Source organism: Cyprinus carpio, chromosome A7, assembly GCF_018340385.1.
Source record: "Cyprinus carpio isolate SPL01 chromosome A7, ASM1834038v1, whole genome shotgun sequence".
In the NCBI taxonomy this organism is placed as follows: Eukaryota; Metazoa; Chordata; class Actinopteri; order Cypriniformes; family Cyprinidae; genus Cyprinus; species Cyprinus carpio.
The window spans coordinates 14,138,136-14,242,692 of NC_056578.1; the positions used below are offsets into that span (position 1 = coordinate 14,138,136).

The 104,557-nt window shown below is 38.5% G+C and overlaps 8 protein-coding genes, 3 non-coding genes and 2 pseudogenes across 16 annotated transcripts in view; 8 read left to right on the top strand and 5 right to left on the bottom strand.

Moving 5' to 3' along the window:
• Positions 1–7,420: 7,420 nt before the first annotated feature.
• On the bottom strand, positions 7,421–13,774 carry LOC109055806 (annotated as a pseudogene).
• Positions 13,775–16,938: 3,164 nt separating this feature from the next.
• LOC109055768 (zinc fingers and homeoboxes protein 1-like) lies at positions 16,939–23,009 on the top strand. Its single transcript, XM_019072956.2, has 2 exons — positions 16,939–17,661; positions 20,041–23,009. The coding sequence occupies exons 1-2, from the start codon at positions 17,401–17,403 to the stop codon at positions 21,889–21,891; spliced, it is 2,112 nt and encodes a 703-aa protein (XP_018928501.1). The 5' UTR covers positions 16,939–17,400; the 3' UTR covers positions 21,892–23,009.
• On the bottom strand, positions 23,008–26,134 carry LOC109055767 (cell death activator CIDE-B-like). Its single transcript, XM_042759803.1, has 5 exons — positions 25,648–26,134; positions 24,462–24,576; positions 24,043–24,192; positions 23,659–23,852; positions 23,008–23,554 (listed from the first exon to the last, which is right to left on the bottom strand). Exons 1-5 carry the CDS (start codon positions 25,671–25,673, stop codon positions 23,413–23,415), a joined length of 627 nt encoding a protein of 208 aa, XP_042615737.1. The 5' UTR covers positions 25,674–26,134; the 3' UTR covers positions 23,008–23,412.
• Positions 26,135–26,203: 69 nt separating this feature from the next.
• Positions 26,204–31,232, top strand: LOC109055766 (annotated as a pseudogene).
• Positions 31,233–31,347: 115 nt separating this feature from the next.
• Positions 31,348–34,619, bottom strand: LOC109055805 (dehydrogenase/reductase SDR family member 4-like). Of its 2 annotated transcripts, XM_042759801.1 has the most exons (9): positions 34,343–34,612; positions 33,871–33,995; positions 33,489–33,666; positions 32,922–33,023; positions 32,758–32,828; positions 32,608–32,659; positions 32,341–32,475; positions 31,960–32,015; positions 31,348–31,597 (listed from the first exon to the last, which is right to left on the bottom strand). In XM_042759801.1, exons 2-9 carry the CDS (start codon positions 33,990–33,992, stop codon positions 31,483–31,485), a joined length of 831 nt encoding a protein of 276 aa, XP_042615735.1. In that variant the 5' UTR covers positions 33,993–33,995; positions 34,343–34,612; the 3' UTR covers positions 31,348–31,482. The 2 variants fall into 2 exon arrangements, with proteins under 2 accessions (XP_042615735.1, XP_042615736.1); XM_042759802.1 differs by lacking the exon at positions 31,960–32,015 and having other exon boundaries at positions 34,343–34,619.
• A 1,397-nt stretch (positions 34,620–36,016) lies between these two features.
• On the top strand, positions 36,017–45,856 carry LOC109055764 (enhancer of filamentation 1-like). The gene is made up of 8 exons (XM_042759806.1): positions 36,017–36,233; positions 37,132–37,401; positions 38,725–40,143; positions 40,280–40,402; positions 41,860–42,790; positions 43,805–43,878; positions 44,437–44,688; positions 44,961–45,856. The coding sequence occupies exons 2-8, from the start codon at positions 37,390–37,392 to the stop codon at positions 45,141–45,143; spliced, it is 2,994 nt and encodes a 997-aa protein (XP_042615740.1). The 5' UTR covers positions 36,017–36,233; positions 37,132–37,389; the 3' UTR covers positions 45,144–45,856.
• Positions 45,857–52,727: 6,871 nt separating this feature from the next.
• Positions 52,728–74,443, top strand: LOC109064676 (apoptotic chromatin condensation inducer in the nucleus-like). Of its 2 annotated transcripts, none has more exons than XM_042759807.1 (17): positions 52,728–52,913; positions 53,784–53,849; positions 54,980–55,091; positions 55,521–55,597; positions 56,081–57,616; positions 57,879–57,937; positions 66,409–66,544; positions 69,033–69,078; positions 69,478–69,605; positions 69,860–70,015; positions 70,562–70,718; positions 70,834–70,979; positions 71,592–71,699; positions 72,118–72,225; positions 72,344–72,701; positions 72,790–72,887; positions 72,971–74,443. In XM_042759807.1, exons 1-17 carry the CDS (start codon positions 52,776–52,778, stop codon positions 73,292–73,294), a joined length of 3,753 nt encoding a protein of 1,250 aa, XP_042615741.1. In that variant the 5' UTR covers positions 52,728–52,775; the 3' UTR covers positions 73,295–74,443. The 2 variants fall into 2 exon arrangements, with proteins under 2 accessions (XP_042615741.1, XP_042615742.1); XM_042759808.1 differs by having other exon boundaries at positions 56,117–57,616.
• On the top strand, positions 55,216–55,315 carry LOC122145849. Its single transcript, XR_006160583.1, has one exon. It is a non-coding gene; the product is annotated as a small nucleolar RNA U6-53/MBII-28 (small nucleolar RNA).
• On the top strand, positions 55,805–55,917 carry LOC122145848. Its single transcript, XR_006160582.1, has one exon. It is a non-coding gene; the product is annotated as a small nucleolar RNA U6-53/MBII-28 (small nucleolar RNA).
• Positions 57,681–57,781, top strand: LOC122145850. Its single transcript, XR_006160584.1, has one exon. It is a non-coding gene; the product is annotated as a small nucleolar RNA U6-53/MBII-28 (small nucleolar RNA).
• A 2,444-nt stretch (positions 74,444–76,887) lies between the features above and the next one.
• On the bottom strand, positions 76,888–83,699 carry LOC109064678 (LIM domain-containing protein ajuba-like). Its single transcript, XM_019081712.2, has 8 exons — positions 80,811–83,699; positions 79,640–79,741; positions 79,444–79,511; positions 78,927–78,989; positions 78,708–78,838; positions 77,819–77,870; positions 77,668–77,736; positions 76,888–77,527 (listed from the first exon to the last, which is right to left on the bottom strand). The coding sequence occupies exons 1-8, from the start codon at positions 82,291–82,293 to the stop codon at positions 77,396–77,398; spliced, it is 2,100 nt and encodes a 699-aa protein (XP_018937257.2). The 5' UTR covers positions 82,294–83,699; the 3' UTR covers positions 76,888–77,395.
• Positions 83,700–84,034: 335 nt separating this feature from the next.
• LOC122145601 (39S ribosomal protein L52, mitochondrial-like) lies at positions 84,035–86,069 on the top strand. Of its 4 annotated transcripts, none has more exons than XM_042759809.1 (5): positions 84,035–84,516; positions 85,217–85,286; positions 85,498–85,565; positions 85,740–85,804; positions 85,904–86,069. In XM_042759809.1, exons 1-5 carry the CDS (start codon positions 84,189–84,191, stop codon positions 86,048–86,050), a joined length of 678 nt encoding a protein of 225 aa, XP_042615743.1. In that variant the 5' UTR covers positions 84,035–84,188; the 3' UTR covers positions 86,051–86,069. The 4 variants fall into 4 exon arrangements, with proteins under 4 accessions (XP_042615743.1, XP_042615744.1, XP_042615745.1 ...); XM_042759810.1 differs by lacking the exon at positions 84,035–84,516 and adding an exon at positions 84,553–84,984; XM_042759811.1 differs by lacking the exon at positions 84,035–84,516 and adding an exon at positions 84,576–84,960.
• Positions 86,070–93,683: 7,614 nt separating this feature from the next.
• Positions 93,684–104,557, bottom strand: part of LOC109064679 (matrix metalloproteinase-14-like) — an 11,001-nt gene continuing 127 nt past the window's right edge. The window contains exons 1-10 of the mRNA XM_042759813.1: positions 104,236–104,557; positions 97,528–97,676; positions 97,107–97,229; positions 96,457–96,764; positions 96,168–96,329; positions 95,613–95,755; positions 95,392–95,530; positions 95,145–95,295; positions 94,708–94,823; positions 93,684–94,342 (exon numbers count right to left, since the gene is read on the bottom strand). The exon at positions 104,236–104,557 is cut by the window's right edge and continues 127 nt beyond it. Coding sequence (XP_042615747.1) covers positions 94,011–94,342; positions 94,708–94,823; positions 95,145–95,295; positions 95,392–95,530; positions 95,613–95,755; positions 96,168–96,329; positions 96,457–96,764; positions 97,107–97,229; positions 97,528–97,676; positions 104,236–104,337 — 1,725 coding nt within the window. The 5' untranslated portion in view covers positions 104,338–104,557 and the 3' untranslated portion in view covers positions 93,684–94,010. The remainder of the gene's footprint in view (positions 94,343–94,707; positions 94,824–95,144; positions 95,296–95,391; positions 95,531–95,612; positions 95,756–96,167; positions 96,330–96,456; positions 96,765–97,106; positions 97,230–97,527; positions 97,677–104,235) is intronic.

Below are 104,557 nucleotides of genomic sequence, written 5' to 3' on the forward strand. Positions count from 1 at the left end.
AAGACTGTCCCTCACACACACACACTCTAAACATCCTAACCATCCAATCTTATTCCTCCACTCATCTTACCATCCCATTCTCCTCTTTTTTATTGATTAATGGTTCACACTTTTCTTGCTGGTGTATAATTTCTCTCTTACTACAGTATGAAATTACAGCTGTATTTTACCAGTCAGAAACCTACAGAGAAATGGACACTCTTTACAAGATTACAAGAAACAAGAAAGTTCTTCACAACTAGGATCAAGCTGCTGTGCTGTTTGCTGGTCTGATATCCTAAATAATGTTGAACATGTGATTGTCCACCTCATGAGCTGAAACAAAATATTTTTTGAGCTGTTTGAGTTGAAATGAAATAACTGATGTATCATTCACAATTAGAGAACATCAAGTGTCATCACTTCAGAGAATATTATGGTTATGAATCTATTGGCAGCAGACTTGATCAAATTTTCAACTGTTAGAGAGAATGATGGGGTGTGATGTATCATATGTCACTTCCTTTTGCACCATACATAACCTCTAATCTAAATCTAATCTTCAACAAATTAAGTATACAGTTAAACCTCCACAGCAAACATATTACGTTTAGTGACTTAGTTTCATTGTAGGAAGAGTCGTAAGAATGTGCAATAGACTAAAAGTGGTTTACATGTTTGTTTGTCTAGAGAGTTCACTAAATCGAAACTGAATAGGGACTCTTAATCCTGTCCCGCAGCATGAGGTGTGGTGCACTGATAATGAGATCTGGTGTTTAGCAGACAGGCTGTTCATGCTGTCCTCTCTACATGACTCATAGTATAAACCCACTGAAGTTATCGCACGGGCTCACAACTGATGATCCTGCACACACGGATGCACAAAAAAGAACCCATAACCATGTTGATATTGAAACTAGTTATATAATGAATCCATTCTGGGTCACAGATGTTGAATATAGGTTATAGAATTGCATAGATAGCATATATCAGTACATTGTAAGGGTTATATAACTGGATCAGAGAGTTATGAAAACACCAGAAAAAAAATATTTAATGCTTTGTGATTCACAGCATTTGCATTGGAAATGAAGACCCGATTCCCTGCGGCACTCAAGACTCTCTCTCTCTCTGTGTGTGTGTGTGTGTGCTTGAGAAGGAATCTTTTAAATCTATTCTTCAAATCTCAAACTATTTCAGTGACACTCTAATCATAAAACATCACAGTAGAAATTTTCCACACAACACAATCTGTTTTATAATTAGTATGTCGTCTACGGATGTTTACCAATTTGTAACAGCTTGAAATCTGTAAACCTGTCAACTGGCTTCTTGTGTGAGAATGTACAACCATGCAAACTGATTAATGTGATGCTAAAAATCAACAACGACAACAACAACAAAAACATTTGTTTATAAAAAGGAAACAAATATCTGAGAGAAAAAGAGAGTGAACAGACGGTATATGAGCCTCCTGGGTGACATTGCTTTCCTGTTCAGATGGGAAAGAGAATTCTGGGTGTGTCCTTCCTGCTGCTGCTGATGCTAGGTTTTCATCTCAGTGCTCTTTTATTGGCAGTCCTTTTACTGGGAGTCCTTCAGTATAGAACAATGAAACAAAGAGTCCCAGAAGTACAGTCAGAAAGATGCATTCAAATGTTTTGCACTGGAGCTCATTTTCCCTTCAGTGTCTCTGCATACATAAGTTGGCTTTTTCCATGAACAGGGTACAAATAAGGGACAAATTTTTTTTCAAATGCTTTTTAAAAAAGTAACTTGTTTTATTAAGCTTTTTTTTTTTTTTTTTTTTTTTTTTAAATCATGAACCTTGTTGAAACAAAAGAATACATACATTACACACATATACACTTTATTAATTTTATATACACTGCCATTCACAAGTTTGGGGTTTGTAAGATTCTTTAATGTTTTTGAAAGAAATCTCTTATTCTCACCAATACTGCATGTATTTGTGCAAAAATACAATGAAAAGAGTAATAATAAGAAATATTATTACAATTTAAAAATTACTTTTCTATTTGAATATAGTAATTTATTACTATGATAGAGCTATTTTTCAGCAGACATTATTCCAGTCTTCAATATCACAAAATCCTTCCAAAATCATTCTAATATGCTCATTTGCTGCTCAAAAGTGGCATTTCATGTATCATCTGAGAGAGCAAGAGCTCTTGAGAGCCAATCCATGTTCTGAAGGCTGCTGTACAAATAAAACAGGGTAAGCTGAGAGGAAGGTGAACACCGCTTTCTGTGAAGGTGAACTGCTGAATGACAGAAAAACCATTTCAAAATGGAAAAGGGAGCTAAAAATGCTCATGATGACATATATAATTTATTTTCCCAAAATAATACTGCTGAATAATATTAATATATATTCCAAAGCCTTGCCTGCTTAATTAGGCAAAGAAGTTATCAAATGTGAGCATGCGGCCATGCAAATATCAAATATCATATACCATAAGAGGCGTGTCCTTGAGTTTTATCGAATAGATTCATGCTGTGAAAAAATACAAAGAGAAACGGAGAGAAAGAAGACGTGCTACAATACAAGAAAGCCCAAGGGAGCGGTGGGCGGTTAGTGAAGTCTGGAGGCTTGGGCAGGAACATGGGGGCAGCAACTAGACTAAAAACTATATTCAGTAATGAATATACATTGCCACCTTCAGTTCACTATCAGAACTACAATCAAGAACCACTTAAATACATTTGTGTACACCATATCAAAAATTATTTTACAAAATACCAGTATGTCATATAAGTTTCATAATACTTTTTTAATGCAATGAAGCGTAACACAGTTTGAAACCTTTATTGTTGCACATTACTTACAGGTTCACATAAAGTAGGCAATACAGTCCATGGATACACAGTTAGCAGTATGCTAGCATTTCAGTCTGAACACAACCATGGTAAGGAAGTCAAAATATCTGAAGAGAGCTATCCGGTAGCATTCCTGTTTATATTCATCTCAATAGCAGTTGCTCAGACAGCACGTGCAGTCGTGGAGAATGTGATGCTGTCATAGTCACTCACTGGCCACTCTGTTTCAGAGACAAACTAGTTTATCCAATCACCAGAGCCATAGATGGCATTGTGCTAGCGTAATAGTGCAGTAGGCCACAGCTCTACCAGCAGGGGCTAACTGCTGAAGCTAACCAGACAAACCTTAGTCCCCCTTCCTAAATGCCTGGTCGGAAATTTAGTGTGACTTCACAACAGCATATTCTAGCTAATCTAAAAGAGCTTTCGGCATATTTAGATTAAGTTTTATTATGCTAATTTAGTAAACCAAATTATTAGCTTGCTAACTGAAGACTAGGCCTACCTGAAAACACAAGCTAAGCTTTAGGGAAGTCGTGGCCTAATGGTTAGAGAGTTTGACTCCTAACCCTAAGGTTGTGGGTTCGAGTCTCAGGCCAGCAATACCACGACTGAGGTGTCCTTGAGCAAGGCACCGAACCCCCAACTGCTCCCCGGACACCGCAGCATTAATGGCAGCTCACTGCTCCGGGTGTGTGTTCACGGTGTGTGTGTTCACTGCTGTGTGTGTGCACTTTGGATGGGTTAAATGCAGAGCACAAATTCTGAGTATGGGTCACCATACTTGGCTGTATGTCACGTCACTTTTATTTTTAACCTAGAAGTTAGCATTACCCTCGTTCTCTCAACAAAAACCCAATAGGATTTTGGATAACTGCAGAAAATAAGCTTTGTGACAAAAAAAAGTTTATGATTCTTACATGTTTTGTTGATCATGATACTCTTCTCAAATGAGCACAACTTTTATGAATTTGACTTCTAAATACAATCACTCGAACTAAAAACTTAAACATAGGCTATAAACAAACTACACCATGATGACTTCAACATCACCACCATTAACTCTTTCAGTCTTTATTTTAAAACATTTCCCTGAAAGTTTGAGTAGGAATAGTTAGCAAAAGTGGTTGTCCAAGACAACCTCTGTAGTCCCATTTAGCCACTTGTAAGCAACATCTTTTTCGGGAAATAAAAGCTTAAAAAGGGTATAACTGATGTATTTTATGTCATAGAACACGTGAAAAAAAAAAAATTGCGGACCTCTTTTTCAGGCATTTAACCAAAAACCAAAAAAAAAAAAAAAAAAAAACATTAGCTTAAGTACAATGAAGCTGGAAGTGCTAAAATGCTAACTTATTTCTGAGTTTGGGCTACAAAAATAACAAGATAGCACACATACATCAGCAAGATCTGTTAAAGATCACTTAAAGTCCAACTGAAATCAAAATTGACCATATTTACTTTGCCTAAATTGATCATTTTGTGGTGAACAATTCATCCATGCAAGTCAATCCACACAAAAAAAACACTGGAGAAAAGACGTTTCAACTTCCGGCTCACGCGGATTTTAACCTGAAAGCATCTGCTGTGTGCTGATAGACGTATCTAAGATGTCAGTTTTACATACATTCTAAATCATAAAGATCTTAAAGGGTTACTCCACCCAAAAATGAAAATTTTGTCATTATTCACTTACCCCCATGTCATTCCAAACGCGTAAAAGCTTTGTTCGCCTTCGGAACACAATTTAAGATATTTTGGACCTATGACCAAAAATTACGGAGTATTTTAAGAGCAAGTGAGCGCATCGGTGCCTCCATCTGTCCTGCTGTGAGCGCGCTGCTGTTCAGTTTCCACACACACTTCAAGAGCGCACATTTCTGTAGGTTAACATTAGATTGAGCGGCCATGTAAAGTTGTTACTACATAAATCTTTTATATGAAAAGCTATATTTGAGGTCTATGAATGGTAAGTGGGCTTTTGGATGTAGCCTACTGCCCGATGTACCCCACAGAAGAGAGCATATGGTGCTGGTCATATAATTAGAATATCATCAAAAAGTTGTGTAGGGGAATTTACAGTTAAAACCCAAGGACCAGATGTGTCGCAATGAAGACCAGGAGTCAGAGATGCGTTCAATTAAAGAAAAATTTACTGAAGAACATGGTTTGCAGTTTCATCAGCAGAAGTCAGCTTCAGTACTCTCGATGGAATTCGTAGGCCGCTCTGCGTACAACTCAAAATCACCAACAATTATACTCTTGACAGAGAACTAATTGCGTCAATGCATAAGTCAACAAAATTCTGATTGGTTCCAAAACCTAGATAAACTCTCTAAAGACGTATATATCTGATAAGCTGGACATTGGCAGTTGAACGTTTGTCCTGGGACTGTCTGAGCTTCTCCCTGTACAGACAGATACTAACACACATACGCAGAAAAAAACATATCAGAACTTCAAGGCCGTCTAGCCCTAGCTAGAATTTATCAGTATGGTTTGTTTACACACACACTATGAAGTCATCATCTTAGAGAGTAGAAGTACAGCATAAAGCAGGATTCTTTAATATCTCATAAGCGCACATCAGGTTACACATTTTACTCTTGCCATAACTTGATTAATAGTCAAACAAGAAATAATGTAATAATATAATTAATATCAATATGAAGGATATAGCAACTCGGCATCCACTCCTTCAGTTGATTTATTTCACTAATTCCATTCAAAAAGTGAAACTTGTATATTGTATTCATTCATTACACACAGACTGATATATTTCAAATGTTTATTTCTTTTAATTTTGATGATTATAACTGACAACTAAGGAAAATCCCAAATTCAGTATCTCAGAAAATTAGAATATTGTGAAAAGGTTCGATATTGAAGACACCTGGTGCTACACTCTAATCAGCTAATTAACTCAAACACAAAACACCTGCAAAGGCCTTTAAATGGTCTCTCAGTCTAGTTCTGTAGGCTACACAATCATGAGGAAGACTGCTGAATTGACAGTTGTCCAAAAGACGACTGTTGACACCTTGCACAAGAAGGGCAAGACACAAAAGGTCATTGCAAAAGAGGCTGGCTGTTCACAGAGCTCTGTGTCCAAGCACATTAATAGAGAGGTGAAGGGAAGGAAAAGGTGTGATAGAAAAAAGTGTACAAGCAATAGGGATAACCACACCCTGGAGAGGATTGTGAAACAAAACCCATTCAAAAATGTGGGGGAGATTCACAAAGAGTGGACTGCAGCTGGAGTCAGTGCTTCAAGAACCACTGCGCACAGACGTATGCAAGACATGGGTTTCAGCTGTCGCAATCCTTGTGTCAAGCCACTCTTGAACAACAGACAATGTCAGAAGCGTCTCGCTTCAAAAAGGACTGGACTGCTGCTGAGTGGTCCAAAGTTATGTATACCAGGAAGTTTTAGAGCACTTCATGCTTCCTGCTGCTGACCAACTTTATGGAGATGCAGACGTCATTTTCCAACAGGACTTGGCACCTGCACACAGTGCCACATCTACCAGTACCTGGTTTAAGGACCATGGTATCCCTGTTCTTAATTGGCCAGCAAACTCGCCTGACCTTAACCCCATAGAAAATCTATGGGGTATTGTAAAGAGGAAGATGCAATATGCCAGACCCAAGAATGCAGAAGAGCTGAAGACCACTATCAGAGCAACCTGGGCTCTCATAACACCTGAGCAGTGCCACAGACTGATCGACTCCATGCCATGCCGCATTGCTGCAGTAATTCAGGCAAAAGGAGCCCCAACTAAGTATTGAGTGCTGTACAGGCTCATACTTTTCATGTTCATACTTTTCAGTTGACCAAGATTTCTAAAAATCCTTTCTTTGTATTGGTCTTAAGTAATATTCTAATTTTCTGAGATACTGAATTTGGGATTTTCCTTAGTTGTCAGTTATAATCATCAAAATTAAAAGAAATAAACATTTGAAATATATCAGTCTGTGTGTAATGAATGAATATAATATACAAGGTGAAAGTATCTTGAGCTTGTGTAAACCACGGACCTTATTTTAGGGGATTTAACCAAACTCCCATTCAAAAAACCCTGAGCACGTCTCTTATCTATTGCAAGCAGTGAGTAATGCACAGACACAGGTCTTTTGTAGTGTTATTCTATTTTTAAACAACTAAATAATTTATTCTCTCTGCAGCCTTGCTTTCAGCTTACACAGACATCACTTTGAGCAACCCAAGTTGTGAGCAGACACACACACACACACACACACACACACACACACACACACACACACACACACACACACACACACACACACACACACACACACACAGTCTAGCACACCCTCTGGGTTTCATCTCTGTATTCAGCCAGTTTTTGTTTGTTTCCCTCTTACCTGTGCAGGTGAGTCTCCCAGCAAGCAGTTGGGCTGCAGCTCTAGGCACTTGATGCTGTTGCTGACAGTGAAAAACCTCAAAGAATACAGAATCCTTACTGAAAAAGTAACCTCACCAGAACAGAACTTGCGCTCACACAAGCAATGGTCTGCAGCCAATATGAATGCAACTGATGTATAGCGTTCACATAAATTCATAGATAATATCTAAATATACAACTGTGACAGCACATGCCATTTAAAAAAAAAATGAATCCTTTTATTTGGCAAAGGCTCAATAAATGGATCAAAAGTAACAGTAAAGATTTTTATAAAAGATTTTATACTCACTCTCAATAAGAGAAAAAAACAGCAATTTTTTTTTATCCCCAAAAGCAGAGCCAAAGGTTTATATGAACCAATAAAAGCTCCAAATGCATGGTGCAGTAAGAAAGCAAACTGAATGCTGATTAATGAAGATAATGCTGTAAACAAGTGAGCACTATCAAGTTCTCATTTTGTTCCTAACGTTTTGTCAAAACCTCAGCTTTGACCTTGAAGCCAAAAGACCAGTTTAAGTCCCTACAGACAATCTCTGATAGTCCCACAACTACTCAGAGTAAACAGTACACCTACATTTCACTGAAGCCCTATCCTATTGTCCAACATCATTGTTTGTTTTGTAATATGTGTTTGTACATTTTTTTTTACTGTGGCTTGTGCTATTATAAATAAAATATTTACAAACAAAATATTTTAACACTAAAACAAATCAGTCCAAAGCCAATCTTTTGTTATTCTCCAAAATGAAAATGCTTAAAAAGACCTTCAAAAATTGCAGATCATCATAGTACAGTATTTTTTTAATCTGTACTTGGATTTGATTTTGGCATGCAAAATGCATTTCGTTTTATATGTTATTTTTGTGAATAGACCTTAACACTGCACCAAAGCACTTTCTAAATCCAGCCATTTTTCTAAGAACAACTATAACCCCAGCTCTGGCCTCAAACATGGCAACATGTTCATCTATAATCTGATTATTATTTTTTTCACTGGATCCTGTGTATTTTGGCTGTTTGCTTATAACAGCCTCCCCAAAACTACACCCTCTCTAGGCCATGCTTCTCCACGGAGGATCTCCAGAAATCCCAGCTTTGTCAGAAATTCTATTTGTGATCCATTCTATTTGTGAACCTAAAGAAGAAAGAGAAATGAAATACTTAAGGCCAACATTAATGATACTACCAGCCAGAATGAAAATATGCATAAGATTACAATCAACGTTAGCTCACCTTTAGCTTTGAGGGCCATTAGCAGAGCTGTGAGGAGGCTACGACTGACACTACAGTCCACCAGTTCAGGAAGACCCTCTAGCCTGAGCTGAGATGAGAAATGATACAGCAGGTAGTCTGGATAGTCCTGTTCTTTATGGAAATATAGCAGCGCCTCCTATGTGTTTGGAGGAGAAAGTGCAATTCAAGCCATGTCAGGATTAGATGTTACTATTGCACCATGTTAAAAGCACTGCAAATAATTGTGTCTAAAGTGTGGCTGTGTGTTTAGCTTTAACTCTTACCTTTGTTGCGCTATGACCACTTGTTTCATGAAGGCGTGAAGGATATTTGTCCTTCATAGCAGGTCGCCAGGTGGCCTGACATCGTTTGGCAAAGGAGCAAACATCCAGAATACCCACAGTTACACCCAGTTCATCCTCCAGAACCAAGCTGTACTCTGGGCACAAGGCCAGAGACGCACCCAGACACCTGAAACACAAACATACACCAGAAAGAGGCTGATATTTCTCATACACCTCACTGATTTTTCAGAACTGAGAAACATTGAGGCATTACGTTTTAATACAACCTCCTGTTTTTCTTGTATTTTCTTACAGAGTGTGTTTTCCCTTTATATACAGAATCATTCAAAAGTTTGGGGTTGATACATTTTTTTAATCTTGTATAAAAAAGTCTCTTAAACTTGCCAAGGCTGTATTTATTTAATCAAAAATACAGTAAAGCAGTAATGTTGTGAAATATTATTTAAATCTAAAATTGATATATTATTTTAATATCTTTTGAAATGACATCTATTACTGCTGAATGTTCAGCAGCCATTATTCCAGTCTTCAGTGTCACATACTTTTTTTTTTGTAACATTATAAATGTGTTTATTGTCACGTTATCTCAGGAAATCAGTGGCCGCTATGAGAAGATATAATTTCGTGCTCAGATGGAGGCATCTACTGAACAATAAAAGACAGAACATTTTATATAGGTTCTGTGATAATGCTTGAGAGGAATTCTTGCCTATCTCCAATGAAATCCCTTTATCCCTCTGATGCAACTGACGCACCATTCGGTACAGCTCCATCTAGAGTTGTGGAAAAAACAATGATTAGAGTCATAAATGTATAATGAGATGTGAATCAATGTGTTAACAAGTGTGCTTGAGTTACCTTGTCTTTTTGCTGGAATGGCTGTATATTATAAAGTTGAGAGGTGGGGAACAAAGGGGGGGGGTGACTGAACAACTCACTGCTGGTCCCCACAGGCAGAAGCATCTGATTCACACCAACACCAGAGGCAGACAAATCAAGAACGAGACAGGAAAATATAAAGGAGACTGTGAAAAAACTACAGCAAATTAATCTGCCAAGTTATGTTAATTTAATGAAATTCGTAACTGAATTTGAAGCTGAATCATTAATTATATAATTCCTACCTGCACCTCTCCAGATAGTCCCCCTTTAAACATCCATGGCTCCGCCTCCAAACCATGGAGCTCCGCCCCTGAGGAAGCTCCACACCCTGTGAACAATCCCAAACATCAAGGGTATCAATCCACTGCAGGAACACACAGGTTTGTACTAATCAGTTGTGTTATTTGAATATGCATATATTAATTTGATGTATTTCGATTGGTTACAAGACATTTTTGCTGCTAATGTGACGTTTTGATGCATCATATTTAAATATACACTACACTTCAAAAGTTATTTCAATGTTTTTGAATAAAGTCTCTTATGCTTGCCAAGGCTGCATTTATTTGATAAAAAAAAATAGAGTAGTATTGTGAAATATTACAATTTAAAATAACTTTTTTCTACTTTAAAATATTTTAAAATTAAATGTGATTGCAAAGCTGAATTTTCAGCAGCCATTACTTATACTGATATTTTGATTTAGTGCTTAACAAACATTTTCTTGAAAACTTGTGCTGCTGAATATTTTTGTGGAAACTGGGATAACTGTTTTTCAGGATTCTTTGATGAATATAAAATTCAGAAGAACAACATTTACTTGAAGTAGAAATATATCTTTATAATTAATATGCTAGAATGTATAGGTACATGTTTGACACTCACAGTGGAAGCAGTTCTTCCAGGAGCCAAGTGGAGAACCTTCATTCAGTATACGACCCTCTGTGAAAGAAAATATGCTTATGAGAAGATAGGAGATGAATTCATTAATTTTTTATTAATCACAGTGGGGGAAAAGGCCTACATGACAAAGGACAAGATCGTCAAGATCAAATCATCCACACTGTCTCTCTCACCTAGCCAACAGATGAAAGCCTTGGCCACCAGCAAGGTGTTTCTCAGGTCCCAGACGTAAGGGTAAAGGTCATAGAGAAGAGCCCTACTGATGCTGTTCACAACAGCACTGTGCAGTAATGCCACATCATCACATGCAGCCATGAAACGGCCCACACGGTCTCGCCATTTCTACCTGAGAGAGCAAGAGAAACATTAATAAAAGTACAACATTACCATACTGAATACCAATATTTAAATAAAATGCATTTTACAGTGTTAAATCCATGTTGAACCATTATTGTAATTTCAACAGCATCAGCTTTATTTAAAACAGATGAAAATGGCACACAAATCAGTAGTAAATAGAATATATTTAATAGAAAGGATGTTTTGACCTTCTGTGGCCTCCTGTGGGGGTGGGGGGGGAGAGACACGTCGGGAGTCATATATCATTAGCATGGAGGTTATCCCAAATGAGGGGCGGCCGTTGAAGCACCGACTGGACCTCAGCTAGTGATTCAGGATTCAGTTCCCGTCATATCACCTTATTCCCATATAGCAGAGTGATGACCAAATATGTGAATGTTAGAAATGTGGTTTCTGTAAAAACGGACACTGAGTGTGAATTTTTAAAGGACACATGGAAAATGTCTCTCACCGGTCCAAATGACAGAGATGCCAGGGAGAAGATGATCCCCAATAGTCAGCAGGTATGAAGTCTTTGACATAATTGGACTGCACAGAGAGCTACAGTACTCTAGAGAGAAAAGAAATAACAGCACAGTACTGTTTGGCTGAAAGAAGGACAGAACAATGTAAGAAAGGACAGAGAATGACGATGAGGTTTTAAGACAGGAAGATCAGTGTCAGATCATCCAAAATGTAGATAAGTTTGTTTCGGCATTGAAACAGATTTGGAGAAATTTAGTATTACATCACTTGCTCACCAATGGATCCTCTGCGGTGAATGGGTGCCGTGAGAATGAGAGTCAAAACAGCTGATAAAAACATCACAATAATCCACAGGTAATCTCCAGTCCATCAAAAAACATCTTGTAAAGTAAAAGCTGCATGTTTGTAATAAACAAATCCATCAAGGCATTTTTAACTTTAAATTGTTGCTTCCTCAAGTCTAGTCTGAATCAGGAGAGAAATATGCACAGATCAAGCACTGCTCAGAAGCAAAAACAATACAAAACAGTTGTAAACAAATATGTTGGTGAATTTTGATGAGAAAAGGAAAAAAGGGGATGGTCTTTTTCACTGGAGGAGGAATTAGCATAGATAATGGATTTATGGATATTTTGGCCAGAGGCTGTAGTTTAAAGTTAGATACCTCAATGATGGATTTGTTTCTAACACACAGATGTTAATTGATGGACTGAAGACTTGTGAATTACATGTGGATTATTGTGATGTTTTGTATCAGCAGTTTTGACTCTCATTCTCACGGCACCCATTCACCGCAGGGGATCCATTGCTGAGTAAGTGATGTAATGCTACATTTCTACAAATCTGTTCTGATGTAGAAACAAACTCATCTACACATTGCACAGCCTGAGAGTGAATACATTTTAAGCCAATTTTCATTTTTGAAGTATTCCTTTAAGGTATCATTAAGTAAATGTGTCACTCCATTATACAGAATTTTATTCTGTAATGAACTAAGCTGGATATATTTATGCATTAGCTTACCAGTGGGACAGAATAGGAAGACAGGTGGTTGCCCCAGGAAACAGAAGATCTCATTGGCCACGGTGACCTGGGCGTGAGCGAATGAGGAAAAGGCCTCTGTATCTGACTGGCACATGGAGTGATCAATGTCATCGAATAGGAGGAAAAAAGCCTGACAGCCCAGGTCTGACATCTAGTGGTAAACTGAAAGAGAACAAGGTGTTCATGAACACATTTTAGTCCAGGGATCTCCAACCCTGCTCCTGGAGAGCTACCATCCTGAAGACTTCAGTTCCAACCCTGCTCCAACACACCGGTCTGTAATTATCAAGTAGCCCTAAACACCCTGATTAGCTGGTTCAGGTGTGTTTGATTGGGGTTGGAGCTGAAATCTGCAGGACAGTAGCTCTCCAGGAGCAGGGTTGGAGACCCCTGTTTTAGTCAAACTGTACAACGATTGTGCAAATGTGCTTTGATCACAAGAAATCAAGATAAAAATTAGATCGAGATGAAGTGAGTTTGCTTACCTGTTTGCGTTTAAGCAGTGTGAGGTTGCAACAGCTGGAGAAGATGATGTCCTGACCCGGAGAAAGAGCATATACAAATGTCATACCCCTCAACTCTGCCTCACATAGGCTACCAAAGCTTTCAACTGAGCTGGACACAGTGAGAGAGAGAGAGAGAGAGGAGGAGAGAATTAAAAAGTGAAAGGTTTTCAGATGTGATACGGCCATAAAAAACAATGACAGAAATATACAAATGGGCTTGGTCGCAATGAGTAAAAGCTAATATCTCAAATACAGAACCGATACTGGAATCATACTATATCATAACAGTACTTATGAGTCATTATTTATTATACTGAATGCAGGCAAAAATGTATCATTTTGTATTGTTAATTATCTGAAAAGGGCATTCTGGTTAAGATATGAAAGCCTAACACACAGCAGCAGCTCACACCAATAACCAAATGGCATACAATGGCAAAATATAATTTAATACTATCATGTTTGTATAATAACATGATTAGGTGCAATTTAGAAGTTATATTCTTAGAAATACATTTTAACAATCTCTGCTAAGATGACCAAGCATTCATATTCTCATTGCTCAGATTATGTTTTCTAGATATGGTTATTTTTGGGCAATATTAATAATAATGAAAGCCTTTAGCTCTAAATAGATAAATTAATGAAATTAAAATAGATTAAATACACACTTTAACCTTGTGCTTCTATAATCTGAATAAATATTGGGACATATACAGTGCTGTATAAAACACATACCCTCTGCTGAATATACCTTCCTCCATAGTAACCTGTGCTTCAGATCATCTTTAGGACCATGCAGATATGTGTTTAAACTCCACATCTGCATCCTGAAAGGGACAATCAGTATCGACTGCATTTCAGGATTTTTAAAATGGATTTTCTATCATGTTTTGAGAATATTGTGAAAGAAGAGCGCAAGACACAGCAAGGAGAAAGAGAGAGAGAGGCAGGCAGAAAACAGAGACATACATTGATCTTGCATCATTATAATATAAGATGTCACATTTCCTGCAGAGAATGAGTCTAACTTTAACATCAGCAAAGGGTCGATTGCTCTGCAGAGAAAAAAAGTGAATGGTCTGCCCCTCTATGAATTTCAACTTATTTATAAAGAAAAGCAGTGTAACTGCATGCAGTGCAATATTTAATTGTTGTTTAAATATTAAATAAAGATCATGAATACTGCACAAAATGTGCACTATTACCAATAAAGAGTTTTAATTTGAACTTTCAAGTCCCATGGGATGATTTCAAAAAAAAAAAATTTTTGATATAAAAATCATAATAAAAAAACCTTCATAACAACCTCACAACACTCTCCACATATTATATCTCTGATATTTTTTAAAAAGCTTCAATAATTTATTGTTTTTTTATCCATGCCCTAGATTATTTAATTCTTTAAACCCAAATCTTAAAAGGAAAAAAATATAATAAAATATTAAATTTTAACAATACAGTTACATAAGGAGTGGCGTAATCAGTTTGCACTTTTCCCTTTAAAAATATAAAAAGCTATCATAATTGATAACCAACATGTCAAAGAGTAAATTCAATAGTGTAAAATAGCAAATAAAAAGTTGAATGACAAAGAAAAAAAATCTAAAATATCAATATTTTAATTATACATATTTAGAATCAAGTTGTACATTTGCCAAAATTATAAAAAAAAATATATTATTTATTTCTGCTTTGCAAACTGGCACTGTAGTGGGCATTGTGATGTTTAATGAAGTTAAATAAACTAGCGTGAAAACTAGTGTTAAAAGCGTTATAGGAGAGTTTATTTTCTAATACTCAACAAGAAAAGTACTCTAGAGTACTATGATCTGTAAGACTGTTTCAGAGTGACTTCATCTACTGCATCAGCACAATCGCTTCACTCTCACTCGAGTGTGTAAAAGTTCTCATCCCCCTTCTTTCGCCTGCACTATTAATCTTTTCATCCAGGGATTTGGAGCAGTGCCTCTATCACGTGTGTGTGTGGGTGGGTAGGATACTCTCTCGCTTCTATCCTTTCTTCCTGTGCAGATGGATTCTCACACACTCTATTTCTATCACGTCTGATCCATTGTAAATTAATGTACATTCTACTGATTTGGACGTCACAACCCAAGGCATAAATCAGAACAGGTTGAAATATATAAACAAATCAGTAATACCTTAAATAGTACGCCATATGTCTTGTTTACGAAGATGTTATATAATTATTTAGCTGTACTGCACATTGAATATTTACTTTCTATTAAAGAATAACAAATGGGAAAGAATGAATCATTCACAAGCAATTATTCATAATTAAAAAAAAAAATAAATTCAGTTTTGCAGATCAAATCTACTAGTTCATGCCAGCTCACTGAGTAAAGTGTGAACTTGTTCATTAGTGCTGCAGCAGAGAGTAAAACCAAGAAGACTTCCTAGGTTAACCAGCTTGACCAATAGCTTCAGTTTTGTTGGAAACCATAATGGCATCAGCCTGAACCATGTAAAGATGATGTTTTCAGCAGGGATACCACAAAAAGTTCACCTCAAAATGAAAGTTTTCTGAATATTTACTCACCCCCGGGCCATCAAGATATAGATGAATTTGTTTCTTAACTGAAAAAGATTTGGAGAAATTTAGCATTACATTACTTGCTCACATGTGGATCGTCTGCAGTGAATGGGTGCCGTGAGAATGAGAGTCCAAACAGCAGATAAAAACATCACATTAATACAATGACTCCAGTCCATCAATTAATGTCTTGTGAAGTGAAAAGCTGTGTGTTTGTAATAAATCCATCAGTAAGGCATTTTAACTTTAAACCATCGCTTTTGGCCAAAATACCATAATCCATAATAACACTTCCTCCAGTGAAAAAGTCCATCCCCAATTGTCCTCTTACATCAAAACCCAATGACATATCTGTTTAGAAATGTTTCAGACTGTTTTTGCTAGTGCTTGATCTGTGCAAATTTTTCTCCTGATTCAGAAAAGATGACTTTATTAAAGAAAAAATATCCTAATGATGGATTTGTTTATTACAAATATGGATTATAATTGTGTGGATTACTTGTCTATTATTGTGATGCTTTTATCAGCTGTTGCACTGTCATTCTGACAACATCCATTCAGTGCATCCATTCATGAGCAAATTATGTAATGGTAAATTTCTCCAAATCTTTTCCAGTAAAGAAACACACTGATCTATTCCTTGGATGACTTGAGGGTGAGTACATTTTCAGCAAATTGACATTTTAGGGTAAACTATTCATTTAAGAACATCATATATCAAACAGTAATAATCGTTTCTCTTTTCCTCTCTACTTCTCCCACACTCTTATCAAAATGAACTTGTTCCTTGCCACTGATTTCACCATGGCTAATGTATGAGGATGTGTGTAAGTATGGCTCAGTGAAGTGATGCTGGCACTAGTGTCCAGTCATTAGTCATAAAAAGCTGAAAGCTCTCTGACTACATGACCTATCTGGCGAATTTTCTCTCAACAAAGTGCAGATGTGCATACAAATGTAAGTAAGATATTTATTTAACAGTGTAAACAGCTTCACTGATTATAATGATAGTGCCTGAACTTAACAGCTTGTCTGATAGTCTTCAAGATGTCTTCAAAGGAGAAAAGCAAGTCCAAGAGCCAGCAGGTGTCAGTGTATGAAGGTTTAACACACTATCAACTCCAGACAACAAGAAAACAATTTTCTTCAGAATGAGATAGCTCAGACCCGTATTGACAGTATAAGTTCCCACAAATTAACACAGATCAACATAATTGCTTATATATATATATATATATATATATATATATATATATATATATATATATATATATATATATATATATATATATATATATATATATATATATATATATATATATATATACAGTTACAAGTGTTTTATTAATGCAGTTATTTTACCATCGCAAAAGCTTCTCGAAACAGAAAAGTGAGCGACTGTCAGTGAACTTTTATTTTGAAGCCGCTCTGGCTTCACATTCGGAGGATGCGACAAACCAAACCTCAAGGCTACTTTCTGGGCTACTGTGGTGCGACCCGAAGGCGAGTGCGATCAGCAGGGAATGACGCTTTTAATCGCCTTATTTCTCAAGTAACTACACCAGAAAAACAATAAATAAACCGGTTTGTATTTGAGCTGCCTAATTATTATAATTTTTTACTTTTTATGGATCTGTGAAGCCAGCACGAGAAGCTCATGTGCTAGCTCACTGGCTAGCCAGCCAGCCTTTGTTCCATATTCAGACCAGTGTGGCCATAAATTAGGATTCAGCCTTCAACTCTTGCATGCTGACTCCGTGTACGATTGTTTTATTCAAATAAAACTCGTTGCATCCCTGGGGGTGGTGCACACCGACTTTGTTGCGGGAGGAATTCAGCTGTCTAGTGTTTGTTCGCTTGTATGAGTTGCGTCTTGGCTCGGTCGTGCATAGGTTGCCATGGAGCATTGTGCAGCTCCGCAGCTCGAGAGCACGAGTACGCTCTCTTCACCTCCAGACTCAGCGGAAAAGCCTGGAGGAGATGCCGGGGAGATGACAGCTAAGGATGCATACGAGTGCCGGATTTGTGGTTATAAAGCGCGAGACGTTAAATGTCTCAGTCAGCATCTGCACGCCGCTCACCCTGTCACCAGTCTTTCGGATGATGTGGAGACACCCTGCTTAAACGGTGACCTGGAAAAGAGCTTCGTTAAGGATAAAGTAAGTAAAGTTTTGTTTTCATGTCAGTATTTGACGATCTGCATGAGTTTGAGTCGCCATGATTTTGCCAAGACATGTTCCTGGATCAACATTTCTGTCCAAAAATAGACCTAACCCAATCCAAAAAAAAATTAAATTTTTAATGCAATGTTAGTGTTTATTATAAATGATTTATACTTGAAAAATGCAATAGCCCCATCTCTCCTCTGGGTTTTAGGTTTACATACTTAAGTGCTAATGTTCATGGGACATTCAGGTAACTTTACCTGTTGTACAGTTGATTGATTATTGTTTCTGGCAAAAGGTTAGCCAGTTTTGAGCTGTTAAATAGCTGTAAAACCTGGAACAGAATTAGCAGTTTATATATACATGGAGTGGAAATGTTTTTAGAACAATCTTTTTTTCTGAAATTTTGTTAGTCTTCATAGCTCAGAATTTGAAGGAATATTAGCTGTAGGTATACCTATGTTCCACTAAGATGTTTGACATAACCAAGGCTTTTCAGCAAAAAAACTTTATTTTGTGGAAAACACAGAGATCAAAATTATAGAACAGTAATCACTGTAGCACGGAAGAAGATTACAACTAAAGTTTTGGAGGGTTACAGCTGTCAGAAATTAGTAGGAAGTGTAGAGACCCTGCTTTGAATGACTAAAGCACCTCTGCGGCCGCAGGACATCACTAGGTTCTCACACTCCGCTGATGTGATCTCGGTCCACTCTTCTTCCACTCTCTTCCATAGTTCGGTCACTGGAGTGGGTTTCTTAGCCATAACTTTGTTCTTAGCGTCAAGGAACAGCTTTAACCATTTTGCAGTGTGACGAGTCATTGTCTTGCATGAAAATTGAAGGCTAATTTGGAGATGCTTGCAGGGAAGGAACTGAATGTTGCTGAAGGAAGTTCTGATAAACATTTGCATTCACACTGCCATGTAGCTTTATAAGAGGCCCAACTCCTGCCGCAGAAAACATCCCCAAAACCATGACACTTTCTCTTCCACCTTTCACTGACTTCTTTACGCACTCGGGATTCAGTCTTTTCCCAGTTTGATGCCAAACAAAATGTTTCCCATCAGACACAAATAAATTAAACTTGCTCTCATCACTAAAGTGAACATTGGACCAGTTCTCTTCTCTCCACATAACATGCTCCTCAGCAAGGGTGAGCCTAGCCTTTTGGTTCTTTCTGCTGATGAGAGGCTTGCTTTCAGTCCAACTTCTCTTAAACATGCTTAGACAGATCCTTACCCTGTTCAGCGTTGAACTGGCAAGCAATTCCATCTGCAGTGTTGAACCGATCTTGCAATCTCAGTGAAAATTAGAGGAATGTTGCCAGTTAAACAGGGTTTGTCATATAATTAATTAAATTAACATCAATAACTAGGAGCCCATCCACACAGAGACATTTAGCTGTATAAAATTATCGTATCTGCGTTTTATCCTGACGGATCCGGCGTTTTGGGAGTCTGAAACTGGGTCCCAGAGTGGATAAATCTGAAAACCCTTGCGTTTTCATGTGTACAGCCAAGCTGTATATTTTGTGAAACGATTATGTCATCAACCCATGTCTTGACCCTAGTCAGACACCGCTAAGTCACATAACAACAACAACAGTGGCGGACTACATGCTTGTGTTCATGCTGCAGAAGCTACTGAGCCTTTTAGCTTTACTAAAGCAAAAAAATTTATATACAGCAACATCTTCTTACCGTTTTTAGTGTATCTCTGTGGCAGAATTGCAGCGCCACATACCGGTCTGGCATGTATACTACATAGTTTTGAGTCGGCTTCATATGTTAGCAAATATTTCTAGAGACAACGTCGTGTTTACAGAATTTTTTTTAGAACAAGGCAAAAAAAAAAAAAAAAAAGATAGGATAGCGCAAGCTCTGGCTTCGTGTGGATGTGGCCTTGGAGGAATCTGTAAAGTGTTCTCTGATTTTGATCAGAGTTATTTTTCAAATAAACAGCAGCATTTCAATTATGACTTTGTAACTTGAACATGTTTTCGGTTAAAGTAACAGACCTTATTTGACTCAAATTGAAATTATAAAAACCCATAGAAAATTCCCACATGAGCTTAATGGTCATTAATTGCTGTGATGTCATATGAGTGGCAGGTTGCTGGTCATCAAAGAAGAGAATTTGTGGTGAGAGAGAGGGAGATAATTAATAAAAAGATGTGTGTGGATAAGTAATTTATCATAAACACTGATGTTATTCCATTAAAAATAATAGTCGATTTTTATTTATTGGTGACTTTAACAGCAGTGAAAGCAAATAACCCATTAACTTTTTGTGCCATGTTAACTTTTTGTACATTTGGAGGTTCTCCAAATGTAACATTTGTATTCATATTTCTTGATCTCACTCCTTTCAGCCAGTCACCACTGGGGGAACAGAATCTGCTTCTCTTCAGACTCCCGAGGACTCAAATGAGACCTCATCCTCCATGGATCCCAAAGAACAGGAAGAGAAGATGGATGACTCACCTGCTCCTGAAGAATCACAGAGCTCATCCCCCGAGTTACCTCAGGAGAAGTCACCCTGCTCTTCAGGGTCTAAGGAGTCCTGCCAAAAAAGGCAAACGGTCTCCTCTGGCACATCGACCCACAACCAGACTAACCTGGTTTGTCTTCCATTGGTATCCGAGGGGTTAAAGCTTATCTGGGTGCGCTCGGAGCAGGTCCACGAGCTGGATGCCATGTCAGATCTCGTAGAAGCATTTAATGCATTCCCATACCCCACGTCGCAGGAGGCGAGCGCTCTAGCTCGAAAGTGTGCGTTACCGCCGGAACGTGTTAAAGCGTGGTTCATGATGCAGCGGGTACGTTACGGGATCAGCTGGGCTGACGACGACATCCAAGAGACGCGACGCAAGCTGTGGCGCATTCAGAAAGGAGCGGTTGCTGAGGAGTGTGTGGAAATAAACGACGAGGAGGATTGTTTAGGACGTGATGAATCTCAGCAGGTTTTTATACCGCCACCTGCGGCAAATGCCCATGTAGATCAGAGAGACCAGACGCCTAAACCCAGCCGGACTGTTCCTCAGCACATCACCAGTGACCAAAACCGCTTGCATTATAGCCAGAATAATGCTTCCCAATCCAATAACGGTGTACAGCATTTGCTCAGTGCTAATGTTGTGTACAAAAACGGTATTGGACCTGCATCCCAAGTTCCTCAAGTTAATCCCCAGTTCCAAAGTGACAGTAGAAACCTAACGCCTCACAATACTGGAGTCCCACTGCGCGATTCCTATGGACGTTCATCATACGTCCAACATGCCGCGATGTCGTACCCCGAGCTTCCTGAGCTTTCACAGTCTCTACACTATTTACCAGGGAAAAAATCGAAAGCACAGCTGATGGTCCTGCGCCGCAGTTTTGTACAGAAGTCTTGGCCCTCTGACGGCGAAGTTCAGCGGCTCCAGAAAATGACTGGACTTAATCGGCGTGAAATTCGTAAATGGTTCGCAGACAGCCGCTACCAGCTTCGCAAGAACGGCAGGGCATGGCTAGCCAAGCTTGCAAGGCAAAATCGGTCTTCGCAGCTGGTGCAGCAGAACTCTCACACTGAGCTGGAGAACGATGTTCCACCTAGTGCTGATTTTTATGACAACAACGAGGCTGACGACACAGAGGCAGGGTTTGAGGTTGATGTAGATTTGGCTGACGATGAGGCACCAGTCAGCCAATCAAATGAGACCAAGGAGGAAGTAAGTGATGAAGGTGAGTTTGATGACGGCAGTGCTTCCGTTCAACAATATTCTGCAGACGTCTCTCCCTCTCCTTCTCCATCATTCCTCCGTGGCCGGGTAGAACCGAACGTGCGACTTCGTAAGAAGACGAGGGAACAGTTGGAAATGTTGCGGCAAAACTTCCTTCGCTGCCAGTGGCCCACAAGCGACGACTACCTGATACTCCAGCAGAAGACGGGTTTGACACGGACAGAGATCATCCAGTGGTACGGAGACACGCGTTATCATGTCAAACACAATCAGATGCGCTGGATGACCTCAGAGGAGAGGGAACGCATCATCGCAGTTATAATGCAACAGCAGAAAAGGGGTGGGAATTATTCAAGGGGGAAAGTCTCATTTGAGAAGATGGGCTCTGGGTTGAGTTTAGGTGATTCTACATTAATTAACCAAGGTGGAGGGGGCAAAGCCGCAACATGGAATGAACTTTTTAGGGGAAGTACCCCAGTTCTGCCTGAGGGTGAACTCTGACCTCAGAAGCAAAGTCAGTTTGCGATGGCATTTGTAGCTGTGCAGATAGGTGGAAACTGAATTCCATATTACTGCCAAAGATGTTACACAAAACCTTTTTTTTTTTCCTCCTTTAACCTGTCTGGATATTTCCATCCCAGTTTAATGCTATGATCCAGGGCCTTGTAGAACCTCTCACAACATTGTTATGCAATATGTATCTCCAAAACTAAGCATCTTACTTGAATAAAAAATATTTAGTATTAGAATATCTACTTTAAAGTAAATAAAACAAAATTGTATATGGCAAGGCACTGAATGACTGTACAATGTATTTTGTTTTGTAGCTTGTTTTATCAGAGGTTTGTTCATTGTGGTTCTCAGTGTGACTCAACAGAGTGAATGCATGTGTGTTGCCATTTTCATGTTTAAGTTGCACTTCGAGCTTAGATATGTAGATGTTTGCTTTTACAAAGGTCAATTGTATTTAAGGTTATAAACATAACTGCAATCTTTTAGAGCCACAGTTTGCTACACAAATGTTTCTTTGATGGAAACATTGTGCTGACGTAATACTACATAATTTATGTGCTTGATTTCCTCCAACACCAATCAATCTCTCCCCCCCCAATCAATCTCTTTATTTGTGATTTTAATTATTATAAATATTATTTGAAGACTAATTAAAATCTTGAGTAGTCAAAATATGGAATTTATTAGTCTATGCATTGAGTAAGCTGGCTAGAGAGACTGACATTTTTGTGCTGAAGCTTTTTGTACCACTTTGGTTTTACTTAATAAATTGATCTTAAAACATTTTTATATTACATTTTTCGTTTTCGAAACATTCACTGTTATGACAATTTTGTTTTTACATAATATTTACATTTAATCATTTAGCTTATGTTTTTATCCAAAGCGACTTACAAAATGAGGAAGATGAAATTATACAGTCTATCACATAAAAATATTGAATGGTAAAAGTGAAGTGAACACTTATAAAGAAGGTCAAACACACAGAAGTAACATGGGTAGCCCTAGACTAAGAATAAAAAATAAAAAATCACTCCTAAAGAGCAGTTTTCATAGAAACGAGCATTTTCCTGGAGCAATTTTCCATTAAACCACCAAAGTACATACAAAAACAATAACAATTTAATGCATTAGGTATCAACTAACAAATAAATGCTGTTCTTCCGAACCTTCATTCATGATTCCCAATTATAAGAAATATTTCTTGTGCACCAAATCAGCATCTTAGAATCATTTCTGAAAAAGATGTGTCATGTTGAAGACTGGAGTCATGGCTGCTAAAAATTCAGCTTACCATCAGAGAAATAAATTACAATGAACTCAAACGTTTGAAGGGTGGTGTTTAAATTTACATTTACCTCGATTAATAAATGTTGTAAAATTGTTGCTCATTCATTATACCTAATGCATTAATGTTAAAATGTGTTATTACATAAAACTATCTAGAAAACATTTTAGAAAAAAAAACGGATCTCAGATTCATGTCCTATAAATTCCAAGTTTCTCCGGTTATTCCCAATACTTGATAGGTTTGTCATGCTGGGCTTGAAGAAGATCTGCCCCTTGGATGATACGGCGAATCACAGCAGCAGATGAGATCAGTAAGTGTCCAGCAGCATGGAGGAGAGTGGATATGACTCTGAGGGCCTCCCTGAGAGACAACAGAAGTGTAGGATACAATTCAGTATTTTGTATAAATAAACAGTAAAACAAACCATTAAAGAGCTTAAGAGTTTCCATCTGTAGTCGGTTTACCTCAGGACTTTCTTTGGCCCAATGCATTGGAAATCTGCACTGACAGAGTAGAGCCCTTGGAATGTGGCTTTCACATTCAGCGAGCCGAATACGTCTTTGGGGTGCGTACGGTAAAGATCAAAGGTGATCTGAGCAATGTCTTTTCCTGTCCTTGGTTTACTATCACCTGGTTTGTTTCCACACCTTTGACGTAACTAGGAGGGTTAGAAGAAGTTAAGATAAGGTCCAGAATGATACAAACGTCAACATTCATAAGTGACTGAAACCTTAAAGTCATTGGTTTAGTTTTTACAAAACAATAATTCACTGGGATTTTTGCCTCATAATAAGAGGTGTGATGAGAATAAATGTGAAAAAACATTCTGCCTGAAATAAAACACATACAGGGTGAGGTTTCCAGATCTCTCCAGGTGTCAAGGCCATGAAACCGGTGTTGTCTGGCAGGGCTAAGAGGAACTCTTCTGAGTCAACCTCTGTCCCATCCTCTTCACACACCAAAGTCAGCACAGTAGATATCAAGAGAGCCTGGGCTGCCTGAGGTAAGAATCACAGTACAAAATGTCCCACAATGTTCAAATGCACCACAAATGTTTATGATAAATGTCTTCAGTTATCCTGGACATTGCAGGATGTCTAAAAACTGGTTGAGTTTCTGTGTAACATATGTAACACAGGGCAGGGGGCGCTACACACAGACAAAACCACTGCAAAGCCCTAGAGGGGAGGTTGACCAATGTGTCTACATCAAAAAGCCCATTTAGGTAGCGGCAAAACTTCCAGTTAAACGATGTTTAATTTCCTACCTTCTCTTTGAGCTCCTCTAGAGTTCCAGCAGTGACTCCCTTTTTGACCTCTCTGTTCGAGGAACACACTCTGAATGGACGCTGAGGGGGCGACCAAACCCGCCGAGACACTGACCTGAGAGAAAGAGCCACAGGGAATGATGGGGAGGCAGAACGGCAAAGACTAAACAGAGTATAAAAAAATGGAGGTTTTGTCAAGAGTCAAGAACTCCACTTAAAGGAAGAGTTAGCACAATAATGCTTAATTATTTACTCACCCTCATGTTGTATGACTTTCTTTCTTCCTCGGAAGGATTTTGAAGAATTGTATTGTTGGTCTTGGTTCATATGGCTTACTGTATACACTAAATGTCAAGTCTTCTGAAGCCATGTGAAAGCTTTGTATAGAACAAATCAAAATTTTATAATTACTGACATCCTTGTAATTCTTGATGTCCCCCCTAGCTGTTCTTGCCATTTTCAAGGGAAAAATAATTATGCCTAAAATTGTAAACAAATTTTCTTAATATTTGATCACTGAAGCATCCAGTTCATAAAGTGACAAATCAGATCGATCTGATTCTGGAGTCTGATCTGATCACAGCTCACTAAAAGGAAATATTATCACTAAAATATCACTTGAATGATGATATTTCGATCTATTTATAACACAAAGCTATTTAATGTCTTTTAAAATACTTATATGGTGTTTTGTGTCTCTTATGAGGTTTGAAAACAACAGAACATGATAAAAGCGACCAAGATGATTCTTCAAAATCCTTTGTGTGTGTGTGTGTGTGTGTGTGTTCCATGATAGAAAAAAAATCCATGGAGGTTTGGAACAACATGAGGATGTGTAAATAATGACAACATTTTCCTAGAATAATCAATGACTGCTTTAAAAGTGGGACAAGCACAGACAGCACATGGCTGTAATCAAACTCGGTCTTATCTAAAGAGTTGTTAATGGAGTGAAACAAATGTCTTGAGAGAGACCAACAGTTAAAGTCCAATGTTAAGGACAAACACTGATCAAACTAATTCAACTAAATATGTCAATTTGTATTTTTGTATCTATGTACTAACAACTTTGATCAAATGTATATGTAAATCTGACTGTCTTACTCAAAGCATACTTCAGAGGATAAATAGGCATATTGTAAATAACAGTATTGAATATACAACAAAATAATGTTACTAAACTCACTTGAACAGGGAGGCGGTTGTTTCCATTATGATCTGTGGTTGAGGTCTGTGCCTGTCACCTCTGTTTGAGTTGTTTACAGTCCTTTCTGTCTCTGTTTGACCGTCTGAAGTAAACTAGCGATACTGAGTAACAGCTGGCGGAGAATATCTTTTTGACAATATTGTGTTGTGTGATGCTAGCCAAGTGGACTTTGACTGTGCTGGAGGATTTATCCTGATAGCATTTGTCATTGGGCAAGGTCTCTTCTCTGAGTGTACTTGTGTGTTCAGGAGCCAAAGTTTGAATGATGTAGGAAGGTTAGAGCTGTAACACTTGAAAAGTTAATTTCCCTTGGGATTCTACAGTACTTGAAATTGGATGACTTTGATTTTGAAAGCCAAAACTAATTTTTCGACTCTACGTCATAATAAAAAGCATAGAAACAAGGCATTAATTCAATGCAAAAACAAATAAATTAGGGCAAATTTGTCAAGATCAGGAACAAAATTCAGATAAAAGACAGCTGCCTACAAAACAGTTTTAAAAAAAATGTTTTTTTTTTTTTTTTTTTTTTTCGTAAAAAAAAAAAAAAAAAGCTCTCCTCTTTGTATACTTCACACCGGAAACAACATTTCGTAATTTTGGCGCGAGAAGTGTATTTCTACCGCGACTATCATTCACTGAGATCAGTGCTATTCTTATGAATCATCAGTTGTATTTATAAACGTGCCGTATTGGCTGTAAATATAGATCAAAGGACAGAAAGCTTCACACCGCGTTAAATTAATTTTGTTTGTGACTTTTAGTTCGAGCTGTATAATAGATTTCATTTTTACGTTTACGAATCAAGTAACGTTAAGCGATTTCCAAAACACCAGAGTTGTTTATTTTCTGGACGGAGAGGACAATGAAAACCGCGACTAACACTATGAATGAAGGTGGGTCTGTGCGGTGTAGCTCGTAAAAATCTAATATTAAAAGAATATTTTATGCGTTTCTCTGTTGTGCATTTGTTGTTAGATGCTAGGGATTTTCTATGCAGATTTATTCCCGCTAACATGTTAAAGGGATAGTTCACCCAAAAATGTAAATGTGATGTTTATCTGCTTAACCCCAGGACACCCAAGAGGTGACTTTGTTTCTTTAGTAGAACACAAACGAAAATGTTTAGCTTCGGCGTTGCAGTCTCTCAGCAGTACAATGCTTGGTAATGGTAACAGAATCTGAGAGAAAAAAAACATGCACAGAAAAATCCAAATTAAACCCTGCAGCTCGGGACGATACATTGAAATATAAAGACACAAAACGATAGGTCTGTGCAAGAAACTGAACAGTATTTATATCGTTTTTTACCTCTGATTCACGCAATGACCAAACTGTTAGAACTCTCGTGAACGCGCTTCACAGCAGCCTGCATCTTCTTCTTGGTGCTTTATGGCGGATCGCAGAGTTATAAGTGCATTACCGCCACCTATTTCTCAAGTGGACCATTGACACTCTATCTACAATCTCAATCAGGAGTGTCAATGGCATAAACAATGCTTTAACTGTGTAGCGCACATCTAAATATAGATGTGCATATAAGAGCTGTAAATATCTAGAATTAATGTCTGAATGTCTGTATGGGTAGTTGCATGACATTTTCAGCACTGACACGCTGAAATATAAAATCATATTAAAAATGTCCTTAAATTAATTCTAGCTTCTCTCTCTCTCTCTCTCTCTCTCGCTCTCTCTCCAAGATAAAATGAGTTCCAGTACAGATTGCTTGTTCTAATTGTTTCAGATCTTATTTTCAACAGACACACCTCTACTCCTGTCAGCACTGCGGCTCATAGCTCCACCTTTACGCCTGATGTCTGCAGCCATGTGGAAGGTGATGCTGCAGAGAGACGCAGTGCATTATGGGAAACTGGAGGAGACCATAACATCACTTTGTGAGACTGTCCCGGGCCTGCTCCATTACAGACATCATGCCAGGCTGACAATAGGTTTGCGGGCACTGGTGAGATCACTGAAAAGTACTGCCTGCAGCACATGAAAAAACACCTATAGCATGTACTTTTTTTTATGCTGCCATCTTTGTCATTCTCAGTTATGACCACATGCACTGTAAATTGTCCATTACGGTTTAAGCTACATGTGATTCAGTGAAGTAGTCTCTGTCATGTATTGAAACTTTGTTGTTTTCCAAGGTTTTTAGTCTGTGAATAGTAAAGACATTTCTTGGCTTTTTATGCTGCTAACCTAAGATGATCTTGGAGGAGCTTCGTCAATCAGATCTTCCTGATGCTCAGTGTGTCCTCCAGGAGCTGCACAAGCTGCAAGAATCCTCCACTGCCATCGGAAAGGTGAGTTTGGCCCTGACACTAGTGCAGAGTCTTGTTTGTCTCATTATGTTAGGCTAGTTTTATTCTCATCTAGCTTCTTTAGAAGTTAAATAGTGTTCTTGAATATAATTTCACAAGAGTTACATGCGACAACAAGGACTGTAACTTTCTTATATCCTCAGAGGACGGATCAAAAGGTGGAAGAAGCTAAACTCAACTTCCAGACCCTGGTGCACTCTCTCTTGAAGAATGCAGCAGCCAGAAAACAGTTTTTCAAGGTAAAACAAACAAACAAAAAACCTCAGAGAACTGCTCCACAAATACTCACATCTCCCACCTGATATGTTTTCATGAGAGTGCAATTTGTCTGTCAATGAAAGAAGGCACTTCGAAATTATCTGTCACTGGTTGGTAAAAGCCTAAAAATCTTCAATTAATGCAAACTTTAATTCATGTACACTGACATGGTTTTGTCTTTGACTCCAGGAGGAATTCCATATTCACTATGGAGGAAGCTATGTGGCCAATCTAGAGAAATTATTGTGGGAGTTTCTAATTCGACTGGATAAACTATTACCAATTCCAAATCTTGCTCAGGTATAATTCATTATAAGGTTCAGAACAAAAACATTTTTTTTTTATTTTTTTTTTTTTTTTTTTTTGCTTTTAAGAATATCAGATATATTTTTTCTTCCTTTGCTTTTAGAGTATGTTGTTGTTGTTGTTTGTTTTTGTAATTTAAGCTACTCTGAAAATAACCTGTGGTGCTGTCATGGCATAATAGTGGGGTGGGGGGGGGATCACATGCGAATATTGTTTACTTTTTATTTTATTTATTTATTTATTTATTGAAAATTGTACATTATAACCTTTTTTTTGGTTGATAAAATTGTCCAAAATATTTAGAAAGTTTGAAACGCTTTCTGGCACATTGCCAATTTTTTATTTTTTTTACATTTGACCTTTTGATACATTTTGTAATGCTTTATGTATCATTTAATTAATGTTCAATAAAAAATAAAAAAAAAGATTTTCAAGTGTGAGTTCCAAGTATGGTCCATTACACATTTGCTATTTTCCAAATTAAAGAAAGGAATTGCCTGATTAAAGTTTTCAAGTGAGCACTTGCTGACTAGTGCCCTGCTTGGTCAAATGCTGATTGCGAATGCTAATGCTGCTGTTTGGGATAGGACCACTGTTTTGTTTATGCTCAATGCTCACCATTTTGTATTGTGATGTCTTATTCAGACAGTCTCGTGGCTCAGTAGTGACCCTGCTGTTCTGGAGGAGTGTGCACGCTCTGCATCGCAGCCCCAGCTGCTCAGGACTCTGCTGCAGCATGAAAGATGCCTCGGACACCTCAGCTCAGGTATGTCTGGGAAGTAATTGCTTTTCTGAAAGCACAAGATTGAATTCTTTCCTTTTATGCCCCTAAACATCTGTCTTGTCCTCCTCTGTTTTTCTTTCCTTCTCTATGTTTCAGCATCTTTTCTGTCATCTACTGGTGATGCGATCCTGTCTTCCCTTTCCCTCCCTCTTTCGGGTAGAGTGTTGCAGACTATCCAATCAGAATCCACTTCCTTATCCAACAGGGTCACAAATCCCGCCCCATCAACACCCAGAACCACTCGCAGAGCCGTGAAGAAAGCCCAGTCACAAGTCGCACCAGTTATTGGGTCCATTTCCAATGACATTCTCCAAAAAACAGTGAGAAGGTAGCAAGTTTAGGACAAGAAGTTAAAACAGCTTCTGAAATGTCTAGAAATACCAGAAGCAAACAAAGATCATGTTCTAAAAAACAGCTTGGAGAAGGATCCTGAAGAGGAGTATTTTTTTCGGGAATATGTTGGTCACAGTGATCAGTCAGTCATCCGGCAGTGAAGCAGAAGAAGAGGAGGAGGAGGGCAGCAAAGAAGAAATAAACAGTAGGAAGGGGAGTAGTGAGAAAGCAAACAAATTCCCCAAAAAGACTTAAGTTAGAAATGGAAAAAGAGGGGAAGATGTTACAATGAAATATTCCACTAGGATAAACTCTGAGGCCATTGAGTCACAGGAAGAAGCAGAAATGAGTGCTCTGCTCATTTCCTGCATGAAGCTGTCAATCCCAGATTAAACGACAATGATCTTCCTGTCTGTCCAAATCATCTGTCTGATGAAAAGAAAATTACAAAGTCTCCATGCCAGCCTGCTTCAAAAGACAGTATGGGAAACAGTGACTCTGTGATGCGCAAGAGGAAATTTATTGATTTGAGTTCAACGCCAGAGAACCACCTGATTTATCAGTCAATAAGCCGTAAAAACATGACTTTATTTTAATTTTATAATTGTTTTTTTTGTGTGTGTTTGCTGTATTTTCTAATTCATTCTTATCAGAATTTCTTGTTCCTTAAGAACTTCTACTTGCTCTCCATGTATTCCCCTCATTCTGCATCTTCCAGTCGGTAGTCCAGGTAACTACAGTTTTCTTTTCTTTTCTTTTTTGGCCTTTTATATGGCAGAGGTGTAGCTTTTGGTTTTTCATCTATTTTAGAAACACCATCTCTCTCAGTTAAGTCATCAGATGACATCATTGTGATGATGAGAAAACAGACGATGTCAAGAGAAAAGTTTGTACCTTAATTGGCTCCTGAACAACATGAAAGTGATCATTTACAAAAAGGCATTTTAAGATGAATCTTTTCCAAACATTTGGTTCTAGGTTTAATCTGTCCCTGAACTGTGTTTCGATCTGACTGCTTCTATTCAATCAGCAGCATTGCAAAACAAAGAATGGTACATATGTGCCCACACTGCTGGAGTTCTGGAATCCTGTGTTCTGTTCCACATTGTCTCTTGGAAGCAGACATTGATGCAGTTGTACTGGAACATCATTCTTGCTTAGACTTTGATGCTGCAGTGTTTGTTGTTATATAGATAATACTTGTATTAGTCATAAGTCTTAGATTTTATTTAAAAATCCGAAGCTCCTTACCATGTAGTACAATTGTAACCAAGGAAACCTACCTGCTTTTAGGAAGCGTGCATTAATAATTAATAATCATTTGTTTTATTTTTATTCTATCTGTATAATGTAGAATGATGCTGTTGTTGTTATATGTAATATATTTAAATAAAGAATTTTGTTCACTGCTAGATCTTTGTTATTTTTAAGGGAAATTAATCATTCTGAACAAGGTGCCCTCCATAAGAGAAAATGTGAAAATATCTTAAGTCATGCAAGTTTCTATTTCTAATTCCTTTTTAAGCTAAGTTAAAATTATTGTAAACATTTTTTTTATTTTTAAAATCTAAAAACTATAATGCCAGTAATCCCAAACGACTGGAAAAGTCAATTCACGGGTTGAAAAATGTGGAAAACTATACATCAGAAAACTAAATGAATGTGACAAAATTAGCAACAAAATTTTTTTTTTATTACAATTAAATGTTTGTAATCGTAATATGAATTTCTGCATCAGCTGTTACAAATGTGTTGTTTCATTCAATTAGAAGGTTTCATTCTGTTACTGCCTCTGTGCCACTCCTCTTACAGTCTGCAGTTCATGCCTCCGGTTACAGTGATAGTCTCTCCGGTGATGTATGAGGCTTCGTCTGAGCACAGGAAGGCAATCACACCACCTACATCTTCTGGCTGCCCAAGTCTAAAAGATCAACATTACATAAGAATCAGGTTTCCTGCATCAAAAAGCAACAAACAAATGAAAGCTTATGAAAATGAAGGAATAGCTTGTGGACAATTACTTGAATGCTACCTAACAGGTAATGGGATTTTTAAAAACATTATTAATCATGCAGTCATACACTTTAGCTATATAAAAAAACTACAATGGTGGATAATATTAAATATGTAATATTTTTGTGGTGCATAATGCTAGTGGCAAAATTCAGTTTCCTACTCGTGATAATGCAATTCTCAGACATGCTCAGGTATGATTTTCAAGCGCCACGGTACTATTAGTTTAAAAACAATTTCATTCACTGTCTTGACCGCAATTGTACAAACCTTTTTATGCTTGTCTGTTTCAAGAATTCTTCAAGCATACTCTCATTTTCCCACAGCTACAGAAGAACAGAAGCAAAGGGTTATACAGATGAATGTTGTAAAGACTCTAATTGATGTTATAAATTACAATTAGACAAAGACGAGTAACACTAAGGTGTCCTTGTTACACGTTAAATGTACTTAATATTCTAATAATTAATTATACATAATTAAATGCAAATAACCCTAAGCCAAAACCTAACCATATAGTAAGTACATGTAGTTAATTAATATTACTCAGTACTTATATGTATAAGTACATTGTAACAAGGACACCTTAAAATAAAGTGTAACCCGAGTTTCCAAGAAGCTCTGAAAATGAAAGGTGTAGGAAATCCTTACAGCGGCACTAAAACGCGTCTTGATGATGCCAGGGGCAACACAGTTGATCCGAATGTTACTGTGGGCGAGATCAGGAGCAAGTGCTTTGGTTAAACCGAGCAGGGCGGTCTTACTCACGCTATAGGGGCCCAGACCCTAAGAGTCAAAGAGTGACAGCAAGATGAGCTCTCAGCTAGTGCTGAATGAAAAACAGCAGATAAAGTTTACAAACCTAATTAAAGAAAACCCCTTTAGTGCTATTAACTTTAGAGCAAGTAGACATCATACTTGCATTGGCTGGTACCCTGCGACTGAAGACACAATCACAACCGACCCACCCCTGAAAATGAAAAGGTCCCAAGTTAGGCGCAGATATAAAGTTTATTTTGAAATGCTGCTGTTTTCTATTCCCCCCCTCACATTTTTCACTTGTCTCACCCTCTTTTCTCCATGTGAGGCACAACCTGTTTGGTCAGAAGGAACGAAGCTTTCACATTTACTCCAAGTATCTGTGGACATAAAGCAAATGTCACTACTGACATTTATATTTATACATATATATTTATTTATATAATAAAAGTTTATCAAGGCTAATAACTTACTTTGTCCCAGACTTCCTCTGTGGATTCTAATATGTTCCCAAAAAACGGGTTCACAGCTGCGTTAGACACCAGTATGTCCACACCACCACACTGTTCAATCGTCTGCAATAAAAAGTAAAAGCATTTAAATAAAATTTCTTCACAATATATGTGACCCTAGACCACAAAACCAGTCTTAAGTGTCGGTTTTTCAAAACTGAGATTTATTCAGCTGAATAAATAAGCTTTCCATTGATGTATGTTTGCTGGGATGGTCGAGATGCAACTATTTTAAAGTCTGGAATCTGAGGGTGCAAAAAAACACAAAATACTAAGAAAATCGCCTTTAAAGTTATCAAAATGAAGTTCTTAGCAATGCATATGATCAATCATGCATCAATGTATTTTTGGCTATTGCTACAAATATACCCAAGCGACTTAAGACTGTTTTTGTGGTCCAGGGTCACACACATTATACATTTGCAAGTTTTAACAGACTTTTGGGTTCATTATAACATTTGCAGATTTTCCTAAGTATGAAGTATTAACTAAATATTTGCTAAAAAGTGCGATAAAGAAACTCCTCACCAAATTAATGAGCTTGTCTCTGTCTTCTGCTTTCCCCACATTGCATGTGGTGCCTATTACTTTTATATTTTTGCTGCGCAGGAGTGACACAGCCTTGTCAACGTTGGCCTGGCGTCGACTGCTCACGACCACATGTGCTCCCCTCTGACCCAAAGCCTCCGCAGCTGCGAGCCCAATCCTGAGAAGATCGGTGAGCGCAAGGGTCTGTCAGCATGTTATGTAAGTATTTAGGATGCATCATTTATATTGTTTTAGTAGTTGTATTATCAGCTTTTACCAGAGGGACTATGTCTTTTTTGTGCTGTGACAGCTACACACTCTTTTGTTTTAAGGATCTGAAACTAAAGAACAGTTGGATAAGAATGGAAATAAAGCATCATACCCATCTGTGGATGCGGTTACTATAGCAACTCTTCCTGACAAATTTGGTGATATGAGATGGGACATCATTCTTCTACCAGCGACAGGATTTGACCAAAGGCACCTGGTTACAGCCTTCAACATTACCTTGGGACAGACAGAAAGAGAGTCTGGATAATAATTGCTACAGCACTATGTAGGAAAGTGGGTTAAAGGTCATCCTGGGGAAAAGTTACAGGTGCACAGAACAGTTTTACACTTTAACATTAATTACATTCCGTGACAGGCAGCTGAGGTGAGAAAGTGTTTATGTGAAGTTCTTCAGAAACCAGCAAGTTATGCTGCTAAACTTTAACATTACTTAAACAGAGCTAAATGTACAAAATCGCTTCATGGTTGAGGAGAGCCAAGAGCTTATCAAGTTGTTTTAAATCTTCCTAAATTATGAATAATAATTGTGACGTATAGGTTAGTAAGAAGAAATAAAGCTTTACCCACGAGCTGAGAAGGTCTGTTGTTCCGGTGGCACTTTGCAAGTAATAAAAATCAATGCCTTTTGTACGTCAGCACCATAGAAATATTATGAACTGGCAGACTGCGTATTGTGGCTTTGTGAAAGGGCGGTGATAAACAGTCCGGAAGTTGTCTCTTATTGGTCATGTTTCTGAATAGTGATTATCCTGTTTAATTCTTCAGTGTATGTGCAATTCGATGGCTACTAATGTTTCTCTGGTGTCATCAATCTGGTGTTGTTATGTTACTATTGCACAGACCGCTGAAGAAGCTGCGTGTAGGTGTAGAGTCGATGCTTGCGTGCTGCCTGTAACTTTTTACAGCGCTGCTCCGGAAGGACCAATCACAGATTAGTGTGATTACTGGATGGTTGGTAACAAAAAAACTGAATGCGGTCAGTGGAGGAATCAGCTCTCTGATCTTTCTCTCTGGAGGAAGATGCTAGTCTCAAGGAACCTTCATTAATTGGTTAAAATTCATCAATCATTAATTCTTAAAAATCCATCTCATATATTAGTAAAGTATTTTATTTCAATTCAAGTAAACTTGTAAAATGTCTCACTAAATGTAAATTGTAGATTGCATTAGATTTATACGATCACAGCTTTTACTGTTAAAATTGTATGCACATATGCTGGTTTTGCACTTGCACCTGCACTTTTAGTAAAAATAAGATACGGTTGGAGCTGAACAGAAAAGTGCAGTCTTTCTTGATCAGTTGCACTTTGTGAGGTCAACAAATATTTAAACAGCACTAAACACCTCGGCAGCGACCCTGTCCTTTTGTTCTATAACAAAGCTTTGTGTTTCTTCAACATGCAGTTCCTGGTGTTAATTCCTGTTGGTCAAGGTATTTTACACTTGTTTTCATTATAAATGGTAAATCTAACTAAGCAGCATAAGAAACTTGGTTACAGCCCACGGGAACCTCTCTCAGATAATATGACATTTATTACGCTGAACCTGTTCAGTTTAGATAATCTAATTGGCTTTCTGGTTTTTATGGGCTTTTTTTCTTTAGACACTAAAAGCTTAAGTTCTTATTTAAATTCCTCAGATGTCCTCTTTGTTTTCTAACTAATGTTTTTGAACAGCTGCCCAGCATATTGAATCAGAGCATGTATAACGCACAACCAGTGAAAGTAAATTCACATAATATAATACAACTTTTAGAAATGTGACAAAAAAAAACCTAGTGCAATCTTCACAAAGGCTTTTCTTCATCATGGTTAGCAGGCCTATCCGATTTCATATTCATTTACACTTTCTGTTTTTATTTTATATGCAGGTAATTGAATACCAGCTTATGGGCAACATGTCTTTACATTGCATTTGAATGTTTTTAACCTTATTCCGGTGTGACAGAAGCATCCTAAGGAGTCATCCTGCAAGAGGACATTCCAGTTCTAGTTATTAGTAAAATATTTATACTTGTTTGATGTTATTTTGGTCAGAAGTTTACATTAGAGGCAGCTGTACCCTTCAGAAGCAGCACTTGGCAATGTTGGTCAAGGTCAGATAGATAGATAGATAGATAGATAGATAGATAGATAGATAGATAGATAGATAGATAGATAGATAGATAGATAGATAGATAGATAGATAGATAGATAGATAGATAGATAGATCTCCACTAGAGGGCGGGAATCGTGCTGTGTCGGTCTCGGTGGAGGGGGAGCGTCCATATGCGCTCAACTGTAATTCAAAACCAAGAAGGCCAGGGCAGGGCGAAGCCTGGCGGAGCGAGACGTGAATCCCCAAAGAAAGAAAAGCAAAACAACAGCCGTGCATTACAGTCTTTTGAGAAGATGTGATTTGCGAGGTTCGACTCTACTTCTGTATTTCCAGACGATATTTCTAGACATGTGAACGGTAAGACGAGCATTGCTTATTTAGTAAACATGATCGCCGCTTGTTTGCGGCTTTGTGACTGAATTAAAATGCATACTGTTTTTTTTAAAGAACGTTATTTATATGCCTAATGCCTTTGGCACTGGTTTGGCCGGAGAATGGGTGCTTTTTTGTTTTCTTTATTTTATTTCTCAGTTTATTTAGTCCTCTGCTTGTCTCATTGGGGTTCTCCTGCATAAAAGAAACATTGAAACGTCTTGGATGGAAAACGAAACGTGGCTTAGGACTTTGATTTATTTATTGGTGCAGCCTAGTGCAGTTTAATCTATTAAAATTACCTGAAATACGCTAGGTACACAGGACTATAATTTGTCTTCTTTTTAATTAAAAATATATGTTTTTATCCTATGGATTCCCATCTCAAAAGGACAGTGCCTTAGCCTTTAGTAGGCGCTTGTGCCACATCTGCTGAAGTGATTTTATTTAGGTTTCATTCATTAACTGAAGAAAAAAAAAAAAAAAAAAAAAAAAAAAAAAAAAAAAAATATATATATATATATATATATATATATATATATATATATATATATATATAAACAAACATTAATGACCACATAGGGAACAATGTCTCCACCTATATTAACTAATAATTACTGAGTTATGATATCATATAGCCCCTTAATACTCTGTCCAATCAGGGTGGGTACATTTAAATACCACATTACAGCTGTACTTAAAAGTTAACAGCCAAATTCCCATGAAATAAGATCTTTTTTCTGAACTCTACTGGTGGAGCCCCACAACTGGTCTGACTAGTTTAGCTGCTGCAGCTGACTGTTTCTTAAAGTGAACTCTGTATTACTAACAAACTACTGTACTGTTAAGATTGATCTAAAATGCATTTATTTTGATCCTCCAGTTTCAATGTGTGCGGCGGCAATTGTCAGATGTGATGATAGTCACAAACTGCGAAGGACAACAGTCATGGTTTTGAGAAATTGATTTTTCTGGATATAAAGACCTATTTACCACCACTGCATGGTTCAGGTTAATAGAAAACCAGATCTGCAAAACTTGCAGATGAGTCACACAGTGCACATGTGAACGGGAAACAGCTTCTGTGGAGAGCGCATGTGGAGTTAACGCATCCAAAAACGGTGGAGAACCAGCTTCAGTCATGTCTCTATCGGTAAGTTTGTTTTAAGTCACCACTGAAAAACACTCTCTGCTGTCCAGTCCTGAATATTCATATCCCCTGCTAGTATGGAGATGGGGTACTGGGGCTCAGCTTGCTTCAGAGCACCACATCCCCTGGGGGGAATGAGAGGGAAATTTAGAGGTATAAAAGGGGATGACAAAAGGGCCTAAAATTGGGGGACAGATGTTGAGCTCCTCCCCCACGAGTCTTCCTCATTATCATCAACTCAGCGCCTCTTTCCCTTAATCACTAATTCTCTCTTTCCCAAAATCACAGACCTCTGCCCTTACTTATGCATTCTCTCTATCAATATTGATTTACCCATGAAAGCATTAGTGTGGTGTTCTGAATATAAAAGACCTTGAGGCAACCCATTGCTTTCGTTATGTCACTCTAACTGTACAGTTCATATGCGTTGCCCTTTTCAAACGCATTTAAATGAGCAGTTCTTCTTCTTCAGTAGGCTTTATGTATGCTGAGAATTAAGGTCAGCAATTAAACTGCTATGTACTGACGGTCTTTTTTAAGCTACCAAATCTAAGCCATATTTGTGTGTTCTTTAAATATTTAAGTCAACTATGACCATGGCCTTAACCTTCCCTTATGTTACCTGGCTGAAGTGGCCAGGTTAGATCCTCTACGTCAGAGGTCTTCAACCCACTGTCCTGCAAACTTTATTTCCAATCTGCTTCAGCACACCTGCCTGAGTATTTTCATGCAATCTTGAGGAGCTTGATTTGCTGCTCCTGGTGTGTTTAATTAGGGTTGTAGCTAAACTCTGTGGGACAGTGGGTCTACTGCTCTACGTTGTTTCCTGTTTTTGACTTCCCTTACTAACACAATGCAGCTCAAACGCTGTGGAAGTTGAGTCAGCTGAAGGCTCTAATAAATTCATGTTAACTGAGTACATTGAATTTAAACAATTGAATTATATTGTTAGCAGTCTAGTGAAATTAGCGTTTCTCCTTCACTATTGCTGTCCTTCCCTGTTCCCATTGAAGGACTTGGTTAAAGCATTTCTTCTGCCTGTCTCACTTTTTTATTTATGCAGGTTTTTATTATGTTTTGCTGCCTTTGTTGTATGTTTACATTCATGCATTTAACAGACGATTTAATCCAAAGCAATTTACAATAGAGAAACATGAGCAATTTGTCACGGAGCCAGCAATATTCAGAGTACAATGCTAGGTTTATTAGAAACCTGGACTAAGAAGCTAGTCCAGAGGTGATTTATGTCTTGGTAGGATTTTTTAAAGCTTTGTTTGGTTTCTTCTCTTCCTCCTAATGTTTTTTTTTTTTTTTTTTTTCTTGTAGACAGTGCTTGCAAAGGCACTTTTTGACAATGCCGCTGAAAGCCCAGAGGAGTTAGCGTTCCGCAAAGGTGATATCCTGATGGTTCTGGACCAGGAGCAGGACGGTGGACCAGGGTGGTGGCTTTGCTCCCTACATGGTCGTCAAGGCATTGCCCCTGCCAACCGATTACGCCTCCTCCGAACTGCTCAGACTCTGGCTTCAAGCACAGGTACCGATACCCTACGAGCTCCTAGCGTGGACTCGGCCCATCTATCAACTAGCCAGCAGGGCAGGGTAAATGGACTGAGCACTGAAGATTCAGATGGGGTGTATCTCTCACCACCCAGCTTAGCTGAAGGGGTGTACCAGAGCCCTGGGGCTGGTCCTGCCCCTGCCAGGTCTGGAGAGGTACATCACCTCGATGGAGGAAGGCCACGATCGCATTCTAGTTCCGGAACCAGGCCTTGTCCAGATTGGGGTGATGTGGGTGTGGCAGGACGTCCCCGTTCACCCTCACTTAGAGGAAGGGGTGGCGAGTCAGGGACCCTCTACCAGACTCCCACTTCACCTGCTCCAGTGACAGCACAACACAGATCACAAGGTGCACTGGCGTCTGATTCAGTGTACCTGACTCCAAGTGCTGTTCCCAGGTCTGCTGCCGAAACAGCAGGGGAGGCTAGGTATTTAAGTCCACGACATGCAGGGGCCAGTAGTTCTGATGGATGCTACTTGGTGCCTAGAGCAGCTGTTGCTGCAATGACCAGTGAGAATTTATATCAGAGTCCTACAAGTGGTGCCCCAGTGGCAGGACAGTGTGTATCGGGAATGACTTCAAGACTTACGGATGGGATTGCACCCAAAAGCAGCCCATCTTCTTCTATTAGTCTTTCTCAGAATAAGACTGCTCTGGATGCCCCAGGGATGTACCAAACCCCAATCCCACCTGGGGGTACCTTATCAAGGACCCCTCAATCTGACCGCAAACACCCCGCTGGAACTGTAGGAGTGTCTGGAGCCTCAACACCAGGCCAGAATCTTAAGCAAACACCTCCCTCTGCCCGAGGATCCCAAAAGGGTACTACTTCAACTCCTCCTGTTGGTCGAGCAAAACTGGCCCAGGGTGGCCTGAGAGAATCCCCTCTACTTACAAGGGCGGGAAAGTCTGGGGTACCAGGGTCCCCAAACTTTGGCCACAAACCCCCTCCGCCAGCACCTCCTGTTAGAAGTGTGACCAGGAAAGATTTACCTCAGTCTAACTCGGTTCCCACCACCAAACCTGTTCTCCAGGCCAACCCTGCACCCCCACAGACAAACGTACTGGAGAAAGAGAGACAGGGAAATATAAATGGACACATGCAAGTGGATGAGATGAAGAAGAACAGTGAAATGGTGACCAAGAGGGAGAGTGCATGTTCTCAGGATGAGAAACCTGGTGAGGAGGTGAGATAAATGAGAACTTGATTGGAAAGAGGTTGTAGTTCTGTAAAAGATAGATGAGTTTTCTTCGAAGAGATAGTAGAGATGATGAAATAGATAGCGAGATAAGATTTTTAATGCTTATTCTCGTGTTCTTCAGGTATATGATACACCTCCCACAAATAGGTGGCAGCATCCAGTTCCTACAGTGCCTTCTGAAGAGGATGATGGGATCTATAACACCCCTCGTGCTGTACCCCTACACACTGACCAGGCCTCAGAGGTAAGAAATCAAACACTGAAGGGAAAAGCTAGGCAGAATGTCTTGCTCTTGTTTATACAATAAAAGTGAATGAGGACAGAGGTTGTCTAGCTGCAAAAAGATATTGTGAAATATCATTACAGTTTAAATGATTTTTTTAATATTTTAAGATATATTCCTGTGATGCAAAGCTGAATTTTAAGCAGACAGTCTTCAGTGTCACATTATCCTTCAGAAATCATTTTATTCTGTTTTTTTTTATGCTAAAGAAATGTTCACGGTTCAGAATTCTTTGATGAATATAAAGTTCAAAAGAATGTCTATTTGAAATTAATTTGCTAAAAAATCATCTACGTTTATATATCAGAGCTTGTGCACATTTACATACAATCTCCACATTTTCACATAATCTCTCCTTTTGTTTTTCCTCTCGCTGTTTTTCTTGTTCTCTGTTTCTCATTCTCTCACAACCTCCCCTTTTCTTTTGTTTGAAGTCACACCTTTTTTCTGCTTTGAGCTAGTCCCATGTAACACTTTTCTCTTGTTCACACAAGTCACAGCCGCCTGTCAGGTTGCGCCAGACCCATGTGGCTTTGTTCAGCCCTCCACCCACAATCTTTCTCACCCCTTTCCCTCTCTCACTTTTCTTTCTAATCCTCACTGAATCCTTAGCAATGGATTTTGTGCTTGTGCAGAGAATCAACTGTAAATAAATGTAGTATAATATATAATTATGTTTTATAATGGATTTCTGCTCTTAATCCATATATATTATTATTATTATTAGTCAGTCAAAGTGGAACCTGTGACATAGTGATGACCACACACAAGAGACACTCCAAGGGCATTAGACAATACATACTAGAGGCTAAAATACACTACACAACTTTTGCCTGCTTTTTTGTCCTGATTTGCAGTCTGGAGAAGTCAACACTAGCTGCCTAAAGTCACAGCCAGACAGATTTTGGGCAGTCAGAGTTGACAGGTTTCACAGAAAATCGTGTGGTGTACAGACTCAGATTTTTAAGCTTCCATGACACAATCAAGCTTGTCTGATATTTTGAGCTGATTATAAAACGCCTTTTTATTTGTCATGCATCTCCTAGCAACAAGACACATGTTTATGAGTGAATCTGTTGTGTTCGGAATTACTTGAAAGTCTAGTAGTGTGCGCTCCTCAGTCGTTCAGTCAGTGTATAATGCCTGATTTTGTTCTGTAATCATTTCAAAATTCAGCAGCTGTATAATGCCTAGTGTTTTAAAATCTTTTCAGAAGCTGTGTAGTGTATTCCAGCCTTAAACTGAACCGTAGCTGAGACTCCCACATAACAGTTAAAGAAACAGCATGATTTATGCTTTACGGCACAGTTTGCAGTTATAATTACTGTAGTTTGGAACTGAATGGAGTTTGGGATCCAAAATCTGTTGCAACTCTTTAAAAATTAGTAAACAGTGAGTAACTCTTTCATATCTTTCAGATTTATGATGTTCCCTCTCTGGCCCTGAATCCCTCCTCTGACCATCAGCAGCAAACCTACAGTATTTCAGGATCGGCTGCTGTGGCTGGAGATGCGGAGGATGAGGATGTGTACAGTGTTCCCAGTCTTCCTGGTTTACCCTTGGAGGCAAGCGAGATGCTGGGATTAACTGCAGAAACTGCTGGAAACGGACGTACCTATTCGATTTCCAGTACTAGAAAGCAAGACTTAACCTCTGAAGATGTGTCAGAACCTGATGGAGGCATCTATGACATGCCTGCCCTCACTCTAGAAATCCCGACATGCCGTTTATCTGTGTCAAGCACTGGCTCTGGGGACATCCAGTGGAAAGCGTCTCTCTCTGCTCTTGTCCAATCAGCCCTGACCTCTGCCTCTGTCACCACCACCCCATCCCGAGACCTCGCCTCCGCATTGGCTGAGATCCTTTCTGTCTGGAAGGCTGGGCATGTTGGTGATATTCCTCCAGTTCTCCAGCAGGCATGGTCCCGTCTCTCCGACCTCCTTCCTGCACTTTCGGTGTGTGGCACTGCCCCTCCAGCCGACGGTCTGCTCACGATGGTCCGCTGTGCCCTTGAAGACTCCGTTTCCCTTTTACAGAGTCAAGTGCGACCTCGTTTACCTTCCCAGGAGTCTTTGTCCCGGAGACCTCTACCTGCTTTGCCGGTGGCAGAGGTCAAACCGATCGCAGGGGACATGGGATCACGGAAGAGCAGCTGGATCCAGGAACGACCGCTGCCGCCTCCACCACCCGCAGCCTTCCCTTTGCCCCCGACATCAGTTTCTTTAGCCCCCACTGTGGGAAGAATGGAGGATGAGGAACAAGGGAATGAGTATGCAGGAATCGGCCTGACTCCTACACCACTGCCTTCATACCCTGTAGGTGATAGTGTGGGATACGTCAAACTGCAGGTTAGACAGCTGTTTTATGCATGGATATAATGCCAAAAAAAGAGTAAATGTTCACACTCTGATGTTTTTATTCAAGTATGAACACAAGTGTTCATCAGGCAAAAGGCCAAAGCACTTTACTTGTCAGATACAAAAACATCAGCTAACAACAGTAACTTTAATGTCAAATTAATATTTAAATTTTCTCAGGATTTATCATTCTGTCATATTCATTCATTTACAAACCCGATTCCAGAAAAGTTGGGACACTGTACAAATTGTAAATAAAAACAGAATGCAATGATGTGAAAGTTTCAAATTTCAGTATTTTATTTTAATGTTAATGTTAATGTTTAAACTGAGAAAATGTATCATTTTAAGGGAAAAATAAGTTGATATTAAATTTCATGTTCCAGATTCTCTGAATCTTTGGATGATATTATGGACTGTAGATGATGATAACTTCAAACTCTTTTTTGAATTTTTCTCTGAGAAACTCCTTTCTGATATTGCTCCACTATTTTTCACCGCAGCATTGGGGGAATTGGTGATCCTCTGCCCATCTTGACTTCTGAGAGACACTGCCACTCTGAGACCCTCTTTTTATACCCAATCATGTTGCCAATTGACCTAATAAGTTGCATATTGTTCCTCCAGCTGTTCCTTATATGTACATTTAACTTTTCCGGCCTCTTATTGCTACCTGTCCCAACCTTTTTGGAATGTATAGCTTTCATGAAATCCAAAATGAGCCAATATTTGGCATGACATTTCAAAATGTCTCACTTTCAACATTTGATATGATATCTATATTCTATTGTGAATAAAGTATAAGTCTATGAGATTTGTAAATTATCCCATTCCACTCACACTCACAATTTGTACAGTGTCCCAACTTTTTTGGAATCGGGTTTGTATTTCTCTTTTGACTGTCTGTTCGTGTTTTGGTGCCTGTATTCACCTTTGTTGAAACATTTCTGTGGTCTGCAGTTCTCTTTTTGTGGACATTTACATTTTTTGTTGTTGTTCTGTTTAGGGAAGCCAGAGCCTCTACCAGACACCCATACAGAGCACAGTTCTTCACAGCTTATTACCAAAGCTGACAATAAAGTAAGTCTTTGATTGTCTGTTATACTCCCAAAACTCACACACACTAAAGGATCATTCACTCAGGAGGTGTTTTTGCTTTTTCTCTGCACTATTTTTTAATTGTTGGTTGATATGCTGTACACCAGGGGTGCCCAACCCTGCTCCTGGCGATCGACTGTCCTGCATTGTTTAGCTTCAACCCTAATCAAACACACCTGCCTTTAATTTTTAAGTGAGCCTGAAGACCTTAATTAGTTGCTTCAGGTGTGTTTGATTAGGGTTGGAGCTGAACTTTGCAGGACAGTCGATCGCCAGGAGCAGGGTTGGGCACCCCTGCTGTACACCTTTCAGTGACAGTGACATCTTTGCATTGCATTTCACTGTTTTTTTTTCTTACCATGAGCACTGCATTTCAAAAAGCCATTGTAGAAAGATAATAACATTTATATAATTCCTTAATCAGACACCATTGCTACTCTAATTATGCATTTTTAGGTATCTTTAAGGAGGTAAGGGTCTAAATCTTTATATACAGTATTTTGTATGTTTATGTGAATTATGTTCTCTGTTTCTCTCCAGCTGAGTCCTTCACCCCCAGTCTCTCTGTCTCTGGAAGATTCAGAGCTGCTCTCCTTCTACTCCAACCAAAGTCTCTCTCATCTTTCTTGCCTGGCCGATGCCATCGATTCCCTGTTCACAAGTGTCCAAGGGAACCAACCACCCCGAGTCTTCGTTTCCAGGGGGAAAAGCCTTATTGTGACTGCGCACAAACTTGTCTTTATTGGGGATACACTTGCAAGGCTTCTCAGCTCTTCAGACCTCAGAGCAAAGGTTAGAACATAGATACTCTGGTTAGAAATGTTATTGAGAGTTTCTGTTCAAGTGTTATTGTACAAATTCTCGATTACAAGTGAATTAATGATACTTAATGAGTCACGCCACAACAAATCAAATTGTGAGTCATAATTGATAACCCAAGGGCAATAGTAAACATGAACAGTCTGGGAAGTGAAGAAGCTTTTGGTAAACATGTTGACGGGTCAGTTTCCAGTAAAACAGGTGACATTATTTAAAACACACACACACACTGTTTGTCTCCTCAGGTCACCACCTCCAGTGGACGCCTCTGCCAAGCTCTGAAGGCTGTTGTCATGGCAACTAAGGGTGCAGCCCAGAATTATCCTTCAGTCCCTGCTACGCAAGAAATGGTGGACAAAGTAGCCGATCTATCCCAGCATGCAGCTGGTTTCTCTGGGCTTTTGCAGCGATTAGCTGAGATATCTTGATGTTATTTGTGGGCGGATGAACCTTTGTTTTCACAGTGGAATGCCTTATTATTATTTTTTATTTTTGAGGATGCATCAAAAGTGTGTCAGTGCTTGTATCAGTTCAACAGTGATAAAATGATCAAACAGTTGGTGAGTATATGTTGGAGTGTATCTGCTTGCCTGTGTTGGTTTTGACACTTTAGGCTGGCCTTTCTTTTTCTTTTCTTTCTATTTTTCTTTTTTTGTTTTGGGTGCCAAGCACACTTATGCGTTTTAATAACTTATTGATGGATGTTTTGTTGAAGATGTTTGCAAGCTCAGGCACATTTTAATAGCTTTATTTTGTCCCCTTAACCATATTGACAATAATGAGGTAAAAGTGGTCTTCTATATTTAAGGGTGCTCTCGTAAACTGGTCTAATTATTCAGTTTGTTTGTAAATGTGAAGTGGCCTTGGTGTTATAGAGATTGAAGTGACTAATTTGACAGCCCAGGAGATTTCACTTGTTCTGCACATGTAACCAAACAGATAAAGCTAACACAGTTTCAAATGTTTAACAAAAAGGAATACTTGATTATTTAAACAGACATGAAGAAAAACTGTACTTTTTGAATGAGAGATTTTTTCCCCCACAATGCTGATTTAGAGGTAAACCTGTCTGTCAGGTCCACTCGGCCTCTTTCTTCACACTCTTTGTTTCACTCACTTATTTTTTTTTTCTTCCCATAATTCTCACACTCCCACATTCGGTTTCTTCACATGCTCGCAAAGGCAGCTCAATGGCAAAGCAGTTTGGGCAACAACTCTTGCACAATAAATATCATACAGGGTTATTGTTTTTTTTTAAATAGGCTATGCAGCATTTCTGAAAACAGCAATATATATCTAGTAGCTTCCATAGTAGGCATTGAAATGCTGGTGCTTACAATATCTTGTACTCAAACAGGCTTGGTTCTAATTAGACTGAGCTTTGTGAGTATTGAACAGTGCTTACACAGGTTGAAACATGCACCTGTTTCCCTCCTGTCATGAAAAATCAAGTCGGTGTCATAAATGTACTGTCATGTTTACAAGACGCCCTCATAGTCTGTATCTCAGAGCCCTTTCTCCATCTGTTAAGTCCTCCATCTGCTCTCTTTTTCTGGCTCCTTCCCCCGTCTTTGTCTGGAAATACCCACATCTCTTTTTATATTCAGGATTGACGTGCTGGCTACCAGTACAATGCTGTCAGTGTTATTCTTGCTGTTCGGTTTGACTGGTTCATTGCATCTTTACAGTTAGTGACTCTTGCAATTGAATAATTCAGCCATAAAACTGTCATAGTTTAAATCTCAAGTAGCCTTCCCTTTATTACTGCCTTTTTGAAAAAGAGACCTTTTTAGTTTTTACATTTTTTGTCAGTCCTATCTCTATGCATGCAGTGGAATTTTTACTGAAAATTTTCACATTTCCGGGTTTCTCAGCAGCGAAAAGTCTTCATAGTTGGGTTAACTTGAAGAGCAGTGATTGGGAGAGTACCACAATTTTTGCATTCCCATTTTCTAAAATAGCAAAAGAAAAACTCAACGATCGTGTTTTCATGACTTTCAATAAAAGGAAAAAAATTGAGAGAGACTGATAACGGCAGTCAGAAGAGAGAACGATGTCAAATTTACCATCCCTCCCATAGACGCTGCATTAGAAACACCCTCGCAATAGCGTTAACTGTTTGTGTGTGTGTGTGTGTGTGTGTGTGTGTGTGTAATTTGATGCAAAGGTGATATAAAACAAATAATAGCGTTATAAATGAACATACATTTAAAAAAAAAAAAAATACAAATATGAAAAACTTTGGAGGATTTGCGGTGCTGATGACCATTAAACGCGTCATCACAGTCTTGTGAGAAGGGTCTCTTCTGAGGCTGATTATGGTTTACTCTGGTGTTGGTGTGTTAGTTGACTCAAAGCGCTATCTGGTGGACTTTATCAGTATTGCTACCCAAACTAGCCTACTTGGATAAGTAAAGAAAAGAACGCAACACCTCGACAGGTACTTCAGAGTATACTTATAAACATTTCCTGGTGGATAGACTAAGCTTCATAATCTCTGCTTTTGAATGAGCTCACCTGTCCGTCTGTACAAAATAACTGTGTATATAAACATTACAAATATACAATAGACCTCAAGCAAGCGTTCCTATCAAAAGACTCACTTATCTGGTTTGTCTCAAGTTCTTAAATTAAGTGCTTATAGTAATGCTTAGAATTGATGGCCCTATATAATTATATTTATTTGATTTTGTTAATCAAATGTCTGCATGGCTTTAAGTTGCTTATTAAAGAAAAATGATGCACACATAACAGGGATGTTTCATGCAACTTTGCATTAATAATTCAAAGTTTGCTTTAAGAATGTGATTTTTCTTTTCATTTGGTACCAGAATGTATTTTTGACATGCATATTTTGTGCTTCTTTACACTATGTTGATGTTCATTTTGTGTGTAAGACACACTGCACAGGAACTTTGCATATAGGGAGTCTTTGGTACTTGTCAAACGGGGAGATTCTTCAAAATACATTTTTGTTACGGAACAAAGTTGTGGTTATTTCACTTGTTTTGTCTCGTGTCATATTTTTCTTGTTTAAAATGTTTATTCTTTAGTATGTTTCAGTGATAATCAGTCTTTGCTGGTTTAGCTGGACTGGTTTTCCAGCCTAACCAGATAAAAAAAAGTCCTTAAAACCCCTCTAAACCAGCAAATAGACCATCCTGGTAGACCAGCAAACCATTTTAGGATGGTTTTAGAAACTGAATTAAGCCTGCTTCTTGATGTGACTTATGAAGGACACAGGGGTCACAACATTAAATGACTATAGAGTGCAGTCTTAAACTGTTGCTGTAAATAACCTGGATGCAGATTGCAGTTTGCAAGAAACCTAGCAGAAGGCCTCGTACTTGTTCATAATTGTGTCAGTGTTTTATTCCCAAGAACAACAAAGTGACAAAACACGCTCTGTAGAGCAGTTTGTCTGTTTAGGGTTACTGTAGAAACATGGTGGCGACTTCCATGTAAGGGGACCCACGGTGTATGTATATAGAAACTGCTCAATCTAAGGTAATAAAAACATAACGGTTCATTAAGTAAGGTCTAAGATACGTATATTATATTGCATTTCTGTAAATAGATCGTTGTAAATATTACACATTGCACCTTTAAGATAAATTGGTTGAGGCAATTTTTGAATAACTCTGAATTTGTATGGAACACTATTCCCAATTATATTTTTTCTAAAGTTGGTGGCCTCCCCTTTCTGTTGGTATGTAATTATAATTTTTCTAATTATCAAACTTCCATAAGCAGGTCCTTTTGGCCTGGCACTTAATTTACAAAAACAATTTTAGTCCCCACAGGTACTTCATTTGGAATAATCAAGATATTTTATACAAAAAAAAAAAAAAAAAAATTCTGATTGGTTCAATAATAATATTCTTTTGGTTTCTCAACTTCTAAATTCAAACGGTCTCTTGCTTTCTTATTCTGAATTCTTAACTAAATATGGTATACCTTTCACCCCTCGTGACTTTGCCATAGTGATGGATGCCATCCCCAGTGGAGTAATTGCGCTGTTAAAAACTCAGTTGATTCTTTACCTTCTTGTATTTCTTGGACACATCCCTGTGAAACAGCAATAGGATAAATTAGCTTTTTGTCCAGTCCCTCTCTCAGAAATAGAAAGACTAGACAGATCTCTCAGAAAGACATAATTACTATCCCTTCTGTGATATCTCATTGGAGTAATTCTTTTGAAGGTATTCCTTGGAAGAAAGTGTGGTCCTTACCTAACAAATATTTGATTACTCTTAAGGTTAATGAGATATCTTTTAACGCCTGAAGCTAAAAATCATCATTTGTGTTCTACTGAAGAAACAAAGTCACCTACATCTCGGATGCCCTGAGGGTAAGCTGATAAACATCAAATTTTAATTTTTGGGTGAACTATCCCTTTAAGTTATACACCGATTTTACCCTGTCAAACTTTATCTTAAAAAAAATGTTTCCTGAGATGGATCCCCTCTGCTCCTTTTGCGGAGTGGAAGATGAGTCTGTAGGTCATCTTTTTTGGGATTGTGTCCATGTTGCTACCTTTTGGGAGAAATTCTGTATATTTGTACGTGTCTTTATCTTAGACAATTTTTCTTTGGTGTTTAAGGATATCTTATTTGGTTTTTATAGCTCTCGAATGTAAAAGACAAGTATTTTCTAATAAATCTATTTATTTTCCTAGCTAAATTTTTATACATAAATGTCAATTTTTGTCTGTTAAACCTCTATTTCTTACTTTTCTTATTTTTTGTAAAGACCTGTAGTGTTATTTGGATACTATATCCTCTTCCAGCAATGTCAAAGCCTTATTATTTTTGGTTTATCTTTGTATATTGTTTATATCAAAGCTATATCTGGTTTGGTTGTTATAATCTAATTTGATCTGTAAATGTGGCGTTTTTTTTTTTTTTATGTTCAATAAAAAACTTAAAAAAAAAAACTATTGGAAACCATTCATTTCAGTGCTTCTCAAGCACACACAACTTGAAAGACAATTAAACAACAGCAGTTTTGGCATTTTAACGCAGTAGTTTACCTCTCGGAAATCTGGCCAGTAGTTATATTTTATGAAACGTGTTAGTTTTAGATAATAGGCAGTTATGCTATATTTGCAGTTAGATAACGTGAGAAACACCTTAATAGCGATCATAACCAGATTCTAGTTGTCATATTTTTAAGTTTTTAGTCTTTTTGCAATCTTTCTCTCCCTGTAGGAAGTTAATTGAGTTTCAGTGAAGACTGCCCATTAAAGAGTTTCCCTGAATGCAGCTGGTTGTCTTGTGTTTTTTGTACGTTATTTAAATTTTTTGTTGGGTTAAATTCAATATTTTCTTGCCTTTTTTTAACATTAACTTATATTGTCTTCTTACATAAATGTCATAAAATAATACTGGGATATGAGTAATTAATCTTTTTAAATTCAACATTAAAAAAAACACATAAACAAGTGTTTGATAATGTCTAAATATAAAAAGCAAAACATAAAATAAATAAATAAGCTATTATGACCGGTAAAACTCTTTACAGCAACTAGACTAAAGCTAAATATATGAAGGCTATATTTATTAAACAGCCATACGGGCATCTAGTGGTTAAACCATGCCAATACATTGGAATATTATTTTTCTGGCCACAAAACGTCTCTAATTTGCCTCTTTGCACTGGAATTTAAAAACATTTTCTCTATTTTAACCCTAAATACTACACGAATTGCATTATCAATAATATATCAATAATAAGCATATTAGAAAAAAATATTAATCCTGTCTCAACATCACTCCCCAGAATAAAATGCGATTGTAAAACTTAGCAGTAGTTATCAATTCACAATAAATGCATATGATGTGTTAATAATCGCTAGAAATTGCTGAAGATATAATGAAACTGCTGTATAGCCTATAGACCCATTCAAACATATTGACAGCGCGGAGTTGTTTGGAACTATTGATAACTCCATGAACCACGTGACCGCGTGGAGGCGAGATCAAAGCGTGTCACAACCTGTTTTTATACAGTCTATGGTCACAACTCTGTTTCTCAACAGCTCCGAGTTGTCATATGATGCGATTTAAATTTTTCCTTTCTCTTTGGAGTGTTACAAGCTCTTGGTGCATGAAGAAGATCTGTAAAGTTGCAAAGACTAAAGTCTCAAACCCAAAGAGATATTCTTTAAAGGTGCTGTATGTAGGATTGACACAGAGTGGTTGAACACGCAGGTTGCCAGATTGACGACACAAACAAGAACGATCGCAATTGACGATGAATTAAATTAAATACTGTGTTTTTCGCCAACTGGCAACCCGGGCTGCCGAAATACAATTGGGTAAACTGGCAGTGGGTGGGTTTTGCAAACCAAAACAAAGATCGACATTCCGGACCGGATGCACATTTACAAAGGAGAATTACTGACTGTAGCATTGTTTTTCAGATAAACAAGTATGTTAACTTAGCATGTTTCTTAAATATCTGCAAACATATTATGCTATTTTTTATGCTTTAGTATAGTCAAAATCTTACATACAGCACTTTTAAGTTTAGACTCCTCCACGCCCTCCTAAAAAGCCTCGTTTAAACACGCCCCCACATGGCTACATCATGATGTGGGAAGATTTGCATAGCACCGCCCAAATGCTCACGCAAAGAAAGAAGGCGTAACCTTTGATTCTCGCTGTTGCTGCCGGCGCCATGTTATGGAGACACTGTTTCGTTGTGAAATTGAAAATACTTTGTTTGGCCTTCCAAAAGAGGACCAACTAGAAATCAGTGGTTAAGTAGTATTTAAAACACTGTTCCAGAACAGTTCAAACCAAATATTCATATGTGTGCAGCGCATTTTATGGAGGACTGTTTCTTGATCCTGGGAGAGAAGACTACAATGTTCTGACTCACAGTCTGTAAGTACTTTTACATATGTAAAGGATTTGCCCCTGATGATTCAAACATGAGTTTTGAGCAGTGTAGAGCAGAGCTTGTTGTTTGTCGTTTCTCTGATCAAAAATGCAGAAATGGTTTTATGTTTACGCGGAGCGATGCAACGCAACACGTAAAAACCATAGACTGTATAAAAATATGGACGTAGTATCCGTGACGTCACCCATAGACTCCTGAAGAGCGTTTTTCAAGCTCAAAGTGTGCAGAGCGGGTCGTCGCCATCTTGACAGCGCTTCACCGCGCGACTCTCCCGGATAATCAAAAATGGGCAAAAAGGCGGGAGCTGGTTGCTGAAGCCACGCCCACCTAGCTTGACGGCAGTAAGCAGTGGCAATCCACATGTCAATCAAGTGGCCACGCCCTTAATTATGCAGAACTTTAAGGCTTAATATAATTTAAACGGATGAGTTATAAAAAAAAATCACCCCCTCACAGTTGTCATGAAGGGCAAAATTAGCTATATAGACAAAAATCTTTTTTTTAACCAGGCTGTAAACATGTTTTTTTTCTGCTGTAAAGCCAGCCTCAAGCGGCCAGTCGATGAATTGCAGTTTAAGTCACTTCCTTGTTGGCTTCACGAGAAAAGGGAGGCTGCCCTCGGCAGAAGCTATTGGAAGTGCGGATCAAGGGCGCATAACCATAACGCCTTCAAAGGGGGCGCTCGCGAGCACCCTTCTGAACGCTAAAATGACAAATGGGACACCCTACCATGGACTTAACACCATACGCGCGCACACGGCGGCCATTGTAAGTCCGCAAGTGCACATTAAGTGTTCCATTTGTGGCAATAATGTACAGCATGTGGAAAATAATGTGTTTTGTTTACCTTAAACCGCATAAACACATTTCATCACACCAAATACACAAAAGACCCCTTTAAGGCTAGATGGCATACAGCAAAAACTACTGGGCATGCGCACATAAACATAGCGTATTTTTTCTCATACTGTACAACAATAATTACAATTTATGCATTATTGTAAGGGTTAGGTTTAGGGTTGGGGTTGGTGTATACGTTAATAAAACACAATCCAATAGGTAGAAAGTTCGATGTATTGTTAGCTTCCGGTTTGTGCTGTATCCCTTCTAGCCACAACCCCAGAAGTTCGAGCGCAGCACTCGAGTGGAGCAAAATGGCGGAGCTCGAGGATGTTACGTTGGACGGCAAACCGCTTCATTCGCTCCGTGTAGCGGATTTAAAAGCCGCCCTGGAGCAGAGAGGGCTCGCCAAAAGTGGACAGAAAAATGCACTTATCAAACGGCTGAAAGGGGTAAGTCTGGTCCAAGAGCGGGCTTTAAACCGTGCACTTGCTGTCAAGTTGACTAAGAGACGAGACCCGACAGGCAGGCCAAGTGAGAGCGGGAATGTTTGTCGAGTCCATGCGGCTAGTTTGAATTGTTTACCGCGTCGCACAGCAATTGTTTTCAATTACTAATGCAACTGTAACACCTAATTTAAATAATACAGCAATACGGGTGTTTGTTTTTTAAAACAGTCTGAGGGTCATGACAAGCCGAGAGTTGGCATCGTGCCCGCGCGTCGTGTGTTTGCAGTGGGGGCGCGCGCTTGTCAGTCTCGTGTGATGCACGCGCGTCTGACACTTGCACAACATTTATAAACATGGTAGAAATAACCACTAGTTTCTACAGTGTAAAAATGAAGTTACAAATGAGACTCACGCTCGATAATCAAGTTTGGGCGATTCCTATCGGCTGTTTTATGTAAACCGCTCAACTAATTTGGTTTTAAATGCTATGTTTTGGAGGGTCGGAGTGTTTCACACTTCTTTCGCTCGTTCTAAATCGTATTCAGGTGAGAGTCTTTCTCTTTCAGCTCGTATTTTCCATGGACGATTAGCATAACGACCGGTAAACTGTCAGATTAACGGAATCATCTGCTAAGTATGTGCTACCGTAGTGAATAATTTCGAAAGGCTAATGCCACTTCCAATGCTAATATAAACACTTCATTCAGCGACCCTGCGAATAGGTTTGTATCGCAAGGAACATGCTTCATCAGATTTAGGAACCTAAACAGAGTGTTTACGAAAATGACTGTTTATTTGTTTACCGAGTTTGATGTGTCCGGCATATTTTCTACGGCTGTGTTTTTGATGTGCATCATCTTCTGTGTTTGTGAAGCTCTTATGTTGGAGAATCTCCAACGAACATCTACTCAACACATTGGTCTTCAGCCCAACTCTCAGGTGAGAAAGACATTTAAACCCTTTCTTTTCATTTGTGTTTCATTTCTTGGGTGGTTTTGATGTTTCAACAAATATAGATCTGGACTAACGTTACATTGTAAATGGGTCAAAGACGAAAAAGTAAAAAAAAGTGTAATACTGCTTTAAACTGTTGTAGTCCCCCCCCCCCCCCCCCCCCCCCCAAAAAAATGCAAAAAGTTTTCTGTTTTATTTAATTGCAATTTTGTTTTTGTTTTTCTGAGCAAAAAATAAATATCATACATTTTCCCCTGATTTACAGAAGACAGCCAGTACAATGTCATTCGGTGTAACAATATTGTCAGGCATATTTACAACAAAAATCAATTTATGACATATTTAAAGACTAATTACTTTCACCCCAAATTCTGAGTCGTAATTTTACATTTTTAACATTTGCCACTATCCTAGGTTTTGCCCATTTGTCAGTAAGAATTTTTTACTAATTTAAAACACAATAAAATTTAGTATGCTCCATTATTCTTTTAGATATTTTAATATGTACACGTCAGAATAAGCATGATGTTTGAATTTTTGCATAAATATTGTGTTACACTGAATGACAATGTAACATTATTTCAACCAAATTTTTACATTTTATTCTCCAAAAACTTATTTGAAACCTTTAAAGTAGACATTTTACTTACATTTAATGTGCTTTCTATGGACACAAAATCATCTTAACGTCTCTGACCCAAATGCAGTCCTCCTAAAAAATCTATTAAGCTTACTTACAAATGATCAACGTTGTTGAAACTTGTTGCATGCAACCTGTTGCATATATTCTGTTACTGATAGTTGATACTTTTTAGTAAGTAAAAGGCCCTTTAGTATTTTATAAAAATGGCCATAAGTTTACCTTAGTGAAGCAACTTCGGTTTCCTTGATTATCCATACAACATTTTTAAAATGTTAAAATACAAAATTGCATTATGGAATAGTCGGGCTGGCATCAGATAAATTATTTGCTTTAATCAAAAATGAATCCCACAAATGTCACGTAGCCTCTGAACATCTATTACATGCATACTGCAAGCTTGTCATGCTTATTGGCTCCAGGAATTGTAAATGAGATGACCTTGACTGGAGTGTGCTTTCTGTGTACGTATCAGATCGGAGAGGAGATGAGTCAGAACAGCTTTATAAAGCAGTATCTGGCCAAACAGCAGGAGCTCCTCCGACAGAGACTGGAGAGAGAAGCCCGAGAGGCCACTGAGGCAGATGGTAAGCAGACTCACGTGTACATATACACACAGGTTATAACACTGACTTGACTACACCATCTGTGCGGGGATTCTTAACGTACAGTGATGCATAATGTTTGAAGTCGCCTACGCCAATTCAGTGTTTCCAGTGATGAGCCTGCCATGCTAATACTGATGCACCAGTCTATCTGGGTGTAAGTGAGTTCACTTATCTACTCACACTTGCAGTGTGCTCTGAGGAAATACTAGGTGGTTTCCAATGGCTGTCAAACACTCGTATTCTTTGTTAGATTAAATTTCTTTACCCGTGCATTATTGTTGCTTTAAGGATGTTGACTTCTCCCGAGCGTATGCTTTCAGTTCTTGGACACTTTAGGTTGTAGGTGCACATTTTATTTTTCACCTTCAAAAAACTCTGTGCATGACCATTTCAATATGCTGCTTTCAGAGACACAGAGTCCTGCTGGCCCTGAGAAGGATGAACACACGTCAACCAAAGATGGCACTTCCTTTCTGCCAGAGAAAGTAAGCACACACATTTGTATAAATCTGACTTAAATATTTACACAAAAGAAATGTTTAGTTAGAGTAGTATAGTTGTGCCAGATCAGATTTATAGACAAACATTACCTGCTTTGATAGCATTGGTTTTCTATGCAAGCAGTCAGAATTCAAACCACATTTATGCAATCATGTAGAAACAGTAGAGAGTCTGATATTCTTATGTTGTATTTCCAATGATGAGCTTGCCATGCTAATACTGATGCACCAGAGTTGGACGGTGTCACTGTGGGTGTGAGTGGGTTCAACTGAACTTCTCACAGTTGCAGTGTGCTCTAAGGAAATATTAGGTAGTTTTCATGGACTGTTAAACAGTCATAATCGGATTGCTTATTAGATTATTACATTACATTATCACTGCTGCATAAATCATTAGAGACTGAATGTCTAGGAACATCTGCTCAGCTTTTACGTATGTGTTTGATCTTTCATTTACATTGTTTTCAGCATCACATCATGCACTCTCATCTGTCTGCAACCCAGGCAGGTGGAGGAGGGTTGCCACAGGACCCTGGGTTACTGGGATCACATAGGTTGGATACAGGCCCTGTTCCAGTGTCTCAAGAGTCAGCTGACACTAAAGCTGGAAGGATATGGCATCCTTCTTTCCCTCCTGGTCATGAGGAGGTCGCAACACCCTCTCCTCCACGTGCAGTTGCCTCCTTGTCTGTGCGCGTGGTTGGACAACCTGAGCGTCAAGGCCTGCCCCTCATGATGCCCCGTTCCCAAGAGCGAGAGGGAACGGCCCCGGTCGAGGCAGGTCCTGCCCATTCAGTGTTGCAGCTCAGCCGTTCCGCGAGGGCCGCAGCTTGTGCTCAAGTTGATAGTGATGACAGTGATGAGGATGATGATGACAGTGATGACGATAATGAGTGGGGTCCTACCTCACGTGTAAAAAAGAGCATCCAGACTCCTCCTGTTCACACTCCACCAGCTGCAGCCCCCCAACGGTCCCGCCGAAAGCTTCAGCCACCACAGCACATCCCTCCCCAGCCTCAACCAGTCCACCAGCCGCCTCTGCAGCTCCGTCAACCTACTCCTCCCCCATCCCCACCTCCAGAGCTCTCTTTCCCACTCCCCGACACTCCCAAACAAAGCCCACATGACCAAGATGAGCCAGCGGGCCCAGCAGAAGGTGCTGCTCCAGGGGAAGGCATGGTCTCTCCTCCATCCCTCAAAAGACAGGAGTCCAGCTCCAGTTCTAGATCCAGCAGCCCAGAACCCCCATCCACACGCAGACCCGGACCACTTAGCCTGCTGGTCCGCAAAATGGAATCTGAGGGTATGTTTGATGGTGCACAGAAGGTAGAGATGGAGGGAGAAGGAGAGATGGAAGTTGAAAAGCAGGAAGATGGTGAAGCAAAAGTGCAAGACTCAGCTAAGCAGCTTCTCGGGCCGGAGGGGTCTGTGTCAGCACCCACAATACCCCCTGCTCAACAAGATGCTCAAGACTCTGAGTTGGAGGAGAGGAGAGATGAGAAAAAAAGTGAGGAAAATGAGAAAGTGGATGAAATTTCTGCACCATTCCATTTGACGTCACCCACCACTTTCCCACCTAGAAGTCCACACATTTTCTCAGAGGTTCCACCACCTGATTCACTTACGTCATCCTCTAAACCTGAGCAGGCGTCAGTTCTCGCATCAGGGCTGAAGTGCTCTGAAGATATTGCTATGGAGACAGAAGCCTCTACAACAACGTCTGAATCAAAAAAACACGAGGAAGACAAAGAAGTGAAAGTTCTAGAGAAAAAGCCACCTAAACCAGCAGAAGAAAGTGGAAAGGCCCTAAAATCTCCACACTCTATATCTAAAGAAGGAAAAATAGATGAAACAAAAGACCGTTCACGGAGAGAAAAAGTTAGTCAACGATGCTCATCAACGCCAAGCCAGTCATCATCATCTGACTCTGACTCAGAATCATCATCCTCTCGTTCTTCAAGCTGTCCTTCACAGGATAAATCCAGCCCACCCAGCAAACAGAAGGTGTGTAACTGGCTTATCAAACCTATGTATTTTAATTCTGTTGGTTACTTCTACCTTTGCTGTGTTCTGATGATGAGCCTGCCATGCTAATACTGATGCACCAGTCTAACTGGGTGTACATGAGTTCAGCACAACTTCTCACACTGGTAGTGTGATCTGAGGACAAACAGAGAGAGTTCATAGAAACAAATAAAGTACTTAATGGAATGAAGTCACTGTTAATATTAATTTTGATGAAATTGTCTTTCTTTACTCCAATCAGGACGAGGAAGAGAACAGAAGAGAAGATGTTCAAGAAAAAGAAAAGGCTCAATCTTCAAGGTGAGTAAAGTGTTTCATGCACACAGTTACATTTAGAGGTTGACCTATGTATCGGTTTGGCAGATTAATCAGCACCGATAGTTGATTGATGGAGCTGTCGGCAAAAATTCATGCCGATAGTTTTTTGCATTCGCTGCTGGAGCAGCTGAGAAGGTCTGCTGTCATTATACAGTACGAGAGCGAGACCGGCCTCTAGAGGCAGAATCACTGAAACCAAATGCTGTTTGTTTTGACACATGACGCTGCACACTGCAGAGAGCAGGACACTTCAGATACAAGATTTAAATCTTTAGACAACAAAACAGTGTGTATAAAATATACTATAGTACGTGTTTTCACATCATTGCTAAGTAATTAATTTGTTGACTAGATGCTGCATTAGAGGAAAAAGAACAGCAATATGTTTGCTATGAAGGCTGAGAAGACGATAAACATTAGCAGCACCTTAAATGGTCAAAACAATGTGACAAACACATGCACGTCTGACTCAAATGCTTAATGTCACGATTCTTACCATCTGTCTGCTTTAGTTTATATCCAGCTGGTCACATTAAAGGGGTGGTTGAACAGCTTTTTTCGAAAGCTTGATTGTGTTTATGGGGTGCAGTGTAACGTGTTTATGCTTTGTTTTTAAAAAAAGCACATTATTTTTGCATATTTTACCTTTATTCTACACCACTGTTTCCATTCTTGTCAAAACGGTCGGTTGAGTTCCTGGTTCTATGAAGCCCCTCCCTCAGAAATTTGCAGTGGGCTCTAATTGGTTAGCGGGCTCAGTGTGTTTGTGATTTGCTAACTGCACGTTGTCCGGAAACGTCACACCCCCTTACCATTATGGGTAGTTGATTGTTCCCAGGGGCGGGGTTTATGTAAACATTGGGGTTAGTGATGTCACAAACCCAGGAAGAAGCTTGTTGTAGTCCCTACTAGCCGTTTTTTTGTAGTCCTTAAACAGCGATTTCTTTAAAAGAAAATATCTCCCTTAGCATTGAACTCTGAGCGTTGTAACTTTGCAGACGTTGTTTATGCTCTAACAGCAACATTACACACTAACTAATGTTCAAAAAGTGAAATCATAATCAACCACACCTTTAATGCATTATCCAGCGAAGTTGCAGATTTAAAGCTGTGACGTAGGGTTGTGCCGATAGACAATAGTATTTTGTGTCAATGATAGTCAGAGATATTGACGATAGCAGATGTTTTTATCGATAGTCAAGAAAATATTAGGCTCATTCTCCTGTAAATGTATTAAATGATTATTATAATTAGTATTATCATTAGGCGACCTATTATAATTCGGCTATTATCATCAAATTGCCCCGCTATTTCACTTCACACAAGTGCATGAGGATTAGAGCCTGTAGCTGTGAAGGAGTCTCCAACCTCAAACACAGACGTACATTGTCTACTGAGATAAGGTATTTTATTGCACTTTAACAAGTAGCCTAATCTGAACGGCCTATATATGTGCAGTATTTTGGTTTGAACCCATCTCATGCTTGTTTCTGTGGAGGTGCGTCGGGCTCGTCAAGAGGCGCACGGTCCGGAGCGCTGTATGACTGGTGTATCTGTTTAATTTAACTTTACTCTAAATATATTAACTTACCTTTAAGTAGAGATTTAAAGATTGCCATCTAGTGAGTGTGTTAATTTCAACATCAACTAATACATTTTTACATTCTGAAGTTGCTTCTGTTTAGAGGTCGACCGATGTATAAGTTTTGCTGATTAATCGGCACTGATAGTTGATTGCTGGAACAATCAGTTATCGGCAGAAATCCATGCCAAAAGTTTTCCGGGTAACACTTTATAATAAATAAGAGTCCATTTGAAACATTAAGATTAATTAAAGCTGTGTTAGTATTGTTCCTTGTTAGAGTGTGGTAGTTTCAACAATTACTATTATTATTATTACTACTACTAGTATGGTTCAGAACCGTTTTTTTGTATTTTTTTTTTATTTTTTTTTAGATAAAGCATTTTTAATTTTTGTTTAGTATCCATTTTAAAAACTATCGGTTAAATAATCGGTATTGTCCAGTTTGGTCCAACCTAGCTATCGGTATCAGCAAAATCCACTATCGGTCGACCTCTACTTCTGTTAACATTAGTTAACGAACTATGAACTATAATGATCAATATATAATTAATATTTAATATTCATATTTTTATTAATTTACCAAGTATGTTTTTTTTTTTTGTGTGTGTTTAATAGTAAAGCACTATTTTAGTTTTCATTCAGTATCCATTTTAAAAACGGTTAATTAATAAGATCAGTTGATTAATCTGTATCGCCCAGTGTGCTCCAACTTAGCTATCGGTAAAATCCACTATCGCTTGACCTCTAGTTACACTGCATTGTACAGGTACAAAAACACAACACTTTCAGTGTGTTTCAATGCAAACATTTAGATTATTTATTAATAAGATGTAAATAAAATACAATTAAAATGATTTCTCGATTTTCTCTTTTTATAATTTTTGACTTTGTTCTGGTCATCTGTCATTTAGGAAAATAATTTAATGTCTTTCTGTTCCTACTATATATGTATTTTGAAGTATTTATGTAATGTAATGTAAAAAAAAAAAATGCTTTCAACGATCTTGCAAAAACCAGAAATATGTTTTATGAGAAATGTTTTTTATGTATGTGTATGCTCTCTACATATTTAATCTGTGTCATGTTTTTAAAAGCTCAAATAACTGGAGCAGTCACAGAAGTTCATTGGTCAATGTGTGGGATGCTTGCCATTCAAGAATCATTTCTAACTTACACACCTCCTTATACAACTCCATGTTTTCATAACCATTGTCACCCATTTTCGATCTTTGGAATCACAGTCTAAAAGCAGGACCACCCAGCATGTGTGAGCTAAGAAATGTATGAGCTAAAACGCTGCCGTCTGTTGTCATGCATAGTTTAGTGAGATTGCCCATTTGGCCTCATTCAGGACTTCTTGCCAGGACATCCAGCAGATGGAAGTCCCTCTTCGTCTTTTTCTCTTTATTCTTATTAATGACATTTAGGGGAAATAATTCTATATTGGGTGATGTTTTCAGTAATGTTAAAAATGCAGTGTAAAGAGCCTTTCGATTTTATGACGCACTTACTGACCAATCATCATTGTTGTGCATAGGTTGATGACAGAATTTTTTCTTTTTCTTTATACCTGTGGCCCTGACTAGGGCAGAGGCCACCAAACAACATCCTAATAAATTTATCCTTATTTTATATCCACCTTTTTCCTGACGTAAAAATGGGCACCGCAGTTTGTACATTCTATGGGTCTAGCTTTCGGTCTCCTTTGTGTGCAGCTATTTTTAGCTGAACAAAACAGTTCGTTTTGCTGCTTGATATTGACAATTGATGTGTCCTATCATATTATTTTAATCTGTTATCTTAAATAAGAACACACTGGTTTGTACTGCAAACAGTTTTACCGTTTACTGCAGGTTGTTATTCTCCTCGTTATTTACCCATAGCGGCTAATGAAACGGAAGTCTCACCCATAGGCTTACTTCCGCGTTGAGGAAAAAGGTGGATACTAGTAATGTTTTAAGATCCCAGGGATTACATAACTTGATATCTGAAGTGACACTAGAAAGTTAGAATTAAATAATTGTCTGTATTTTTGTGTAATTTTGACCCACATTGTGATCAGTTCTTAAAGTCATGTGACCAAATAAAGAGAACCTGATAAAACAAATACATATATAATATATTAAGCATAATGATCTGACAGTGGAAAAAGTATTTAGACCTTTGCTTTTCAGTATCTGGTCTAACCCCCTTTCAGCAGATGAATAAAATCCAAATATTTCCAGTAAGTGGATCAGTCATCATCAGTTTGAAAATGAACACAAAAAATGTAAAATGCATTTGTGTATCATCACACACAAGCTGATCACAATTAATGCAAATGTATGCAGAAATAAGACATAAAGGGATCATTCACCCACAAAATTTATATTGTGTCATTTACTCACTCGCATGTCATTCCAAACCTGTATGGTTTTCTTTCTTCAGTGGATCATAAAAGAAAATATTTAAGAAATGTCTCTGTGCATTTTTATTTTTGTCCATACAATAGACAGAACAGTTTGGTTACCAAAATTTTTTTTTTTTTTTGCGGAAGAAATAAAATTTTTCCTGCACGAGAAATGTATATAGGTTTGGAACCACACGAAGGTGAGAGAATGATAAATGGAGTATATAAAAAAATAATGACGGAATTTTCATTTTTGTTTAAAAACTAAACCAAATTAGATGTTTATTTTAAACGTAAGAAACCTTCATCGGTTAGAAAATTACGATTATATCTTATCTAAACACATTTTAAAACCCGTCCACCTAATGGTTAATTTGACTCTTTGAAATATGGAATTTGAGGGCAGTTGTATTTTTACTCAGGCGTTCTATACGACAGCCTATACACCGGCGTGGCCTTGGAGGGGGGTCCTGTTCGTACTTCTCACACTTCCCCTAGCGCTGCTCAATATGGCTGCTCTGTGAGCGCCGCCGTGACTGTACCGACGCATTGCACAAGAGAGAGAGAGAAAACACACATCCTTGCTGCGCGTCCGCTTCTCACATTTCTTGCTACGCATCTTTGACAGGTAGAACCGGTATAAACGGCCGTCTCGGTCCCGGTTAAAGCCTGACATTATGCTGTCGGACGGCAACAAAAACGGGTAAGGGTTTCTAGAAATACCCTCCAGCGCTGGGTCGGAACAGCGTTTAGGTGATAAACATTTATAATATGAGCTTAATCGATCGAGCGATTGTGTTTGTACGGTGGTCCCTGTATTGTCTTTAGTTAAATGTGAAACGAAATACAGTTATATTTAACTAAATGCTGTTTCGAAAGCGCTTTTAGCTGTCTTAAGGCCCAGTGAGCTGCCTACCTAGGTAGCATTTTACCATCATAATGATCGAATTGAATCAGACGGCGCATATGATGCCCAGAAAATACTTTTGATATGGGTATCTCAGTAGATTTTGGAACGCAGGCGTTTTCGTCATGATTTTGGGAACAGGGGATATTGTTCAGGCACTTGGGTTCATTAAAGATGTGGGCGATTCTCGCGCATTTTTAGTCATGAGATGCGTGTAGTCTTTTATTAGTACTCGAGATACCGATGGCCTGTATGAAAAAAGATTGCACCATCTCAAATTATGAATAAAACAATGTTAACTCAGCTTGCATTTCACCTAAGCCTGTTTAACAGTGTAACAATTTATGTAAGCAGTTAAGTGTAGTAAACCTGTTACTTAATGCTGAAATTAATATATAGTGGAATAAGGTAAGTTTCGTGATCAAGATGAGAAGTTGCGTGATCCGCATCGAGCTGTGTATTAGGTTTCAACTATTTTCTTTGAAGGAAAGCAAATCTTATGATATTCATATACTAGGTATTGAAAGTCCTCAAGGGGATGTGACCAATGACATCAGTGACGGAAAATAACAGAAATGTGTTTTAAGCTAGAGATCACACTTTGAAAAATGTCAGTCCGAATACAGTATTCTTCATTAACTGTTACGAAGCGTCTTAATGCATGGAAAATGAACTCTGAGCCTACTGTAGTTCAGTTTGAGGCTGTCTTTCGGGTTTTCCTCTTGGTGCTTGCCAGCTTTGCATTCATGTGTAAATCTTAAGTATTGTAAGCGCTTGGCTTTTTTGTCCACGGGGGATCTGGCTACCCGTCCCCCTTTCCCTCAGCATGTGTTGACTGCTTTCGTAAACAAAGGGAAAGCCTTGTGCTCTGAGAACCCAGAGGCAGTTTTTCCCTCCTCAGAGTGAATGGCATCAGGGCTGTTGTGTCCCTAGAGACCACGGTGCCTAGGTGTGCGGCACAGGTGTGTGTGTATGTGTGAGAGAGTTGGATTGGTTATCTAGAGAACAATGAATGTGATTGAATCACCTGTAGGTACGGGAATGTCAGGAGCCAGTGAATCTTTCCCCTGTCAGCACTTTGTTTGCCATGGTTTAAAACTGTTAAATCAAAAGTGTTGCATACAATACAGATAAGTCTGTTATGTGTTTAAACAGTTTATTTGTTTTGAGAGCTGGTGAAGGTCATTGGATGTACACTGCTTTTTCACAGGTTTGGCGTTGGTAAGGTTATTTATTATTTAAGAAGTTTAAATAACTTGGGTAACTATATTAAAGGGGTCATATGATGCGATTTCAAATTTTCCTTTCTCTCTGGAGTGTTACAAGCTCTTGGTGAATAAAGTAGATCTGTGAAGTTGCAAAGACTAAAGTCTCAAATCCAAAGAGATATTCTCATCGCCGCCATAGTACGAATACGATATCCGCTTCGTCATGCCTTGAGCTGATCCGTGCTGGTCGCTGAGGAAATACATCAACTTTGCACTGTGGATCGTTTATAATGGGTTTTATGTTTTTGTCTTGTCGCTCCGGCCGGACAAGGCTTCACAGTATGTTAAGAGGCGTAACATTTACGTCACACGCTTGAGGCATTCGGTCAATCACAACGCGCTGGATAGCTGGCAAATCACAGCACACCTCGCTATTCAGAACGATGAGCGTTTCAGAAGGGCATAGAGGAGAAACAATAATGTACAGTATGTGGAAAATGTTTTTTTTTTTTTTTTTTTACATTAAACCGCATAAACACATTTCATTACATGAAATACACAAAATAACGTTCTTTTCAGCAGCATCATATGACCTCTTGAATATATTTTAATGTCATTTATTCCTGTGATGGAACAGCTGAATTTTCAGCAGTCATTTCTCCAGTCTTCAGTGTCACATGATCCTTATGAAATTATTCTGCTCCTTTAGTGCTCAGTAAACTTTTCTTATTATCAATGTTGAAAATGGTGCTAGTTGTTTCAGGTTTTTTGAACAAAGTTAAAAAGAACAGCATTTATTTGAAATAGAAACTTTTTGTAACATTGTTAATGTCTTTACTGTCACTTTTGAACAATTTAGTGCATCTTTGCTGGATAAAAGTCTTTATTTCTTTAAAAATAAAACCTTGTTTATCTCAAACTTTTGAACTGCAGTGTATTAAGACCGTGATGCTCCTCAGTCATGGAAGTTTATTTGGTGGAAAGCTCAAGGGCCGCAAAGCAGAACCTCTGTAATATCAAGGGGGGCATTTGCCTGACTTTTATCGTTTAACTTATGTATTTTTAAAAACTGTGTGCATTAAATACATTATTAATGTGCTGAGATTTTACTATATATATTGTACTACATATTGGTGGTATTGTGATTCATAAATGCACTGCATTTATATTCATGTCTTTAATCTTTTTGCAGTTCTGTTACTAGTGTTGGGCGATAAGCTCCATACGCTGATACATGATATCATCCTAATTTATTTAATTATTTACTTAGTTTCATAGCCTGAGAGTGAAACAACTCCAGGGTAAGGCTAAAAGCAGCCTAATGTTAGGATGTCATGTCATAAAATGTTTTTAATGACTGAATTTGTATTTAACATAATTTGATAGAAGCATTACAAGTTACTAATAATAATGCTTACATTTCCTCAGTTCATACAGCAGCTATAGAAAACGAGCAAAGAACATTAACATCATTGACTTCAGTCTAGCTCGAGTTTATGTACTTTAAAAAAAACACTCCCGTTATAATCAGTGAAGCCATCAACACTGTATGATGAATAAATCTCTTATACTTACATCGCACATACATCTGCGCGAGAGAGCAGAATTCAATCATTGAGCGCGCACACTGAACAACAAAACTGGTGTTTCAGCGACAGCTCATCTGAACACCTCTGATTGGCCGCTGCATTCATGAACTCAACAAAATTGTGTGTGATTGGTTATAACACACAACACTGTAAAAATGCAGAAAAAGATCTATGAATTAAGTAAGCTCTGATATTAATTAAATGGTATTACTAGCCTGATGATAATAAAAAATGTCATGAGCAATAGGCGATATCTCTGACTATCGATGATACATGATACTATCGTCTATTGGCAAAACCCTATATGTTACCTCTCTAGCTGTACAGCAATTCAGTAATATAGAGAATTGTGGTCCTTTAATTCTCTACCCATTAATTTTTATGTGTCTCTTTAAATGTGTATATACTCGGCTCCTGCAGAGTTTAGCTTCAACCCTTATCAAACACCCCTGACCAAGCTAATCAAAGTATTCAGGACTATTTAAAAATGATGAACCGGTGTGTTGGATAAGGGTTGGAAGTAAATTATGCAGATCACTGTCCCTCCAGGAGTTGACTAGCCCTGGTGTATGTGGACCTTGGTTACACATTTAAAAAGATACACATGTATTTGATTTTTCCTCAATGTTTTCAAGTTTTATTACTGTGGCATATACCGTCTTGTTTATGTATGTATGTATGTATGTGTGATGCTGGCAGTGAGAGTCCAGCCTCAGCCACCTTACGCCTCACTCTCTTTCTGTCTCTTTCTCTTGATCGCTGACTCTTTCTCTAGGGAGGTAAAGCAGGAAGCTCTCTCTGAGCCTGCAGGCCAAGTTGCTATGGAACTGGAGGGCCGCTCTCATTCAGAGAGTGCTATGCAGCAGTCTGACCAACAGGGGGCAGATACCAGCAACACCCGCCCAGAGGAGGTAAGAAGGCCCACAGAACAAAGAACCAGTGGCACCTATAACCCTGAAATATGGGCAGGGGTAACTGAAGTTTGTAAGGCAGTTCTAGCTGAAGTTATTTCAAATTTGTTGTCTGTCTTTAGATTTAATTCAGGGTTGGATGTTAGACTACTGTTGCCATTATCCTCTTCTCTTTTTCCTTTTACTCCATAGCAGCAGTGTCTGGGGAATGTGGATTCCTAATAATGTGTGAAAGTAGACACTGTGGAGGTCATTGTGTGTAAACGAGGATGAATCAGTGCTAATTTTTAAAGTGCTGTTTAACACATTCAGATTTTATGCCTTTTTGTACGTAAATCCTGTTGTAGCTTAAAAGATGTTGAGATTAGTTAAATTGGCCAACTAGTCATCCATCAACCACCTAAGTGATTGAGACGAACACATTTTATTTTAACAAATATTTTAAACAGTGGTGCTTTATAAAAGTTTAGAGAGGCAACTGCTTTTCAGGTCGTTCTCAGACTAATAACCCTTCTTTGAGAAATTGCATCTCTAAAGTCACCCTTATAAAACAAATACTTAAAATATATTTTGCCATAAGTGTTTAGTTAAACAGTGCAGTGTGTATTTGAGTTGTAGTGAGCAGAATGATAGACCCTGGCAACATGTAGTTTGAGATGTAGGATTTAGTCTCTCTCTGTCCTCTATTTCTCCAGCTATCTCTCTCTCTCTCTCTCTGCCTCTGTGTCTCTACCTCTTATTCCCTTTCTCTTTTTATCTCTGGATCTGGTAGTATGACTGTTTTGTGGTTTAAAATCCCATTGATTGCTTTGTTGTGAAGGTGCCCTCCCCTCTTCCATTGCTCATACTGGTACCTGCATACTGCCACCACCTCTTCTCCTCTACCACCTCCATCACCTGCCCCGCTATGCCCAAGCATCTCAGCTGTACCTGAACTAGGCCCCCAGAGTCGCCACTGCACACTTAGCCTGATGGAACCTGCAGGATCATTGGCTACTGCCTCGTCATACAAAACTGATGTGGCCTCCTGATGGGACTGCTTAACAGAAGCTGAGATAGCTGGTGAGACGAGGGAGGCGTCAGACGTAGTATGCCAAAGAAAGAATGATGCTCACCAACAGAGACTTTTTTTCAAAGCGTTTACACTGGCCAAATGCAAGCATCAGATGGACTTCTCCTGTCAGCATGATGGGAACACAGCTGTCTTGACGCCTCCTGCTATTTTTGCCCACACTTCAGTACTCAAATGAACTGATATCTGCAGACACTCATTACTCAGACATCTGCTGTTTCTCACATGCCTGTAGTCTGATCTCAGTGAGTCGATCAATCTGAGATAATGAAGCAAGGCTTATGGACTCATTTACTACAAACTATTTTTCCTTTCATTTTGGGTCTCATCACTTTGTCAACAGCCTTTTTTTTATTTTTTAAAGGACTTCTCTTGACACTTTTAATACAAATGGACTTCATGGGATATTTCAGAGAACTTTATGCTCCAGGCTAATTGAAAAAAAGCCTTCCTGTTTCTGCTGTTACCCAGATGAACTTGTGAAGGGCACCAGAGTGAGACCCTTTGCAAAACATTAAGAAAAGAAAACCCTCTTCACCTACTCATCACATGTGTTTTTGTGGCACACTGTGTGTACAAAGGACTTGATGCAGATGATAAAATGCTGTGACGGATTATTACCGGAATTTTGGCTTCATGTGTTTCTTACTGGTTCATAGTGTGGATGCTGTCTCTCAAGCCAGTGTGGATACTGGGAGTTTTTTTGCCACAGACTTCTGTTGCTTCCTGAACATTCAGCCAAAACTTTAAAGACTTTTTCAAAGACCATTTGAATCACAATTCCCACCACAACAGCCAAAAACAGCTATTGAAACAAAAAGTGCAGTTCCAGTCAGCCGGCCAATCAGCACGCTCAATTGTGATCGTATCTCACCCTCACTCCTCAGCCGCCTCTGATTGGACCTTTGTTGCCTAGATACAGTGCACACTGCTGTGCGGTTGGGCCATAGCCAAGCCAGAGAGGAATCAGGTGTCAATGGTACCAGGAAAACCCTTTTTCCCAAGATGTATTTGTTTTTAAATAACTTAAAATGGAAAGAAGGTTTATTGCTTTGTTAACAGTGAGGTTAGAGGGTGTTAGTAATCCTATATTTGACAACATATATGGGAAAGTAGGGAATTTGGTCAAGCATGTGTTAGCCGAAGTCATGTTAAAGTAAAACTAAAGCAATAGCAAATGTAAGGGACTTTAAAGTTCAGAAACCGTTTATAATAATGAAGGGATTCTCAAAGCCTCTGTTTGTCAAAGCATCTGTACATTATTGGTGTAACTGATAGCTGTGCATCTGTTCTTCCCCCTCTCCTTTCTCTCATTCCCCTCCTTTTCCCAATGTCTCTCTTTTTTTTTGTTGCGTGTGTCTCTTCCTCCACACATCCACTGGGATCTTGTTTCTCCTCCTTTCTATTTCATTTCAGAGCTCCGCCGTAAAATCATTTGCTGCCCGCAAGATCTCCCTGAGTAGTAAGTGTCTTCAAAATGTTACGTTTTTTTTTTTACCCTTTAATGCAAAATTGAAACGTGTTGATTTAGAACATTAACCAGTAAATTGGGCAGGATGCTGTCTTCAAGTAGTTTTCAAAGTGTTAAATAAAGTAAAAATTAAGTTCCACCAAAATCTATCTGTCCCTTCATGTGGCTTCACTGAAACCAGTCCATTGCAACGTCATGTGATGTGCATAATGCATAAAGCATGCTCATGTATATTTAAAGAATCTGAATTCATTTGTAGTACCGTTCCAATGAAGAAAGTGCTTACAGGGTCAGTTAGGAATTATATGCATTATGCTCCTTTACCAGTCATTTACAGCTGGATCTGTTTCTAGGTTGTGCAATTTTGTGATTAATTTTCCTTGGCACTAGGTAAAACGGAAATAGCGTCGTCTGAGGCAGAGCCAGTGGGTGGAGCCAGCAGGAAAAGAAGGTGGGGTTCTAGTACAGCAGTCACTGCCAAGAAGCCGTCAATCAGTATCACCACTGAATCGCTGAAGGTAAATTATCCAGGACCGCTCCCACATTACCTTAACAGATACATGATGAATCACTACCTGTTTGTGACAGCCTGAAATTCACTGTTACAGGTTCAATGTTGCAGTATTCTCAAGCTTAATTTAGCGTGAATCTTAAATGTATAGTATGGACATAATTGATTAGTGAATTTAATTCAGTTTTATGTTTAGAAGTACTGCATAAGAGTGTTTTATATAACTTTGCTCTGTTACATAACTACAAAACTCTCTTACAGACATTAATTCCAGACATCAAGCCCCTACAGGAGGTGGTGGTCGAACTGCACCCAGATGAGGGGCGTCTCTCTGGAGATGAGGACTCATCCAGGCCTCGTGAGCGAGAGGAACCAGAGGAGGATCAGGGCCTCAAGATCAGACGCACAGTGACACAGGTGAGCATGACAAAGGCTTGTAGCTGACAAAACAAATATTAAAGGGATAATTCACCCAATAATGAACATTCTGTCGCTTACTCTCAAGTTTCAGACCTGTATAAATTTATTTCTTCTCCTTAAAACAAAAGATAATTAGCTTGGCCGGATTGACTTCCATAGTTTTTTTTTTTTTTATTCCGTACTGTGGAAGTCAGTGGAGACCAGCAACTGTTTGGTTATCTGCATTCTTCAAAATATCTTTTATGTGTAACAAAACAAAAACTCTTAATGGTTTGGAATAACTTATGGCTGAATAAATGATGACAGAATTTTCATTTTTGGGTGAACTATCCTTTTAAGGTCTTTGGTACTATGAACACCAGTGCAGACTGCTGCACAATACAGCAGAAATAAACATGCATTAAATTATTTTAAAAAGTTAAATGGCTTATTGATTTAGGAATGAATCTTTTTGTAGGAAAGCATTTTGTCATCGTCTTTTGAAGTTCACAGTTTACCTCTGCTATTCAGTCAACGTTTTTGTATCACTAAACTTTGGTCCAGATTGTTCCATCTGATGGACACGAGAATGGGCAGAAAGAAATGGAGGAGGAGGATGAAGAAGAGCAGAAGTGGACTAAAGGAGAGACAGAAAAACAAAGGAAGCAGGAGAGCTCCCCTGACGCTTCCATGGAAATACAGGACGGTGAGTCCAAGAAAGGTGACCATCCATGATTTGCTGGTTTCATTTAAAGTAATCTTAACATATTTTGAAAGATCTCGTTTTTTTTTTTTTTTTTCAAGCAGTATTATAATTGTTTTTTTCTTTCTCTCAGTCACTCCCAGTGATTCTTTGGTGCGCCGCTCCATCAGTCAGCAGAAATCAGGCGTGTCCATAACTATTGATGATCCCATACGGACGGGTCGCCAGCTCTCTCCTCCTCGCGGAAAAACCTCCAACATAATACACGTCTACAACCTGGTAAGCACTAGATCACCTTGCTCATTTCACTGCTCACTGTCTCACTGTAATGTTGGGATGTAATTTGTATATACAATAATTTGATCATATGAATATCAGTGTTTTCCACAGACTTGCACTCTATGTGTGGCAGCACTTCCCCTGCCGGAAATTTACATGTATATAATGTAAATATATAATGTAAATATAATACAGCAGACCATTGAAAATGCAAATTCACTCCCTGCCAGCAGGAGGCACATTAGGAGTGGCTAAAATAGCAGCTTCCCCGGTAACAGATGTAACCCAAACAGGGCTAAACTCCTAAACGCTACTTTATCAGGCATTATAAGAATAAATGACATCAAAACTTTTCTGAAGACAATCGGTTCCCTTCAAAGACACATTCTTATAAAAACACCCATGCCACGTTTTGACTTTGAAACGTACAGTGCTCATGTTTATTCAATAAAGTCAAGAAAGTTTATTCAACTGATTCAAGTCGAAGCCTTTTGGAAAATCTATTTGTGGAAGGCCTTGAGATCTACTTGAGATCAGATATGATTTGTTGTGAGATTGAGTCTAGAGGTTTTGCTGCTCTTTTGACCCCTGATCTGAACTTTTTCTCTGTAGGTGCGACCTTTCACCTTGGGGCAGTTGAAGGAGTTGTTAAATCGGACCGGTAAATTGGTGGAGGAGGGTTTCTGGATCGATAAGATCAAATCTCACTGCTATGTCACAGTAAGTTATAATTATTACTATTATTATTTCTGTGATTACACTACAGTTCAAAAGTTTGGAATCGGTAAAATTTTTTTGAAATGATTTTTTTTTTTTTTCTGCAAGGACACACATTGACCAAAAATTGTGAAAATTGTGAAAAATATTTAAATAGATAAATATTAAAATATTTCACAATTATTGCTTTTCTGTATGTTTGTTTAAATGCAGCATACAAGACTTGTATGAAAAAAAAAAATCTTTAAAAAAAAAATACTTATAAAATCATACTGACCAAAAACTTTTGAACAGTAGTGTATTTTATTCATTTTGTGTTGTTTATTCTCTTGTGATATAATTGTTCATTAGAGATATTTTATTGTGCCACATGATGTCTTTAGTTTTCTTTTAACCTCAATTCTGTCATGTTCTCTCTCAGTACTCCACTGTAGAGGAAGCTGTGGCCACTCGAGAAGCACTGCATGGTGTGAAATGGCCTACAAGTAATCCCAAAGTACTACGTGTGGATTTTTGCGAGCAGGATGAGGTCTGAAAGTTTGCCCAAATCTACCTCATTTGCTTTCTTTGCTATCAGGCATTCTCATGTTCACATATCGTAATCAAACTTTGCACCCTTGTCAATTTGTATTTTGTTCCATCTTCAGTTGGACTTCCATAAAGGTCTCGTGTCCAGTGAGCGTGCAGTTGAAGGTCATGACCCTCACGCCTCAGGAACGTCAGCCCGCCCTGCCGCCCATCACCCACTTCCACCTGCAAATCACGAAAAAGAGAAGGAACGAGAGAGAGAGCGAGAAGGAGGAGCTTTAGCTGTGAGAGACCAGTGGGCAGAGAGGGAAAGAGCGATGGAGAGGAGAGAGAGGACTCGTTCTGAGCGGGAGTGGGACCGGGATAAAGTCAAGGACTTCGGCAAGGAAGACAAAGACAGAACAAGAAGGTCACGATCACGGGAGCGAAGACGCAGAGAGAGAGGCAAGAGCAAAGAAAAGAGAACAGAGAAGAAAGGTGAGGAAAACTAAATCTCGTGAAATTTTTAAAGTCACTTTTACTTGTTTTTACTAAATTTGACATGGTCTCCCACTTTGTTTTCCAGATAAACCAGAAGAGCCTCCTGTAAAGCTTCTTGATGACCTGTTCCACAAAACTAAAGCAGCTCCCTGTATATACTGGTTACCCCTCACAGACGAACAGGTTAGGATGACTTCCTCTAGTCTAAATCACACAGAACCCCCTTTTTTTTCCCTCTTAATTTAAGCCCTTGCTTTTTTCCCCAGGCAACACAAAGAGCTCTAGAGCGTGCTGAGCGCATAAAGGAGCGAGAGAAGAGGAGGAAGGAACTCCAGGAGGAAGAGGACAAAAAACAAGAAGAACGGAAAGAGCGAGCAAAAGGTCGTGACAGAGAGGGTGGGAATGCAGGTGTTGTGAGATGTTCGACTGAGGGAGAGCGAGACCGAGGGAAGGAAAGAGAGAGAGAAAGGGGCAGAGAGGCAGAAAAGAGGAGAGATGGCCACAGAGGCCACGGTAGCGACTCCAAAACCGCAGGGGGGAGCAGACGCTCACAGAGCCGTAGCAACACCTCCAGAGACAGACGACACTGAGTGCACGAGCGTGGATGTGTGTGAGATGGGTTTGTAAGATCAGAGTCGTCAGCATGATGACAGCTCCAAGGATGATGAATGCATGATGGATAGGTCACCCAAAAAAATTGACGTTTTGTCATCTATTCACCCATGTTTTTTTTTTTATGGAAAACAAGGTATTTTAAAAAATGATTCCGCTTTTTGTCCATACAGTGAAGTCGGAATAACACTGGATTCCATTGACTTTATTTGTATTGCCAAAAAAATAAAAATATTTAAATAGGTTTGGAACAACATGAGGGTGAATGGCAACCTTTTTTTTTTTTTTTTTTTGGTGAATTATCCCTTTAACATTTTACAACTTTTTCCTAATAATGTCATCAGTGTTCATCAGCACACGTCTCAGTCACTCAGCACTGTTTTAAACTGTCAAACTTTCTTTTTTTTTGATCTTCCCATAAATCTCAAATGAAGCAGGACTAAACCCAATGAAGGGACTGTTGAATGTTGTTTATGTTAAAAAATAATCTTATGGATGTGTGTGTTTTAGTGTGCTGTGTAAAGCTCACAAAATCAAAAGAAACTATGAGACTATATGAGTCATATTTTCCCTCTCTCCACCCCGGAGTCATCTTTTATTTATAGTTTAACTAGTGCCGCTTTAGGCTATTGGGTCATTAATTCATTGTGTAATTATGGGACTTGAAATTATTTTTCTTTTTAGCCACTGTATCCAGATTCAATTAATATATTTCCAAATATATTAAATTAATTCTAAATTAAAAGTCCCCCATCCAGATGTTTTGGCCACTGTTGTGAGTTAACGGAGTCAGTCCTGCTGTTGACGCTGATCTCACTGAAGGTTTTTTCTTAAGATCTGAGTTTATTAAAATGACTACTGAATTTCCAATGCTATAAACCACACTGTAGATTCTCTTCTCCACCCTCGTCTGTTCTTTTCCCTGGTCTTATGAAGTTGTTTACTGTTCAACTCTGTGAATCAGAAAAGGTATAAAATTAACCTTTATAGAGAAGATAGCAAGGGGCCTTTTAATATTATTTTAATGTTGTAGTTTTGAAGATCTATTTCAAAAGATTCTCTTTTTGGATTATTTTCTTTATGAATGTGCAGAATGTACAAAGAATAATAAAACAAACTGAAGGAAATTGTTTCTATTTTTGTGATGGGTTTAAGTTTTCTTGAAATGCTAAGAATCATTGCAGTAGTTGGAGTGAATGCTACACTGAAGAAGACTGCATATTAAGATTGCTAAAGTCAGCATTGAATCCAGGTGCAGGTGTGGAAAAAGTATTTTAAGACATGGGGAGGATGTGGAAGAATCTGTAGTACTTTTTTTTTTTTTTTCTTCTTCCAGTTTTGTACTTCTGATATATACATGAGCTATGTATTGCTATTTTGATTTTCACAGGCTTAAAGTGTGTGTGTGTGTGTGTGCTGTCAGTTTAATTAGTTATGGAGGGAAAGCGTTTTTTTTTTTTTTAACGCACCCACCCCTACTTACTGCATCGTGTTCGGCTTGAGGCGGCGCAGTGCAGATCGATCGGTGTTTGAAAGCATGCAGAGCCGTCTGCTCTCGCGGTACTTTGATGTCATACACCGAATGGTCTGTACAGCTGATTGATGACGAACGTGATGTAGCCAATAGAATGCTGTTATAGTTGTATACCCCTAAAATTCAAGAGATTTGGTGGAAAACGCTCCTGTATGTTTTTGTCTCATTTATATCATATGATATATTTAAGCAATATTACACCAGTGCAAATGTGATACTGATTTTTAGCATTAAAGAGCTTTATTGCCAAGTCTCACACAAGGAATTCGTCTTGGTGTCAGGAGCTTCCAGTACAGAAAATACAAACATAGTGCAGACAGACATACATATAATTTAAGGTAATAAAAACAGTAAGAATAAAGAAAATAGATGATAAATTATAAATAATATAGTAATAAAATGTAGAGAAAAATAAAAAAAATGTCAGTAGACAGAATTGTGAATGTGCATATGTGCTATTTACAGATGAAAGTTTTAATTTATTTACAGATGTACAGTCCCGAGATGTGTTCGGTTTGGTTTAGGGGGAATATGGCCTGGGGGGAAACTGTTTTTGTATGGCTGTTTTAGGGCAAAGTGCTCTGTAGCGCCAGCAAGAGGGCAACATTTTACCAGCCCTTTTCCTCACTTTGAGGTGGGGCAGGGGGGCACCAATTATCCTCTCAGCAGTCCTGACTGTCTGTTGTAGATTCTTGATGTCTGATTTGGTAGCTGAACCAAACAGTAACAGTTATGGATGATGAACACAGGATAGACTGTGTAGAAATGTGTGAGCAACTCCTGTGGCAGGTTGAACTTCCTCAGCTGGCGAAGGAAATACAACCTCTGTTGTGCGTTTTTCACTGTAGAGTCAATATGAATGTTCCACTTCAGGTCCTGTAAGCAGACTCGTCTCCGTTGTGTATAAGGCCGATGACTATAGTGTCATCCGCAAACTTCAGGAGCTTGCCAGAGGGGTTTTTAGAGGTGTAGTTATTTGTGTACGGGGAGAAAAGCAGAGGGGAGAGAACGCAACCCTGAGGGCCACCGGTGCTGATTGTGAGGGTCCTGAATGTGAGTTTCCCCCAGTCTCACTAGCTGCTGCCTGTCTGTTAGGAAGCTGGTAATCCACTGACAGATGGAGGTGGACACAGAGAGCTAGGTCAATTTGTCAGAGAGAAGATCAGGCATGATGGTATTGAAGGCCAAACTAAAGTCCACAAATAAGATCCTTGCATAATTCCCAGCTGTGTCGAGGTGTTGCAGGATGAAATGCAGTTTCATGTTGACTGCAGCATTATCCGCAGACGTGGATTTTTATACAACAGTTCAGTAAAAAAAGAACTTAATATTTGTGTTACTTAATATAGTTTAGATACAATATTGTCTGCTTTTACTCAGTTTTGCCAATGCAAGTATTACCTATTAATGCCCCAGCAAAACTGTTGTGCGTCTCCAAGCAACATACTAATTCTGAATTAATCCACATTTTGAACGTATCGGGTGAACCAATAATTCAGTGGCCCATTCATAAAAAGAGCCATTTACTTGAACGAATCAGCAGTTAGAACGAATCAAATGAATGAATGACTCTGACTTATACATTAATCACCTATTGCCAGTTTTAGTTTCTCATTTAGAGTATCATTTCATTTAAATATAATTTCGTATTTACATTAATAATAAAATAAAATAAAAATCCATATTGATAAAAAACGAATTAATCTAACATGTAACACTATAATGGCTTTAAATTATTTTTGTGGGTAATTTCTCAGCCAAATTTTATGTGCGATTAATATGCGATTAATTAATCACCGCATTGTGTAATTAATTAGATAAAAAAATTAATCGATTGACAGCCACTCATCAATATTTTCTATTATAGATCAGATCTATTATAGATCTGTTAATGATGAGCGACTGAGGTGCTTTCTCGTAAATACATCAGTCATCAGCATTTGAATTCTCAATTGAATGTGTGAATAACACAAGAAAATATCACTCATTCATACAGAGAAAGATTTATTAATTAAAACAGATACAGGAATGTTTTTAATCTTTTTGCAATCACTTTATTTAAAAAAAAAAAAAAAATCTCTTAATAGGTAAACATGTTTAAGTGCAAAATCTTTGCTAGTGATATTAAATATAGAAAAATGTTAAGCAAAAAAAAAATCCCTTGTTTTTCCCTACAGCAAACAGTAGATATGGGAGTAAAACATTGTTCTGTGATAAAACTCCCTGGAGCAAATGAAATAAGCAGGTAACAATAATCTTAAACTCCAAAAACTTGTATAGAAATATTGTGTTCAGCAGGATTCAGTTGCTGCATTTCCCAGCCACTAGGGGGTGATACAGTTTGTACCAGTACTGGGATTTGCATTTGAAATGTACTATGACCTCAAGACTCAGTAAGAGAAAACTGTGTATTCTCCCCTCTTGCTATCTTCAAAAAATAGAGCTGGCATAGAAGAGAGAGACATTAGATAGATAACAATTTACAGTGGTCACTAGTGTGCATATGAGAGTACATAGTAGTTGGTCAGGCACATTAGTTCTCATTTCAGTGTGTGTTGTGAGGGGGAAGGCTATGTGTGACGCACACTCTGGTCATGTGGCAAGAGTGGCAGAGGAGGTGGGAATCCAGAGGGAAGCACTGAGATCCAGGCTCATCGGAGAGCTGCTTCCCACACTCCTGAAGAAGAGGAAGAGAGGATTACAGTCATATCAAGCCTGTTCCATAACATATGTAGATATGCTCTTATCTGAAATGCTACTAAATGGACTCAGAATGTTGACAATCATCTTATCCAAACCACTTTCAATAACACCCACCTCACAGTGATAACACTCAAAGTGATAATCTTTGTTCATTGACACCACCCTGAGAATCTCCTCGCTGCCCTGAAACACACACAATCAAGATCTTAAATGTTCTACTGAACTGATCTGAAAGCATCTGTTAAACTACAAGGGAATCATTTACCTCAGCAGGTAAGATGGGCTGTAAACAGGCAGCGCATTTGGGAGCAAATGTCCTGAAGAGAAGAAAGAAACAAAATTTAATCCACATCAACAAGCTGGTAAATGCAAGTGTTTTGGATGTGCCTTATGTTGATGTACTGTAGCATTCAAACAGCAATGGGACAGCAAGCAGGTGGCACCATGGGAATTAATAGCTGACTAGAGTGACATATCTTGAGAATAAGTTTATTGAAATCAACTGGCAAAACTAGTAGCTGCTAACATTTAAATTCAAATAAATTAGTTACTATTTGATGGAATTTTAATTAAAAACTTACCATCTTCAGTGTCGCATGACCCTTCAAGAATCATTCTAATATGTGATTTGGTGCTCAACAAACATTATTATCAGTGTTGAAAACGGTTGTGCTGCTTAATATTTTAGTGGAAACAGTGATATATTTTTTCAGGATTCTCTGATGAATAGAAAGTTCAGAAGAACATCTTTTGAAAATCTTTTGTAACATTATAAATATATTTACTGTCACTTTCAATCAGAATGTATCCTTTCTTGATAAAAGTATTAATTTCTTTTGTCACTATATAGACATTATGATGCAAAGCCTGTGACATTTTCGATTGTTTTATCAGTAAATAGAAAAATAATCTACGTTATGTAATGCATTACATTTACATTTAGTCATTTAGCAGACGCATTAGCCTTCAACACTTTGATAATGTGTGTTTATTAAGAAATTAAATTAAATTAAGGAAACAATTATTTGTAGTTTACTTTAGCTTGCAACTAAACCTAAATGGCTACAAATCTAGCAGAAAGGGTTTCAGAGCAGTTGGTAATGTTAGACAGATTTTATTGTTGTCATGTCACTTGTAACTGTTCACTAACAGACCTGTTGTAGTCAGAGACGCAGTAGACATTGTTGAGGTAGTCTACTGTGAATGGCACCCCGTCCAAAGCCTTTGAGCAGACCGTACAGCGGAAACATCCCGGGTGATAAGAGTTCCCTAGAGCCTGCAGGATCTGAGTTACACATATGAACAGAGAGAGTTAACACTCAACCTATAGAACCTTCAAACACTGACACTGACCTTACGCAGAGACCACTTACCTGCTCCAAGATGAGGTGACCACAAACACTGCACTTTTCAGCTGCCTCCTGGAAGCCTGAGAACTGTAATGAAGACAGATTGGGAAAGAAAATGGGAGAAATTATGGAACATTCATTAGATTATTAATTTAACTGATTTTAGTAGAAATACTAAATATAAAATAGTGTACAATGTATAATAATATATTTAAAACATATACTATTTTAAATATTAAATACTTGAAATATATAATATTTTAAATATAAACATTATATTACAATATATTAGTGGATATTTTTTTTTCTCATAAAATCAGACATGGAAGTGTTCTCTCATTTTCCAAGAAAATATCTACAAATATATATTTTTGTAGATCTTCTACCCTTTCCAGAGCACCCATAGTTTTTCTGCTTTTTTTAGACACCAGATGTGCATTTTTTTCATAAATATTATTTTTAATTTTACACATTAAAATTTCAGAGTAACTTCAACCCCTTAACACTGGCTGAAATGAATACTACAAAGAGTCATCCTTACCATGTAATCCTCCTTACAGTAAACCGAGCCATTGACGTTGTAAAAGTCCTTGTTGCGGAGAGTTCGCCCTACAAGTAAAAACAACATAAGACCTATGTTCAGATCAACATGAGAGACACTGACTCAAATGAAGAGGTATTGAAATACTGGCTTTGGTTATATGACATAAATGTTGCACTACAGACTGATAACTCACCACAGGAAACACATGTGAAGCAGCGGGTGTGATAGAGGCTGTCCAGAGCCTGGCAAGCATTATCTGCACCATATACACCTTTACTACACTTCACACATGTACCTGAAAACAAGAACACAAACACAGTCTGAGCACACTATAAACAGATGCTTCAGAGGCTTCACAACACACACAATTCAAGTGGCTATATAGGACAATGAGGTCATCATTCAATCATACCAATTACATAGACGCAGGCAGCAGAGCTGTCTGGACTCAAAAATACGTGTCTGCACTGCATGACTCGTGCATTCTTCTCCCATAATACCAACCAGTGGGTTTGTTTCTTGTAGTAACAGTACACACACACACACACACACACACACACAGATAAATCTGTACTCCAAAACCCCTTCATTACTCAAAAAAAATAAAAAAAGGCTAATTGGCTGTTGGATACAGGAATTAGGTATTGTAATGTGTCGGAATGAGGTAATGTCTTAAACTTTACACAGGTGCTTTTCAGACAACAGGGAGGTTTCCTTGTTGCAACAAAGCGCTACACACAGAAGGCACAAACACACACCCAACCCTCACAATTGAGTGTGTGAGAGAGCCTTCCCTCAGGACTCAAATACCTGAGCTAAACAAGCACACGCCAGCACACGCTAGTGCACGCTAACACACATGAACACACCCTCGCTCAATCTGTGGCTGGCTGAAAGCTGAAAGCACTTACACACACACACACACACAGAACCCTCCTTTCAACCAAGCCTCTGTCCTACTGTATTACTCACAGCTCTTTGGTATGGCCAGCGTATCACAGAGCCTGTAATTTGGGGTCATGCATAATCACTATGCTCGCTCTAGGCAGATATTTTTGACTTTGGAGTCTGTTCAGAATTCTATGTAGCCTTGGGTGGAGGGGATATATATTCACTCTGTGACTTGCGAGTTAGTTATTATGGTTAGTTAGAGAAACGGGCTGAAAAAGGAGGGCTAGTATGTATTTTTGAAGTCCGACTGGATGCGTTTCATGTCTTGCTTTTTGCTTCAGAGAACGTTTGCAAGTTTAAGCAGGTCCGAAACAAGTCTTCATCTCACCACATCACACACATTCACAACCTACTGACAGACAGACACATGATCAGTCATAAACTAGCCAAATTGGATGAGTTAGTGATCTCACCGAAGTACTCCTGTCTGTCCACAGATGACACAGAATCCCTTCCAGCTGACTGTTCTTCCAGGGATTTCCCTGGAGCTCCGACTGGGGCTGAAGTAGATACAGAGCTGGATATGATGGTGGTAGGCACAGGCTGTTCTTTTAATGTCAGACCCCCAAGTAACACTTCTCCTTCCAGGGCAGCATCTCTCAATAGCAGGCGGGTGAGCTCCTGCTGGTATCGGGTTCCTAGCAAGTCTGAGTGTCGCGCCCTCTCGGCAACGCCATCTCCTCTTGATCCCCGCTGGTCAGTGGGACCCCATTCTGGTTCCGCTCGGTGGAAGGTGACAGTGTGTGTGCTTAGCGCAGGTGGATATGAGTGACGGCTGTCGTGCACACTTCCTCCAACTCCCGACACCCCGTCGAGACTGTCCCTCCAAACCTCCATAGGGGGCACTCCAGTTTTCCCTGACACCTGTACAGGGTACGCCTGACCAAAGGTGGTGCCACCGAGTTGGGTCGAGGAGAGCTGGAGCTGCTGGGTGGGCCCAGGTGTATGCCGGGTGTCGTAGCCCAAACTAATGCCGCTGGTCCGGTTACTGCTGCACCGACTTCCCATGGGACTCCCGCCACCTCCGCCTCCTCCACTTGCGGTACTGCTCGCAAAACTGGAACGAGGGCTTGCCAACACGGACTCTTGTAAGCTGAAAGAAGAGCAGGGGCTCAACGCTGGTGCAGGAGGGAAGAAGAACCCCCCTATGCCACTGTCATGGGTCCTCTGCGGTGGATGAGAGAGGGAAGCGGGGCGCCCGCTGTCCCAAGGCTCACCACCCGAGCTCAAACGCTTGTAGAAAAGAGCTTCCTGCAGGGACAAGCGCTTGTGACGCTCTAAGTCGTGGAGGAAGCTGGGCTCCATGGCGGACGAACGAGCAGCCGAGCTGTGCGTCGGGTACGGAGGTGGTACAGACGACAGCGGAGGAGGCTGGGCGAGAAGCTGTTGGCGGCGAACGAGCTGCTGGAGCTCCAGAGAATAACGCCGCTGCTTCAAGGCCACGCGAGAATTCGGGCTGTACGCCCCCTGCGGGTCACCTTCGCCTCTGGGCGAGTCACCCCGTTCCACTGTTTCAGGTAAGTAGCACGACACTCGTTGCTGGGGCGACCGGCGCCGCAGAGGGGCAAGAGTAGACGGGTGATGTTCGATCCCAGGCCCACAATCCTCAGGTACCGTAGCTGAGGTGGTATTCGAGGGTACGATTCTCTGAGAAGTGCCCACTTTGCCAGGTCTTCCGGCTGACTGACCACACACCTCTACGGAGGTGGAACAGGAGAGTGGGAACTGAGACGTGCTCACGGGTGCGCTGTTCTGTGTCACGGTTCCATTATTGGCATTGTTGCTATTACTGTTGTTATTTGCATTGGACAAGTCATTTTTCTTTTTGCTGAATTTTACACTTCCGGAGTCACTCAGTTTGAGCTTCTGCTTCAGTTTGCTGCCAAGTCGATCCATTGTGTTTTAATATAAGGTCAACGACAGCTTAAAATATAAAGTACGAATTGAATTTCTCTTAGATGGCACCTGAAAACAACTACAGTTTAAATAGTGTACTACATAAATACAGTGAAATACAGTGTGGGCACAAGCATCATTCAAGTGTTTCGACAGCAGATGAGATTAAACAGATCAAAAGATATGTGAAATCCACAAATTGTAACAAAACAAATACACACACACACAAAAAACGAACTGTTAAAAACTAATACTTTTTTATGAGCTACAAAAATAAATATTTAACTTTGAAGATAAATAAAAACACTATGGCATTTTCTGCAGGCTACATGTCGTGCTAGTTAGACTTGAAAACAAACGGTTTGTCTCCAAACTGTTTGCTTGTGATAAACTTCCTGGACATGCATGTGAACAGGAGCATGTTCATCCATTTGTTTGCGATCCTTTTTGCAGCTCCTTGTGGCCTTATCTTCGGCAGTGAGCAAATGAACGTGTGAAAACTACCGTCGGGCTTCAAAGAGTCTTTAATTTCGGTCCCAGACTCGCGCAGAACTGATCCATTCAAAGTTGATTCTCGCAGTCAAACACTGATCCACTGCACACTGTTGTCGGAACCACTTGCAAGTCTTATAATGACCACTTGGTTCTTTGTCTCTGTGGATTTATCTAAACGGCGCTGCCGGTTGTTTAAAAAATAAGAACGGAGTTTAAATGCTGAATAAATTCCAACGCGGTTTCCTTTGATTGTGTCGGAGTTAAACACACAGGTTAAGGGACACACCACGGCTCCTCTCTGACTCAACTAGCGGCTTTCAAAAAGGCAAGTTGAAAACGTTTCTCCGTGCGGATAAATAAATGAGCCGTCCGTGTCCGAAAACTCAAAAGCGTTTATTCCCCTGCAAAAACAAGTACAAAGAAGATCAAAGCCTCCCGTTGTCCCGCAGGGTTTCCACTTTGCCCAGTCCAGCTTGAAAGAAAATGACCATTATTCCCCAAAAGTGGAAGTCTTCAGCAGCGTTCAACAACAATAAAAAAACCCAGCTGCAGCGAGTCGAAGGGAGGAAGTTCGCGGTTCGCTCACCCAAACATATTCGCAGAGATAAACACGCACTGCGCTCTCTACGCCGGAGAACTGCGCTAAAAAAGTTCAACGTACAGTTTCTTTCTTTCCAATTTTTTCCTTCCTCCCCCTTTCTTCTTCCTCTGTGGCTTTTTCCCGACCGGAACACCTTTCCCCCGGGCAGCGCGCATGAATCGCTTCCCACTGTTTCGTCACACAACCCAACTTCTTAAACAGACGGTGCCCATTGGTTCAGCCTACTGACTTACACAAACAACCTTGACATAATCGCACACATTTATCAAATGACTAAAATAAAAAAGACACACATTTTACGTTAGTACATGGGGTTAGAATGAGCGGTTTAGTTAATAAACATTTATGAGCCGACAGTCCGTAAATAAAACATCAAACTCTAAACAAAGTAAAATGCAGTCATGAATATAAATGGTTTCTCATTTGTTTATAACATGTTTTATTACACGTAATGTGGCAGCACATGACGACAAATCGAAGAAGTGACGTTTATTCGACTTAAAATAGCGTGCAAATAAACACAAACCTGTAAACATGTAAAAGGTTCGAAGACCTTGCATATTTTGTGTGTCATTTTTCCAACCCTAAGGCCTAATTGGTCGTGCCGTGCCTTTCGTCTGTGGAATGTGCGGAGGGATATCGCTATTTTTCCTGGGACAGCGTGAGTCGGCTGCGTGTGTGCTTTTCGCGAGCGCAACAGTGTATCTGTTTTTTCTTTTCGTCCCTCGCTGAAAATGCCTCTCACTGCTCCATAGTTACCAAGTGGCATAAATTCCGATGACAACTGACCTGCTGTCGTATGGTTACTGTATTCGACCCCACCGAGGCACTAAAAAGAACCAGTGCTGTTCTTTTGTTTAAAACCTCGTTTTTCCCTACTCCGGAGCTGCCTCCTCCTCCTGCTCCTCCTCCCACCCTGGCCTCGTCTGCAGCTTCTCCTGCGGTTTTGTGGGAGCGCGCACTGGCGAGTGGGGACTTGTCCTGGAGCGCACGCGGGAATGTTTCAGCGCTTACTCAGCACTGCTCGAGCCCGTGCATTGAAGGAATGAAAGACAATTTATTATTGAAGCGGAAGGTGTTTAAGGGCCGGTCTCCAGAGGCGCCTCTGTGTCGTGTTTTTACAAGAGGTTTTCTCTTCTGAACGCTGCAAAATGCATGAGAACACACCAGTCAGTCATTTAAGCCCGCTTTTAAATAAATAAAACCAACGATCCGATTCGAACGTCCATTTAAAATTCTATTTTAAACACCACGAGGAAACATCTGTACATAAAAGCACCACTGGCAACCACAATAATCCCAAGTTTACACATTATAACGCGTTTGTTTTATTTTGGCTGTTATCTTTTGTCCTGAGATCAAGTTGTGATTAGAACGGTTGATAAGAAACTTTTAAAGTGTAGTTTATTCAACAGGTGAATCAGGCGAGTCTGTGTTGTATTTAATGTGACTACAGCATCATCTACTGGTAGAAACGAAATCTAATGCAGAGTCTCTATTTTCAACCTTTTGCTTGCCGTAGTCGTTAGAATCCAGAATGGCAGCCTCCTTGAGGACGTTTTGTTCCGCAGGTGAAGCGGTCAAGATTAAGCAGAGTATTTGTTTTATGACCCTGTCGTGCTTTGTTGCAAAATAGACGTTGTGTTATTGAGTTCAGGAATGCATATAAACATTATTCTTGTAAAAGCACGCCATCAGTCAGAGTGCAAATGAGTGTCTATGGTGTTAATACTCTGTCACGAAGTAAAAACTGATGAGTGAACAGTGTTTTTATTATGGGTCGTTTCTGTTTCTAATGGGTGATATCTGTTTTCACATCACTTACAGTGTCGAGGCAGTCTAAACGCCCATTTTCATCCTCGTGTGTGACCCTTGCAGGACAGAAGTGGAGACTGGAGTGAGTTTCCTCTGCAGTTTGTTATTAACAAATTGTATTTTAAAATGCTTTTGAGTTGATGACAAATAAGAGTGTTGGAAATGATACGAAGAAAAAAAGAGATTAAATCAGAGTGTTTGCATGCATTACATTCTAACAGCAATGGTTCATCTTGATGCCAGAGTTTTGGGTTCTTATATGCTTCATTGTCATGCTCCCATTTTGTCTACAGAAATGGTTTAGCACGTGGTGGATCAGAATATGGACCATTAACAGATCTACCTGACTGGTCATATACAGGTAAAATTTAATTTATATTCTTAAAAGCCAAAGGCAACAATGGGGTGTTACACAGACATATTTTGCTTCTCAATTCTTTTGTATGCATCAGTTGTACAGTATTTGTCAAACATACTGTCAACAATGAATCTGTGAAAGCGCCGACAAGGCTTTAATTTATGATGTGATTTTCAGATGGAAGGCCTGCACCTCCACTGAAAGGACAGATCCGCAGACAAAAGCAAAGAGAGGAGTTTGCTGTAAGACTCTTACCTCTTTGGATTTTTTTTTTTTATTCCTGTTTATATTTAACTTGAGAAAAACTTGTTTAAATAATTTATATTTGTGTCCACATTTAGAGAAGAGCAGTGTGTCTCAGTGCAGAGGTAGATGAAGGGATGAAGCGATGGCAGGAGAAGAAGGAAGAGAAGAAACAGAAAGAAGAGCATGTGAAATCTTTATTGCTAAAACCTAAAGGAAATGTATTATTAAAAAACAAAAAATAAAGATACTTGTGGACAAAAAGTGCATGATTTCTGTTTTTATTGCTAAACATACAAACACAGTATAACAATACATATTTACTTTTATAGTAATACACAATAAAACTCTCTCTCTCTCACTCTCTCTCTCTCTCTCTCTCTCTCTATATATATATATATATATATTTATTGTTTTTATTATTGTAAAGGTGTAGGAGGACAGTAAGTTCTGAGTGAAGGGGTTAAGCAAATGCTGTCTTTCTAGGACACTTATTTCAGGACCAGTTGTAAAAAAAACAAAAACAACTACAAAAAATTAGCTCAATTTGCCTAAGGCTACAATTATGATATCTTACAGGCCATAAACCTACAGACAAAGGGATTGGTTACATCTCACTGAATTTATTTTTCTTATCCAGTCTATTTTTGTAGACAAATAGACATTGTTCCTTTATTTAACTTTGTTTTTAAACTGCTTATTTTGTAACTATTACAATATTTTCTACTATTCTGAAATATGGAAAATCATAACAAAAGAGAGGCATTCAAACTTCTGACAGACTTTACATTTGAATACATTTACATATATATACACATTTAAAGTGCAGTTGCTGGGATTATATAAATGATGTAAATTTATCCTTGTTTGAATTTAGCTGAAAGTGCTTGTGGTGGGTTGTGAAATGGCAAAAGAAGTCAGCTTTAATACGTGTTGTGGAAATACATATGAATTTCCAGCAGCCATTCCTTCAGTCTTCAGTGTCACATGACTGGTCTGAAATCATTCTGACATGCTTGTTTGGTGCTTAAGAATCATTACTTATTATTACCAATGTTAAAAACAGTTGTGTGCCTAATATTGTTTTGTGAAAATGTGATATATTTTTCAGGATTCTTTGGTGAGTAGAAAGTTAAAAAAAACAGCATAGAAATGTTTTGTAATGTTATAAATTTACAGTCACTATTGTTTAATGTAATTTATCCTTTCTGAATTAAATTATTCATTTCTTTTAACTAGCTAAATAAATAAAAATAAAATAAAACAATAAAATAATAATAATAATAATAATAAATCCTTACTGTCCCCAAACTTTGAAGGGAAGTTTACTTGATTTTAAAGTATTTACTAAAGTATTTTAAAAAATCTGCATCTATTACATAAATTAAAAAGGGCAAAGGGGCGATATTTGATCATTACATCTTACTGTTATAAACAAATTCTACACCAGTGGTTCCCAACCTTTTTCAACTCGCGCCCCACACAACCAAACACATATGTTTGCGCGGCCCACTGCAAAAAAATTAACTGACCCCGCTATTGTTGGGTTCAAAACTTAGTACTCAGAAGCTAGATTGTTAACTGTATTTATTGAATGAACTAGGGCTGTGCGATATGGACAAAAAAAAAAAAAAAAACCCTATCGCGATTTCTTTGATCATAAATGCATTCAGGATGAATTTGAAACATATTTCCAAAAGAAAACCAATTAGAGCTTTATCAAAAAGTTGTAACATCTATAGAACAGACGTAAGTCAAAATAATCACTATAGTAAAGGTGTAACAAAATTTCTAGACTTATGGCAAAAAAAATATATATATAAATAAATAAATCTTGTGACATATTGTGCACAGCTCTAGAATGAATTGGCAATGAACAGAAAATAACTCGGGCTTATTTAATTATATATATGATACGATGTTATTATGTTATGACTTAGACATTTTTACATATATTAACAATATTATTATTTATTTTAATAGTAATTGGCGGCCCACCTGCAATACCATCGCGACCCACTAGGGGGCAGCGGCCCACAGGTTGAAAACCACTGTTCTAGACAATATGTCATAAAATATGTCATGTAGACATATTCTATGAGTCCACTAGGCTGCAGTGTTTCTCCATCTGTGCTGTTCATCTTCTGGCAGCCGTTTGTCTCTGACCTTTTCTCTTCCATCGGGGGATAAAAAATACATAATGCACACTTACATATTCTCCCTTTTCAGCTTCCACATGTTTATATTTTTCATTTTATTATTTTTTGCTTGTCTTTTTTGTGGCCACCTGTTTTTTTTTTCTTTGACAAAGCTGTGCTGTCATTAAACGGATTCCAAGGTACAGACTATTGCCATACCATCTCCTGCCTGAGAAAGTAATTAAGGGTGTTGCTATAGTGACTCTATTTTATATTAGCCGCAAAAAGCCATTTCACTTTTCTTTTCGTTTCGTTTCTTTTTACCAGAGAATCACTAAATCTTGAAAATCAGTCAGTATGGCCATTAAATATAGGGAAATTTTACGTTAATCATTATGTAAACAGTAGCCTTTACATTAAATATTCATTTCTGTATTCCTTTTTGTTTTTTAGTCCTGAGGTCTTCAGTATGAAAGGAGATCACACATGACTGTTTGTCACTGTATGACTTGATCTCTCTCTCTCTCTCTCTCTCTCTCTCTCTCTCTCTCTCTCTTCCAGAGACATATACACACACAGGTCTTCCTGCTGATTTCAGCAGCCTTTCTCCATAATTATGGCTCCAGTTGCTGAACTGCAGATTTTTTTCTCTGGTGTTTTACTGGACCCTGGATCAGATTCAACCATTTTTGTCAGCACTATGAGAAAGTTTTGTTTAAGATATAAGCTGACAAAAACAACAGAAACCCAAGATTTCTCTCACACTGCTGAATACTTCAAAACCATGGTTATTATTACATATATTTTATAGATTTAAGTATTATTGAACCTCTCCATCTCTGTCTCCCGGTCTGTGTAATTCAGAAAATACTATTGTTCACTGGCACCGAGACGCAAATCAAGGCAAGTTTTTATATACTAATCTCTCCCATATCGTTTGATTTTCACCAACAGTTTTTTTTCCTTTGTTCGTTTCCCAGCCTCTCTCTATCTCTCTTACTCTGTTGCTCTCTCATGTTGTTTTGGTTTTCCACAGAATGAGATCCAGATGTTTTTTGAAGTGTAGGAGGAGAGAGAGCAGAGGACAGGAAGGCTAGGGGAGGGACGAAAGATGGGGTGAATGTGCAGTCCATACAGAAAAAAAGAAAGTGGGAGTTAAAAACAGATGAGAAACATTAGAGTATGCAGCAAAAGTGTGCAAGGATGACAAACTGGGGGGCTAGAGGTATGAATGTGTGTTGGAGCGGGTCCTAACAGGATATGACAAAGCTAAGTTTACAGAATGTGTTTGGACCAGGGGGTACTTGGATACAGCAATACACTTCCTGCTTCAAATATATATCTAGTGATAGACAGAAAGACAAATTTGGATGAAATTACAGTTTGACTGTTAATTACACAAAATTACAAATATTCTGCTCACAAGTGATACTTACCTTGATTTCTCTTTATTTTCTTCACACATCTAATGTCTAGTTTTATTTATCATTAAAATCAGTGTCCCAACACTCTTAAAAAAAATCTTATTAGGGCAAAATAGTGATAATATAAAGGAAAAATAGCTATCAATTATTCAGTTATTTTCAGATAATAAAAAATGAAATTGTCATCATAGTTTTTAAAACAAATTATATGAATAATTTCATAATGATTTTCCACATTTTAAAATGAAAAGTCAAGAGTAAAACAATCAAAGGTATACATAAAAGGCATGGTAAAGAACCTGAAAAATAAGCAGTTGTAAAGTAGCACAAATAAATGATGAAAGTATGTTAAAATAACTTTCTAAAATAGTTTAATATGACCTTCATGTAACAAAAAAGGCGAGAAAAAAAGTATAAAAAATATATACGTTTTTCCGTTTTAATAAAAATCTAAATAATAAAAATTGCCAATGTATTGTCTTATTATTAGAAGAATTATTATGACATTACCTAAAATATTTAATAAACAAACATGCAAGGGGTGGGAGTTTGTACCAAACCCTTCAGCATAATTCTTTTTCTTCCTTTTTTTCTTTTTCTTCAGCATAATTTTGTTGCTGCTGATTCAGGCCTATTTATTTAGATCTACTAATCTAATAGTGTTATATATAGGCCTACACAGGAAAAAATGGTAACCCAAAAATGGTAAATCTAAATTAACTTAAATCTAATTTTATTTAAATCAAATGTATTGTTTAATTATTTGTTGTTTTTCCAGTATGCACAGCTTTGAACTTGCAATGGGCTTCTGTAAGCCATCTGCTTTCCTCTTTGCTCTCCTCTGCTCCTTTCTTGACTTCTGTTCACCTCTCAGTCAGCAGTGTGTGGAAAAAAGTATAGTAATGTAGGTTACACAAAACACATACACAGCAACTGTCCTGGCCACATCCTGTTCGCCAGCTCAGCGTGTATGTGGGCTTTTGTGTACTTTTTCCCTGGCCACCCCACGAGACAAGAACCAAGCTCACCAAACATGACTGCCAGAGCCCTCTCACACCACCGTGACCAGAGCCAGACTTCTTGTCCTGTCCTCAGCTCATCTGTCCATCCCATAAACAGATGAATTTCTGAGATGACAGTTTCAGTAAAAAAAAATAGACGTCATATTTAGAAATAATTGTTCTAAATGTTTCCTCCTGGTGGAATGACCTGCCCAACTCAATCCGAGCAGCTGAGTCCTTAGCCAAAAAACAACTCTTCCATCTTTATTTGACCCTTCTAACCCTAGCAATCTCTATTCTATTTCTATTCTTAAAAAAAGCTTTTTAATCTTTATGTATTCTATCTGTTTTCTTTTCATTTATTTTACAATTAACAAAAGCAAAAAAAGACCTCTAACACTAGCTTGCTCTATTTTTCTTCTATTCTATCTGTTTTCTTTTTATTTATTATATTATTTAAAAAGCCCTTGCTATGTGTACTGCATTACGCTAAATGAGACTTGTTATAGCACTTGTATATCATTGCTCTTTTGTTGATTTTGATTGCTTCCATTGTCCTCATTTGGATAAAAGTGTCTGCTAAATTACTAAATGTAAATGTAAATATTATATGCATGTTTTTTTCTATTCGCTGAATAAGTTAGTAAGGGTGGCCAGAATTTCCAGAGAAGGATGTTTTTTGCAGGCGGAGAAATTGCAGGCATTTTGTCAAGTGGAAACAGAAAGAAAGAAAGACATTTAAGAGTAATCGTCAGTAATTTGACAAGTCCCTTCATGTCATCATTATCATGCTGAACTGGAATTTTTCATCAAATACATGCTCGCCACTGTACCTATTAAAACAATCATGCAAAGAGCAACACAGAAGTGAATGGGGACTCAAAGATGGGAAGAAAGAAAAAGAGATTGGAAAGGGAGGGGACAGGAAAAATGGCTCAGAGATGTTTGTGGTGGGCTGTTCATTTAAAAGCCTCATAAAAGAGAACAATTTTGCTGTGTGGAGAAATGAGGAGGGGGAAAGGATGGGAGGGAGGTGATAATGGCAGAGCGCTGTTTTTTCTGACTCTGTCAGCTGGAACAGTTTTAGGACACTTCGAAGAGAAGCGAATGCTCCTCCTTCAATACAAAGCACAGTCAAATGTCTCTGGTCCCCTGCTCTCTCAGATATGAGAACACATCAGTTTTCAGCAACAAACATGCTAAAATGTATTATACTATATTATATTATTAATATACAAATATATTAATTATTATATTAATATAATTACATACATAAACTGTTAGTTTCGGTCCTCAAATCTGATATACAGTAACAGTTCAACAGCATAGGACTTGTTACATTTCTATCAAAGCATTAAGCCAATAGAAAAGTGGCTTTATGAGTCAGTCATTGAATCATTCAATTAACTGATTCATTTTAAAAAGTTGATTCATTCAGGAAAGTGACCTTTACGACTCATTTATTGAATCCTTAATTCAGTCATTAAAAGAAAAAAAAAGGAATTATTCAGGAATGAAACACCATGTGTTTTTTATTTTAAATAAATATTTGCATAGGGTGCAGCAAAATCAAAGAATGTAATTGCCAACATTGTGTCTAAAATGTAAGTTATCAAATATATTAACTATTGTGTAAAAGCCCCTTGCTGTTCCAGTAACTTCTCAGAAAAGGCCCATGCCATCATTGCTTGAACTTTGGCAGATCCACGGTGTAAGAAGGTTTAAGAAAATAGATTCACAGAAATATGTTCTTCGGTATACTGCCTAATTTTTTCTTATTGACATATTTGTCCTTTGAGCTGTGGTATCTTAAACTTGAATGTTGATTATTATTATGATGTTAATATATTAATTAAAACTTTATCACTAAATAAATAAAAACTTTCTCAAAACAGCTTTAGCTGTAAAGCAGTAAAAGACAAAAGGAAAAAGTGTATGTGACTAGATTTGGTACTCATGTGGAAAAATAATTGTTTAAGGTCAAGGAAAGAGAGAATAATGTTAAAAAAAGGAACTTTATTTCATTTTCATTTTACAAGTACAAAAAGTATGAAACAGGCAAAAATGTAATTCCTTTACATTTACACTATATCATTATCATTATAAATATCATTACCATTATCATTGTTAAAACTACTTCAGAAATGTCTAATACTGATGTATGCAGTGAGAAAACCCATAGCACCATTACTGTTCATAAATAATTATATATTTGTTTCTGCATAGAAACCTGATTTTTCCGCCCTTAAACCTGACATTAAAAATTTGAAAGAAGTCACATTCTGCCTGTGTCCAGCAGGACTTGAAATGACCATTTAAAATAGGCAAGACTACACATGGAGAACAATAATAACAATAACCATAGTTATAATAACAATGCCAATCATTAATGACATAATTATTCATAGAAAAATGTACCAAACACATTACAATAACAATAGTATTTTGAGTCGAAACAGATGGACAGCTCTGCTCTATAGGTGCATTTAAAGGGATACTCCACCCCAAAATGAAAATATATTGTCCATAAAAGGTATGAAAGTCGTCGTCAGAATACTCCATCAGACGTACAATCTGGGTTATATGAAGCGACGGGAACAGCGGATGATACAAAAGAGCATATGCAGCATACGGTGATATGGAGAGACACAGAGGAGACTGTTGACAAAGGAATTATTGAATAAAGTCGTTATTTTTGTTTTCTTCGCTTACAAAAACTGTTCTCGTCGCTTCATATAACCCAGATTGCACGTCTGATGGCAGATGGAGTATTCTGACGACGACTTTCATACCTTTTATGGACCTTGATACTGTTATTTACTTGGCAGTCTATGGGACAGTCACAGGCCTCCCGGTTTTCATCCAAAATATTTAAAATTGTGTTCCGATTGTGTTGCGGGTTTGGAACAACATGGGGGTAAATGATTATTGACAAAATGTTAATTTTGGGGTGGAGTATCCCTTTAAAACTGGCCTACTCCAGAAGCTGCTCGGCTTCTCTCTCCCTGAACTCTGACCTGTAACCTTTGACCTTTCACATACAGCAGGTCTCTATAGTCGAGCCATACTTTGTGCAAATATCTTTGGTGAATAGAAGGTGCAAGGAAGGTCAATTATGATAGTCCTTCCATACTATTAATTCAATGGCAAAGGCATGTAATGGGGTGCAGGAGGTTTTCACTGGATCAGCAATGTAAAAAGCAAAATCTGAATTAATGAATTAAGTGAGATCAATTATAATATAGAACATGTCAATCAAACAGCCGCCCGGCTGGAGTCAAGTTCGGTTCTGGGGAGGAAGATTTTCAGAGAGGATAAAGGAGGGATTATATACTGAAAAGAAGACTGAAGGAACGAAAGTGCATTTCACTGATAAACTGTAACCATTTAAGAGATGGAGGGGGGCTTGTGTCTGTCTCGCTTATCTCCCACTCCATTTTGGATTTTTTTATTAATGGCAGAGAAGTACAAGTAAATAGAAAAAAACATACAATACACATCCTTCACTTTTTCATCTCTCCCTGCTTGCAGACCTGTAAACCAATCTTTACTGTCTGACATTCATATTCACTCCATCCATTCCGAATGCCATCTACTTGTATCCCTCTTTCTTGTCTCTTCCCATGTCTTTCGGGTTCATCTCTAAACTTTATCAAGCAGAGAGCGCTGACAGTAGAGGAGACGTCGAGGAGTGCCATAGCGCCGGAAGAACAGCAGAGCCCCCAAAGTGACAAGCACACAGGCCAAAAGAAAGAGAGGGATGACAATGGTTGCAGCTCCTCCCAAGACTCCACCCTCTGACTCGTCCACCTCAATGATGAGCACTTCCTCATCTGTGCCAATCCTCCTCTTGGGCTCCTCTTCTTCACAGCCCATCCAGTCAGTCAGGACTGATTTGGGGTAGCCTGGCTCCACCTTCAGCTGCTGGTTGTTAAACTTCCAGTACTTATTGGCTTTGTAGAAGTAAGTGTGGGCTGAAAAAAGTGTGGAAAAAGTTAATTCAGTATAAGTGTCTCTACATTTCTAAATCTCTAAAATGGTTTAAAAGTTCTTCATAAACAGATAATTTGGGCTCTGACTTCTGATTGGTAAATACAGTACTCCAGCCATATATTTACAGATCAAAAGTTTGAGGTCAGAAAGATTTGTTTTTTTAAAGAAATTATCACTTTCATTTAGCAAGGATGCTTTTAAAATGATCAAAACGCGAGAGTAAAGATATTTATAAAAATTTAGATTTCAAATAAATGCCGTTCTTGTCAACTTTCTATTCATCAAAGAATTCTTAAACAGGACAGTGAACCCAAAGGAAAAAACACAAGAACAAATGCTCCTGTACCTCCATCTTCGCTCATGAAGGCCCCTTTGATATTATCTGGTACTCCTTGCCATACACTGATGAGTTTGGGGTAATCTGGATCCACAGATCTGCTTTTCTCATTGAACCGGTAATACCTGAGAAAACAGAAAAGCCATAAATGACAAATGATTACAATAATAGTTCCTGTGGCTCAGTGGTAGAGCATTGCGTTAGCAGTGCAAAAGGTTGTGGGTTCGATTCCCAGGGAACACATGTTAGGTAACAAATGTTAGCCTGAATGCACTGTAAGTCGCTTTGGATAAAAGCGTCTGCTAAATGTAAATGTAGAATGTAATAGAAAGGGAGAAGTTCACAAAAAAAAGAAAAGAGGAAGCATGTTTAACCATATGACAAAAAACCATTGGATTAATAACCAGATACTAAATAAGACATTGTAAGTAACAGTGGGAACATACTGGGTTCCTCTGAAGAAGTAGGTGCTTCCGGTGGGTGTGTAGAAAACAGCGGCGTCCAGCTTGTCTCTTGGTAAGCCTGTGCCAAGCTCCTTGAAAGTTTTTGGATAACCTTCCTCCATTTTGGCCTCATTGAAAACCCAGTACTTGTCACCTAGAGAGAGGACAGACAAACAAGCATTATTACACAATTTACCTATTAAAACCAGAGATGCAATCCAAGTCCTAAAAATATAGAAGATGGACGCACCTTTGAAGAAAACAAACTTTCCATCAGATCGTTCATAGGCCGCATTGATAGAGGGAGGCAGTCCCTTCCAGAAGTGTCCAATGGGCATGGGATAGCCCTGCAGAGGTTTACCATCACGCACTCTCCAGAACCACTTTTCCTGTGGAGTAGAGAGGGTTTAAATATTAAAAATACACTAAATATACGGCATGCACACACAATTGACTTGCATTCAGTTGTACCTTGAAGACGAACATCTCTCCCCTGAGAAAAGTGATGGTGTCGAAGTGTCCCTCACATATGTCAGGGCCAAAGGAAGGCCGGTCTGGCCTGCGAGTGGGGGGCCGGGGTGCTGGGGGTCGGGGCACCTCACTGGAGTCAGCACCTGTCGAAAAACACACAGGTGAGCATCAGGGTTATTAGAGATAACTAAAACTAAAATCATAAAGAAATATTCACTAAAAGATGAAACTGATGTCAACACATATTTTAATATATTTATTTTATGCATTTGCAATATCACTGTTTAAATGTCTTCACAAAAAATATACTAACTTTACTTTGCTTCAGATCTGTAATTTCTTGCTTAAATTAATGATACGTAGTCATTTTTTTCAGTTTTATTTAATCTTATCATATATTTTATTATTTTCTTATACATAATTTTTTTATGATAGCTAGACTTTTGAATTAATTTATACACTTTCACATATTTTTATAAATGACTTGGCTTGTAAAATGAACATAATAATAAATGAATGAAACTTAATGCATTTATGCGATTGCAAACTGACTACCATATATTTGCTGGATCCCCAGTCTGTCATCATCAGGCAGCACAAAGTTCTCAGTGTCCATCCACTGGTAAAACGGAGCCATGATAGCAGAGGGATTGCCTGAGTGCTCCAAACCAAGAGCATGACCTAATTCATGCACTGCCACCAGGAACACATCATTACCTGAAAGAGAGGCAGAACGATGACACTCTAATTATATAATATCACAGAAATTACATTCTGAATTTACATGCCATGCCTGTAGTTTGCTCAGCTGGCACATTTCCACATTCTCTTATTCTCTGCTCACCTCCCTGGTCAACGTTGCCTGTTGTCCAAGGCTCTGCTGCATCAAAATGGGTGTCACCGCCGATACCAGGACCAGGGAAATATGCGTGGGCCAGGAAACCTCCCTCGCCGTCAAATGGGGTGCTGTCTCCGTGAAAGCCTTCCGCGAAGAAAAGCATGATATCTGCAAACTTGTCCACCTTGCCATTGATTTGACTGTATGGGATTTCTCGGAACTTGAGTGGCGTCACGGCTTCCCAGACCTTGAAGGCCTTCCTGATGGCCTCATGTGTGGCATGTTCACCCACTTTAGGAGTGTAGTTCTGGATACTGATAAAAAAAAACATATTTGTGCGTATTTGCTAAATGTGAATCTTTTAGGAAGGAAGTGAAGAAACTGGATTTTTTAAAAATATGTTGTTACTTGGTAACTTGTTCCATTTTATCTGGACTTCTCTTCTAAAGACGTTCATCATTATTTACATAGTCTGAGTGTTTAAATTTGGATTGGAATGCAATGTGTAAATTGTGGCAATCTGGCTAAAATGTATCCAGATACTATCTGGATAATAAGTGTTAATGACAGGTGTATAGAGGGTCACAGTTTTATATAGACAAATTATTATTAATGTTATTAATGTTCTCCTTAGTTTGTCAATTACAGTTCCATACCTGAAAGTGATTTCTCTTTTGTCCCATTTAAGGCCCTGGATGACATAGCGCCTCTTTCGTAGGTTGCTCTTCAGTTCAGAGCCAAATTTATCTGGAACTCCGCATCTTGGCCGCTTCATGGCCCTGACAACATCATGTTTATGTGAGACATAAAGTCATTCAATAGTATGTGTCTGAGTCACATTAGAAAACTGTTGCAATTGTTATTCACATCTAAACAGTGATCAACACACATACATACACATTTGGTAAACCTGGAAGCTCTTTAACTCTCTATCAGGTAAATGTTCCATCCATTTTTGGCCAAATATTTTTAGTCATTAGCATATATAATGTAACTATTAAGATAATTAGTGCACATAACCTTAAAATGGTTATGATTAACAAATTAGAGTTGTACGAGATTGCAGGCTAGACTCACGAGAGAGTAGCTGGATCCATAGTGCCAGTGACAGTGAGGCCATAAAACTTCTGCATGGAGGATATAGCAGTGGTGATGGATTTAAAAGAGCGGATTGCTTGAGCCTGAGCATCGCCAGGTGGAAGATACCCATACTGCTGGAGCCATGCCTGAGAGAGAATGATTGTCACATTAGCACACATGCATATTGACATGCAGCTGTCCTACAACACCTCTTCATCATTGTAATAAAACATCACTTGTGTCAAAGCATGAAATAGCACAGGTGTCACTGCTGTCATGTCTGTTACGGTGATCTCAGTGAATTAAAGTTGGGCTACATGTTTTTGAAGTGTACTCACTATTCCAAATGTCTCAGTGCAGCACCCGATCCACATGACATGCTGTCTGAATTTATAAAATTTAATTGTACATAAACACAAAAAACACCAAAGAAACAAATTACAAACAAAAATATAAACACAAATAATGACCAGTGTGTGTGTGTGTGTGTGTGTGTGTGTGTGTGTGTGTGAGTGTGTGTGTGTGTGTGTGCGCTAATGACCTGGTTAAACTTTTGTGGGTAAGAGTGTGTGTGTGTGTGTGTGTGTGTGTGTGTGGAAGCTTGAGAATCTTAAAGGCTTTAACTGTGGAGTGTGTGTTGTAACTGTAAGTAAGTAGTGTCTGAGACTTTATGACCCTAAATTAACTTTAAGGATGTACGTGTGTGTTGTGTGTGTGTGTGTGTGTGTGTGTGTGTGTGTGTGTGGGTGTGTGTGTGTGTGTGTGTGTGTGTGTGTGTGTGTGTGTGTGAAGCTTGAGAATCTTAAAGGCTTTAACTGTGGAGTGTGTGTTGTAACTGTAAGTAAGTAGTGTCTGAGACTTTATGACCCTAAATTAACTTTAAGGATGTATGTGTGTGTGTGTGTGTGTGTGTGTGTGTGTGTGTGTGTGTGTGTGTGTGTGTGTGTGTGTGTGTGTGTGTGTGTGTGTGTTTTCAACCTATTTATAATTTTGGGAGTATATTTGCCGAAGAAATTTAACCAGAGTTTCACTAAATCTGACAACACCTGTCTTTGTTTCAAAGAACGTAAATTCTTTGAAACCTGCATATTCCTTGATATACTGTATGTATATATTTCAAAGAATTCATATACCTGTATATGTATATGTTTTATGTTAAATTATATTACACTTTTGGAGACAAACTGTCTCCAAAAGCTAGCTAAACCTAACATTAAATTAAATTTAATTAATAATTTAATTGATAAATGTATGTAGGAATGCTTTTATAAAAATGTTTTTTTTAAGGACCGGATTAGGGCTATCCAAACTTGGGCAAAGACAGACCAAACTGACTTTGAATTGAAACAGTTCCTCTTTTCTCACTCTTTCAGACTTGCAGGAAAAAAAAACTGAGAACATGAAAGGAGAGAAAAAGGAACACTAACAAAGAATGAAACCTAAATATATCTCATAATGTACGACTAGACAAATGTCAATGGTAATGTAATTATGTAGCTTCAAAGAACTTCATCTTCAAGTGTTTCATGCGTTGTGTTTTTCCTAAGCTCTGCTTATAAACTTGAACTCATAGAAACATATTTGGTTAGTAGTTTTTCTTCAGCAGAATGTTCACCTGTTAAGAAACAATTTGATCAAATCTAAAAATATAATAAAATCAGTTAATGAAAAACCTATAAGCCAGTATTCTGAATACTGGAGAGACATGTCCAGCTCCCGTCTATGGTGGTTATGGCCCTGATTATAACTGTATAGGTAGTTGTTAACCTAATGGGCTTATTTGGGCTGTTAACACAAAGGTTACATGTTTAGTAGTGCCATGGCCATTTTCAATTACAATTAAAGGTATGAGACAAAAGTCCTTTGAATATTTCTTTTTTTGCAAGAAAAGTTCAACAATCATACAGTCATCCAAGTTGACTGAAGAGTGTGACAAAGAGAAAACACCCACACTCAATATTTATACCGTCATCAAATGAGGATGCTTTGATATCATCCAATTATAATGCATATTCAACTTATTTATCCATTTAAGGTTTCCAGCTATGTCCTCCAGACGTGTTGCAAAGAAGCCAGGATGTCTAAGTAGCTAAAATAACATTTCCTTTCTCATTTCCTTTCTCACACTTATCATACACTTTATATAGATTTCCTCTTATCTCTCAGCTCATCGAAAACTCCCCTTGCGAAAAAGAAGAAGTTTATTCAAGTGTGCTATTAGTATACTTCTTTTAAACTAAAAATAGAATGTCAACCGATGAAGAGGTAATAATTACAGTCAAGCTTTGGGATGTTGATCGACTATCTACGTTTTGATTATCATTCTGAATCTAATTCATAGTCGTTTTTCAGCTTTTTATTCAAAATGTTCTTTTTTTATTTTTTATGAAACTTACCCACATTGAAGTGTTTAAAAAAAAGAATGCATGAAGCTAGAATAATTTTTTTTTTTTTTACAAGCAGATACCCTGTTCTTTCTTTGGATGTTTTGTATGTTCAGATATTCATATAACAAAATATAAACCTAAATACGGACATACTGTAGTAGTATACTTAAAGTATGATGTAAAGTTCACTTAAAGAAAAACCAAAAATATAACTTCAATAAAAAATCCACTAAACTAGTAGTTTACCGAGACTATACTTCAAAGTTTACAAAGTATTTCATTAGTAAACTATCAGTATACCTATAAGTTCACTTTTAGTATAATTGCAGTGTACACTACAAACATAGAGGTAAACTACTTGTGTACTCAAAGTTTGCTACTGTTATACTTAAAGTATACTTAAAAATATAATTTTATACACTAGAAAGTGGGCCAATTTAGTCCCAAGGAGTATTGAAACAGTACACTTACAAGTATACTACTAGAACACTGATATTTGTATACTTGCTACATAAAGTATACTTAAAAATATACTTGAACTTTACTTAAGTATACTCAATACTTTTTGGTAAGGGTCAAAAATATAGAAGCACTCAGAGACAGTCTAAAGAACACTCTTTAGTACAGTGAAGCAAATAATACTAATGATATTAATATTTCAGATAGAAATACAATTTCCTCCACAAGTAGAGACTGTCTGTTAGACTAAGTGGTAAATGTCTCTTTTTTTAGGATCAGACAGCCAGTGTCTCCATTACAACCACAAAGAGTGTCAGCAAAAATTACAAGCAGTTTTTCAGTAATCCTTGTGACCTCAGACTGCCTCCCTTTGTTTATTCTTTCTTCTGAACCAGCAATGTCTGAATCTGCTACAGAGCGAAATGAGAAAAATAAGGAAGAGCATGATGGCAGAGGATAAGTCCAGATTTACAATGGTTGTAAATAAGGCATGATTATGTTCCTAAAGCTACACTGAAAACTAAACTGAAAGCAACATACTTTCAAGTTTACGAGACCTTTTAGTCACAAATACTGAGAAAAGTGAATCACTTGAAACAACATTAAAAATTCATGTTAAACCAACAGAATTCCCTGAAATGCTGTCAGCTGTTAAGTGCTGAGGTCTATTTACCACCTTCTAAAACTATATTCTGGATATCTTCAGAAACAAAGACAGCATATTTCACTTCACATATTAAATGTATTGTGTTACTAACTGTTACTAACTGAAAACTTGCTGAACAAGAAATCTGTAGTTGCCTTAATAACTTTACTGGCTGAATGACACATTTTAGCGAACAAACACATTCAAACTGACAAAACAAAGTAGTGTTACTTAGAACAATTTTTAAGACAGTAGTTGAAAGAAACTTTAAAACTGAATGCATCAGGTTGGAGTTTTAAGCTTTCTCAACAATTCCTTTTCACAGTGTACAAGACTCAGTTATATGCTAGTTTCTCCTATAATCTACACATCTTCAAAATGGGCAAAACACTACAACAAACCTGTATGTTAACATACAAGTCCTGCAGTGATTAAGAAACATATTCAGAGAGCAACTTCAGTAAATCAGTGAGTGCTTTCACACTAGTTCATTCATGTTGTAGATTTTCCAAAGGGGTTTGTCAACACAGGCCATATCAGTCGAGGAAGTAAAGATCTGGATAACACTATAGTGTAGTGTTAACCTGGTCACCCTTTGCTCCACTTTTCTTTCTCCCCGTCTGTCATTTAATTTCTGCTTTCTGAGTGCTTTCTGTGTGTGGTGGCTCCGCTGTGGTGACGCACCCCATTTTTGTAAAAACACTCTAACTCATGAGAATGAAAACGTTTCCCTCTTTCTCTCTTACAGCCTCTGAAGGCCACTCTTCTCCCTCCTGAAAAGCCTCAGGTCTAGTCTTAATGCTGCCAGCAATCCCAGCATGCTCCGCTGGCTAGAACTCCCAGCGGTGGGCATCAAAGGTTCTATTTAGTACCCCTCCGCCATTCCCCTGACTGAGGAAGAGCGAGTCACTGTGTGGCCATGCGTCAGCTATTACCATGCAGACAGGTAGCCTTTATTGAGTTTACGGAGTCTCGGGAATTCTGGGAAAGCTTTATGTAATAATCAAGCCAGACACCATTCATTCGCACATGATAGTGACTGGCAGGTTCAGAAGGATGTGAGGTTACATGTAATCACATGCACGACGTCACCGCCGGACATGCCAGCAAGGCTATCACATGCTACATGAAAAATATAAATCAGCTCTCCTTTAAATCTAATGGAGTCAGTATGATTAGGTGCTTCCTGAGATGGCTGTTTCTGAAAAACAATTACAGCATTTTATGGTGTCGCAACATGGAAAACATGTTGGTAGGCTGTGTGCAGTTTTAACATTACACTAAAAAAAAAAAAAAAAAACGTACACAGCCCTCAACTATCCTGATCTCCGATTCTCTGCAGAAAATACTGATGTCAAACTTTCCGCTTAGGGGGAAAAGCTGCATTTATGATTTTAACAGATGATCAGCTGCTCCAAAGGTATTAGAGAGGGAAAGAAAAGAGCAAACTATAACTAAAGAGAAAAAGCTATGTGAGATTCTAGAGATTAAAAAAAAAAGTTAGGAATCTAAAAACAAAGGGTATAAGAAAAGGAAGAAGAAGAAAAAAGGAGGGCAGAGGTGAGTCTGAATGCACGACAGAAGGACTGAGTCAGTCGTTCCTCCTTGTCTGTGCCAATGGAAAAAACAGACATTAGCTCCCGCATCTCACTCTGCATCTTCAGATCACTGACCCATTTAAAAGAGCAAATGAACTAATATTAATACAGGATAATATTTCTCACCTCTCGTGACTCTCAGAACTGCAGAAGTTAATTCCAGCACTGTATTGCATGATATTATCATCCATAATTCAAATTCTCATTTATACTGCAGAATGGATTTTTTTCCATGGAAATAAAACATTAAAAATAGAGATTTTGTTGTTTGAGCTTTTTTTTTATTATTTTTATTTTTTTTTACTTATCTAAACTGCATATAACATGAAACATTTCATCTATATTTAAGCTTCAACCGATGAAGGCCTGAAAGATTCAGCAGAGTTTCAGCAGATGCTTTGCATCTGTAATACTACTTAAACAAATACATCATCTCTCGTCTATGGTTGGAGAGGGGGGCAATACCCAGATGTTTTCCATAAGGGATATGCCCGAATTTCTCTTTCTTTCTTTTTTTTTTGTTTTAGTACAGTATTCAAAACAACTGCACCTGTAACAACAGCAAAAGTGCAGGGCTGTTGTCTGAGGAATTGTTAAACCCTGGCAAATCCTGAAAAAGTCATAATAAACCTAATGTAATGCATTTAGTTAATTAGTTCAGAATTCCTGGAAAGATTTTTGGGGAAAAAATGTTTGTGCAACTTAAAACAAACAAAAACCTTCTGTGTGTGGTTAAAGCATATTAATAAATATTGTAATAAAGGTACACCAAAAGCCTGAAGAGTAACAGCAGTTTCACATGGACTTGGCATCTGTGATTTAACCTTTTGGGTGACCTTTGTCTTTGATCACACGACTCTCACATGAGAAGACTGTTATCGTCTTGGAAAACTTCGGTGGAATCTGCAGAGCTGAATTTTTTCCACACTATCCTTGAGTACATCTCTCAGCCATCTCAGAAATTTCGAAGGAGTGTGAGAGTAAGGAATGAAGGGATACAACTAGAGACAGTCAGCTATTAAAATGTCTTAAATCCTCGCTCTGGTCTTGTTTTCTTTATTTTAGGCCATTAAGATTTCCTGGCTTGCATCTGTGACAGAGATGCCAAAACCGTCCTGAAAAACATCCAGTCGTTCTCTCCCACTCACAGTTATGAGTCTAACAGACATGTAGGCCTATTTCTGAAGCAGACATTAGGATGCCTCTGGGTGTATAAACAAACTGATATATCTACTAATATATCTACCTGTTAGTCCCATTTTTCAGTCAAAGCAAAAACAAAAGAGAAACAAGAATCTAAAGATGCAGGACAGACACCACACAATTAGACTTGTGCCACTTTAATAACTAACCCCCTCTAGCTAAATAGCATTCCTGGAGCCTCTGACTCACTCCTGTTTTGTTTTAACCTGACATTTAGGGGTCTGAAAAGACACAGCTCTGCACCACTTCTCATCTGTATTTAACAGTGAATTATGAGGTACATGAATACACTTCATGAAGGAAATCCTGACATGCGGAAACATCTGAGTGCATCTGTGTCCAACAATGCAGGCGTGACAGACAGTGGAAAGAGACACACACAATACTATAAGAACAGTGGATGCTGTGTTACCTCTGGTCTGACTTCTTTGTCACTGGTCCCGCTTTGCACCAGAAATACACTGGCGAGGGCGAGCGGCAGCAGCCGCGGTAACGACTGGAGTTTTGGTAACATTCCTCAAAGCGCGTGAGTGCTGAAACTCGGGACACAAAAAAATGCTCTAGGCTCCGTTCTTACAGTTTTCCCAGCAGACTGTCCTGAATCAGACCATTCCAAAAGTGAAAACAATTCCTTAAAACTCTGACTGTTAGTACAAAAATAATAAAAACTGACTTATGCCTAACCTATTAAGTATGTATAATCATTATTAATGAAAAGTTTTCCTAAAGTAAAA

What these genes read in the sequence shown, in the direction of transcription:
- LOC109055768 (XM_019072956.2), top strand. Translation starts at nt 17,401, where the DNA reads ATGGAGCATTGTGCAGCTCCGCAGCTCGAGAGCACGAGTACGCTCTCT. An exon ending in AGAGCTTCGTTAAGGATAAA is followed by an intron (nt 17,662 to 20,040) that starts GTAAGTAAAGTT and finishes CACTCCTTTCAG; the next exon opens with CCAGTCACCACTGGGGGAAC.
- LOC109055767 (XM_042759803.1), bottom strand. Translation starts at nt 25,673, where the DNA reads ATGGAAACAACCGCCTCCCTGTTCAA. An exon ending in TAGAGGAGCTCAAAGAGAAG is followed by an intron (nt 24,193 to 24,461) that starts GTAGGAAATTAA and finishes TTCTTACCTCAG; the next exon opens with GCAGCCCAGGCTCTCTTGAT. An exon ending in AGATCTGGAAACCTCACCCT is followed by an intron (nt 23,853 to 24,042) that starts GTATGTGTTTTA and finishes TAACCCTCCTAG; the next exon opens with TTACGTCAAAGGTGTGGAAA.
- LOC109055805 (XM_042759801.1), bottom strand. Translation starts at nt 33,992, where the DNA reads ATGTTGAAGGCTGTAACCAGGTGCCTTTGGTCAAATCCTGTCGCTGGT. An exon ending in GAGACAAGCTCATTAATTTG is followed by an intron (nt 33,024 to 33,488) that starts GTGAGGAGTTTC and finishes TTTTTATTGCAG; the next exon opens with ACGATTGAACAGTGTGGTGG. An exon ending in AAACAGACAAGCATAAAAAG is followed by an intron (nt 31,598 to 31,959) that starts GTTTGTACAATT and finishes TTGATCTTTTAG; the next exon opens with ACTTGGGCAGCCAGAAGATG.
- LOC109055764 (XM_042759806.1), top strand. An exon ending in ACACTGACCAGGCCTCAGAG is followed by an intron (nt 40,403 to 41,859) that starts GTAAGAAATCAA and finishes CATATCTTTCAG; the next exon opens with ATTTATGATGTTCCCTCTCT. An exon ending in GGGATACGTCAAACTGCAGG is followed by an intron (nt 42,791 to 43,804) that starts TTAGACAGCTGT and finishes TGTTCTGTTTAG; the next exon opens with GGAAGCCAGAGCCTCTACCA.
- LOC109064676 (XM_042759807.1), top strand. Translation starts at nt 52,776, where the DNA reads ATGGCGGAGCTCGAGGATGTTACGTTGGACGGCAAACCGCTTCATTCG. An exon ending in GCCCACCCAGCAAACAGAAG is followed by an intron (nt 57,617 to 57,878) that starts GTGTGTAACTGG and finishes TACTCCAATCAG; the next exon opens with GACGAGGAAGAGAACAGAAG. An exon ending in TCACCACTGAATCGCTGAAG is followed by an intron (nt 69,606 to 69,859) that starts GTAAATTATCCA and finishes ACTCTCTTACAG; the next exon opens with ACATTAATTCCAGACATCAA.
- LOC109064678 (XM_019081712.2), bottom strand. Translation starts at nt 82,293, where the DNA reads ATGGATCGACTTGGCAGCAAACTGAAGCAGAAGCTCAAACTGAGTGAC. An exon ending in GGACAGACAGGAGTACTTCG is followed by an intron (nt 79,742 to 80,810) that starts GTGAGATCACTA and finishes TCTTGTTTTCAG; the next exon opens with GTACATGTGTGAAGTGTAGT. An exon ending in ACTGTAAGGAGGATTACATG is followed by an intron (nt 78,990 to 79,443) that starts GTAAGGATGACT and finishes TCTTCATTACAG; the next exon opens with TTCTCAGGCTTCCAGGAGGC.
- LOC122145601 (XM_042759809.1), top strand. Translation starts at nt 84,189, where the DNA reads ATGGTTACTGTATTCGACCCCACCGAGGCACTAAAAAGAACCAGTGCT. An exon ending in GTGTCGTGTTTTTACAAGAG is followed by an intron (nt 84,517 to 85,216) that starts GTTTTCTCTTCT and finishes CATCACTTACAG; the next exon opens with TGTCGAGGCAGTCTAAACGC. An exon ending in GGACAGAAGTGGAGACTGGA is followed by an intron (nt 85,287 to 85,497) that starts GTGAGTTTCCTC and finishes TTTTGTCTACAG; the next exon opens with AAATGGTTTAGCACGTGGTG.